This window comes from Accipiter gentilis, chromosome 23, assembly GCF_929443795.1.
Source record: "Accipiter gentilis chromosome 23, bAccGen1.1, whole genome shotgun sequence".
NCBI lineage: Eukaryota > Metazoa > Chordata > Aves > Accipitriformes > Accipitridae > Astur > Astur gentilis.
In genome coordinates, this window is record NC_064902.1 from 20,968,491 (window position 1) to 21,112,669 (window position 144,179).

General features: G+C 39.0%; 1 protein-coding gene across 3 annotated transcripts; it reads right to left on the minus strand.

The window, feature by feature from the left end:
• Positions 1–1,330: 1,330 nt before the first annotated feature.
• On the minus strand, positions 1,331–116,685 carry LOC126049840 (contactin-3-like). 3 transcript variants are annotated; one of them, XM_049826891.1, is made up of 21 exons: positions 116,648–116,685; positions 86,481–86,614; positions 57,144–57,239; positions 43,952–44,155; positions 43,536–43,638; positions 42,346–42,530; positions 34,250–34,386; positions 31,833–31,962; positions 30,425–30,575; positions 19,534–19,661; positions 17,907–18,082; positions 13,935–14,052; positions 12,617–12,775; positions 12,369–12,518; positions 11,556–11,626; positions 10,445–10,679; positions 10,146–10,261; positions 9,349–9,535; positions 5,986–6,098; positions 3,936–4,104; positions 1,331–3,347 (listed from the first exon to the last, which is right to left on the minus strand). In XM_049826891.1, the coding sequence occupies exons 2-21, from the start codon at positions 86,533–86,535 to the stop codon at positions 3,247–3,249; spliced, it is 2,784 nt and encodes a 927-aa protein (XP_049682848.1). In that variant the 5' UTR covers positions 86,536–86,614; positions 116,648–116,685; the 3' UTR covers positions 1,331–3,246. The 3 variants fall into 3 exon arrangements, with proteins under 3 accessions (XP_049682848.1, XP_049682850.1, XP_049682849.1); XM_049826893.1 differs by lacking the exon at positions 12,369–12,518; XM_049826892.1 differs by lacking the exon at positions 11,556–11,626 and having other exon boundaries at positions 12,388–12,518.
• Positions 116,686–144,179: the final 27,494 nt, after the last annotated feature.

Sequence of the window (144,179 nt, forward strand, 5' to 3'; positions counted from 1 at the left end):
CTATGACTCAAGCCTCCTTTCTTACTGGATTTCAAATAGCAGCAATTGTAAGTGACAAAGTGCTGATTACTTTTGGTGCAAGTGCCAGTGAAAGTGGAATGGCAGAAATACCTTCCCCACCATCTGCAGTTCCAGTCATGTAAGCAACGTTATTAGTGTTTTTCATTACCATTGATTTTTACTTTTTTTTTTTTTTTTGTTTCTTTTTTTTTCTCCCCAGGACTGAATTGCTAAACTTGGTCACAGAAGCGCCTGCAAAGAGGTAGGCTGGCTCCGGGACCTCTCACCTTATCCCTTACTGGCTCTTCACCTTTTCCTCCAATACTTTCCTGGTAACAACTTATTTTTTCCAATTCTCCCTGGAGAATCGAGTTGGTTTTATTACTGCAAATAATCATTAATATTAACTGAGTTAACATGAGGAACAAACAGAGGTCAGTTTAAAGGAAGGCTAATCTGAACACTGGGGGAAATACCGAGCGAGGCCCATGTCCATGTACAACCACCTGAAAGGGAAAACCCGACAGTCTTGCCTCTTGCGCGTACACTTGTAAATGCGTTGGGCTTATTAACCCTTAACTGCAGCGTCTGGACCACCTCCCTGTTAACGTAGGTAGAAGGCATGCTTTAAAAGCTTAAAATATATAGTTCTGTTCTGTCTGTGTTCCCAGCGAGAAGGTTTTAGTGCTAGAAAGTCTTGGGCTTTATGGGAAGCTGCAATACGTAAGGAATAGGCAATTTGCAGGGGAAATAAGGCCATGCTATCTAATGCTAAATAGTGATATACTAAATAAATTACTATGAAGAACTAACTCTTCTTCAATATAATTACTTTTTTTTTTTTTTCCATTTCAGAAAAAAACAGCCTAATGGGATAGATGGGAAACAAAGCCAGGGAAAGGGAGGTAGCTTTTTGTCTGTTGTGCTGCAAACCTGTGGGCAGAGGCAGAGCTCAGAAGCTCGAGCACAACCTTGGGTCCCTGTCCCACGCATGTCTGACTCCTCCGGGGCAAAACCGGGACGTATTGACATCCTTGCTCCTCTTCTCCCTCCTGCCCTGCTTTCTGTAGAAATAGGCCTGGGTATAGGGGTTGGGATTTTAGTCTTTTAGCAGCAAAGCTACTTTGCGGGAAACCACTCCTATCCTGCCAAGAAGTGCCAGTTAGCAGAAATATCATGAAGCTGCAGTAAATATCTTTTTTAGATGCAGTAAATCCCCATGTGTGCAAATATATAATATGAACAAGCAATAATACCTTGAAATATTCTAGTATCCCTCAATGTAATAAATATTTTATTAGAGTAATAGAAAAAAATGCATACAGATAACCATAGGATACACACACAACTGGAAGTTTAAGGATAAATTTCAAACTTTTCAATATGAAACAAGGTACTCGGTACATATCTCATGGAGATATATAGCTAGAAATTAAATAATACAATGTAATCACATGAAAATGGCAGTACAGGAACATGGACTAGAACTTTGTGAAACAAGAATAGAAAGAGTCACCCTTTGTTGCATGAAACATAACTATATACTTACTAGTAACACCTGTTTTTCCATCTCCCACCCACCCCCCCCATTTGCAAGTGTCTGAAAACATCACTGGTTAGCCACATTGAAAAGCAACTAGCCATTTATAACTATGTATGTACAGTATATACAGATCTTGCTTACTTCAACAGTTAGCACATAGTTTCATCTGGATGTGATACTAATAAGGTAATTTTCTATTTGAATGCATATCAAGGTATCTTTTCTACAGTGCTACCATAATTTCATTAATCCTGGTTCTCTCCCTTTATAGTTCTGTGTGTTGTAATAATACTGTGAGACTGAAAGAAAAAAAAAGTCTTTCAAAGGATATGCTTTAATGTCACATGAACACTTGCTCCTGTGCATATAGGCAGCTAAGAGGTGTCTAAAAGGCTGATTTGACTAAATTCACAACTATAGAAGTCAAATGTACCAGGTTTAATGTATCTTTAATATATTGCTATGAAAGAAAGTGGAGATTTCTCTATAATAGCAAGCCTGAAGTGACTTTGTGTATTTTTTTTATTATGACCTATAGTATTGCCATAAACTTACCAGAATCATGTGACAGTAATAGGGTGCATTAGAGTGCAAGACCAGGTGAAATAGTTTTGAACTGGTTAAAGAGCAGAAGGAAGGAGAGTTATGAATGTAACACTGAATTAAGGATGAGTTTACAGTGCAGTGGACAGAAGAGCAAGGTAATTTGGGGCTGCATATTTGGCAGCACCACATCACAAGGGAGGGAGGTGGTAGTAGTCCCTTTTCATAAGGCCATGGTGCAACTGCATTTCAGTAATGCTTACAGCTGGGCACTTTTGTTTGTTAGTGAAACACACTGACAGGAGTTCAGAGAAGGGCAGTAAAAATGATCCTGAACATGAGAGAATTTGGTTATGAATAAAGAACCTGGTTAAGAAATATAGATGTAATAAGGAAATTAACTTCAAAATCTATTGCTAGAGAGGAAGGTTAGGCTTTTGAAAAGGTACATAAACTTACATACACTGCGATAAAACAGACAGCCGCCTTTGAAACAGGGCTGTGAAATAATTTCTTAAAGAGCAGTAGTGGAAGCCCTGCCCCTTGGACACCCCCGCGTGGACTGTGCAAAACTGATGTCCGTACTGTGACTTTTCTCTACCTTCCACCTTTGATTTCTTGCTAGATTTAGAGTAACTTGTATAAAGGGCAGTAAGAAAACTGATCCAAACCTACTGGATTATGACACACTGGCTTAAGAACGGCTGCTTGGTCGACGTGTTATCATCCAATTGAAACGCCGTGTCTCTGATTTCTTCTTTCATATGTCAAATGATGTTATTGTAACAATGCAGAATATACCAAAAAAAATTCAGTGTCACTGCAAAAATTAGTTTCTCACTGAGCTAAGCTCCTCCTCCTAACTATGATCATAGTGCCATTGCTCTCCCTCTCTCTACGTTGTATCTTGAGTACGTAATATGTAAACTCCTTTGGTTCAAGTATTAAGGCATTTTAGATTCCTTTTTAAAGGATTTGCTAAACTTTACATGATATTTTTACTTCAACCTACAGTGAAATATAAAGAATTTAAAAACACGTCAGGATAGAAGAAAAACATGCATTAACCACTGCAGTTTTTTTTTTTTTTTTTAAAAAAGCACTTTTCTGTAGTAACTGATTTTTTCTTTTTTTTTCCCCCAGCAAATGAAAATGTATCATCACAACACTGAATTAAGAGTCAAGGAAAATATTGTTGGTAAGAAGCTGGACACACTGAAGATATTCAAGATTGATGGACCAGAACCTCTTGCATCCATACCTGTGACAAATAAAAAAGGTCAGGATTAAATGAAAGCATGAGTATCTGCTGTGCCAAATTATTACTCTTCCTAGATGCTAAGCAAAAATTATTGTAAACTTTTATTTCTGACAAGCAATGAAAATTTACAAAAGTACAGTAAGTATTTTAAAACTACCGAAATGCCTTGCAAAATGCTGAAACTGTATGAATGGTCTTTACTTTCAAGATAATAATAACAAAAGGGGAAAAGGTAGAAAAATCTAATGTTTTTAATACCAATTTACATGGTAATTTACCAGTTCAATAGAATGAAGTTTGTCATGCATAAGGGCATGAAGACTGTTAATTGCTTTTCTTTTTATTACCTTATTACCATACAACATACAAGTATTAATTCTTTTTTTCTCCCCATCAATAAGGACTCAGTTCTTGCAAAGACAGGCTGTGACAACTGCTGGGTGTCAAGTGCAATTTTAGTAATGATTCACTACACCAAGGAGGAGGCATGTCATTTTATGCTGTGGCCGGTATAAAGGAGGTTCTGGTATTGGTTAAGGACCCCATATAAGCATGTGACAAAATAATAGTGATTCAGCTTCAACCTACTAGCTAGTCTGGGTATCAGGATCTGATCACTGCTAGTGCCATCTCCGCCTTCAGTTGTTGCTTTTACTTCTATAATGTAATCTTCGTTAAACTGGAGCAGAAGCTCAGCGGTTGTCTTGTCTGTGTTCAGCACGTTCATGTTGGTCTGACTGGTGGTCCTGTACAAAACCTGCAACACAAGCAAAGAGCTGTAGTGCGTCATTTCTTCCACTAGGACCTGAGCAGCAATTTTTATTTGTGTTTCTTAGGAACAAGATTTAGTCTTTAAAAAGAGGGGATGAGAGAAAAGATCTGAGGTTTGGTTACTACTATAGGGTAGAATTACATTTAAAGAAAAAAGGTAACATTAGTCAAGCTCTTTTATTCTAGCTTTAATCTAAAATGGCACAATGGATAATGATAACAAATGAATAATATATTCTGTTGAGTGTCTTAATATATTGTTCTATGAATTATGCCACCATCTGGAATCTGTCATCGTCTAGATCAGCTTCTTATGCCAATAGGTAGTTTGGGAAGGAGAGAACTAATCAAAAGTACAGACTATGTTGGAAGATGTTCTGTAAGTGCTGTGTGATCATTCTGTCATGAAACTTAACTGCATTTGGTGTCCTATGCTTTAAAGGATGGGAGCTGCATCTGAATGTCACGGCCCGCTGCTCAAGATGATCAGGCAAGAGGAGGGATTTAAGAGCAACATCAGCCTCTCTTCTGTCCTGAAGTCTTGATGAGCCCAAAGGGTCCCTAGTGCCCGTGGCACGGCTAGGCCTAGAGAGAGGTATGTCCTGGCAGAGTTTAAAATATGTGGATCCAGCACATTCACCTGGCCAAGTTTCACAAATTTGACTAGCAGGTAAGCTTGGGCGTTTCCCATTGCAAAAACCAGCAATCCCAACTCCCCCAGAATAACAGCAATAATGATGAAATGGAAAAAAAAATGCAAAGCTATTGGAATTACACACACACTGCTGCCCTGGAGACACACTCCGTAATGCTGTGCATTGCTAGAAAATGCTCTCGGAGGGACACAGCTGCATGGCTTGCTTCCACAGTGACCGTGCTACAGCTGCTCTGGCATTTTCAGTGTCCTTTGTTGGTTCTTCTCTTCCTGGCAAACCAACTTTTGTTAACGGTACTGTCCTTGCCTTCTGGGATAAAAACGACCCCCTAAGTGCTTTACTTCAGTAAAATTAACGAGCTTTATCAAAATTCAGCTTATCTTTGTGTACTTAGCAATGTTGGTTATCCACAGGGGAACCTGAAATTGTTGTGGGAGACAGAGTATGCAGTTTGCAACTCCACATGGTATGTTTTTAGGTCAGCTACCATCTATGAAACTAGGTGTCTTATCTAAACTGTAAACATGTATTTCTTGCCAATACAACTCGGAACACTGCACAGTCAGATCTTCAGCCTGAATCTTTTATGCAGGAATATATCATGTGGGATCCAGCTGCACACAGCTCATCAAGAACATCCTCAGCTATTCTCTTAAACACACTCAAGTAAGATATATTTAAACACTTGCACATTTGTGCACTGATCAGATTTAGAGTAGATGTAGCAACGTAATTTCTATCAAGACAATGAACATGTCCCACAGTAGGTAAGAAGAAGGGTTAAGAATATCAGTTTGATATATAAGGTACTAATAAATACACCTGGCCAGCAATGGAAACTCTAACTATCAGCTAAATCGTCGATTATTTGTTTTCTTGCAAAATGTTACACGTGATAAGTGTTATACATGTTTTAACACACAGTGTTATACGCCTGGGAAAGTGGGATCCCAAAAGCTGGCAGCAATGCCTGCAGCTCCTGGCTTTGTTTGCATGAGGAGGAGAAGGCATTTAGTGTGTGATTAATGGTAAAAGGACCACGGTTTATGAGACATTGTTAGACTATGATTTAAAGTCCATAAAAAGGAGACACTACTGAAATAGTTTAGATGTGGTATTGTGCATCCTCTAAGCTTACTGCCTTGCAATTAGACAAGAAAAATCAAACCGTGGATTGTTTTCAGGTATTTTTCTGTTCTGTTTTCACTTACCTTATACCCAGTCACCTCAGACTCGTTCTCCATAGCTCTTACTTCCTCCCAGCTGAGGATTACTCTGGAGTCAGTGACATTCCACACAACGTTTCCTGGCGGTTGACTGGGTGCTTCAAATACATAATAAAAGCATGACTTTAATTGGTATTAGTGATTTATTCTACAGTAGGAAATAATAGCTCAGGTAATGGACTGTCATTACATGTCAGATGCAAAAGCAACTCAAATGCAGCCTTGTTGTTTGTACACTTTAAGTTTCAGAGACTAAACTGGAAAAACAGAACAGCACATAAATGTTATTTCTGAAGTTGCGTTATCTATTGATGGTCCTCCATTGAATACAGCCAGACAAAAGCATGTGTCTTAGAACATGGATGATCAATTAGAACAAACTCTAATGAAACCAACGATGGTAACAGACAATTTCTACTTTTAGTATATTGTCAAGAATAAGCAAAAAAACTTACAATATATTATGTTAGACAAATTTAGTCTTCATGAATATTCAACTCTACACGCTATGCTGATTTACTTTAATGTGTTTGTAATGTAAAAATATTTGACAGATTTTGTTGTTGTTGTTCTTTTAACTCAAGGCGTGGTTTTGAAATGCAGTCTGTACCATTTCTGTATCTGCAATTGGAACAACAGTGGGCTTTGGCCAAGTAAATCTACTGGGGTTTTTTTGTTCATTAACAATCTGAGACTGTTACTTTCAAAAGGAGTAGTATGCTTTTGGCTGTACACTTTAATATATCTTGAAAACTGCCAAGCTTTCAGGGAAGGTGCAGGTAAGTACAAACCTCTTAAGATGCCTCAAGTTTGTTCCCCAGAGAATGGGTCATGCAGTGACACAATCAACGATTAAAATCTTTTCTAAATGTCTTAAGGAAAACAATTTACTGTTGCTGTCACCTAGTGGAGGCAACTGCTGCTTAGGTGGACGCTTTGATGCTGAAGGTTCCATATTAAACACTAATACTGGTTTTAAGCACTCTTACGCATGTGCTTACAGGTTTTTTTTTCCCTCTCTTTTTTTTTCCCCTCTTATTTGTAAACTCTTTCACACAGGTAGCTCTCTATCTTCCTTCCATGAGCAGTCAGATCAAACCCCACCAGATTAGACACAAAAATGTAAGAGCGAGACTTCAAAGAATTATTCTAAAGTCAAACAACCACTCACAGGTGGGGTTTTTTTTGCAGTATTTGCCTTGTTCTATATAATAAACAGGATTTAACCCGATGCACTAATAGCTACTTTTTGTAAGTGTAAGAGGAGATAGTTTTGCTCCTGAGAATTAAGTATTACAGCGTACATGAGTGGTTTTCACACTGAGATATTAAAGCTGAATTTCAAAAGATATGAGTCATTCTTTTAAATCCACAACAAAATACTAATATAACATCTAAAAAAATGAAGAGTAATTATATATAAAAACTGTAAGCCTCTATCTATCACTTGACTTATGGAAGTGAGTCAGAAGGCTCCAATTCACTTCAGACACCAAAATCTCCAGTAATCTTCAGTGTTCAGAACTGCAGAACTTAATTTGTAAATAGGTCAGATCCTGAACCACCGTGTCACGTAAGTACATGTCCAGTGCTAAGCATGTAAAAAGCTACGTGGATTTCTCTGAGACTCCTCAGATGCTTAAAGTTGGTCATATACACTAGTATTTCTCTGAATTAGAACCAATGGACAGAACATTTGGTTGTACTTTAAGGCTTTCTAAATGTGAAATAATTGTAACATCTTGCCTTATGAACTTAGGCAAGTCTTTGCCAGTTACTTACTATTTTATAAAGCGATATTTTATGAAACAAAATCATACTTCTTATTTTGGGTTATGAACATGAGTATTTCAAATATAAAAGCAAAGATACTTTAATGGTCAAAGACTGAATTTTCAATCTTGAAATATACTGCCAGTTGAACTTACATATTTGTGTTTCTTGATATAGGTAATAGTTACTAAGAAGCATCTTGTAGATCGTGTGGGTGAAGGTATATGCAATGTGCACAGAAATCCTTCACAGTGAAAAACACATCAATCACAAATATTCAAGTTAAGGTAGAAATTGGGATTGATTAAAAATCATGCATTTGAATGAAAAATCAGTTTCTACTGTAGCAGTACAGAGAATTATTTGTCTTAGTCAATTCAACTAGTAGTTAGCAAAATCTTTCAGATTGACATCATACTGTACTGCAATGTTTTTGCTCTCTTTGTTCACCAGCAAGATACATGGAAATAGTACAACTAATTTTTAATTATTCCAAATAGCACAGATCTTGACTTAAGGGCCTGACCAGATCCTGTTCAAATCAGTGGGATCAAGGTGCTTGTCCAGTTCTCATTCACACCTCCCAAAGGCAGGTGGTCACTAAAAAAGGACTGAAAAAATCACTGTGCTGACCAGGCTGGCATAACCTCTTGTGAGCAGCCAGTAGCCACACGAGATTAATTAGAGAAAACTATTCACCACATGCCAGGTACAGGCCACAGGCGGTGAGTTACTTCATATCAGCCAATTCATGGTAACTATGTATGCAATAAATTTAAACTCTAGCAAATACAATTTAATCTGAGTTGGTTGATGCTCATTTCTGCATATAATAATTTCTGATAAACTAGCTTATTTCATAATATTGATGATGCAACTACTTTTGGTAGAACGATGTTAATGACTGTTCCAGGGAATTTGACCTTTCAGACAGATTTAATTGTACATTCTTGCAAGTCTGACAGATATACTTCAAGATCAGTGACCCTGATTCTGAGTTGTATTACAATGTAAGAGCATACTAAAAATATTTCCATTTGTAGAAAAATTAGTGCAGCCTTTGACAATCTGTTCTCCAGCTTAATTTCTCTTTTTAATAGTAAAGTGGCCTCTCGTGCAGTTTGTTCAAGGGGAAGCAATGGACATGAAGGATTGTTTTGCATCAATTGTATGAGAATCACTGCATTTCAAAGGCCATGCCCCAGAGAACTTAGAACATTTATGTTATAAAACCCTGAAGAATTCAACAAGACACTGGTTTTTTTCCTTCCAAATAACAAATTTTTCTTTTAAAATTCTTCCAGTTACTAGAAGAATAATAAAGGTTCTATGCAGAAATTATGTATCTTCAGCTCCACTGGCATAGTTGACTTTTACTTACTCATCCTGCTAAACTAGCAGAGGCTAGAAAATGGAAGATCTATACTCAAATTAATTGTGTGACTCCTCTAGTCTGTATGAAAATTTAGGTCACTTACGCATATTGTGATTCCCAGTAATGTGCCTATTTTTCATTTCCCTGCAAGAGCTAACACACCATTATGTCTCTCCCCACTTCAAATTCAAGATACTTACGTGTCTTTTTTGTGGTAGCATTTACCGTGGCACTAAAGGGACCTGCCCCAGCACTGTTATAAGCACGGACAGCTGTGTAGTATGCCAAGTTGCTCTTCAAACCTGTTATTCGTACTGATGTCTCATTCCCTGCAGCTTTTACTCTGTTTGACGATTCTTCTTTTTCACCATTATTCCAGTACCTAACCTAGTAGATATAAACCAAAACCATTTAAAATCTTGCATGGAGTGGACTGTTCACCCACAGCATTGCAAGATTTGACTCTTTTAAGTGCATTTTTTTCTCAGATGAAAAAGGCAGAAATACATTGAAATTTCAAAAATATGCTTACTGTGTAAAAAAAAAAAAATCTTATCCATCTGCTTTTCATGCTTACTGCTCTTTTTAGTGTGATTGTAGGAAAAAGGAAACTAAAATATTAGATCTTGCTTGAATTTAAAAATGACAAGAGGAAAACCATTACTTCATCTAAGAAGTAAACAAGTTAAACTCAGAAAACTGTACCTTACAAAATAGTTTCTTGGGAAGTAAATGTAATTCTGAAATGTCAATTTGAAAATACTGTTAGACAGACACATGACTATCAGCACAGGAAGCAAAACACAATTTCATTCTCTGTTCTTTGTTTTTAAAGATCCTTGGAAGAAAATACCCTTCTTCTAGGTTGGAGGTGGGGCAGGAAGAAAGCAAGATATGTGGTAATCTGTCAGGAATTTGTGCTGCTGTGCTGCAGCCGGCATGACCCTTCTGGCTTCATGGCCCTTTACAAATGGGAGCGTATTTTAAATGAGCTTACCTCGTAGCCCAGTAACCTTCCACTACTCATCTTCCAAGGAATGGCTGTCCAGGAGACCTCGATGACCGAGGATGACAGACTCGTTGCGGATACACCGGAGGGTGCTGTGCTAGGCTCTGTATTCAGAAATCAATAAATGAGAGATGATCAGCAGCATTGGTGACTGTGGAAATAAGCACATCCATGTTCAAAGTGACCTCATTTCTATTAACTGTCTGTTGCTATATTCTCTGATGAAACATCTCATGTTAAATATCTGAGGGTAACTCACTCAATCTGGAGATAACACAGTCACATACCTTCTTCAGCTGAAAAAACTGTGGTTACTGAACTAAACGGCCCTTCTCCTTTATTGTTATAGACGCCAACTTTGACTTCATATGGTGAAAAGGGCAAGATGCTTTCATTCCTGAAGACGTATCTTGGTGTGTCAGGAGAGGTGACCACAGTCTGTATCCACGTTGTGGTGCCAAAGGGGCGGAAAGCAACAACATAGCCAAATCCTTCTCCGTTTTGTAATTCTTCAGGGATGGGCTGCAAGAAAAGCAAGAGACAACAGAAGTCTGTGATACTACATACAGCACTGGGCATGTTTTGCAGGAATAAAGTACTGACAGACTAACATACATGATTGCAAACAGGTTCTGGTACTGCATTTGGGATCATTCCATCAGCAAATTAACTCCGGTAAAGCAGAGCAAAACGTGCTCCTTCGAACCTATTTTTAAGGTCTGCACTTCAAGAATAAGACAACTTTCAGGTATATTCTTTGTTTTCCACTGTTTTGAGACACTCTGCAGTAAATACAATTTTTTTTTTCAATTTCACAATCCATAGTTCATTAAAAAAAGAGTAATTGCTTAGTCAACAACTATTACAGAAGCCTGATACTACCTTTGTACGGTGGCTCATACCACAGTGATTATGATTAGATAGCCACACAGAGTAGTCAATGTTAGTAACAGATTGTTAACATTTTTTAACTCATTAAAAAGGGGATACATAATATAAAGTAGTATCTGAGTGTTTGTATTGGCTGGCACATGCATCCAGAGTTAATGGTAGGAAAGCAAGAACTGCAAATTTGCACTGAAAAGCATAATTCTTTGGCTCAACCTTTGAGCAATAACCCCTTCCTCTCCGCTGCCCCCTGTTTAGTGTTAACATTTGTGTGAGAACAGAAGCAATCTCAAACAAATTAACTAGCTTTCCTACTGATTGCCATCTAGCACAGTAACACATGAAAGCAAAAGAGGGAAGGCAAACGTGCATAGCTCACATTACAGAATGTTACCGAGCACATATACATCCTAGATGAGAAGCTGCTGCAGCCAGGGAAATTCATCTTTTAAGAAGCGTTTGAATGAAAACAATCATTCTCTGAAGAAAATTGCTTGCCAGAAAACTTACATCCCATGTTATGACCAGTTCAGACCTGCTGCCTCCTCCCCCACTGACTTCAGATGGGGGAATTTCAGGAACTGTGAAAAGGAAACGTATAGCTGTCTACACAGCGTAGATACAAGAGACAACATCATATAACATTAACCTCATCCTCTGAAGCTAACCCGGTTGTATTCGTACTGCTTTTACAAATCATGGTCAATGCTTTTGAGGCAGGGTGGGCAGTCGTGGGAAGCCCCAGCCCTGTCCTGCATTCACCTTGCTGCTTTCCATCACTGGGGCAGGCTGATGCTTTTCTGAGCGCTTGAAGAACCTCACTAGCTCACGTGTATGCTAATGCTTGAACAACTGGAGGCATGCCTTTTTTTTTTTGAGAGGGTTAACTTATGCAGGTGTATTGGGCAATGGCCTTATTCCAAGTAAAATCCTGGGGTTTTAATTCATGTAGTGTTCTGAGCCACATGCTCGTTACATAGAAGGTATACACTCATCAAACACTAGTAATGAAAAAAACACCTATCGAAATTAACCTCTCTCCATTCATTAATACCTTCAGACTCTGCAGCGCTGCCTGATCTGACAGACTCTGGCATACTAAATACAGTTTAAATGTATTTAGATGTTATGCTTCTGTGATGCTCAGTAATGCAACACAAACTGTCCCGCAGCTAAATGGAAAAATCATGAACAAACTACTTATAGGCTTTTATATTCAATTGCAATTCCAAGCTTGTTTGCAAGGAACCAAGGGTATGAACACTCTTTTTCTGTTAATATTCAAGATTCTTGAATTAAAAACAAATAGAAGAACCCACTAACCTGCCTCTTCAGTTCTTACTTTTTCTGAGGGTAAACTAGGTTCTCCACCTCCTATTTTGTTACTGGCAACTACACGAAATTCATATTCAACCCAAGGATTTAAATCCACTACTGTGGTTGTAAATGTTTTTCCATCGATCACATCTGGAACTATTAAAAACAAAAAGAAAGAAAAAAAGGAAACTAAGAACATGGAGTCCCTGGTCAAAAATGTTTCAACAGAGTCTGTAACAAGAATTGTGTTTTACCTGTTGTAACTCGCTGCCAGCCAACTGAAAAGGGTGTCCTTGCTTGTATGGTGTAAGTGGTTACTGGGCTGTGATTATCTGTGCCTTCTTGCCAGGAGATCTGAGCTGTGGTATCAGTTATTTCATCCACTTTCACATGTTCGGGGGGCCCAGGTGAGCCTAGAATCAGATTGAAAATTACCTCATGTTTTTGTAAAGCCAGTACCTTGAAAATCACTAACACAGCAGTATGGATTCTCATTTTATCAGCGCTGTGGGAGGAAGAAAACAATTCAGCTTGGAATAAGAACACTTGTAATTATTGTTTTACATTCACTAAACTTTGATAATCTAATTGTGAAATACTCTGAACTACAGCACGGATGACAGGGTTTTGGTTTTTTTCAAGAACCTTTGTTCAGCATGATCCCTCTATCTTTCCAATGTCTTTTACTTTAGTCCTCAATGTCCTCTTTTAATCTACTAATACATCTCTGTAGTCTGCCAATTTGTTATCTACAGCTGTTTTATTGTACAGTGCACTGTAGCAATTTTTCAGCACAACATCTGATCAGCACCCCGAGCAGCAATTCAGTCAGGCAAGCTTTCTGCTGCCTTCTGGAAAATCCTGACTCTGGGCCTCCTGGCAAAAATGCTGGGTTTTGTCTCATCTGCACCAGCAAAGGGGGTTGAAATAACTAACAGCACATGGACAATTAGAAAATATCTGGCATATTTTAAAATATATTGAGTAAGTGTTGATCACATAATACGCTTTCGTAGATCAAAGCTTTTTCTCTTGCAATAAATGTAGCTGCATCATCAGCAAAGAAAGCTACAGTTCTGGCTTAACTGTGAACATTCCAGCTCTGAAGGAAAAGGAATAAACCTGCGTTAAATGCTTTAAACTCCAGTGTGTCCGTAGGACAAAGCCTATTCTATGCTCTGGCAGCAGTAGCCCATTTCACAGGAAGGATTCTGGCATCACCAACCCCAACTGTTCAGTTTGCAGAGGCAGCAACTCATGACTTGCTCACAGCTGCCAGTACCGAGTTCCCTCTTGTTGGTGACTGAAAGGACTGTCAGTGAGAAAAGATGTGAAGTCAATATTATACCCTCCAGCTCTTAATTTTTCTGGGAAAAATTAGGCTTCATCCAAAAATTGAGCTAAAATTCTCCCTAACTGCAAAGCAGAATGACATGATTCAAGTCACAGTCATTCATCACATAATTCAAGTCATGAATTGGTTTTACAATCTACAACATCAGTTGTTTCTGTAATCTACAATATAAAAAAAGTTAGAAAGTATGATTCATGGTAACTGAAGCTGGAATTTACCTCGTACGATAAGGTCTGCCGCAGATGCTACGCTATCCACTTCTGTCTTCACCATACAAACGTATTTTCCACTATGTTTCAGCTGTATGTTTCTAATCATTAAATCTCCTGATGCACTCTGTTGAAATTCAAAGTTATTATTAACGTAAATGTACTACCTTGTAATTTAATATTAAGATTGTATTTGTAAATGGAAAATTAATCAACCAAAAATGTTGAAGGTAAAGTTGCTCAAAAATTGCATTGGCAGACAGCCTGCAGGATAGCAAGTTATTACCCATCAGCTGCTCCACGGTAATTGTCTGTAAGCATTTTCCTAATAAACATGAGGTAGCGTCCCTCTTTTACAGGAGAAGTAAGCCACAACATGGTTAGGTCATACTGGGAACATACCTCCTGACTGCTATTAGGAACCACGAAGAAAGTCAGTGCCCTATGACCAACCATTTGTCTCAAAGCCCTAAGGAAGAAAACACATGGTTTCTATGGCCATTAACCAAATTGATTTCTAGATAGAATTTATAAGTCTAGTTATCACAGATTTTTAAGCAGTTCAAATGTGTAAACAACAAAGCTGAATTTGGTCTGTTCTACAGGTTATTGTGAGCACACTTTCATTTAAAGGTTGTACATTTCGAGCTAAATTCCCCATTTTACAAGTCTAAGTTCTATTCTTTGTTCTTCATTGAATATATAATCTTTGGTCATTTTTTTTCCCATTGGTGTCTCTCATGTCAAAGCATATGGTTCATCTCCTGAATCAAGGGAAACATACATAAAACTTGAGTAATAACTGTGACTTCATCTCACGTTAGGGCTCTTTGTATACTATTTGTTTTCTGCATCACTGAGCAGAGAGCTTGATACTAAACCTTTGGTAGCCATTGTCACTTCAAAAAAATCTCCTCTTTCTGTCAGCTGAATTACTGCTTTAACCCAGTTCACATCATATTTTCCAGGAGAAAAATCTCTCAGTCAGATTTCAGTTTTTAAAACTTTTTGGGTTTTTGGTTTTCTGTTATTTTTTTTTTTTTCTTCTTTTTAAATGTTCTGGAGAAGCAGTGTTTCATTTGAGGACAGAACCCTGTTTTGTGGATATTTTCAGCTACTCTGACCACATGACTGATTCTTGGGCACACAGTAGTTTGGGAGAAAGGAGAAGACACAATACTGGAGTTTAGTTTAGTCTTCAGAAAAAAATTAACCACCTTTCCAACCATTTTTCTCTGTTTCACATTCACACCCATTATTTCAGCATTATGATATCTCACTTTTTTATTTAACAAAAGCTGAAAACCATTCTGCCCGATTCCCTTCCATGTGCGTGTAAACACAACGCCTGGTCTTCTATGAAAGCACAGATGCAAGCATTTGCAGGACAATTCAGCACTGACTGCCTACAACACATAAGAAGTTGAGTCAAAGGCAATCTAAAATCCATCTACTAGATTGGAAGTGGATATTCAGGGAATGACCAACAACAGCAATGCATATTCACAAGCAAATCATGTTCTACATGAACTTATTTTAGCAAACTAAATTTAAAACATCTCGACAAAGGGGACTGTCAAATGGAATAATTTTACTTGAAATAAATCCCACCAAAATATTAACCCTGCATTTAAATTATTTTGGGGAAGAATCCCAAAGTACTGGGGAGAACACAGAAACCCGCAGCAGCAAAAAGCTACAATGTAGAAGGCCCTCTCACCTCCTATAGCTCTGCAGACCATCAGCAGTATCCACATTCTTGCCTAGCCAGATTAAATCTTTGTCAGCGTGGACAAGTCCAGGTGACAGTAACATCACCTTCCTTTCTCCATGCTACCCAGAATACAAATAAAGAGTAGTCCATGCAGTATGAACAGCTGCTGAAATTGCTTTTGCTTCTCCTGACTGCACTGACTGCATAACAATCTCAGCCATTGCTGGGCTCTATAAGCAGGTGATACCCGAAACAGTTTAGAGTCAATCTGTTCAAAATTTTGGAATCTACTTGGTTTGCTATACTCTGTAGAAATCATCTGTCTAACAAAAAAAAAAAAAAAAAAAAAAAAAAAAAAAGAGCAGTAAGACAGTGTTACATCCTATATTTTTCTAACCATCTGGAAGACCAGGTGGTGGTCCCATAACATTCCCACTAACTACTACATGTCAGAGACCTCAGGCATGCACGACAGGGACTTCCAAGACATCATTACATTACATAGAAATCTATCCATCAAAAAATTATTTTCTTTTTGCCATGTTTACAACCAAGAAAGCTGAAGTTGTTTTTGCACAGATATTTTCATTTAACAAATACACACTGCAACCATGGGAAGGCTTAGAACATATTTATGCTTATTTACTTACCATGACCCACCTACAACTCCAGATGACATTATTCCAGTGACCTTAATGTGATACAAAGCCCATAAAATATTTTTGTGGATCTCTCTGTAACCTATGAAGTTTTCTGCCAACGAGCTTCAATCCCTCTTTACGCAAATAATACGTTTTTTTAAAAAAAACCCAACAAACCATGAATGTCTATATTCCATAACCCCCCCGATTCTGTACCTTATGACAAATTTCCAAATAAAATGTTCTAGATTCAGAGTTCTGAGTTAGCCAATACTCCCCCTGGATTTTTCTTCAGCACTGACTGAGGATTTTTTGTGGAAAAAAAATTTTTTGATGCTTTTTTCCTCTGAGGAAAAAAGAAAATGACACCTAAACAAGGCTTTGATTTGGAATTATGCCTGTGTTTGTTTTAGGAAAAGGCTGAAATTTTAGTGACAAAAAATACTGCATTTCCCAATCAGTTTATGAAGCCTTAATTGAGCCAGTGAAACTGTCAGATTCAGGTTTTGGTATGTTTTTAACCTTTCCTTTCTAATACTACTATTTGTATATACAACCAGAGTACAGCTGGGGGGAAATATTACTAAATAAATAAAGTCCATGTAGCAATACTGGAAGGTAACGGGCTATGAAACGGAGCATTCCCATTACAGCATGACAGATGGTCAGTTCGTAATTCTCAAAACATTTCTGTGAAAATGTACATGATATATGAATATCTCATGGCTCCTACAAGGAAATCTCATCATCTCCACATGCACTTATATTTAATCAATTGCAAACTGCAGAACAATCTGTGTGTTTGGTGCCTACTGATTAAATGCTAAATCTTTCAAGGTTTTACAGGCAAAAAGAAAAAAGTTAGGTGCTGAAATTTCACCATTTCACAGGCAGCAGTGTCTAACCCACAGCTACTCCTCTAGGGCAAGACATCTGGCAAGACTATGTGAAAGGAAACTTTATGAGGGCTTATGATGGCCGGTTTCATGCCGATGCTCAGCTGCTTGTTTTCTTATCACTTGGCCATGGCTTGCACTGTAATAAGACCCTTTTGCCGTAATTGATTTCATTCTCTTGATACATCTGTCATCTGTCTTAATACTTTACTTTTCATGTTTTATCAGAAGGCTAAATTCTGAAAACCATTAATGTCATCATGCCCACCCCAGCAGCATCTCTGCATCTTGCGTAGGAAATATTTAATGAGGAGATGCTGAGGCAGAATGTTGAGGGATACGCTAGGGATGCAAGTGCCAGAAAAATAAGGAAAGATGGGATGGTTTTGTTCAGCTTTAGGCTGAAGCCCACAAAGTCTGCACCAAGTTCCTTAATCTGTCATTGCTGAGTTTCATGTGACCTTGGGGAAAATCATGTGGGGACAGATGTGGAAACAGAGGTACACACTTCCAATACTTCAGATCTAAAACACAAGGCGTCTGAACAACAGGCAAGCAATGGGCAGCAAGCTAGCTCAATGAATAATTTCCCTCCAACATAAAAGAAAATTATACATGCCCAAAAGAGAAGCAGCATCCTATTTTTACCATGTTGAAAAAAGAAAAAAGTAAGCCTGTCTGTGCTGCATACGTCTACAAGGCAAATGAAGAGAAGGTGTTTGCAACTTACCCCTCCAACCTTCTCAAAATGAGAAGCGTCTTTCTTGAAATCGGTGAGTGTTCCATTAAAATACCAGGTGAAGCTGATGTCCAGTATAGGATCATGCTGAACCTGGCAAGGCAAGATGACGCTTTCTCCAACAGTGACATCCATGTTGGAGGGTGCCAAAGTAATCCTTGTTGGCTCTGTTGAGAGCAGAAGTTATCAGTTATTGGATTCCTGTATTGCTGAGCTTTGCTTGCTACTAATATTCTACCATGGTCTTCAAATATGATTAATGACGGTCACTTCAAATTATGCAGCTGGACTATAAACGCTGCTGCCCGACCCCTCTCGTTGGAGCATTGTGCCCTTGCACATTTACCAGTGGGAGCTACTCGACACTGAAAAGGTAAATTTTCACCTGCTGTGTACAGGCCAATATACTTTAAAGAGCTAAACGCACTGCAACCCACAGCAATGAAATTACCATTCAAGAGCGTGTGTGGTTCTCAGCAATAACACTCATGTTTTGGAGCAGAAAGCTTGAGTAGCAACCACTGGGAAGATTAAGAGGTGGGAGTGAGAGAAGGAGCTAATAAAATCTGGAAACTAGAGGAAATCCACATAGGGTAGAATGCATTGGATATTTATGTCCATATATCATATAGAACATAAATAGTGTCATTAAGAACAGCTGCTTGTTATTCCAGAATAACATTAATGGAGAAAAATTTCAAGTACTGTAAATACTGCGGAAATAAAATTTAATTCTAGAAATCCTTTGTATATAATTCTACTATTTGTATATAAAGAGACATGAATCATTTAGGAGCATAGACAGAAAATATGAAGCTGTTAATTCACTGAACAAAATAATTCTGTTTGGCTCTATGAGATATATAGGATATATCATGCAGTAGGGTATTAGATAATTCTGAGTTTGGAAAATCTTTCAGATATTCCAATCTTTAAAAAAGAACATAATGAGAAAAGACATTCTTCAGATAAACTCCACAGACTACTGGTCCTTTTAATCCAGTATCTTAGACAGCAGCTAGTAATGGATGACTTAGAGGAAGGAGCAAGAACCCTTTTAACAACAATTATGTATGCAATCCACTTTTGAAGAACTTTATATTTTACTGCCCTTGGAGTCCCTGAATGCTCCTGCAGCTGTAGTTTCTACCACATCTTTTTCCATAAGCAAACAGTGTATAGTTCCTTAGGGCTAAACAGATTTTGGAATGGAATATAAAATTACCTCAAATATTGTTTTGATTGCCATGTTTTGTTTTTTTTCTCAACAAGTTCAAAAAAAACCCCAGACTTAAAAGCAGAATTGTACAATTAGTATTTAGATAAGTGAGAGAAGGGAGGAAAGTGTTCAGAACTTCCTCACATCTGAGAAATATCTTTGTCAAAGACAGAAAATCCCTCAGTCTCTTTCCTCTCAACTAATAAAAGAACTATAACAAATATCCTTTTATCTTTGCATTTTGTTAAATATATAACTTCTCACACTCTCTACTTTCTACCACTTTTAGTATTTTTTCAATAAGCAAACTCAAGACTCCACATTGTTGCAGGCTTCCGTTGCAGGGTTTGCAATTCAATTTACATCACCTCACAGATGACCCCATTCCAGCTCACCTACCTGTAACTATTAAGTTTGTTGAGCCACTGGCTGTTCCAAACTGGTTTGTTGCCAGGCACGTGTAGCTTCCAGCATCAACTTTGGTCACATTGGCTATTCTTAGTTCTCCATCCTTTAATAACATGATTCTAAAAAATTATGACGAGATTTTAAAAGTTGCAGCACTGGTTTGTAGACAAAATGCTTTAATACTCATACTGTTATCCTTAGATATATCAAACTGCATCAATTACCAACCTGATGTTTGAAAATTTTGTGGCCATACGCTAACAACAACAAATGTGAACCAATCCGTATATTACTCACCATTTTGGACACCAGTAGAACCAATGTTTCAGACATGTATGTATACCTATGTACGTGTATGTGCATGAGAGAGAAATCCCACATTAACGCCATCTTTGTCAGATGCACCAATTGAAACTAGAATAATTTTCAACTGTTTTACATTGTTTGCCTCATGCAGTCTTGCGTGGAAACTTTGAAATAACTGTGTGTCATTATTATGATGATGCAATAGGATTTTGCATAAGCAATACACACTTTGCACTTTTCAGGATTCATAGAATCCTAACACCGACTGCATTGAAGTCAACAGCTCATTTGCACAACTGACTCTCTAGAGTAGGAGTCAGCCCATGCAAGTAGAAACTCAGTACTTGTACAGAAAGCAAACTGAGACTTCACACCGCTGCAGACTTCTGTCTCAGTTTATCCCCGACGCTGAGCAGGAGTGACCTGCAGATGTAGCAGAGGTATGCTTTGCAAAAGGACTTGAAGGAAAGAAAATTCCCTCCACCCCACACACATTCCACCAGCGAGAGCCATGCCTAACGGACAGACAGCCTGGAACAAACCAGAAAGATGCTTATAAAAGATGTGGACGAAAGATGACCCACAGTACTTCTATAGACAGAAGAGCACCAGCATCCCAACAGCAGAGATGATATCCTACACAACAGCCCTGGAGGGAGATAAAGGTAAGGCTAATTTGACTCCCTCTTTCCTCATTTCTAGTCCTTCCATCTGTCATATCCTTAGATGCAGGGCCTCCTACCAAGTCTTCCCTAAGATAACCTGGAGCAGCTGTATAACTAACTGTATATAAAAATATCCAAAATAATTAACGAAAAAGTAGACATCATCCTGATACGCCTAAATCAAAAAAGCTTGAGCTTCTTTCTCAGATCCCATCACTCCATTTCAAAGGCACCAAATGAATCACAGCGAGGCTATTTTGTCGGCTCCCTAAGCACCTTTAGCTAGAAGGTATTTTGGAAATGCCCCAAACACCCACATCTAGCTACACAGAATCAAAAGAACAGCAAACAACATTAACACTCCACAGGAACCTCTAACCACATTAGCTGAAGTCTTACACAGTTGTCAGAATAAGTATCAGCCGAGAAGGCAGCAAATGTCATGAAACTTAACATTGCTATCTTCCCTTTCTCAGAGGAGTCATGAGGATTTTGCCTTCTCAGTTGTATGTAACTTCATTTATTAACCTGCTGCTTTATTCATTAAAAAATTCATTAAATACCTACCCCTGCTACTCTTTTTATTTTTAACATACTTGAGGCAAATTAGTATTAATGGAACTTCATTTGTCCCAACTTAGATTTAGTTCTCTAAAGTTAAATACGTATTACAAAAAGTAGATGAGGAAGTCTGCTGTTAGGTGGGAACTGGGATCACTGCCTTTCTTCTCAAAACTTGTCCCAAGCATGGGATAAGCAGGATGCTCACTTGAAAAAACAGGTTCCTTGCTTTTCTGGCATTCACACACTGTATCTAAAAGCTCAGCGTGAGCAATTCTCCATGTGAAACCCCACATGTGCTATGGTGGCTTATGAAGGATCATGCAAGCTTGAATCCGCTGCAGCAGTTGCAGGGCAAGTCTGTAAAGACTTTTAGAACTGAAAGCAGGCACAGCTAAGACACACCTGCTGAGCACCACCTTAGATGTACTTGCACTGCCAAAATAAAAGTTGGCCCATAAAAGGTATATGCTTCAGTAAGCTGCACTGTCATTAATTATTTATATTGATTTATATTATAAATAATACAGTGTTACAATATTTTTGGTTGGTGTTTTTTTGCCTCCCCCCCTCCCCTCCCCCGCAGCAATGCATCTGAATCCATTATTTCAGAGAATATTTAAGTTGGTAAATAAGGGCAGCAGAATGCAACTCTGGAGTTTGATGGGTTCAGTGACCTTTACCTTCACCCTTAACTTCTCTGCTCCTCCAAAACCATGTTCACTAACCACAGACCACGGCAGTGGGAGTCTGTCATGGCTCTGTAGTTGTGCTGCTCCTTTCCCTTACTACCAAATCCACCTAATCCTCAAGGCCACATGGAGACTGCATTTTAAGTGTCTGAAAGCAGGAGTCTGGATTCCTTCCACAGCTGCACTGCTATTACACAGCTCTACAATGAAACCCACTCTAGAAATAAGCACCACTTTTAATTGTTTTTCTTAATTATTCTCAATTGCATTTTATATTTTCTTATAAAAGCTGTTGCAACACTCATTGCTGCAGCTGAAATACTTTTCCTTTGGGCAAAGGTGACACAATAATGACATTAACAGATGCAAATTTTAAGTGGTAACAAGTCACTTTGTTAGAATGACAGACAAAAGCATCTTAAATGGGGGAGAAAAGAGTTATAAATAGACAGACAGTTTAATCAGTTTACATCTGGAGGTTACCAACTTTCAGTCTTCCAAAGTGTACTGAGGTACCTAAGCCAATGTGGCGGTGTTTGAGGCATATTTGTAAGGAGGCTGTGCTTCATCAGTGTCAGCACAGCTGACCTCCCGGAGGCTTATTAACTTGGTGGGTTTTTTTGAAAATTCAGAACTAATATTTGGCTGCACTTTATATTGGATGGAACATTTGTAACTAACTAGATCTTGCAATAGGGTTTATAGGTATTTTAAATGTGTTAAAGAAGTGATTAATACATTTTATAGGGAATTACAATGACATCAATAAAAGGTGTTAAAATGTATCAATTATGGTTGAAAGCAAGCTATTGAGATGTTGGACTTTCTAGCCATCTGTATATTTTGCAAAGGCTTGTATCGCGTCATCTCCTTTGAAGCAGTTTCCAGTAGAAAAAATACAAAACCAAATGAAAACCCAACACTGTTGACAAAGCCTGAGATCAAATAAAGGAAAAAATAGGATCGGGGTATAAACCAGAAAATGTCCATTGTTTAATTAAAACGAATCACATTCAGAGTGCTCTGAGCTATCTGCAAGTCTAGCTTGCCTAAAATAATTAAGCAATAGGCTTATTAAAACCAAGATATAATTATTAAAAAAAACCCCAAACAAACAACAAATCAATTCTAGAAAAAAATTACTGTCAAAATAAAATCTTTACTGGTAAATTAAAAAGAGAAATGCTTTACTTTTTCAATTACAAAACAGTAAATGCAGCACAGCCTATGAAAACACTAAACCCAGGAACAGCTCTACCCCTTCCTGCTGAAGCATTATACAAACTGAAGCTTTTAGTATACTTAAAATTATTAGATATTCACATACTGTTATAAAACAAATGTACTGTGGCTGGCCCGCTGCCAGGAAGTGATCTGGTTCTCTAAATACAGAAAAAATAGCACATCCTTTGGCATTCCCTGTATCTACAAGCGTTTTTCCAATACATTTTGTTGAAGGCCAGCAATTTTCAAAGTGAATGCCATTTTCCACACGCTGCACACTTTTGAGGCACTGGCAAGTGGCAGAAAATTTTAGCCCTGTAAAATAGACATAACGGGCAGAATAATGCTTTGGCACATATCCATTTGCACAACAGGAGACTGATTTAGGACCTGTTTGGTTCTCAGATCAAAACATCATTGACAAAATCATCATCTCTAAGTCTTGAGCAAAATTGTGGGAAATTCATCTTTGAGAAGATTCTTTTTTTCCAACAGTCAAAGGGATGGCATAAAAACCCCCGAAACAACCCAACTAAACAAACCTACAACAGCCAAATGTCTTAACTCATGCCCATGCTCTTTGAGGTCACGGGCAGAGGGATTAACCAACTTCAGGGTTCTTGACTTGAGAGGCCCATGCTGGTAAAACTATGAGAGTCCTCCTGTCCCACCCAAACTAGGAGCATGTATTTGGTGTTACAGATCTTCCAGACAGCTGAGGGACTTCAGTGGGATTAAAGTCTCCATCAATTCTGCCCCATCTGTCAAGTTTTATAAATGACATTATAATTTGTTATTAGTGATCTTAGTCATAACTGACCATGTAGAAATCCAACTGTGAAATAAGCACATGCACTTCTCATACGGATAAATTATTTTAGTATTGTTACAGACTGCAACCAAATTTTCACGTTTCAGATACTGAAACAAGTATCATCTGGGACTGGAGGGAAGTGGTGCTCCAGGATGCCAATCCGAGATCTGTCAACTTCAGTATCTGTAGTGTAAGAATAATCAAGCTATTCTGCATTCACTGTCCCCACGTCTACTTGCTCAGAGAACTGGCACAGCATCATCTGGAGGTTTGCATAGTTCTACCTTACCGACCAAAATCCTGTTAAATTGAAGTGTTGGTGCAGTACAACCATACACACGACTAAGGGCCAGAATATGTCTCAGGATCCAAGACCACAAATTTGAGATTCAAGACCTGAAATTTAGTGTCATTAACAAAACTGTTAACGAATGCAGATTTTTCTCATCCTCCTGCGACAATACTTTACTACTGAAATAACAGACATAATCAAATGAAGTAATCGCTGCCTTTTTTGTCAGACTATTCAGCAGAAAAGTCAACTATTTTAGATCCTTATTGATATGATAATAAACATAAACATATTGCTTTCCAGTTCATAACACTTCAGTACAAAGGAACAGTGGAATAGTGGGTCAAAACTGCCTTTTTGTATATCAATCAAATTCCAACTAAATTAAACCGGATTAATTAACAAGAAAGGCAGCAAAAAAAAAAAGCTCCTATTGAAGCACTGGTAAATAAATTCATTACTTTCCACATCACGGCATTTCAAACTGTAGCGCAAAATGAAATAAGAATACTTAATTCAAACCGTAGAGAAGATAAAATGAGTAACTGATACTTCTAAGAATCACGCAACATTTTATCAGGAATTATTTCTCCTCTTTTCTTTCCCCCTTAATTTGACATCACGACAGTTAAAGATGCTGAAACTGGAGATTTTTAAGACAACTGCACTGGAATGTCTTTTAGTGAAGTTGAAGTTTGCAGCACCTTTTCATCTTTTTCTAGTCTTGGTAAATCTAGAAACATCTAGGAATAAAGGAAGATTTGTTTACAAGTGAAATGCTGCTCCATATGATCTCAAAATCCTTTGTATTAATCTGTTTCCAGTCAGGTATTTGAGCCAGGACCACAGGACCCACTACAGACAACATGTAGCAGCTGTCTAGTACTATATATCAATTACAAATCATATACATTCATAAAACATAAAGAAATCTTTAAAAAGGGGTTATCTAGGTTGCAGCATATTTTGGTATGTCTTCTGGTTTTGATGAGTTAAACTAGTATCAAGTGAATTTAATCTTGGTTAAACATCTAATCCTCCTTTTTTGGAGGATAAAGGAAAAATAAAAGCACATTCACCTGGAGATGGAGGTGTCTCAGGCCAGCTTTTCAACACAGAAGAAGGTACATGAAGGCAACTACAGTTTCCATCCTCTGCTTTCTCCACCTGGAGACTCTAGGGGCTATGGCCTGCTATCAGTAGCAGCTGCTCCACATTACTTTGGAATAAACAAAACCTAGTTGTGGCTTAATGACTGCAGATAAAATACACTTTAGAGAAAATTTTTAAAGGCCTTATAATGAGATGGTTGTCAAGGAACAGCCTGAGTAAGTACAAGCTGCTCCCAGTGTGGTGGTACACAGTAGAACCATAATATGGGGTGAAAAATTACCTGTGCCAGGTAATCATGTACCCTCAGTACCTGATCTAGCAGTCATTAAAACCATGCAAATTCTTGCTAATTCTTGATTATTATGCTCACTACATCACCCCAAATTATTTATTTCAAAGGTCCAAAACTGCATTCTGGTGGGAAGCATTATCTTCCTGCAATACCCAATTAATTTAATTCCCATTCCCTGTCTGGCCTTCTGCATGTTCTACAGTGACCCCTATGCTTTCACTTCTCTCTGTATTCCACTGCTCTTTACTGTCTACCTCTCTTTATTCAAGATAGTCTAAAAAAAAAAAACCAACACAAACCCAAAAAAACCACCAAAACCCCCCACATATTTTGCAAAACTAACAAGAAGGAAGATTGTATTCTTCAACATTGAGCGGCTTCTCAGTCCAGAGCTTGTGAATCCATTTTGAATTATATTTTCTTCCCTCCACAAGACTTATCACATTCAGCTCATTTAATTAAAATCTACTGAGACATTATCCAAATCTTCTACATACTGAAAACGCAGCACCATTTAAAAATAAAGAATACAAGCAACAGTGTCATCAAAATGAAAATCTTTCAGGCTTTACTGAATTCATGTGGTCAGTACCTACACCAGAATGTAAGTTCTTTTACAACAAAATACTGTGAATACATTGAAGTAATGCAATATTTGTGCTTCATTTTTATTATTCAAATGGGAATTTTCTTAAAACATACCGATTCGATCCATGTTGCTGCGTCTTAGGTGACATTTTCACTTTTACAGCTGACATTAAGGACTAGGTCCACAATCACGCTAAGCCATGTTTGCCCTCTAAGCCTTCCAGAAAGCCTTCCCAGTTTAGGTACTGTCCAAACTAGCATGGTCTAACCACGGTATCTATACCAGAGTGCTGGTGGAGTGTGCTGGCACATCCTCACCAAGAGGACACACTCCAACATTTGTTATGTTTACATGAAAAAAACCACATTACACTGTCCCTGTTCTCTACCAACGCAGAGTAACTCCACCATACCACAAGCAGACCTACCAGTATCAATAAGAATATGGTTTTTAACTACTCAAGGGCAAACAGATTTGGGAAACTATACATGTATTTATCCATGTGGGGTACAGTGCAAGAGCTGTTCCCTTGCAGGAACTGACTTACAGAGACAAAATAACTTGCTGCACTCTTTGAAGACTGTGATTTCCCTCTTGCTTTTTACAAGAAAATGGCAACTGTAAGGGAGGGAAACGTCAGTCCCCATCTCACACTCAATCGCTGTCTGTCTCTCCTAAGGAGCTCTCTGTGAGCCTGAACCCTACCAGAGGTCTGAGCTCCAAATGTAATTAAGCTCATTATGCCTCCCCTACCTCTCCCAGGTAAAGTGCATGCTGGACCTCTGTGGCCAGCATTAGACCTTTTGGGAACTCATTCCTTCCTTTTCCTGCAATTAAAAAAAAAACAAAACACCCCATCCCCCCAAACAGACTTCTCCAATAGAAATGTAGTTAATGGTTGAAAAATGTACTGCTAATTGGCAACACTTTCCTGAATTGCAAGAATTGTAGAACTGCAAGAAATTCATGAATTACAATTATTCATAGCAGACAGTAATGAACTCTAGTGCTTTCTGCAAAGAATCACATTTCTGCTTTTCTCTAGTGCTTTCTGCAAAGAATCACATTTCTGCTTTTCTCTGAAGGCAAGTGTACTTCATTTAGATTAATTCAGGATTATTGCCTTGTTGTTATGTTTCTACTGTAAGCCATTTGCAGTGTGCGGTCAAAAATATAGAGGGAGACACTTTGGGCCATATTTTGGAAATACCTGCACTTTGCAGAACTGAAAGCCATAATTTATGTTCATAAATCTAAGCGGGCAGCATCATGCATGATCAATACATGTTCAGAAACTGAACATTGCTTTCTTTAGCCTGGTACCATAACCACAAATGAAATTGGTGGGTACTGCTTTTGAAGGGCAATCCAAAGCAACCATTAATACTAGATCTGATGTTTATTCAGAGAGAGAGCTCACAAAGCAATGCAGAAGTGGTGGCTGGAATGCTCTTCTCTTGGACTTGTGTGGAGCCCTGCAAGGTCCAGCCGTGCCTGCTAGATTTCGGTATCATGATTCAAACCTGCACAGGTTATCTGAAGGCTGGTGACAGGCAGCTCCAACAAGAGACAAGCAGAAACAAGAACGATAGCATTCTTCCTGCCTGCCTTTTTATGGAAATGGTACAGGGACAAAAACTAGGAATTTTCCTAAATGGAGAATATCAAGTGCTATGCATTTATGTACATGCTTTACAAAAGTGACCATAAAAAGACGAACAAATGAGTAACATCAAAAAGAAACAGGTTTCACTAAAGTTTTAGAGATCATTGGTGGCCCTGTGTTACAGACTTACTTATCAATGTGATACTAGGTCATTACAAGACGATGGGAGGTTTCACATAGAAAGAAAAAACAACTAGTGTTATTCTGAATGAGATTTTGCTTGCTTGCTTGCAGGCATGCAGCCAGCTAGTGAGTCTGTGGTACCGTGTCAAGCTCTATAATGACAGATGCCTAATCTTCTGCCAAATTGCCACATTTGACAACGCTTAACACTAGAACACATGAAAACCATCATGGTCCCTGTGAAAAAAGAGCCAGAGCTGCACAGATCAAGATGACAGCAAGTGTCCAAACCTTTTGGGTAAAAGGAGAGAGCTCTAACCTTACGATGGAGCAAATAATGGTCTGAATTGCAGCCTCTCAAAGTTTTGATCTATCTGGTAGCATCGTCTACGTTTAGAAATTTCAAAACAAAACCACAACATTTTGTATTACAGAAATAGCACTACAAGAATTTCACCTGGCTCAGAAATAGCTTCCCAATGACAGGCTAAGCTTTGTACAATCTAACACAAAGTCCTAGAGGAGGGATACACGCATATACACAGGACACACTGCCATGGCAATCCTTCAAAAACAAAACGTTCAGTTTCCTCAGTCTCATGTCTGGACTTTCGGCCACTTCAGTGATTCTGCCGTCCCTGAATTACCCTGCAAAGTACAGGGCGATACCAGAGCATTGCAAGAGGAACACTCGAAGTCATCCGGCCCTCACTGCTCCCAGGCAAACCCTATGACCTTCTGTGGCTGTTGCTGTCAATACAGTCTGTATCTAACTTGGATAGTCCAGCAATTAACTAGCTGCAGAAAGGCTGACCTCATGGCAGACTGAACTCCCAAACAGTTATTCTGCTCCTAAGAGTTTTTACAGCCTGTACAGAGTGCTCAAGTGCTGCAGCTGGAATGACCTAAGTATCAAACTGCCCAGTTTCATATTAACTTACATCTATAACTATCTTAACTACACCTTTCATCCAAGGGGTTTTTTTTCCTGTCCCAGTTCACTACCTGAAACTCTCAGTCTATGCAAATATTGAAATGTAAAACAGAAAGCTTGAAAAGGCAGTAGTCCCTAGCGTTGGAGAGGTGTAAAGCAACGGGCTGCTCCAGAGTGCAGAGACGTATGCTCCTCTATAGTTTGATTATACAGTTTAATCAGTAGACTTGGGCAATTTAGTTTATGACTAATTCAATAATGCTTTAATGGTCATTGCTGGAAAAAAGGTTTACATGTTGCTGGAAAGCAATAGCTGAGGATATAGGTGAATCACAAACTCTCCACGGAGAATTACTAACACCAAAACACATTCACTATCATGTAAACACTAAAGAAATGGCAACATGTTATTACTGGTAGATAAAAGTTCATAGTTGCTTGAAAAGAACCTGCAAGTCTATTTTTGTTTTCTTTTCCTGTTTTCAGCTGAACAACATGCACATGACAATAAGTATATGTATGAACAAGTACATTCATAATGAGTACACATCTCATTTTCTTTCACAAACCTCTTATTTCTTCCTGAAGTCATACAATCTTAATCTTTTCAATGGCTGAACTGACTACAGATCCATTAGTCACTCTTGTAAGTATATTCATCACCCATCCATCATCTACCCCTAACTACTGAGAGATGACCAGCACTTAACACAGTGTCCAAGGGAATGAATTTTTATAAGGGCATTAACAAAATTTTAAAAGTTATTTTCTGTTCTGTCCCATACATAACACCGCTCTATTATTTAACTGATAATGCACACCGAGCACGTTTGACACTTGTGGCACTTTCCTAAGTGTTCCCAGTTAATTTATAACACTTAGATACAAGTGGTTTTAGTGTTTTTCTTTCCAAAGTGTATCACACATTTGCCAATACTGATTTTCATATGTCACCGTTCAGCTCAAGTGTTTGGGTTTATAAGGTCCATCTTCCAATCACCTGAAAAACCTTGCATATTTCTTTTTTCTGTATGTGTCTGTGTGTGTGTGACCTACAATTTTGAGTTATCTTTGCAATAACTTCTCCCATATAAACAAACACAGTACTAGAATGGTAAAAAATCAGAACATTAGAATGGTAAGAGTGCTATTCTGGACCTACCAATTATTAACTTTTACCAACTGGATTTTTTTTTTTTTTTTTTTTTTTAAAATCTCCTTTTTTTTCCCCTCAGCCACATTATCACCATGGCTGTAATATGTTTCATATAGCTCCTTGCCAGCATATTCAGAGTATTTTGTTAAAGACTTTAAGTACTGTTTTATTAGCTTTGTATTTCCAGTTTTTGATCAGTACCTGGTTCTAAATCAGGCCAACTCTACATTAAACTGAATATAAAACCTGGTCCTTGACCTTACAGAAAGCAATATGCATGTACTCTCAGTGCTTAGATACAATAACAATTAAAAAACAACCAAACAATGGCCCCAGCTAGACAGGCTTCAGAAATACTTCATGACTATTTCAATCTACAGATGACACTATTGCATAAAAAGACATAAACACACTTTTTGTAAGAGTAAAACAAATAAACCAATGTAACTTGATACCTTTCATTTTCGTGTAGCTGCTCACCTCCCTTCTTCCAGGAGCATTTGGCCTTAGGGGAAGCTTTGGGTTTGCATTCAAAAGTAACTGTACTGCCTATTTGAACCTGGATCAGTTTCTTCATTGGATTCTTAGAAAAATCTGGAGCAGAAGCTGAAACAGAAGGGATAATAAGACTGAAGTAAAGCACCTTTAATCATATTAACGATACTGCTATTTAGTGCTTACATGACACGTCTCAGCTTCCAAACATAACTAAAAGCATGAATTAGTTAATTCAACGTGATCCTTCTACTGGACAATCATGCATTTCTTCTCCATATACTGGTACAAAAGTAAAGGTCTCAGCTGTGCCGAGTACGCCACCTAAGGAAGCATGCACAGAAGATCACACTGACTTGATCTGAGCTGAAGCTCAGTGAACCCTATGAGCTTTAAGGACATGCCTGTCTTTACACTTCGCTGAATGTGAGCATACATGACTTGTCTACGTTCAGGGAGGGCAGTCAACACCGTCGGTCTCATTAAAGCTCAGGGAACTGGTTGGCTTCTAGTTTTGTGCGAGAATGCACGTCAGATCAGGTATGTTAGATGACATAAAATTACAGTGCATCTCACTCTGAATGGGTATAGTTTGCATTAGCTAAGAGTTAAGAAAAGGCACATGGCTTCTACCTATACTAACACTGAACTCTGAGAGACAATTCAGCATCTTAGGAGACCAAGGCTGAGAGAGCAGTCTGCTGATCGACTATAACCTTAACAACAGAAAGGAAATAACTCACGTCCCCAAAACACGCTGCTCTTACAAGGCTGTTTTGAAATCAGCCTACACTGGAGGTAGAAATTGCACAAGCGTACGAGCACGTAAGGCAGTCACAAGCCCAGCGTCTCCCTCAAACAAACAGTTGTCGCTATTTTAGACTCAAGCACGCGCCATCTGAACGACCGAATGACAATCCCTCGTCCCCTCGATCAAGAAAGGTGGCACACAAGAGCAGCCTGTCGCTTTTAAACCACACTGCTCCCCTGGGAGCTCTGGAACCGGCGCAGAAGGGGAGCGCAGCCGACGGGGGTGCGGAGCCAGTGCTGCCTCCGGACCATGTGAGCTGTTTTAATCTTCAGGCCTGTGTCCAAGCCCCCGTCTCTGCTCTTCCGCTAATGAATAATTTAGCTGCGTTCTGTTTTAAAGCAATGAATGATTGGACTGTAAATCCTCTGGAAACAGATGAGTCAACTCCTCGGCACTGCAGATAAAAGATACTAGGTCGACAAAAATGTTTATTTTGGTGATAGCATCTGAGGGAGTTAAATTTGAGATCATGACGAGGTGGAATACGAGATAGGTGGAGGGGGTGTGGAGAAGGAGAATGAGGCTTGTGTTCTCCTGAAAAAGGAAAAAAATCTTACCTACAACCCTGAGGTCTGCACTCGAAGAGATGACACCATGTTTATTTTCAGCTATGCATTGGTATCTGCCAGAATCTGTCAGATTTAGATTTGATATTGTAAGTGCACCATTTTCAATTTGGATCCTTCCCTGAATATTAAGAAAAATATCTTTATTGATGATATATTTCCTGTGAAAAATTTAAAATAAGTAAGAAATATAAATAGGGCAGCATAAATACAATAAATGGGGTAAATGTAACAGCATAATCATGAGAATACTTCTAAAATAAGTGACATGACCACAGCGTGGTATGGCAACAATGATCAAATAGAGAGACTTGCCAACACAGCGTATGAAATTGATTCTTCAAACTTGCTCAGTTTCATAGAGGCTTTGCAATCTCAAATACCCTCATATTTCCCCAGAAATATGGACAAAATCATGCTAGGCTCCTCAACGACAGCCCAGAGTATCCAAACTATACAGATGGCACTGGCATTTTGTACTATTTAGAGATTTCACACATGCCATTTGCTAATGAGCTCTCTGTAATACTATGCAGAAAAAATTCCAACAGTCGTTAAATGGAAGACACATATTTAAGTGCCTTAGAGCCGACAAAGCTACTGAAGTATAGGGATCTTCTCACCTTACTTATTCTTGGAAAGCTACACCAATTATGGTAAGAAGTGACTAATTAGAGGACGGAGTGGCAGGAACTGGTGAGAAAAAGGAACCAGTGACAAAAGACAAAACCAAAGGAGCTTCTCCTTTGGGAAAAAACAGAGAAACAATAACGGACAAAAGAACAAACTATTTTCTCTAAAACGTTTTCTGATTTTTTAATTATTATTATTTTTTTTTAATCTGGACATGGCATACCAGGCCTAACGCAAAGGTATTCACTCTCTGCCTCTTCCTAAGGGCATGCACTTACAGTTGGCCCCACTGCAGCGTGACTCTGGCTATCTATGGGCAGCTCAGCTCCTTCCTTGACAGGTCCCTTCCCAGTTTACTGCAAGGAGCTCAGCCAGTTAGACAAAGGACAAAACAATCCCAAAGAGGAACAAGCCTGAGTCTCCACGTCTTGATCCTCTCTCTAGCATCCCAAGCTGCTCTTCTTACTCTTCCCTATAAGACTTTTGTTTATGGAGAAGGGGAGCTAAGTGGAACAACCCCAGCAGATTTTTGTGGAGGAGACCCAGCACGAAGAAGGGTTATTGCAGTCAAGGAGCTCAAGACAACTGATCACTATACACAGAGAACTCCTCTTCTGACATGTCCTCAGTGCCAGCTTTCAAAGGGTTAGTCCTATAGTTTACAGTCCTTAAACATTTCCAGTCAGTCATGCTTATGCTCTGAAACCATGCCAAAAGGCTGGGCACACCAATACTCAAAAGTGGAGAAGTGGGAACAGTGAATGAGAGAAGATATTTTTGTACTTACTGAGGTAAAAAAAGTACATTACCTCAGTGACTTTGTATGATACGGTAACAATGCTCTTAAATCACTGAGATGAGATTTTGTACTCCCTCATTTAACCTGTCCACAAAACACTACCATTCCTTTTAGTGAGCATGTAACTATAACACTCCGAATGGTAAGAAATGTTTTTCAGTGCTTAGATCATTTTTCATAGCCATCCACCGAATTCACTTTAGCAGTCGCTCTTTCTTCTTCAACTCTGAGTGCCAGCGTTGAGCACAACGCATTGGCCCAGGGCAAAATGCTTCCTGCGATGGGCTAGTGCCCATAGTTTATATTCCTGATAACCTGAACTGGGCAGTTTTCTTAATGAAGCAGTGAGATTTAAAATCAATATGGCTATCAGATGCTTTTATGCATTTCTGATTTGGGAGACCAAGTATCTCACCTTCGAAGTACAACCTCTTTTTCCCTGTCAACAAATGCGTTACTTTCCATTCATTTACTTTAACAATTGTATTAAACAGCAATGTAACATAGGTATTTGCTTTGTATTTCATTCATTGTATCAAGTAATGGTGACCCTATGAATTTCTAGGATTTTTATCTTTTTTCGTTGAGAAGTTTGAATATGTTTTCTTATTACCTTTAAAGAAATGCCAATAGCAAGTATAACAAAATCATTTAAGTTCTCTATCCCTCATTTATGGTTCTTAATGTATAACTTTAATTAAGCTTCCTTCTCCAGTCTTTCCTTACATACTTATTTCTATGCTTCTATCATCACTTTTAAATCTGCTTTTAGCTGGGCTATTTTTGTACAACATAATTTGTCTCTGTTTCTGGTATTGCAGCTTTTGAAGCTTCCATCTGGATGCTCCCGACAAACATATGAAAACCAGTATCAAATATTTCTCTTGACTAATTACATGGACTTTTGCGAATTCTCATACTTATATGAAGTACTATTGATTTTACATAGCATCATGTTTTCAAAATAGAATGTTACCTCTATTGACAGTTGGTCTCCATTCTTCAGCCACCTATACGATGGTTTGGGCTTCCCACTTGCTCTGCAATCCCAGTATAAGGTGTCCTCTACAGCAGCCTCAGTATCTTTTATCATCTGGATCCAGTGAGGTTTTGCTGCAGATGAAATACACATCAACAACAAAGACCCTAACACTTACTGTTCCGTATGAGAATTAAAGGGCTAACTTGCATGGCACTCATCAGTTTTCTGCATAGACTGGTTTGTACCAACAGAGGTTCTCACTGGTTGTGCTTCAGGTCACCTAAGGAAACAATATACTCACTGTTCCTTTTATATATTTTTATTACAAGCAGTAAACCAAAAGAAAATTGAGATTACAGATCACTAAAGCTGAACTAGTGAAACCAGAATTAAAATCACTCATGATCAAACAACACAACTTTGAAATTGAAGTAAATGTAAGATAAAGAAATCAGCGGTAACACTGGAATTAAATAATTGATGTAGCTAAATCATCAAATTAATGCTGAAGAGAATCCTTTAAGTCCTCAAAAAAAATGTAATGGTATGTCAGCTTTAGTTCCAAATATCATTTAAATTGTTTTCTAATGCTAGTCAGTACTGAACTGGATGAATACATGGATATACAAGACTGTTTTTGAAAGCATTAGTCTTAGCACAGCATTTGGGTGATGCAAACAGGAATATGGCCTGAAAGTCCCCCAAAATCACTAATTTTTAAATGAAATTTTGATGTATTAATACCATACATCCTTCAGAATTACCTAAAATACAATTAAAACTGTAGAGATGGAGTTTAAAACATCTGTTACAGCTTTCATAGGTTAAAAAAAAAGCAAGCTCACTTGGCAAATAAACATCACTGCACAGAAGACGGCATTAGTTTACTCCTTTAGTGCTATTTCACACAAGAGCACAACACTGCTTTATAGCTAATTCATGTGAATTTTCTTTGAATTTATTCAATTAACTAGAAAGTTTATCATCTCAATATATGCTATTTCTCCAAGACAAAAAAAATTCTGGACATTGCATATGGATAAAACAGATAAAAAAAGTAGGGTGAAACTTGGTTACAAATATATAGCTAAGGGCAGAAGACTTTTCCAGAGTCAATTTGATTACCCTAAAGATTTTCCTAAATTGCTAATTTAGGACAATCTCATAACACTCTTATATCAAAACAACTAGGGGAAAAAAAAAACCCTGGTGATATAGGAAAATATTATTATTTAATAGATGAGTTTTGGAAGCACAGAAGGTCAGATTAATTCCTGTTGAACTTCCTACTACAATGGAGTTACACCAACAATTAATTCAGACCAGGGAAATTAATGACTTGCTGATGGCCACAAGGGAAGTCTGCAGCGCAGCTGAAAGCTGAACCTGTTCCATTGCCATAGGCACAAGACCAGCAAGACCAACGTTTGGCTGAGGGCTGGTATTAATCTCTTTAAAGAAGATTCACTCTTTTCTAGCATACAAATTTTCTCTCCATCATACGTTCTGCAATGCAGTGATAAGATCTCAACATGATCATATACACTACCATACTTTTATGGCAACAAGGATTAATACTATTTATGATTTATGTATACATACTTAGGATTAACTTCTCAGAGAACAACTTACTAAAATGTATTCATTGAGATACTAACTTAGGAGGTTTTGGAATTCAACCAGTATTTGCTGATAGTGAAACCCTCTTCTTATTTCTTTTGTTTTGCATGTCCCTTATACCCTGTGAGGTTAAATGCCTTTCACTGATTTGGAGATATTTTATTTTTTTTTACACTCTCTTTATCAAGGTCAGCTCTGAAAGACAGGATAACCTTATCTTTGCGTCGGACAAATGTACTATCTTACTGATATTAATTTTGGTTAAATCTTGGAAGTTAATGTTACAACACTGGAGTTCAAGAAAGAGCCATTGCTTTATCTCACATTGTCATTTGGTGTATTTGCCCCACCTGTGTCAAAGGGATGAAAGCTCAGGACTCCACATCAGCATGCTTCCTGCACTTTGCATACCTAAATATTTATGCAACAAGCAACAGTGCTTGAATTACTGATGGATCCATACATGAACAATATTTCACATCGGCTGCATATCTCCACTTGAAAGTAGATTAAATATAGTCTATTTTCAAGTTCAAGATCTTGGATTCAATTCCATTAATAAGAAAAACATTGTCTACACCATAGATCTTCCTTTTAAGATTCTTCATGTCAGACAGTCTCCACAGGAGGGTTTCCCAAGTCTCCACGGTAGATATGATAAACTACGTCTTTTTGGAAAGCATGGGAGCAAGACAACCACTCAAATCAGAAATGAACAGAACAGAGCTTCCTAAGCCACAATCTGAGAAATTTATGGTGCTTGTTCATTCGCAAGAGTGTTGATGTAGACTTTAGTGATTTCCTTGAAGGCGGCCCTTTTTCTCTTCAAATTACTCATGAAGGAATTCAGTGGAAAGAAAAATACACTTTTCAATCTGCCACATCTCAAAGTCTTTAAAAAAGGCTGTAAAAGTATTAGAAACTCTTTGAAAAAAGAACAATTCAACTGACCGGTTCAAAATTGAAAAGGCAGCTAAACAGGGGCAATTCCAGCTGGGAATATTCCACTGCATACTCTGAATCTTGGCCAAGGTAAAGATGGTCCACATTGCAGCAGCTGAGAAAAGTGCACACAGGCAGTCACGTAACAGTAGATTTGCATATCCTCTCAAAAGATAAGCATGACTTTCCAAGCCCAACACTACCTTTTTTTATTGAGCTCTGCCTGACTGTACCTAAATGATTCTGTATATATGGCTTTATTCCTCTTGAGGTTTAGTCAATGCTAGACAAATGATACCTGTTTAGAACACCTGGTTCCACCGCCACATCTGTGCTCTTGAAGGAAGACTAATGACTTGGTAACAAAGCCTCATTCTCTCATGGAGCTACTGCATTGGCTCAGTGTGTAACTTGGATCTTCCTGAGGAGACACCACTCCCTCCTCCTTAAACAAGGAATAGGCAAATAAGCAACATACTTTCATTGAGATGAAAAAACCCCCATGTCCTCCTGTAAGTTGAGAGGTTGGAAGTTAGTCTGAATGGAGTTTGTAGTGCAGGGTTTGAGACTGTGACAGGAATCCATATTGTGTGGTAGTATTAAGAATTCTTAGGAACTTGCTGTGCAATCTTCATGAAAGATTCATATAAAATTCCCTTAGGACAAAATACTTGTAGGTAACTGATTTTCTAAAGAAGGTTAGCCATCAGCCTCATGGTCAGTCACTTGGAAAAGCACCAGACTCTGTTTTGCTTCAGTTGTTTTTGCTTAAAATATTCCTTGCAATACTCATGGTCCCACAGGCAAGAAGCGATGCAAGTGTGTAATTTCATAAAATTTATCTCAGTGAGAAGACTTGGTCTTTTTGGTGGCTACGCTCACCCTTTTCTTCCAGCTAATTAGTCCAGGCAGGTCTTCCTGAAGAAAAGAACTGTTGCTTCATTACACTCTAGGGCATCCCTGTAGGCCATAAGGAAAGCGATAACAATTTTTTTTTAGATTTTTAAGAAACTTTTTGCGATGACTGTTCTGAGCTTTGATGCGAATGAAGACCAACTGGAATGAGTGACTCCAATGAAACTCTTGGAAGCAATGGCTGAAGAAGTTAACACTTTTCAGAAGCTGTGCCGCAATCTCATTTGCAAATAATTTGTGGGATACCATGCACAATGTATGTCAATACGGATTTCTAGATATTTTTTCCTTCAGAATAGGAGACTCTAATAAAAATCTCCTCCTAATTCTGTAAGCCATGGGAATAGCATGAAGGAAAGGCAGAACTTCAGGACCATGACTTTTGTCTAGACGCTGTGCTCTCCCAGAAAGTAAAGGTCCGTCGTACCTCTGCTTTAGAGGCAGAAGACTATGGGAAGCTCTTCCACAACAGTCTCTAATTAGGCCTTGCACATAAGATGCAATCTGCTTTTACACATATCTTTACTTTGAAATTTACAGTCTGAAAGCTGGGCTGGAAATCTCCTTTGAAAATACCTTTGGATAGCTCAGCAGTTGGACACTAAATCAGAGTCAAAACGAACTTTCCATAGTTCAAGAGAAAGCAGCTATGAAGTGTACGGGGAAGAAAAACAACCAGATAATGTAAACTTCATTCTTCTAGGTAGTGTATCTGAAAGTCAGGCTATGACACTCATACTGATGCCTACAGCAGCAATGAACCTTATTTTATCTCAAAACTCCAAGTGACTTTACACATGAATAACTCTTTTTCTGATAAAACAGCTGGGCCTAGAGAAGCATCTAAGGCATCCCTGAATATGTCCATTATTTGACTTCCATGCAAAAATAAAAATGCTCTCAAGCAACAGGTAATGGCTACATCATTGGGGAAAGTTTTAGTATATAAAAAAGATGAACAATTTGTCTCTGTAGCAAGGCAGTTAAATTATTAGACAGCATCAACAATTAAACTCCAGGCTGATCAAACTCAGCAAGTCCTTGACGGTATTTAGTCATTTATAGGTTCGTAGCTAATGTTTTGAAGACTTCTCTGTGAACAAGATAGAATCAGGCTATCAGACAAAAAGCTTTAAACAGTGAGGCTCTTCCACATACATGAATACTGTAGCTTCAGTATCATTTTGATGGTACGTTATTACCAAAGTAAGTAACAAAATAGACAAGTATTTTTTGATATACTAACAGATTACATAGAGTCTATGTATTACTGGGGGTTTGCTTTTGCTACTACAGACTACCACTGCAGAGCAAAAGGAGAACAGCAGCAGAGTTTTTTCTCCGTTAAACATTTTACCTTGGTACTATCAAGCATAAGTTCCATTAAATCAGCATATGCTAATTAAGAATGCATTTTCTTCAATTATACTTTAAATTAATTGCTTTACATATCTCTACCATGTAACATGTTTAATTGCATCTTAAAATAAAAAAATGTAATTGTTTCGTCTCTTCTAATTTTTCCATGCTGTGAAACGTCTCCGTGGATTCTTTTCTTATTCTATTATCACTTTATGGAAAGGGCTAATAATGATGACGAACAAATATGCTAATAAAGTGGAAGCAAATTATTTATATATCCAGGTTTTATATTAAATCAAACTTAGATAATCTCGTCCTATTTTTAGCACATTCTGAACTCCCCTGAGGAGAAAACTGGCATTAAACGTTGGAACTGTACAAAGGACAAAAACCTGAACATTTGGTGTTGGGCTTTCCTTCATAAAATCCTTCTTGAGAAGATTAACAGTCTGTTAGTAATGTTATGAAAGAACCTAAAATATCTGTTTTAGAGTATCTATTTTAATTATTGACTTCGACTATGGGTTGAGACTTATATTGAAAACCCACAACGAAATTAAACAGAGTGATTCTATTTTTAATAAAGAGAGTTACAGATGTGCACAGAATTTCTATACCAAATTTATAAGCATTCTTGAGAAAATGACTATGGATACAATTACGGTTGAGCCTATGTTCAAGTGCTTTGTGGTTTCAAGACTAATTCATTATTGGAAGAAGAGGCAGGATACACAGAAAACATAACTGATCTTTTTTTGTAATCAAACCATTTACACACTGAAAAAAAACAATTTTCAGAATTCAAATTTTACAGTTTCAGCTCATAAAACAAACCAGGAGAATAAGAATGTTTCATTTCATAGCAGAGCAATGAAATGTTTCAAGCTTTTGTTTAGGTCTATCTTTATGTTTCATTTACAAAGAACCTTTAAAATCTGCAAAGAAAGGAAAACCTTCTATTTTCCAGTCAATTCTTGTTATACTCTTTCTTGGGTAAGCCAGAAACGTGCTTCATTCTTTTGAGAAGAGAAAAATAAATGTTTTAACTTTTAAAATAAAAAGGAACCTGTCCATTTGTAACGCATATATTTTTCTATATATGATTAGCAGACACATCTTACACTTCTACCAATGAAATATTTTAACAGCAGCCAACATCCACTAGCATTACCACACAGATCTGAGTCATCTTTGCCAGAGTTGGTACTTTCTGGCAGATATATTTTTTTTTTTTATTCTAAGTCTTCAGTGTAATGCATTAATTTCCCCCAAATTCTCACCTGCTTTTAGAACAACTTCCTTAAATACCTATCTTTTATTGGAAGAGTATTAGAAGAACGTTAGATTTCTTTACCAGAGAGATTTCTGAGCTTTGATATAAGACGCAGCGGCAAGTCACAGGAAGATATTATCTTCGGTTATAGAATGTTATTGATCCACAAACAGAATGAAAACCCTTCAAATTATCGAAAAGTGTTAAAATGATCCTATCCTGACCACAGACTTGTTGGGATTCTATTTGCAACAGTAAAGCAAGTAACAAAACAAGAAAGATTTAAGTAATCTACTTAATTCTGCAGAATGGGTTTCATTAGGCAGAACAAATGAAATGAAACAGTCGGAGCGCCATTAATGCCGCTACAGATCTCATCATTCTTTTTAGTCTGAACATCCATATTAGGGATGAATCTAATATGGGCAGACACTTATACTGGAGTATGAACTCTATTTGAAGGTTCAAATCCCTTTCTGGATTTGTAATGAAAATGTTCACGCTGATTTACTTGTCGCAAAACTGCAACTCACTTGCTTTTATTGATTAGCAACATCCTTTGTTTCAGCTCTGTGTCCTTTAATGAGCAAAACAAAACCTGGGAAGCAGGTCAAATATCTCAAGATTGCCCACTATTGTAATTACATTACAAGAACTAATGAACAAATCTACTCTATTCTGGATGTAGTTTGCATTGACATGTCTTATAACTGCCCTGATTTAAAACTGGAGTAGAACTACTGAGCCAAACTGATACACAAACCACAACTTGTTTGCAACTTTCAAGTAGCAAAAAAAAAGTCACTTCATAAAATCAGATGCATAGTGCCAAGTTTGGAATGACAGATGACACTGGCAGATGAAGCATCTCTAGATCTTTTGCCCTATGTTATTCATAGGATTTCTCAAAAAGTCCTAATTACAACTAGTATATGGAAAATTCAGGTTGCTCAAACTCCCCTATCCAACCTGATCTTGAACATTTCCAATGATGGTGTAATGATTCAGTGTAACTATTAATTTGGAAGTTGAGAGGGGGAAAAGTCTCTTTTCCTTCCTCCGTATAAAACGCGTTATGCCTTAAAATTAAAATCTTCATTGACTAAAATCTACATTGCAGCACTCTATGTGTTCCAGTAATCAGCAGCTGCCCATACGGAAGCAGTAAACAGAAAGAACATTTGCTTGAAGTTGCACAGTAGCTATGCTCTATGCTTTTTCATACAACTTTAAAAAAAAAATAAAAAAAAAAATCTTTGCTCAACTACTCCTACATGAGGAAAAACATTCCAAAGCACAGTCTGAAACACTCTTTAAATTGCCATTTACCTAAAGAAAATTATATTTGCTGAGATCTGGCTTTAACAAAAATTGTCAATTACCACATTGTTGCAAATCACACTAGCTTTAAAACGCCACCAGTGTGCTTTGCTGATACTCATTTCACTCTATAGCCTTAAATGCACAAGAGACTCTGTCTGTTTCCAGCTATTAAATTTCATATTATTTCATTTCCTATGCTGGATTATATTCTCTCATTTTAAAATAAAATTGGCCATTTTGAAAGCAAAGGATTGAAAATATCCATCAGTAATCTCCTCCTAAAGCAAGATAAAATTTGTATTTCCTGTAAATGTGAGGCCTAAATGAACCCCCAAATAAATCCAACTGACTGAAAATCTAAGGTTTCACCAATGGAACAATAAGAATTGTTTTAAAAAAAAGTATTTCCGTCACAGAAAAATAAGCACAAGCACCTTCTACACTACTCTAAGCAACCCTTTTGAGCCTGGACATTTATTACAGGTGTTATACAAAAACCTGGTGCACAAGTTCTCATCCTCTGTGAATAGCCACGGATTTTTAAGCACAAACGCTTGATGGTACTGCAGAAGCTATAAACCCCAAAGTACCCAAGAGTGGTTTATAGTTCTTGTACAAAGAAGGGTGGGAGAAAAGAAGGAAGAAAGTTTCCTACCATAGTAAGTGAGACGTCCTCTGGCAATATTTTTTCCTCTGGAGTTTTCAGTAATACATTCATATAGTCCTGCATCCTCCTGCTGGAAATTAGGTATTTCAATCATGCCGTTGGACTTCCGCAGCTTTATTTTACTTGGAAACGGCAGACCGTCAGTTCTTCTCCAGTTAATCTGAGGCACAGGGCTAAAAAGAAAATAATGGGATATTCAACAGCTTTGGTTAAAGTATTTGATTGTCAAAACTAGAAATTTTAAATAACATACAATAAAACTCAGAGGTGACTAAAAGCTTGTGTTAAAAGTGGTATCCATACTGTAGATGACAGATAGTCAGACACTATGACAACTGATTCGCATGTACTGTTCTGTTTCATACACTGTAACTTGTGGTACCAAGGTTTTCATGAATGTCTGTGTGCATGTCCAACAATTGTAAAATGTTTTATAAATCAGCACTAGCTTCCCCTGAAGACAGGTGAGATCTACCAATGATTTCCATGGAAGGAGAATCAAGGCAAGTCTTTTGAAAATCCCATCCTACAACAGCCGTTTGTTCTCCAATTTTAAAACTTTCACTCACCTAGCTGGGGAACCAAAGCAATAGCATGTGATTAAGTTATCAACCTGGCACTTAAAATTATGAACACCTGACAAAGCTGTCTGCAAATAAACCGCAAAGTGGTAAGTAAATACATTTACAGAAACATAAATGCATTCTCAGATCATTTGTGAAAGAGAAAAGATATCAATTGTGTGTGAAATATCATTCAGAGGAGAAATGCATTTTAATCTTTATTTCAGCTATAAGGAAAGAACAATATTATGAAAGCATCAAGTACATTTAACAGTTAGATTCACACAAAATTCTCACAGACATCAACAACATTTTCTTCTACACAGAGAAAGCAGAACTAGGTCAAAGGATATATGCAAAACTACACTGATCTTATTCAAGATAATTTGAAGTTAAATGTAAATTCCTGTATTGCCAACATATATGTTTTAATTCTGAACAAAATTAAAAATTACTCCAAGACTCTTTGCTCTCTTATTCCAAGGCAGTAATTGTGATGATCAAAAAGGGGTCTGTAAAAAACACCACCAAAACAACTGCCAGAACTCCACATCTCTTTTGCAGATGAACCCTAATGTGCATCAACTTTCAGTATTGGTGAAGTCAAAAACTTACTTTCCTAGTGCAAAGCATTCTAGCTTCACAGTTGAGCCTTTAGCTGCAGGAAGTGTCTCAGGAAACTGAACTTCTATTTTGGGTTCATATTCTCCCATCACACCTGTATGAGACGATTGAAAAAAGGTAATTTTTCATTTTTAAAGCCTTTTTTCTCTTTAGCATTACATCACATTAAAATCAAAATGAAGTTTATTTCTCACACGCTCCATTTATAAAGAGAAGCATAGCGACCTACCAGTGAAATCACCGTCAGACTTAGGAGAGGAAGAGGAATATGTAACACAAAATAGTTTATCTTCTTACAAAGCAATCAATATTCTGAGAATGCATAAAAGGTTACATTGTATGAGACAAAAAACATTCACTGACGACTAGACGCGTTATTTATTCATGGCGTAGAAGGGTAGTCGTACCGTCCGTCCGCAGTACTAGAGGAGTTGGTGACCCAAGAACTTGGCTGTTGGTCACAGTGCTGGTTACAACACAGGTGTAATTTCCTACATCTGACGGCTCAACTTTGGCTATGTAGAGGTGACCGGTCTCTTGAGACACAAATCGCCGACTGTCCTCTTGTACAAATGACGGATATTCATTGAAGATCCAAGCAAATGATAATTCTAGTTGGTAATAAAAAAAGAAGTAAAGATGTTTGGCAGTGTTTTTCACGTTTTGTTCTTTGAAAATCAGTTTATTTTATTACTGTATTTTGTAACGTATTATATACAATACTGTATTATGTAACAGAAAGGACCAGAGAGCCAATGACTGAGAAAAACTAAATTTTAAAAAGTACCAGAAACTAACAAAAACATTTTTTTACTCATGCCATATCTCCTCCAGCAGAAGAAAAATGTGAAAAGAATTCAAAGTGTTTTACACAAGAAAATTTTTTTTAATCTCCTTTTTTTTCCCCCCAAGACTTCGTATGCATAGAAATAGGAGCAGACAGCAAAAATGAGACCAAACATTGCTAAAACAGAAACATTATTCATTCAGTAGATACTTAACTCAGCTAGATACTTAGCAGATAGAAAGAGCACAGGAGCATACAAGTGAAAGGAATGTCAAAAGAAGCATAAATTCGCAGTAGGGCTCACCATGCAGCAAAACTACTTTTTTCATACAAAAATCTGTAAAAACGCCACTAAAAAAATCTCTGTATGATATGGCAAAGCAGCTCTCACAACCATTCATTACGGTCATTTGAAAGGAAAACCACACTTCAGAAGATAAACTATGAGATTTGGCAAAAACTGCATTAGAATTTGTTTTTTTCCGAACACCACTCTGAGCTCTGCGTGTCCAATTTTAATTGGCAAAAGCCCCTTCCTGTGCGAGGACATGTGCTTGTCTCATTTATATCCCAGAGAATCAAAGGAAATTAATTTTTAATGGTTTTCCAGGCAAGAAATAATTTTTCACCCAAGTGCCGCTCAGCTGAAAGTTTATAAAAAGATTACAGCTTCTGCAAGTGCTAATTAGAGGCGATTATAGGTTGATTGACCTTCCTTCATGTAAAATATCTTGTAGCATTCGCACTGCCCCTAAAAAATGGAGATGATCCTTTTTTGCACAGGTTTAATTTGAAAGTGCATAAATTTGGATGCAGTCATGAAGTGGAGAGCAGGCGTTTTCTTAACCCTTACAGCTGAGTATGAATATGCACCCAGGAAAGCGCTAAGCAACAGGACAATTAAATGTAAGGTAAGATTGTGCAGATGAAAAAACATTTCAATAAATTATTAAAATATTTAGGGACTGGCTAATGCAAAATGGGCTTCAAATGAAATGGCTTATCATAATTGCGTTTATAAACTCCTTCCATTAACATAATTTTGCAGGAGCAGTGTGTATGAACAATTAACAGTCTCAGTACTTTTCTCAAGAGTTATACTTTTGTCATTTTGGAAATACTTGTTCATCCTCAGGTGAAACAGTGGCTTTCACTGAAAGTTCCTTCCTATGTAACACAAGAAGTGTTATTAGTTTATTATAAGGAAGGCCAACGAGCATTTGCCAAGAAAAGATAGGGTCGTTAGTGCCATGAGAAGTAAGACCCTACGATCTAGACTGACTTCAGTAAGACTTTTGAGATGTGCCACAAGAGTCTCAGAGACAAGCCAAAGAATATTTATACAGTCAACAACAACAACAAAATATTCTGTACAGCTATTCTCCCATCTTACAACACAAATACCAAGATGTAGGGGACAACGGTTTGCTGTTGAATGGAGAGGACTTGTTGAGTAAGCACTGCGCAGCAGGGTGGTTGCAGCTGTGCACCATCGTGCCTGTGGTCTGGCACTATTCAGTATCTACCAGCCACTTCAAATAGAAAAAATAAAATAAAAAATACTTTAAAAAAAGAAAAAACCAAAGAGTACAACTGAAGAGGTTGAAGGGGACTACTACCTCTTTGAGAGCTAAGATTTTATGGTCTTGCTAAATAGGAAAGACCAGAAAATAAAGCATAATTCCATTTCTACAGAGCAGCTGGATGAAGAGAGTGTTCACAAGGCTGAGGGAGAGGCTGTAAACCAAATTAGGTATCAATTCAGGAACCGTAAGGGGGGAAAAAAAAATAATTTACATTTTCAGCTCTATATCAAACTCAGACATCCAAAAGACACGAAAGTGTGGGAAGCCAGGCTTTATTGGTTCTGGTATTTATTGAGCTACTTGTTTTCCTTGGCTCAAAATTTTTATTTTTTTTTCCCAGAATAAAATAATAGGAAAAAAAGACATTATTCAAAACATTCAAAGGGGATGGACATATCTGGATACACAGCAGGAAAATAAGCAGCTTGATTTTGTTCCTATTATATTGGGTTAAGTCAAGAGTAAACTCATTGAAATCAGTCATTATGATTATGAAAGCCACGCAAAGTGTATTCCAGTTTAATTGGATCCTTCAACAACCTATGAATAAGTACTCCTGGAAACCTAATTTCCTATTCAACATATATTTTCATCGACTCTCTTAAAAAAAGGAGCAGGGTGTTTCTTTACCAGTGCCCCACAGCCAATATCTCATTTTATATTTATTGTACTTCACAAAATTGTATTCTTATTTTCCAAAAAAATTCATATTAAACAACTTGTTCTGTGATTTATTATGTTTACACCATTTGCCTGTTGCTGATCCTAGGGCACCTCAAGGGACATAAACTCACTCCCTTTCTGTCAATTACAAGTTTTCAGTTGATTTTCTGTTACAAATGGAAGTAATATGTCTCTCCTGGGCTTCCTCAGAGATCTAAGCCTTTGCTTTCCAATGCATTTTCTCCTTATTTGGCAACTATACATGGATAAGGTATTGGAAATTACAGTTATTACTCAATTTTTATTTGTTTACTACATCTTGGTTGGCTGCTTCTCTTTATTTTGCATTATTTGATTATTATTTACTGTGCAGTCTACAAGCCACAACACACTCAGCATGCTCATACTGTTCCAGGCACTTTGTGCACCTAAGTGTTCAATTAAAAATTGCTTATAAAACTGCCTGTCATTTTTAAACTTAAATTTGTACAAAATTCAACAATTAAATGAGCATGGCCTTTGAGGTCTACCATAGTAATTTCCTGCAACCTATGAGCCTCAAAAAAAAAAAAAAAAGTATCTTCCCTTGCTGTGTAAGAAAAAAATTAATGTTGCTAAAGGAACATAAGGGCATAAGCCCTGCACATTTAGTACTTTTTAACTGAATTCAAAGTTAGGCCTTGAGCTGCTTTTGAAAAGATTCCTTTTAATTATATGACACATTTCCTCTAAGAGAAGCTGCAACACATCAGTAGGAGACCACTGAATAGAGCCAGGGCAATTTTTATTTCTTGTAAACAGAATTTAGGAGACAACAGTAGTCGTGGAAATCCAAAAGTATACATGAATTCAGGAAGCTGGCAAAGCAAACGTGGCAGGGCAGGGGGGAGGCATATAGACTTTTGACCAAAAGGAGAAGGACAATTCATAAAGTTTATTTCACCCAATAAATGCACAAATTCTGAAGGTCGTCTCTTGCTCCCTTTGTTCTGGACCATCACTCCTCTATACCTGCTTAATATGTATCCACTATTAATTCCCCACAATTCACACTCGAGTGGGATTTCTAAAATAGCCGAAAGTAAATGATGTGAACAGTATTGTTCTGAAATAGATTTAAACTTATGTTCAAAACTGATTGGATTTCAATTAGTGAAGCAGATGTTTACATAAATAATTCTTAAAAGAAATGAAAATATGTGATTTTTGAGTGCATCAAGCTGACTGAACAGAAGTTAGAGGTTTTACATTTTGTTTTTCAAAGAAAAGAAGTTTCATGTCAATTATTGATATCCAAATCTGTACTATTTCATGCAGTTTTCCAATTCAGATTTTAAAATATCCTGTAATAGAGATATAAAAGGAAACTGAAATATCCTGGTATTTTTGGTCTTCAACTGGCACTCTGCCTAACCCGCAGGATGGTATTTGGCTTTTAAAAGAAGCCTGTGCAAGAAAGTAATCAGACAAAATTTAGCAATGACAGAAACTGCAATTAAAGACATGGAAATTTGTTAACAACCAGCTATTTTGAATTATCTACCTTAGAGTTACAAGTAGAAGTAATGGAAAAGTAAGACTGATTTTGAGAGGATAATGACAGATTCCATAATTAAGGAAGAAACCAATTAGTTTGTCATTTGGCCCAGTTTCAGCTCAAAGTGTGATGAAACGACACAAAGTGGAGAAAAGTCTCTTTCTTTGTGGATGAACATCACTCAGGAAGGAGTAAGCTCTCACAGCACAGACGTGAGGCAATCAGGGATGGCATTGTGGGGCAGTCGCACACAGAAATGTCAATTTGTCAACATGGCCGAGGACAAGCTCTCTATGTCTGTCTGCACAGGAACCCCTAGAAAAGTGCAAACAAGTTATTTAAAAGTAGGAAATTCATCTGCATGAGGTAAAAGTGCATTAAACTCCCAGAGGATGCTCTTAACCTAGACGTAAGCTGTCCTTAGTTCACTGCAGCCTAATCCTTAGAGGATTACACTGCTATGAGTTTAGGTCACTGTACTTGCGGATGTGAGTGCCTGCAGGGATATAATGCATTTTATCTTACATACACTACTTTCAAACTTCTCATTAACTACTTTTCTTTCCTTACTTGGGCAAACTCTAGCTACTTTATTCCACTTAGTTCACCACCTCGAGTAGTCTGTCCTTCCTTTGGCAAACCAGCACGACCAACTGCAAGGCTATGCTTTGCAGCCTGGCCTTTAGCAAAGAAAAAACAAACAAACAAACCAAAAAAACTAGAGGTAATACTTTATCTCTGCCATAAAATAAATCACATCTTTCTCATTTTTTTGGCAAACACTGAAAGTTGTTTTACAAATAAAAATCTTATGCACTGTAGGCATAAGACAAGTTGTTTATGTACTCCAACATGGGATCCCCTAATTTATACCTAAACTGGGTACTATAATCTCTTTAGGTGCCAATGTAAAAAATGGTATCTTTTTGACAATGAAAAAATTCTTCAGAATTTTATTGGAATTAAATTGTACATAATTTTAGGGCTTTACAGTATATTCTTGAGCACATTAAATGCCCAGAAACTGAAAAACTGTCCTAAGTATATTCAGCTGGGAAAAAGAAAACCAAAACAAAACTCAGACTGTGTATTTCCCAGGCACATCCTGAATTGTTTGCATGCACGTAGTTATACCACTAATAATGCAGAAGTCTTTACCTGTTTATAAAAGCTGCAGTCACACTTCAGAGTACAGTCTATCTATAAACTGTAGGTTGATGGTTTACTTTTTGTTGCTATCAGGAGTAAGGTGAGACAATGAGTATCCAGTTAAAATAGTTGTAACATTTTCCCAACTTGGGGGAAAAAGTTTGGAGATGTTTATGAACACTTCTGAAACTCCCCTTGAACTCTTTAAGGTAACTTTCTTCTTTTGGCTGAACACAGAAATGTGAATTGCATGATGGGAATCTGAGTCCAGCTACAAAAAGTGAAGAACGTATCCTGAGAAACTAATTTTATTCCAGAATATAATGGAAACACCTTGATTTGAAACTAATGTATACCATTAATCTTTTTGGAATAAAAGGTGAATTATTTTGTAGATAAAATAGAAAAGATCAATTTTCAGCATGCTGTGCAGGTAATTAGGCATGCAACTTGTGTATGGAATAACCCAAAACAGCAAGAGCAGCGCGAGAGACCTATGTAATATCTTGCAATTTCAATCTACACATTTAATGAGAATATTGAAACGTTTTAGCTGAAATTGCAAGGTTCCTTCTTCAGGCTAACACCTAATTTTCAATTTTAAATGGAATATGGTAAGAGTCCAGTCATTTTCTGATTTTGAAATGAACTAGCGTGATGTTAAAAGAGATGCAAATTGTTAAACATAGTTGCAGCATGAATTGTATTTTTCTCTACTGCCCCCCACCTAAACCACAACCATAGAGTGGTCAAGTAGTAATCACACAAACTAACTGGTTACCTTTGCACAGCTGCCACAGGTGACAAGCTCTACTGATGTAAAATAGTCCACTAACGTCTCTCTTTCTCTATACTCAACAATTTGTAGAGTTTTTCTAAGTCTTTCAAAGCAGTGTCAAAAGCAAAGCATGCCACTGTAATTAAAATGTAAACACTTCTAAGCTCATCCTTGGGAAACACAGATGTTCAAGACTGGCAGCATTACTTCTTTATTAATACCACCAAAAAGAAAAACCAAACCAACCCCAAACCCTCACAGTAAGCACATTTCAAAACAGCATATCCACTGGAAAAGCAGCTCAGCAATATGGCCTTGCCTGACGTCTGTCTTTTCTTCCCCCCTCCTCTTGTCACACGTGGGATTTGACCATTAGCTAGTGTTAAATTTCAAACTGAACATGACCTTGTAATATAAAAGTGCTCCTTAACTGGCAGGTTAAATGTTCCTTGGTGCTCCAAAGGAAATCCAGACGCTAATGGGAAAGTCTAACAAAATGCTTTTCTACATTTGGGCTCCAATGCTGAATAAAAACCCAATTTCACTTCCCCTGCAGCTGTGCGGGATGACGGATTAGTTTCTCTTTATCACATTTCTGAACTAATTGTTTCAGACTAGCTGTGTCATTCAAAGTGTACAAGGTCTGATCAAATTGTTCGTACTCTAGAAGTATGCAGAAAAGTAAGAAACTGCTTTAGGAACCAATATTTAAATACATACCCATTAGCCATATCTATTTCAAATGACAAATTGTTCTTTTAATCACCTCCCTAGAACTTTACATTTAATTGCTCAGAGCATTTCTAACAACTCTGTTGTGCTTTTTCAATAGTTGAAAGTATTTTAAATTGCTTCCTGCCTATAATAATTTTGAGGATAAAAAGATGATAGTTTAGTTTATTGCTTAACTAAACCACATCTGATTTCTTCTGAATGTTAAGTATTAGGGCGATAAACTAAGGGAAACTAATGGAAATACCCAAGAGTAAATTTTCAAAGGAACGTACTAATGTTTATAGGTGGAAGTAGTAATTAGTGACAAATTTCATTTGGTAGTCTTGCACCCATTTAGGAGAAGGTACTTGGTAAACCCCTGTGAAAAAAACCAAAAATTACTTTCAGGACTCTTGTTAAGAGTATAATGATCAGCTATGACTGTGTTCTGGGGCTACAGCCATCTCCCTCCTGCCTCTTCCTAATCAATTATCCTGTTTCCAAAGAACAACTCAAATATTTTAATAGAGAAGATAACAAAGAGCTAGAGGAGAAAAACCCCACGGTAACAATTTAGGGATAAAAATAATCTTGGTAGAGGGCCAAACCCAGTTATTTTCTCTAAATTTCTCCTCTTTTTCCCCAAGGCATACCTGAGATACCTGGGACTAGCTAAGTGAACAGGCTCCAACTGAACTTTTTTTCTTGCAATTTGGTTCTTCCTAATCTACCTCTCCCTCTTTATTTCCATCCCCCCCATCTTCCAACAAATACCCCACCACCAAGATACATACTTTCCCATTAGAAGACTCTTATCCCATATTGCTGCCTCTTTCAGTTTATTCAGGTTCAGGAAAGAGGGCTAATGAGAGCAGGTATCAGCAATAAAGTGCACATCCCCTCGTTTTTCAAGGTCTTCTAGAGCATCCATGTACATTTTGCCAATGAAACTTATGCAGTATTATTCCCACAAAAGTCTGCTCTACTCTTGCTCTCTCCCACAACAGCCCACATTATATATGCTACTGCTTATACGTACGCAACTCTTAATGAATATATAGTGGAAGCCAAATGTACTGCAGCCAGCAGGAGATGATCCAATCTTATGCAAAACTCCTCCTTGGGCTATAAGTGAACCTATACCCTGCACTGTAGACTATAGGTTCTGACATGCTCTCTCTCACCCCACTAATGAAAAGAATAATCTACCTTTAAAATACTGAGTTTTAAAGATGCTGTTTTGTTTTCCGATTTGTATACTTGGGAGTGCTGCTTAAAAAAATAATTATATATATATATATGAATGATTGAAGGCTAGAGTCTTTCTTTAAAAATGAAATTATAAAAAGCTGCAATATTCCCATAGTCATTTTGCAGTGGGTATTCAAGATGTAGTGCAAAACTTACAAGAGCTAATATTACTAGATCACAGATGTTTTCAGGCTTTATGCTCTACTGATGACCTGGCTGTGAAACTATTCTTCATGATCTAGATACATCTCAAACTAAAACTTACAAAAGGGACAGAAGACCAAATATCTAAGAAATAAAACAGAAATACAAATATATTCATATGTTCAGTGTCATTGATGTGCATAATGGAACACAGAGTTAACAAAACGTTCTCTAAGAATTTGGAGTGATACCCTGCTTGTCCAGTTTGTCCTTTCCCAAACTGGAACAATGAATCTTTTGCTAAAAGCTTCTTCAGGCAGTTGTACGCCTCCATGCTAGCTTAAAAACACGTACTAGAAAGTAGCTGCAGATGTTGCACAAATATATAAAAAAGGATACACTAATTTTAGTCTGGCTTACTTCAGCCTGGAACACAGGTTTATCAAAAGAAAAAGTGCTTTAGAAAGACTACATTTGATAGAGTGCAGAAGAGAGAGGGTACTATGTAGCATTCGTTTGTTACTGGTGGTGAAAATAAAGCTCTGACAGATAGAAATCATTGTAAAATCCAGCTGTGAACATGTATTATTGTCCCTCATATGGACAAATATAAGTGTCTCTCAGGTACCATTTGATTTCAAACCGTCAGCTGAAATTTGTGCAGATGATGATGATGACACCAGCAGGACTATTGCAAAATGTATTTTTAAATAAAAATACCATTTCTCTTTGGCAGATTGAGAACAGCTCGAGAACACTATGGAACCATTTTTAAGGCAATTGCTTTTACAATATTCAACATACTATTCTCCTTAGAATGCATTTTTGTGTAAAAACATCATAATGTGCCTACTGCAAGTATGATTTATTGCTCATGCCCAGATGAGCGTCATCCAGAACCTGAAACAAAAGCAAAAAGTAAAGGTGCAAAACGAGGATGCTTCGCACCTCCTGAAGACACACTGATGGGCAGTAGAAAAGAAACTATATTCTCAAGTTCTATCAGTCTGCTTTTGCTTTGCTTTAAGGGTATGAAATGTTTCCAAAGCCAAATAAGTAAAACTAATTCAATTTACAGTTCCTTGAAAAATAGCATGCTGACATTCAACAGTTGTGGAAAAGAAATAATCAAAGCATCAAAATATTTCTGGCATATGGAGATACCTTCCATGCCATGTTATTCATGAAGCACAGTCTTGCTGGAACTTGCAGGTCTCCAAATGGCAATACAAGAGGTAAGAGCAAAAATTTGCAAGTCTAAATACTACTTTGCAACAGACATGACATTATTCACTGAATGATTTGTCATACCAAACAGTGAGCAATGAATTGGGATCTATTTTTCCATGATCTAGTATCATTTCATATCAGCACGTCACAACTTTTAAATAACATGCTGTAAGCTAAATTGATCCCTATCCTTCAAATACGGTCTCAATTATCAACTAAGTTTCCATTTATCAGGGCATGACAGTAAGAGGGAGAACATATTCTTGCTGCTTTATATATGTAGAAATATCCTTGCCATACTGCATGAAATAGGAACACGTATGTTCGAGATTAGCTTCATGTGATAAGACAAGTAGAATTTCCTTGCAATTTCCAAGCAACAGCTTGTTGGCTCCACAACATTCTTGCCATTTACTTAAGTTCTCATGGGTTATGGCCATATTCGACGTAGTAACAACGTAACAGAGAGTATATCCACTAATAAACTATAAAACTAATGCCTAGTTTTTCCAGGCAAGCCTGAATTCTTTGAAATGTCTGAATAACCATCAAACAAGTCTTTACTTCTACCATTAAAAAATCCTCTTTTTCTCTGTGTATAAAACAGCCCTGAAATCACCATAGACAACATAGAAGGACTGCGCCTCATTGCTTCCTCCTCTTCCGAAGAGCAGAATATACCTCATAAATCCAAAATCAATGTCAGATTAGTAGAACAGACTGTACTGAACAAATATAAATCACAAACATCTAGCAAACAGAAATAAAAGCAGAAGACAAGAAACATGATAATCAAGATACACAAACAGTAGTAACAGTAGGTAAAACCCTAAAGGAACTTGCGGATTTGCTTTACTCAGGGCTTTGTCACTCCTTAGATACCAATTTTGGAACAAAATCAATAGTAGAGAAAAATAATTTTTAGATCTCCGTATGTCTAGCCTTTTCCATTCTTGGCAGAATGGAAAAAAAATTAGCATTGCATGAATGTTTTTTAAGCTGCTGCATGTTAAGTGTGTCCAATATTAAGTTTTGTATGTTGAGATGTTTGTTATATCAACAGTCCTTTAAAACCATCAAAGACATAACATTAACAGTTAAAATAGCTGTAGAGAGTTCAGTAGAATTTAATGGTTGTAACAAGTGAAAAAGATAGCAGAAGATGTCATTTTCTCTCTTGAGTTTGTGGGTGAGAGGATTTACTCATTTGTGGAAAACACAGGGTATTTTAACAGGTTCCCTGTAACAGAATTAAAATTACATACAGAAGTATGGTCATGCAGAACGATGACAGATGACCATCTTAATTATCCAAAAAATCACTGCTCAATTACAATACAACTTACATTATCTAAGATAAAACCAAGTTGAATTAATAAAATATTGGGGGGGGAGGCTTCACACACAAAGCCAGTCATTTATTGAATCTCCCATTCAGTAAATATCAAGCAAGACTGCTTAAAAAAACGGAATGCCAAAACCTGAAAATTCACTAACTCTGAGGAAGATAATAGAGCGGTTTGTGTTTAATGACAGAAATATGAAACTGATCTGTGCACCCTCAACTGGAAATACTAAGCATCATCTTCCTCCCCCTGTACACCAACAGCCATCACAGAAACGAAGCTAAAATACAAGCTCAGCATACGAGCCTATACGCACGAAGTTAAATTGAGTTTCATTGTTGGTTTAAATAGTAGATGTCCATACCCTGATGGAACTGGAACTACAAACTTCAAAAGGACAAAAGTACCATTAACTGCATGAATAATTTGCTCCCCATTGAAAGGGCATATTCGTATTACTTATGTAAATATCTGTGGCTAAGATAAGCAAGGAAAAAAATATGCCAAATTGTAGAAGGGAAGCAATTTCCTTTTCCCATGCTATGAACTGGTATTTCTTTTGGGATGAACATTGGCTTCTATTGTAACTGGAATGCTGTATATAGAAGAATAATCACAATTTAATCAAGTCTCCTCTTGAAGACTCCTTACAGAGAATGCAAGAAATAAGTGCAATTAAGCTAGCAAGAACTTAGAAATTGCACGACATGACAGAACACAAAAGAACAGTATTTCAGGGGCTAAAGGGGAGGAAAAAACAAGGTATTTGAGAAGGTTTTAAGGATTAGTATTGCCTGAAATTATTTGATAGCTCAGTGCAACAAATACAACATCAAAGAAAAAAAAAATCAGATCACCGATCTGGAAAGGGCTGAACAGCCCTCAGAGCCTGCAGGCCAGGTCAGCTGTTCCTAAACCATCCTTGCTATTCCTAAAAAACTATTCCTGCTTAACAGATAGATCCTTTATCTAAGACTTACCAACCCGCATCGTACTGTGCCAGATCTAGAGGCACCGTATGCTTGATGTCACTGTGCTATAGGTTTATTTTAGCAAGAAAGAAGAGGAAGGATTTTTTTCCACCTTACTCCATGTCTCCTGAAAACTTTAACAGTTAATCCTCCAACTCTCAAACAAATCCAAGGATTTTAAATAATTCTGGTACCAACTCTCAATTCCATTTGATAATTCAGGGAGCCCTCCGCTCTCTTCTTCTGCATTAATAACACAATTAGTGGTGGTGGGGGTGTGTGTCAATCATATCCCATCTGCTGACTGCAAAAGAAATTCTCACCTCTTCAAAGTGTTGATTTAAACCACCATTCTTAGCAATACGAGCATGTTTTGTATCACCTCCTGTTTAACACCTCACACTTAAACATTGCAAAAGTCAGGCAGAGTTGTAGTTGGTTTGGCAATCACCTCTAGGTGTATACCCATGCAAGGGATAAGAGTAAAAATGGCTGGGGTAATTCTGACTCTGGACTGCATATAGAAGCAAAATTTAATCATTCTAATTCTTATAGATAGCTGGGAGAATGACCCATTTTCTCAGCAGCTGAGAAGACAAAGCTGTTGTAAGGCTATAAAGATGATTTAAGAGTATGTATCAGTTTAGAAAGAGAAAAATTCTGCAAGCTCAGACAGTTGTAAAATTGCCATTTTATGGCTGTGTCTGCTTGGACTCTGCCAAATTTAAGAAGCTGCAATACCTATATTATTGTATCCAATCTTTAGCTTATATTACCTTGTCTTTGCAATCAAATCTAATGTTTAACATCACAGCCCTTCAATAATGAGACTCCATATCAATTAAAAACAAATAAAACCAGTTACTTTCAAGTATTACTTGAGGCTCAATAGCAATTAGTCAAAGACTGAAGATGCAGAATGAATGATAAAAATGTACTTGCCACTTTTGGTCCACCAAGAATCCACACATCCAGATTTCTCTCCACCCTTGAGACAGCAGTGTTGTAAATTATGCCAGCATCGTTACATTACACTATCAAGTGTCTTGATTGCAAGAAAATAGGCAGATACTAGCATAATTAAAGACAACAATATACTCTTTGCAATTGTCTAGCCATAGAGAAAAACCAGATTCATCAAGGCTCGGCAATTGTGAAATTGGGCAGAATTTAACTCCAGAAGATACTCAATTAATTACTGGAAATATCATAAAAATCAGACACGTTAAGTGCACAGAAATTACTAGGAGCTAGAAAGGCATTTCACAATAAAAGTAAATCCTCATAAGTACTTCCCTCCCCCTCTTTTGGTTTTGTTTTTTCTCTCTATTTACTTCAGAACCCACATTTCATTCTTGCTCTCTCTCCTGCATTTCCAGGGAGATATTCCACTTTACGGTCAATCAGCTCCGGTTGAAGCACAAAGCCTGGAAGGTCCCTTACCTCCTGCCCGGGGGGGTGGTCCGCAGAGCAGCACGACTCCCTGTCCCTCTCGAACAGACACCGCGCTTCTCATTTTTGTCCTGGAGTTTTCAAGATCTGTTGTTGAAAGAAAAGTGAGCTGGATATTAGGAAACAGAAAAGACTAAATACACAGGAGTTTCAAGTTCTCAAACCCTGATATCAAATCTCTTAGTAGGCAACTAAGTTCAGTGATTTCAGTGAATCAGTTGCAAAAGAAACGGCTGTTCAACATGAGGGAGGATGACAGAATTAGGACTGAAGTGAACTAATTTACAAGAACATAATTAAACAGATCCTATGGCTAATTTTGTTCTTATGCTAGGCTTATGCTACCCTAATTTTGATAACCAAAAAGGAGTCGTAACCGTAACTTAAAAATAGGTCTTTAAGCCACTGTTTCTTCCAAAATGAAGGCTCTGATGAAAATAGCATCAAGATCCTATTGAGCTCCTCCAACCAACCGTAAAATAACGCTAATAACACAGCTATTCAGAAAACGGATATATATCTTTTCAAACAGAAAAGAAACCCCTCGACCATCTCCCTGCAGCAGAATCCCTTGTAACAATCGCTAAGCTCTGGCAAAGGCAAGTGCTTTGCACCTCGGTGTATTGACCCAGCACTCTGCTCTGCCTGGCTTCAGATCTTCTGTGATCTTTTTAAGCTGTGTAAGAGGAGAAACAAATGCTACCGAGTATATATAAATGCAGAATTTCAGAGCAGCAGTATTTTATCCTAAATCTAAATTAACTTTCCCTCTAACTGGTGACTCAAGCTCCAAGAAAGTATGGCCTCATTATGTCCTTAAATTAAGCTAAGATGTAACATTCAATACAAACTAAGATTGAGGTACTATGCTAAGAAATATTTTTTCCATGAATAAACAATGTATTTTTCCATAATAAAACCCAAGAGAAGACAATTTAAAAAAACCTGTTTGTTTATAACCTTGTAAAGGATACTAACACAGTCTTTAAAATAAGACTACCTTTATAACTAAGTGTAATAGGAGTAGTGAGTTGACCAACAGTAGCTATTTCCCAAAATATAATATTTTTTATTGAAAAGCAACAGCTGTTACAATCAGAACACTGGACAAGAGTGATTGGAATTTCAATGCTTCATTTAAAAAAAAATACATTTAATGCTGCAATAAGATATTGTTGTATTATTTTTTGTTACTGCACATAAAGCTCAGAGGAGTTTCTTAAAAGGGCTGTTTTTTAAGCCTTCCAACTGAATTTCTGTGCAGGTACATCTCAGGGCCTATATCTTCATGCACATAGTAAGTTTGGATCCTTCCACTGGACATGCAGAAGTCACATAAAACCACAGCCAAACCGATTTCACCGAGAGATCAGGACAGTGTACCCTGCAATTCATTTCAGTCTTTTAGAGCATCTTTCTCTTCCCTCCATGAAAATATAGATTCATTAGCTGCCCCTAACACAATTCCCCTGAGTCATGAAAGGAAGAACCAAGAGCTGACAGCACCCAGAGGACACACACTACTCTGTATTAGAATGAAAAGACCTATGCAATTTGGATTTTAAGGTTTACCCAAAAAGAAAGAAAAAAAAAAAAAAATCTATTTTACATATAAAATTAGTTTAGACCAAATTTTGCCCTCTTACATCACAATCACTGGAAGTCATAAATCTTATAATTTCTGTAATTAAAATGAAATGGTTTATCACTGCTTTCTAAGCATGTGCATTCATTTATTGCAAACACAGACCTTCAGAAACTCGGTTGTCTTTGTGCTGTCTGACACATGGTATGAGAACGACGGGATTGGGCCGGCAGCACCTCAGGAAGGGACGTGGCCTGTGGCACATGCCAAGGCATTCCAAAAGGTACGTCCTCGTTATCCCACAGGTACCCGGTGGGGACCCACCGCAGCTCTGCGGTTTCATCTGTTGCAATACCGTACTGCAGATGTTATTATCACTGACTGCTGATGAAGACTGCTGTCACAGGGGAATAGTTTTTTGGGAAACAAGAAGCAATTCAGAATCCATCAGAAAATTAAGAATACGAGCCATACTACAATAAAAGAATAATTTTTTCACTAATTAGCAGGAAGCTCTCCATCCTACCTTCTAGAGTAGTTTAACTACCAGACTAATCACACAGCTGCAGAACTATCATCACTTAATTCACTTGTATACTTGCTTTACACATTGTCTGGCACCACTTTGAAAATAATTAAAAATCGCCATGCAAAATAGTAACAGAGTTCTCTATTAGCATTATACAATTAAATCCAAACCTCTGGCCTTGGAAAGTACTCACTGCTTGTATACAAGTTTCTGGTCTGGTTTTGAGGCATCTCTGTAGCATATTGAGAGTATTAAAGGTCAAGGCCAGTCATGTTCAGTAAAATAGCAAGAGAGATTAGCAGGGTTTTTTTGTTGTTGTTTAGAGTTTGGGGTTTTTTTGTTGTTGCTTTTTGGTTTGGTTTTTTTGTTTGTTTTTTGTTTTTTTTTTTATAAAGTCAGTATCCTAACCACAGTAACACTAGGGAGTAGTGCTGTATCTTCTAACAAAACTTGCTATTACATGAAATCATTGGGAAGGAACATCAAGTTCTCAGAAAACTGACAGGGTAAATAAAATACTGTAAAAGGCAGGCAAATAATGGAAAAAGATTGTTTACTTTTACAGATCAATTTGTATCTCTAAAATCAGAGGCTCTTATCCTGCTGAAATGTCTTAATAGATAAAATATTACTGGAAACAAAGAATGAAGATAAGAACAGGACAGAAGATGGTTTTGAGAAGCGATGAGTCAGAACAGGATGCGCTTTTCAGCACCCCATGGGATGACAATATCACACTGTAGTGTTTGAAAGAAAAGGGCAGCAACGTATATAAAATACTTCTGTGTTTTACCTCTTGATGTATGGACTGTTTTATTCATCATCAGATTTTTAAAACTTCTAACACTTTCTCAAACTGGTCACCAAAATAAAATGTTTTCATCAGTTTCTCTTCTCTACATCTTTTTACTTCTTACTTGCATTTATTATGCCCCGCTTTTATCTCCTTTCATCTCAAATGCTACCATTCCAGTAGGAAATGAGCAACTTTATTACTTAACTCTACCAGGCAAAGTCTCTAATCATAATGCTGAAAATATTTTGGTACAAATGTTACAAAAACCTGACTACACGAGGAAAAAAAATCCAACTTAAATCCAATCTAGAACTGTGTAATTTGCAAATTAAATGTTTTTATTGCCTGTTTATAGTTTGTCTTATAGAAGAAAGTTTAAAATTAGCAACTGAGACTTTTCTGACTCCTGAAACAGCCTTTTCTTCTCCCTTCCCCTGCTAATACCTATATTTGCCTCATTGCTTTAGTACCAAATACATAGTTACATCAGCTGAAATACACACGCCATTGCAATAAAATGGAGCAAGAAAATGTAATTCAGCTTTATTGAAAAGTCTTTCATTCTGCCTGAAAAGGAGAACAATGAAATGTGTTCTTGCACATACAAACAGCAAGGATATGAAAACTGCATATTCCATCAGGTTCTCTCCCTCCATTTAATAAGCTAAGTTTTCAGTCTCAAGCACATTACTAAGAAAGATTTCAAAATATGGAGTAAAAGTAACATGAGCATCATTTCCACTGCCTCTGCCCCAGAGTAACTCTTTATGCATTTGGAACAGAAGCATATAAAATTTCATGTGATACCCACAGTTATTAAAAGACACGGATTTGTGAATTCATGAGCGGGGAGGGGGGGGGGGGAGGACAGAATATGCTACCTGAAGCATCTGTAGAAGGTAAAGCAGACCTTGTTCTCACCTGATGTCAACACGTGAGAAAGAATAAAAAATTTTATCTTCATCTGCAGAACACATGCCAGTTGACTGCATTCATTGCAGTTCACTGCAAATACCTTTTAAAAATGTATCTGGTTTCTGTAATCTTGTATAATCAAGGAAGGTAAGCAAACAGATCATGCAAGATCAGATCAAATATTGCATCTGTGCTTTGAAAAGACATAGAACACCATGTTATGAAAAATCCAGAGAATTTTTGATGACAAAGCTGCTCCTGACACTACTCCTAGCTTGTGGCAGCAGGGAGTTGTATCACACTGTGCCAAGAAACCTGAGTGATGTTTCACCCCTAGTCACACGTATCCATATAGAGGATCTTCCTAAAATTAGTAGAGGCTGCTAGAAATCATACCAACTTAAAAAAATAATAATTAAGAAGTAATGCACAGGACACATTCACTCCCTGGAGAGGAGCAGGATTCAGTGGATTCACTCTAAGCCCAGTGACATCCAAGCATCTTATTACATCAATTGATACTTATTCTCAACACACATTTATTAGCAATTCTACCATGTTTTGATAACTACAGAACAAGGGTTCATGCTCTACAAACATAATTGTCCCTTAAGAGCCACAAAAATATTTATTCCATTACTTCATTAGACTCATTATTATTCAAAGCAGCAGAACTTGTTAAATGTACTTTATGTATAATTCTGTACTGGTAGGATGTTCAAGTATCTAAATGAGTGAGACAAACAAATCTTAACTGTTTTCTTGAATAGGTAATTCTGAAGTGGGAACTTTGTTTGATGTCAGCACATAATGAAGTACTAATTCATAACCCGCTCGCCCTGGTAAAAGTAACATTATTAAAAAGAAATGAAATACCAGACTCTCAGCTCTTAAGCAAAAATAACAGCCTCAGCATGTTGTAATACCTATGTTGGTAATGCCAACTTCTGAAGAAAATAGAGTAACACAAATTAGTTTCTTTAAAAAACAAAACCAAACACAAAACCACACAAAAAAATTCCTCACCATCATCACCTAAATCACCTACGTGCATAAGCAAACCTTCTTCCCCACCACCACAAAACTGGCTACACCAAGGCATTTCCATGACCACGTATTTTATACTTCTTTAGGCAGATGCCAGAAACTGAGTGTACACTTGGCATAGTTTTAAGTTTATTAAAAGTACTTGTATCTGCTCAACAGAATAGCTGGATACAGGGCCTGTTAGTGCCAACACACTGCCTGCAGACATAGAGCACTTAGAAAAAAAGCACAACAGAGCTGCATATGGAACAAGTGAGACTTTGTGATGCCTTCCCTGGGCTTTGGATCAAGCCTGGGAGAACCATGCTGGGGTGGAAGGGAGGGATAGGACCAAAAATTATCTCTGTAATCATCAATTCTTTTTGGAGGTAGAGAAAGGAGAAAAATATTAACAGTGCAAAAGTGAACATTAGTCAAAGCATGCAAAGAATCGGGGTGATTTGTCACTCCAGAAGAGATTCACGGGCTACTGGGGAACCACCTCCACAGTTTCTTTGTCTGAGTGTACTTCTCCAGGCCAGGAACAGCAGCGTTGCTCCTCCAGGTTGAGACCTAGCCCTACTGCCTACAGCCACCAATGCCCTGGCCATTTCATGCCCTGAAGGCTCCAAGGACAGGGAAAGCAGAAACAACCTTTTATTTGCCACCCAAAGCACAACTTGGACAACTTTGAGTTTTCAGTTTGAAATACTGCTCCTGTCTCTGCTCACATTACATTAGTCTCACTCAGCAAAGCCCATCTGAGTACATTTCTTGCATCCATAGAAATATTGCTAATAAAATGCAGCAAACTTCTATGTAGAAGAGTGAGAAAGTGAGGGAAGAGACCCTTGCAAGTTGTTTCCGTTGCATGAAAAGCAGAACATCTAATGAGTGAGTTGTGCAGGGGTTAACAGGCTGCTGGAACCAGCTGGCAGTGAACAACAGCACCAAGAACTTACAAAACTTTTAAAACTCTTCACCTCCCCTTAAATCACTTGGGGTGCAGCAAAAAAATGAAACAGGGAAGAATTAAATACACTTAGACCAATTAAACAAGAATAATTTAAAAATTATACAACAAAGTCTGTGTTATATAAACACAAAGAAGAAAAGGTAAAAAGAAATTGGCACAGATGTATCAGAGTGCAGTGAACATGAGATACCAGCATGGAAAAAAGCCAAAGAGTCTGCAGTAATGAGAAAGAAGGACAGAGAGCGATGAGATGCTTTTGTGGGCTGTGTGGAACTGAAGAAAGAGACCAGAGGCAGCAGAGGAAAGAAAAGAAAAAAAGTAAAGGAACATTAATCGCATAAAAGTTGAGTCAACATCTGATGAGCAGGGAAATTTATTTATTTTTTAAACACAATTCACACTGACAAAAATGCACAGAAAGAACTGGAAAAAATAGTGTTAAAAGGGAAATGCATGTTTTGAAAGAAAAATTCTCCAATAGGTATTTCCAAAAATATGCCTGCCATAAATTCATATTATCTGGGAATTACCACTCAACTCAAGGCAAATACAGGACTGAACAAAGCAATTCAAGCAATTTGAGAAATATCTCAGGAGGGAAGGATGTTTGCTCAAGGAAATTATCCTACAGCCGAGTTCTCAAATGCAACACAGATTTTGCCCCCCCTAACGCTTTCCTAACACAAACCCTAAGAATAACCTGAGAGTCTACAAAGCACCTCCATCACTAAATGCTCGTCACCACAAAGCAGGTTGAGTATTGAAGAACAACAGGCTATTCACGTTTTAATAGTTAAACAGATGGCTGAATGCTTGGCCAGATCTAGGTCTAATTACCTGAAGGTTTTTTTTTTATTTATTAAATAAGTGGCAGTGTTTCCAAGAAGGCTTTCCTCAATAAATAAATAATCAATGAAAACCATCACGCAACAGTTCATTTTTGAAGCACTGGGAACATGCTGATGACAATGGGATTTTTCTTCTGTCACTGACTTCACTCATTTATCTTTCTAAAAACAGCCACCTTCCTTAAAGAAACGGACAGATTCTCCCACAAATATTACAGAATATAGTTGGGTTGTCACCAGAAAGTATTGCTAGGATACGGGTAACCAAAATCTGTCATCTTCCCCATCTCACTTGGTATGGAGCACCTGGCAAAAAGCCCCAGTGCTTTGATTAGGGCCATGTGGACTATAACAGATGTAACGATGACAAATAACAGATATAGCAGATGACTAAGTGTCTTATCAACAGATGTCTTGCCACAGCTGCTGCTTCACATGTAAAAATACACTAACTTGTTAGTCAGCATAAAAATCCAATATTCACAGACCTTCAAAATATTTATAGTTCTCATCTCAAATTATGTGTCCTACCTGGGTTAAGCAAAATAATATGAAACGCACAAGTTTATGTAGAGCTGCAAACATAAGCAGGGCCGTTAACTCCAACACAGCTAATTAAAAACACGGCCCCTGGAGGAAAGTGTACCATCTTTATGGAGCGTCTCCGGTTCTCCAGAGCAAGCCTCGAGCTTTCACAACCTGAGGACTACCTCTCTGAGGATCAGGCTCTCCAAAGCTCTGCAACCCTGAGACTGCGTTCCTTGCTGTGATTAAAACTCTGAAATTTATGTCTGTCCCTCCACCACCAGCTCTGCAGCCTGCAGGCACGTGCAATGAAACAAGCCTTCTCCCCATCCACGAGCTACAATACCAGAGTAATCTGCCTAGAAGATGAAAGCAAACCTTAACCCATGACCTACCCTGCCAAAATCACCTGTGCCATTTTCTTTTCTGGAATCAGGTGGGTTTTATCTCTAGCTCCAGCTGTTCTTCAGTATTTTTAGCTTGACATGTTGGGGAATCCTGAAGAGCTAACACTAATGGATTTTTATTTTTTTAGTAATTCTCCAGTATACTGTTTCTCAATCTAAAAACAGATGGGTTTGTGAGGTACATTACACATCAACCCTTAAGTTTAATAAAACAAGTACAAGGGAACTTAGAGAAGATGACTATTTCTACATAAGTGATTTCAGTAACCTACTTGAAGTAAGCCATAGAGGGAATAGAGTGCAAGCATAGAAATTAATACTGTATCAAGAATAATATTTACAGAGGAATTCGGAAGAAATTAAAACTTTTAATTTTATTATCAGAGTTACTGGTAGATGAAAAACAGAGAGGCAGAAATGAAAGTAATACATTTTCATGGTAGCAGATTTGCCTGGTTCATGTAGAAGAACAGTTATTTTACTGTATTAACTATTCACATCACAATTTTAAGAAAGAGGTACGTGAATTTTCACATTTGACAAATAAAATAACTCAGACTTAGTATCCTGAATATAGCATATGCTACTGACATTAATTGCTTCTGTGATGTCCAAATCTAATATTTCTGAAACAGGGATGTAATACACTCTTCCTTGGGTGCTCCACTACAACTGCAGCAGTATCTGGCCGAGTACAAAGACATTGCCAGAGCATAAAACAGATTCTGGAAAATTGCTGCAAACATTTATGACTATAAATCTCTTAGGTTACTAGCTAGGATTAGACTACATGAACAGGCTCAGGAGGACAGGATAGATAAGAGAAATGATCTACTCGTATCCAAGCACCATACAGCAACACTAAACTTGTAACTTGGTGGATGTTCAGGAGCACATCAAAGCAAACCAGAATATATTTTGTTCATTTCCTTTACAGTAGACAAAAGTGGCTAAAGCAGATGGTCTGTAGCTACTTTCTTACAGGCTTCAGGGAACAAGGATGCAGTGAAATGCATTTCTTGCTATGATGTCATTTGCACCTGACAAGCAAACCTGGTCTTTCTACCGCAGATAAGACAGAAAAACAAAACAAAACAAAAAAAAAAGAAAAGAAAACCCACATCATTATGATGCTGACAGTGGATGTTTAAAACAACAAAAAATTGCCAGGTTCACATAAAAATGCGAAAATGAAAAATATAACTTGATTTCTAGGAGACAGGACATTGTGCAGTCCAAGCAGCAGAATCACTTCTTGAATACTGAAAATGAAAGCCAAATGACAAAAAATTTCCCATGAAGCTGTATCTCCAACCTGTGTGCAAGCACAAGTTCTTAAAAAAATTATTTATTCAAAAGCTAAAAAACACTGCATAATCTAATTCCGTATTCTTGTGCAAACACATTACTGTAGTCCCTAATAAAATTAAAAGAACATACTAAGGTTGCAAACTCAATTATTTGGAGTTAGAAAGTGCCAGAGTTAAGGTTGCCTAAGAACACAAATATTGGCTGAGCAAAAAAACCAAACCAGTAAGATTTCAGCACCAAGGGCTTGGGATGGGAATGTGCGTTGGCCCCTGTTGGCTGGGGACACGCTGCAGCTGGAAAAGGCACCGAGGGACATTTGCTATCAGGAGAGAAGCCACCAAGAAGGTTACGAACACAGGTCCCACAAAGCAGCCACCCGGACAAACCTCCAGCTCCAGAAAGCCCTAGTCCCAATGCCATGATCTCTCATGGGGTCTGGGATGCTTTAGAGATGTAGTTCCTACATGTTTCTGCCATTCCTCACGCACTTTCATGCTTGTCCCCTCTCCCTAACGGCTTCCTCTTCAGTCCTTGCTTCCCCAACTGTTCCAGCCACCTCAACTTCTACCAACACTCAGGCTCACCACATTCCCCAACTTTTCTTAAAATCCCTTTATCCCCAGCCTCATGAAACTCATTCTGCCAATCTCTTACCCCTTGATTATGGTCATGATATTCATTACAATCAATTAAATTCCTCTATCTCCTCCCCTTTCTTTTAATCCGGAGGGATTTCATAGTTTTTGCTGCCAGGGTCTGAACTCAACGACAGACTGTCTCAACTCAACAGCAATGCCAGGCTCCATTAAGTGAGCTTTACAGCAACAAACAGCAAGCGTAGGGAGCAATCAAGAGTTTGGGCGTGCTCTTGGTAAGCCTTCATATGTAGGGGAAGACCTAGAAAGGGATTTTCTTGTCTATATCTAAGGTACAGGGAGAAGGAGATGCTGCAGCGAAGCTGGGGAGCTTCAGGGAGCAGAATTTGATGGAGGTGTTTCTTAAACAGCAAAGACAAAGATTAAGAGTCAATTCAACCAGAACAGCCTAAAGGCCATCTCAGGATCATCTGGCCTCATTTTGGAGCTGCTCAGTATGGGTAGTTGATGATTTGCACCAGAATTTTCTGCTATTAGAGCAGCTAGTTTGTCTTATCTGGAAACCTCTCTTTTCCTCAAGTGCTGCTGAGTATATTTAATTAGTTTTCAAGAGCCTGAATGCGGAAGGTGCCAAATTATTTTACACCTACAGCAAGTTGCAGCAGGCATCGAGCACATGGCAGCTCTTGCTGAGCACTGACTTCATGCTCCTGGTAGGACATTTAAGGAAACTTGATGAGCAGTTGCAACTTGCAGCTGCTCCAACACGCACAGCAAGACACACTGCAGCAATTCTACTTATCTTCACTGAAATATGTTTTCACTGTAAGCAACTTTCTTACACTTCTACCTTCCCATCAACAGACTCGCAGCAGTCAATAAAGAAATCATTTAGAGCAGAGCGAAGGCATACCAGAGGAGTAAACACCACCACGACCTGCCAGGCTGGCGCTGGCTTTGCAGCAGCTCTCAGCAGCACGCTGCCACTCGCCTGCCTATCACCTTTTCACAGGAGCTTCTCCTGGTATCATTTCTTAGGTAGGACAAACCCGAAGGCTGGAGCCAGATAAAGTCAAGTTAGAATTAAAACTCCAGACAGTTCAGAAGAAGCAGTAAGTTACTGCATACTGGATAACAGTTTAATACAAGGGTTACAGAGTAAAACTGTATTGCAATATCCAGGAGAGCAAAAGAGTTCATCTAACAAGTTCCTTCCAATCTTTCATCTTAGAAAGACATGAGTGACCTACGACATAGCTTATTTTCTCAAATCTAAAGTAACGTAAACACTACCCGCTACCCTACCAAACCACTGCTCTGTTCCTACCAGCTCACAAATGCACACTAGTCAGCCTGACCAGAACTGTAGACAGAGTCTACCTGCTGCAATTAAGCCAAAATGTCATTTGCTCTGCCACACACCTACTTCTGCCCCTCATATCCTCTATAAAAGCAGAACAGCCTTTTCAGGACAGGTACCAGAGCTTTAGTCTGGTTACAAAACCTCTCTTTCAATATTAATCATTGCTCTGACCCAGATATAATAGACAGACATTTAAAAAACAAGCAGCGTAATCCCCATGCAGATAACAAATCCCATGTTTTGGTTTATAAAAACAGGAACAATAATCGTTACACAATTAAACAGGGGTAAATAGATGATAAAAATCACATTTGGTCTTGCTCAGAATGAATTGGTACCTGATACTGCATCATGTGGAGGACGAACAAGAGACCCTTGCAAGCATGACTTGGAATAAATTAAGTTCATTACACAAAGCAATGATTTGTGAGAAGAACTTGGTCTACTTGGACACCTTATGTAATGAGAAGTCAATGCAATTCAGGGTGTGTGGCAGACAAGTATCACAGTGTGGCTAAGCGTCCTGCTTTCAACCGAAAACAGCTACAATGCATAGCAGCCCTTTTCCAGCCTCTAGACCAACATCATCTTCCCACAAACACTGGGATGTGAGAAATTGATTTTACCCTTGCATGGAGTCAGTAAATACTGGAGTCTGGAAGTATGTTTAGGGCCCACAGTTTAGACACAAAGCTCAGAATTGGAATCTCTAGAAAATTTTTTCAGTAAAGAAGGATTTATGAGGCAAAAAAGGTTTCTGAAAGAAACAAGATAGTAATTCCACTGAATCCCCATCAGAAAAGCTAGGAGAAAGAAAAATACAGGACAGATAAGACAGAACTAGCTTAAAGAGAGGCTACAGTTGCTTTTAAATGGAAACGAACAAGAGAGTTAGTTATACACTAAGATGAAAGGGTAAATAAGAGTAGCATACGTTATTAAGAGAGGAGAAAAATGCTAGATTTTGTTAACCAAAGCAGCTGAATATTCGAAAAAATTCTTCTGAAAAGAATACGAAATAAAACCAGAAAGATACACATATTAAGAAATCAGAAGTTTAAAAATAGCTGAATGCAAAGGAGCATGAACAATTGATAAGGAAATGCAAGACAACTGTTAGTATCAGATTATTAATAATCAAACCCACTTATCTGATACTTGGGGAACGAGTGAGGAAGCCTACTGGCAAATGGCAAACGAGTTCAGAGAGCAGATCAGAAGCTGTGTCAGTGTAGAACCAGTCTCTAAACCAAGAAACCCAATAAATCACTGACTCATTTGATTGTTTAACTTCATTACTGGGTAAAATAGCAGTACATACAGTAGAAGTAATCAATATAAAAGCACTAGGAAAATACAAATCATTAGACCTTACAATGATGGGAAGTTCATAAAGAGAAACTGCACTCAATGACATTACAGCTGCTGCCTTACATGCTGAGTTTGGAATAACGTCCCCAGACACTGGTTTCAGCCCATCATCTACAAGCTCTCATTCTCTCCATCAGCTCTGCAAGATCACAAGGCTATCCACACTGCCTGCAAAGTACTATTATAATGCAAACATTAATATGAAGTTGGGGGGGGGGGGGGGGGTGCGTGTGTTTGTTTTTTTGAAATGGTACCACTTGTAAATGACAAATGTCTATGGACAAAACACTGATTAAACTTCAGTCTTAAGTTATTCCCATACATCATTAATATTTAAACGTGGTTCGGCTGGTTTTGAGGAAAGAGGTTTTGACTTGTTTATTTCCATAGTAAGTGACATTAGAAAAAGAAAATCTGTATAAACTCTTAGTAAAGAGCTAAAAATTAAAACTACTAAGGAAACAAATGAAGGCATGTGAAATTAAAGTTCTAAAGAGGGCTCCCACCTAACTGGTTAGTTCATCTTTCCAGTTTGCTCCATTCCCCAAAAGCTAGTGCAAACAGATTATCCAGAGCACTTTCTTCTTTGCTTTTCTTGCAGCAAGACGGCAAAAAAAGAAAACGCAGGGATCATTTGAGCACATTAACCTCCTTGGAAGAGAAGGGAACGAGACAAGATCTTTAGAGAATTGCATTCTGTCTGCCTCTGCAGTAATAGCATTACATGTGAATGAAAGCAAAATTATGTGGAAGACTGTTAGTTTACTGAAGGGTCAAAGAGATGACAGCTGTGGCAGGCAGCAGTAAACCTTTAATATGCCATGATGTACCAATGTGCATATCCTTCAGTGGATGAATAAATGTGGCTGAACAAGGGATTACACCTGAGCAAGCAACTGCATAGATTAATAAATTCAGCATCAGACCATTCAACAACAGAAGCTACAGGAGTGGAGAAAAACAACTGCCCAGAAATACCTATCTGTTGTTCTGCTACTGCATTTATAAAACAAATACAATTCCAGTGTTACTGAAGAGAGGTTAATAGATTGAGACATGTACATAAGAAGAAAACCCCCAAAACACAGTGGGACCTCAAATCTTTCTGTTGGTATCTAAGCAGAATCGTTAAGTGACAGATGCTCTATGTGCAGATTGATCTCCAGCCTAAGCCAAATTGCTCCGCGTAGGGTGATGTAATCCTCAAAAGTATATCGTTAACTACAATTTAATAAAAAGCCATGGGCTGAAAAAATACAGTTTCATAAAAAAGAAAGAAGATCTTTCACTGCACAGGGCTGAGAGAGGTAATAACAGGAAAATAAAAAACAGGTACTGCATCTCTTCTCGTAAGTAGTGAGAATTTCCTTGGTTATTAAATGAGACTCCCCACAATTCACAGCCTGTGCTCTCTGTCACCGCTCACTACCATATTCTACTAGCAACACTTATGTAAATACATTATCGATACAAAAATAAAGACAGAAGCAATGCAGTGTAATAAGAGTAGCTCTGCAAGTTCCATCACTTTGATATTAAGATACCTACTTTGCTTAGCAAGTAGCTATACCAACAATAAACATCAGGAAGCAAAGTAGGCAGGTTGACAGCAAATCGGAGCCCTGAAAAAGTAATCTTCTTACATTTAAAGTAAGAAAATACACAGTGAAGACATTTAAACAGTTATTCTCAATCCCTCCTAAATCTGACATTTATGTGTTGCAGCCATAGGTTACTTACAGTTAAAATTCAAGGTACATTTCTATATTCATTCAGTGTTAGTATAATTCAGTACATCACAAGACAACTGTGCTTGTTACATGCCTTTTAGCAATACCATTTTTTCTATTTCAGAACTTGTTGCTGTAAAAGGCATTCAGAATTATTAAGTATTTATTTCAGTTTGAGTAGGCTCAAAATCCAGTAGTTTATTAGCCATGAAGGGTGAAGTATGACATGGATAACACAGATGCATTTATGTTGACTGAAACTGTTTTTATGTTTGATTTTTTTAAGTTGTAAAACTGCAGTTGAAAGATCAAAGCACTGAAGTCCTACTGAACATTCCTATCAACTTCAATGGGCTTTAGATCAGGTGCTTAATGTGGTATTAATGTAATGCAGATGTTTTTAAGTATTATCTTAATAGTATCTGTAGTATGCGAAATGGGCTAACAAGACCCCATTAGGGTAATTCTGACAAACAAAACAAGGGCTGAAATTCTTCCCTAACAATGACTTGCTTTTATTTTTCAGGGAACAGAAGCTTTATAAACTCTGTTTTCCCAAATAAGCCATATTCCACAGGCTTAAGAACAGTCCTAAAGTGCAAAAATCCTAAGGAAAGTCCCACTTTTCATAAAAAAAAAAAAAAAGGCAGCAAGAATTAAAATGAAAACACTTTGTTTATAGCTTTACCAGGCAGGAGGCATGCAGGAAATGCCAAAATTTTTAGTTATAAAAATTCATACACCTACAGAAGTGAAGCTACCACTTCAAGAAACTCCTGTTAAAAAGATTTCAGAATTTAGGTATAAAGTCTAAATATCTAAAAATATAATTGATCATATTGGTTTAATATTGATGTATATTCTGTGATTGAAAGAAAACTTCCAGCTTTTAAACACCTTAAAAAAAACCCCACAACCAACCAACCTCTTCACCCCCAAAAACCGTCCCCCCCAAGCCCCACCACCAAAACCATCAAAAAAACCTTACAATGTAAGAACTAGACACCACACGTGCTAAATAATTCCAGCAAATTATTGCCCTCCAAAGAGTATCTAAGTTAGCAAAATTAAGGCTTGAGTCAAAAACAATTATTGCCAAAATGTAGATAGCTATTAGAGGACTGAACAAGAGGGATTATGAGGATGAAACATCAATGGGCTAATAAATAACCAATCCATTCGTCACCCACTGACAATAAATATGTTTGAATGCATGCAGAACGTTGGGTAGCAAAGCCCCTCTCAGCAGGACTCTGGCAGTTACTAATAAAAGGTGGTGGACAACCAAAAGCAGGTGAACAACAGGGTGCATGCAAAACTGCAGTTCTAGAAGATCCTTATTTATTAGTGTCAGTACTAACGCTGCTGCAATCGGGTTGCATCTCTGGTTCACAGCAAGCAGCGGCCATCAGGATTAAGGTAGCACACAGTTAAAATATCTCCGTTACAGCTATGGAAGAAAAATTTTGATGCAGGTCAATCTACATAACTATCTTCCATTGCACTTCAGACACTTATTATATTAAGCAAGTCCAATCAAGTGAAATATTTAATATGAGAAAAAGATGTACAGAGACGAAGCAACAGCTGCTTTTTTTCAACCTCATTTAATGCCTTAAAATGGCAAGCAGATACCACTAATGGGATGGGAACACTTTTGTACAAACTGGTTTTACACTCTGACCTAGGGCCTCATCCCTGTGATACAGAGGATTCAAAAGACCCTCCCCAGGTCAGGATATTCCCAGTTCTGGAGCTCTGGGCCACCAGTCATGGACCAACAGACAGAAGGGCTGGACACAAAGCCAGGGGTCAACACAGCACCCAGCTAAACCTCTGCTTGCACCCAACTTTCTCTTAAGAGATTCCAAGTTACATGAGGAGCAAAATCACTGCAAGTTGAGACTTATCTTCACTGAAAGTGGCACTTTTCTTAAGTTATATAAGCCATAATGTTGGAGGTCATTAAGTCTGTATTTTTGGCTGGGCATGTAGGCTGGCCTTCAACTTTCTGCAAGAGTTTTGCCCAGACAACCTACTAAAACAGTGGGAAAATCTTAGTGTTCATGAAAAAACTACACTAAAAAAAAAAAGACATAACAAATACCTTTGGGTAAAAAGAAGATTTTTATATTTATACACACACACACACACAGAGATATCTCTCTCTCCAGAATACTCTTTCCCTTATTTCCTATGCTAGAAAGTCTCTGCTCTCTTTCCTCGCTATACTCCCCTCCTTCATAAGCTATTCATGCACAAGCTTTGAAAGATAGTAAGAGACAAGCAGATTTACATCAAAAAAAAAAAAAAGATAAGGTTGCTATGGGAATAAGAAGACAAAAACTGTTACTTAATCCAACATAAAAAGGATGGGAACTGGAGAGAACTCAAATGGAATTGAAACTGTCACCCCAACCGATAAGGTTATGATCTGCAACAACTGCTTTTTCTCCCTCATTTACTCTATGCTTTTATGTAATTTCATTTTCTCTTCAGATACTATTTACAGAATACAATAACTCACGTTAAGATCCAAAAAACTTAAAAAAAATCAGAAGTTATATTTTCCAATATGTCACTCACTTGTAAACTCTCGTAAAAGCTGAAATATGCCCACTCTGCATCAGTGCTACAGATGTAGATACAGAATTTGAGATGAATCTTTAGATTTTACATATGAAATATACAGAAAAAGATAGATTCAGCCATGTAATTTTCTTTCTTTAAACTACAGTCCATGGTCTGCAATGAAGTTTTGCATCGGCTAGTAAGTAAATTCAGATTTAGTTTTTTTCCACAGCTGCAATCAAAGACAATTCTTACAAATTTTTGAAGGCAGAAAGAACTGTGACACTGCCCCCTCTCCCTAAAAAGTCATGGCACCATTAGTGTCAGTAGTTTATCTCAAAAACCCTCTCTCTTATCAGAGCTTGCTGGAATCACTTCCCGGCTAGCACAAAATATCATGGGAAGGAATGAATCTGTCCCATTTTTAAGCTGTTGATACAGGATAAATGTTTCTTCACATTTTGAAAACCGTAGGGAAAATATATTTCCTTCCATTACACATCCCCATAGCTGCCTTGACTCATTAAATAACATGCCATATGATCTCCCTACACAGTGAACCTTAAAAATGAGAAATGTGATGAAACCTTAAAAGACCCAATTCATAAAGTCTCTACCAATGGATGATCTCTGGCAACATAAAGACCAGAAAGTAATATGGAATGCACTAGCTAAAAAATTACTTGAACATACAGCAGAGCTTTAGAAGACTGGTTCTTACTTACACTTTTAGCTCTTCCCAAGCTATGCAAAGGCATCCTAAAAACGACCAAGAGAAGCAGATTTGAAGCTCCTTTAGGATGACATTGCAAGATTTATCTTGGGGTACATTGGCAGTGTGAATCAAATACCGTGTCTGGTACTAAGACTGTTAGCGTCGCGATTTGCCTGTTATTTTCAGTATCAGAAAATCTGCCATTCAATTGTTTACAATAGCAATACCTTTATCTGCCACCTCTGCAGTATGGGAGAATCCTTAACTGAATCTAATATTGAACTATTTGGGGATTTTCTGTACTGCTTTCAGAGTTATCAATAGGTGTATGAGCAACCAGGATAAAATATACACCAATTATCATAGTATGATAGAACGGTTTGGGTTGGAAGGGACCTTAAAGATCATCGAGCTCCACCCCCCCTGCCATGGTCAGGGACACCTTCCACCGGACCAGGTTGCTCAAAGCCCCATCCAACCTGGCCTTGAACACTGCCAGGGATGGGGCAGCCACAGCTTCTCTGGGCAACCTGTTCCAGTGCCTCACCACCCGCACAGTGGAGAACTTCTGCCATATATCTAATCTAAATCTACCCTCCATCAGTTTAAAACCCTTGTTTACCCTCAACTATGCAAATTAAGCTGTTTTTAATTCAGGTTTAAAACATTTTGAGGTTCTCATTGCACAACAACTGCCAAAGGCAAATGAACACTACATTTTTTTCTTTGCAGTTCTTTGCCTCTTGCTGCTGAGCACCCAAAGATGCACTGAATTATTTTGCAAAGTATATGCGTTGTGTGCAAGCCGTGACTTGCAGATCACTGGGGACAAGGTGGCATTTTGAGCCTCTCAAATATGCGACGGTGGAGGAGTGGCACAAGAGTTGTGAAATTTTCTGCTTATTTAAAATAAGCTCCTGACATACTCCATTGCCTCTACTAAACGAAAGTAATGCTAATCCACCAATTCCTCACACTCGGTACTTAACAAAATGACACTTAGGAGCTGGGAACAAACCCCAATGTGGATTTAGAACAGTGCAGAAAGTCTCTGTTTTATGACTCTTTTCACATAGACCCTTGCAAGGGTCATTATGCTTTTTACTTGCAATTTGAATGGGAACTGCTAAGTCACCTGCACAAGGTCACAGCCATCACAATTCAAACCCAGGTCTCCTTAAAACCCACAGCCCTGCACCCTTTGCACTAGGCTATTCCAGGTTTCTCATTTTACACTGCAGGGAAACATCCAGTTGGCTTCAGTATACACTGTGTATCAGTGCATAAAGTTACTCCGTACCTGCCCTTCTTCACTAAGGTTTTCTGTTCCCCTCTGTTGGATGAAAATACTACAAATACTTACAGTGACTGGTTCAAATAAAGTGGTTTCTCTGTTCAAATTCTATATTTCTGCACTGAGTTTGCAGTCCCTGAACATCTGACCCTGGACTATGCGAGAGTAAAGGACAACCAAGCACACACATGCTCACCTACGTGTCATCTTCTGCTTTCTCTTCCAAAAGAGCAAACAGCACTTGTCTAGAAAAAGGTCTACATTCCTGCCAAAGGGCATGTGTTTGAAATGCTTTTGACTTTGTTACAAGACTCCTAAAAAGTCAACAAGGAAGTCGTGACTATTTGTTCCCTCCAAGAAGGAAAAAACATCATGCTACGTTAAACAGCTATATTTTAATATTCTGTTTATAGTTATGGAAATTTGGTTCATTTTAGCATCAATAAGTTCTGATTGTGCTAATCAGACAAGAATATAAATGAGCTTTTATTTGCTTAGGTTTTCAAACATGTATAGTAATATGGTTGAGGTTAGGCTTTTGCTTTACAACCTTGTGTTATTTTTTTACTGAAAACCAAGTGTGAAAATTGTGTTCTGATCCCTGATAAATACTGATCCCCAAAATCTCATCACTGATATGTACACCCTCTATTGGAAAAGTTAAAGGCTAATATTATCCCATTTGTTATTAAACAAGAAATGGAAAGGTTAATTATGGCAAAAATCAAGCTTTTGTCCAAGAGGCTAGTAGCAGCATATTTGATATTACCAAAAATTTAAAAGCTAAAGCATTCATTTTGAACATGATTAAGAACAAAATCAGAACAGTTTCTCCTGGAAGGCTTTTTTAAAATAAAACCCAAAGTATTTATTCTCAGTTCTGTTGCTTTCCTGAACATCTGCCAAATTGTTCAGCTTCAGATTTCAACCGCAGTGTACCTCCCTGTTTTTCAACTGTCATTCACAACCACTTTTATATGTGCGTTCTTTTTTTTCCCCTGCAGTGTCCTGAGCTTCCCAAGTAAGGGGCTGATACAGCTTATGTTCTGCACAGCAAACTTCTCCCGAAGTCCTTTTCCCTTACGTTCCCCCTCCCCAATGTCTTTTAAGTTTCTGCTTGCAGAAAAAAGGGTTTCCCCCCGCCCATCTTGGTATTTCTATAGCATGACTCACCTGAATACCTCCAGGCTTCATAAAGCAACAAACACCACTAGATCTATTTTGTAGGTAAGAAATAGGAGATTAAAGGTAGCACCCAAGACACCTGGAATCATCACACTAGATGAGATTACTCATCCATCTTCGTCATCATTTATTCTTCAGCAACAGCCAATGCCAGATACTTCAGAAGGTAGTTTAATCAATGAAGATGGCTGAACAGCAAGCCTGGGATGCTTCTGTCTAGTCTGCTATCAAAAGGCAGAAGAAACAATAGGGTAGCTATTCAGGTAATGAGTGAAAGCTTTATCTTCATTTCATTACACAAACTAGCAAAAGAAAGGCAAAACAGCCAAACTCTAAGCTTTAATCTCTTCAGTAGGAACAGCCTAGCAAGTAAAGAAGAATTACTTTAATAGCTGCTGCCAGGACACAGGGAAGAAGAGATAAGCTCACGCTTTAAGAGAGAAGAGAGAGGGATCCGTGCCTGCAGAGAGCAGATGACAGCCTCTCCTCAATGCAGCTCCTAGTGTCCCCTCGTTCCACCTCTGGATGGGAGGGGAGGGCTGCCTGATGTTGGGGTGGAAGCCAGCTGACAACTTCCAAGACCTTGCTTCTTCTGAAACTCCACATTGCCAATGTTGGACCATGCTAACCCCCAGAACAGCTGTGGAGAGGTTTCTGTCTTACCCTCATCACGTGGTTGGCATGCTACGTGCTAAGGAACGGCTGTGTACCTTCAAAAGCTACTTTCTCCAAGGCAGGAGACATTAGTCATACAGTAAGTAGCCATATACTAAATACTTGGCACTGATCTACCTACCAAGAAACTTGGTGAACAGAAGTCCCAAGGCACTGGGAGTTATCACCGTTCTTATTAAATAAATATTCAGACTGTGGATTTGAGTATTCTGTTAGGGGTTACTATTAAATGCATCCAAGCTCCATAACTTTTTACAAACAATATACTGGAATTACTTGCTCTATTCTACCATACTTTAAACAGCACTAGGCAGAAGAACTGTATAAATACAGATGTACAGCCTTCATGCTCAGTAATATCTGCAATAAGAAAATTTTATTGCAGGATAAAGCACTTGAGAATTTCTTCATGTTAATTTATGTAAAAAATTAGAATTGCCACTAGCCAAAATTTCTCCATTCAAATGTCATAAAGTCTGTGATGAGTTTAATTAATGAAGATAAAGACAGCATTTGTCTTGTTGAAATGAAGCATTAATTGCCTGGAGGTGAGGATTCAGCTTTAAGGTTAGACAGTACCTGCAGCAAGAAGTAGGTGCTTTTCAAGAGAAGGTTTTCTTCAGCTTAGAAGACAAAGCAGAAACCGAGGAGACTCTTCAGAGGTATTTAAGGTCTCACTTCAAAAAGAGTTTTAATATCACAGCATTTTCCACACTTAAGGAATTAAATACTGCAACTGATAAAGAGTATGCCCATCATCAAATACAGACTCCTGTAAATCCACTGAACTTGGAGGAAGTCCATGAAGTCAATGACAGTCTTTTCATTGACTTGGACCACCTCAAGTTTATATATAGCTAAAAAGAAAAAACATGGAATCCTGATGAAGGAGATTATATTCATTCCCTCACTTAATTGCAAGTGAATGGATTAGCATCATTCTCCATTGCTGCTCACCTTCTTATTGTAATATTGATGAAGAATGAAAAGGAGCCCTAAAAAACCTTTCTCAAAATGAACATGCTCCATTGGTAGGTTGAAAACAGAAAAGCTCACAATGCTAAGGCACAAGTGTACAAGACGACTATAGCTGTATTAAAAGCAAGAGTTGCAGCAAGAAGGCAGAGGCAAGATTTACACCGGTTCATAGCAAGAGGTGAAGCTGGGTCTCCAGTAAGCTACCACCATCTGTCAGTTTATAGGCAGAAGGTGCCTGCAGCAGGGCAAATTTCTTGCCTCCCAGAGCTTACATACCAGGTTGTTTGCTGTATCCTTCTTTCACCATTAACAGAGGAGTAGTTAGGCTTGATAGTATGTTGGGTTTAAGTGCAAAGGGATATCTACAATGACTGCCTTCTCAGATTTACAGCAGCAACTCTGTTTTCTGGTACCAGATCTGTATGAAGCACCCATGACATCAAACAATTCATAGAAAAGCAGAACTCCAAGACTGGTTCCTCATTTTATAACTAATTCAATAAGCAAACAGAATTTTCTATCAGTGTAATGAATCTTGTTAGCAATATACAAGCCATCCAAGCTAAACAATTCTGACAGTCACTATTGGCACAGATGCATTTTAACATTATGACTTTACATGTATAATGTACAAAAAGGATATTACTATTAATATGCAAAACCATTATGCATTAAGATACAGACTGGCTCTGTCTGAATGCTGTAACTCTTAATGAAAACTGAATTTTAACAAGAGCAGTGTCATAGTAGTAAGTGATGATAGCTATTTGTTTTTTTTCTCCAAATGGATTCTTACCCATACAGAAACTCCTCACCGAAGACTAAATCAAAATTATTGCAACTTTCTAAGAGCTATATCCGTTTTGCACTGGGGAAGGTATTGTTGGCATTCTGCCAATGTCCAAGAAGCCTACACTAAGAATTACACATTTATGACTGCAAATATACTCCTACATCGGATTAGTTTCAATACAAGAATTCACCAGAAACACATGAGTTATTTCCTCATCTACATTAAATCAACATGTTGATGTTTGGTACATCCTTTGTTTTCAAGAAATACTGAAGCCAAAATAAAGCACTCTTGTGCCTTCAGAAGATGTTTACCCGCAAGGAAACAGCATCTCACTACACAAGCGGGTACCAAGAGGAAGATAACAGATACACCCATGGATATCGGGTAAGAGACTGAGCTCTTAAACAACCAGACTGCACATATAAAATGCAAGGTAGCACGGATTGAGACCACATTCGTTACTGTGGTCAGATCCTACAGCACCACTCCAAAAAAAAAAAAAGAAAAACCCAAAAACATATCCCAGACTGATGGGAAGACATATGTACTAGCGCATCTGTAAAGCTGGTACAGGAGCAGGGCACTGGCTTTCCAGATCAGCTGCCTAGTAAGGATTTGACAAAAATTCAAGCCTGTCTCCAATTATACTGGATGCTAGAATGAACAGGCTATTATTCGCTCATCTCATTGATCTTACAGCATCCTGATATTTGCGATCAAGGGCAAGTGCAATGATATTAAAAAGTAGACCCATATCACACTGTTTTCAGTAGCATTCCCCTTTTGCCTCTCCAAATCAATATGGGACAGAAGATGTAGGGTCAGAACAGGAACCTGACTGACATCCTTTGCACATGCCCAAGCAAGTCACCCACCACCTTATAAAATGGTATTCCGGGTGTGAAAAGCCAAGCTTTTCCTGTGAAGAGGATATTTCTACTTTCCTCGTGGCATGATTTAACAGCAACAACAAATCAGTAAGAACATGGAAGGTTTGTTCTCATGCTCTTCAGAAAATAAAGAAAGAATAAGAATCATGCTTTCCAATTTCAAAAGTCTCCTAAACTTAATACTAATAAAGAGGACAGCTGTGGATCTGATACCTGACATGGCTGAGCCTGAGGGTTTAACTGAGTTTTTTCTGTATTAAACTGAGGAAAAAATAAAAAGAAAATGAAAACGATGAAAACACCTGAACTGACGTAAAGAAATACATATAACATGATTGTTTTAAATTCAAATAGACTATTTAATAAGGAATTAGAAGGAAAACCTCCCTGTTGGCAAATTTCAGTGTAAAGGGACAGAATATGAAACAGGCTTCAATGGCCAAATAACTTCTGTTATGTTTCTATAGTTTTTTGGATGGGGTTTTTTGTTGTTGTTGTTTGTTTGCTTGTTTTCTGCCAAGGTTTATAATGGCTGGAGGGCAAAGTTTAATCGTAATTTTTTGGTTTACCCTATTTAGATAAAGCACAGACAAGACAGTGTTAAGATACACTGTTTGTGGTGGCAACAAATTAGAAGCTTAGCAAGGAAAGTTAGTCCAAGCAGATGCTACCAGTCTGGCCCTGGACACGCTGTTTGAAATGTGCCCTTTCATCTCCTGAAGAACAAAAATTTTATGCTTTTACACACACAGTTCTCCTTCTTTCATTTCTTTGAACTTTCTCTTTATTCATACCTTTCTTTCCTCTTCAAAAGTTGTTTTTCCTCTTAATTCTCAGGAGAAGCTTTAAAAAGATACCTTTCCGGGGAGAACACAGCAGTCAGTTTTAGCAGTGTAAACCAGCTGAAAACAGTAGAAAATTATAAGAAAGCAAAAGAAACTAATGCCTGTGCTTGCACCAGTGCTGCTGTGAAAGGCTGGGTGAAGAAACCCAGAGCACTTGTGCCAGCTGGGACTGATGGAGGCAGCAATCCCCACAGAGCTCACTCCTCCTCTCCAGTTGAACAGTGCAATAAACTGGGGCAGGAAAATGAAGCCAAAATTAGCAAGAGTGTCAAGAAAAGCTAGCTGTCATACGAACTGCAGAGAAACAGTTTACACACTTATGTGATAGGTGTTTACCTTAATTATCGTAAATGTTTACCATATTCACCAGTCACTGCAACTGTGGTGCATCATGGTCTGCAGCACACTTGTCCTCCCACGTTCTGGAAACAAAGGAACTGCTATGCAGTTCACCAAACGAGTAAGTGAGATCAGCTGGGTCACTCAGGACAGGTGGAAGTCTATACAAGAGTCTGGAGAAGTTGTAACACACCTGGAATCAATTCATGACTTCACCACAGATCATGGCTTAGTTTTGCACTTTAACTGTTCATGTTGTTTTGCATATTTTATTCCTTTTTATCTTTAAATTACTCTGAAGAACTACTTCAAACATAATAATACCGAAGTATGTGTTTTGAAATTCCTTTTCTAACAAGGTAGGCATTTTGAAACTCCATATATATATATTTAATGCTAAGTAATCACCTTTTTGCTCCCCAAGGTAAATGGACAAAAAGACCACAGGATCATTAATCATACAGATATAAGCATACGTCAATACACAAAAACCCAAGGGCCTGTTTTTTGGTTTTTTTGTGCGGTTTTTTTCATTAGATACTCTCACATCCCCACTTTGATGAACTGTGAAGATTCACACAGGATAAACAAAAAGCAATTCAATATAGGGCACTGCAATAAGGGAACTAGTTTGAAATACATTATCTGTAAGGACAGAGAATGTCAAGGTTTATAAGTCAAGATCAGCAGCATCTCCATTTCTGTAGCTATGATGTTATTTCATAACACTGAACTGCAGACAAGTCTTAACTGTCTTTCTGCTTATGAGCAGAGCACATGAATTGTTTTTTATAGAGAGTCAGAATCCCTGCTGATCTATCTTAATGATAGGTTAAAAGTAATATTCTCAAAACAGTTTAACAACTTATTTTACATTTACAGTGTGGTCTTACTAAAATCCAGCTTGAAATAAATTCAACTATAGGATTTCCAAATGGAAGCACGCAGTTCACTAATAACATTCAAGTAGTTGAAGCAAACAGGTAATGTTAGCACTAAACACACACCCAGTCTCCAAATAGCAGATCTGTATGTCAGGATTGAGACCTTCTGCGGAGTTTCAAGTGAGATGGGTTAGGCAGCTGGAAATGCTCAATTTGGGCTGTTCACCAAATTACATCTGGCTCAAACTCTTGTCTCTGCAAGTGCTGACTGTAACTCCAAGCAACATTCTCAATGACAGCAATATAGCAACGTTAAGTCAGGGATATATACATCAATTATGGGGGCTCAAGGCTTCCAAGCAGTCCTGCTCCACCAAGCCATCTGGCTTTTGGCAATGTGAAAAATAGCTTTTTCCTTGACTTCTTGCTGGTCTTCCAATCTACCAACTCCCCATGGCTACTAAACTGACATTTGGGAAGTACCCTAATTGAAGGCAGATGAACTGAAATAGATGCAAAGAAGGGCTAGCAAGATGAACACGGAAAGAGGACAGTCTTACACAAGACCAGAAATCATTTGCACTTCAAAATATTAGCAACGTTTTCCTTGCTACTGCAATGGTCGTTGGAAATTAAGTATTCTAATAATAATCAGCTGAATAACAAACATTTCTCTATTAGCAAACTCAACGATAGTCAATGATAACTTAGTTATTGAAAATATTGAACTTTGAGATATGTGAATTGGTTAATTTGCAGCTAACATCATCCCTTCCATACTGTGTCTCTTTCTGCAGTTACATTTGCATAGAACCATGCATTTATGACTAAATTTTTTTTTTCAGGAAGTCATTTGGTATACTTGGTATTAATACAGTTTAACATAAGAAACCTTGCCATTCATTCTGGATCCTTAAGGCTATCCTTCCTCATAGGCAGCAAAAACAAAACTTGCTTTCATCTAAGTTGCTTTTAAATGTGACCCAAAAGAACTGAGATGACATGAAATAAAAATGTGAGAAAGATTAAAGGATAAAAAAGTCCTTCAACAGATGGGTGAAAAATCTTTCATCCTCGTAGAAGGAGGTTATGTACTTCTCCACATGAACCACTACCAAGGTCAAAGTGATCTAAGTAAAGCTTTGAGGGTGTCACACCAACAGTTCTATAGGTGTTGTAGCTCACACTCCAAGTAGTTGTTTGCAAGTCTCCAAATACAGATGTTTACAGCTTTCTCCTACTACTGCTCATAACACACCAGCAGTGCCTGAGAGACAAGGAGAACCCTGTGCTTTAAGAGTTGCCTACCCTCCTGGGTCTGAATGCTACCACATGTATTTTCTCAAAGGTTTTTTTCATTTAAAAAAAAAAAAAAAAAGCATATTTAAATTGAACACATCAAGGCAGAAGATTTGCATGCTTTGCAATTTAAAAAGATACAACTTCAAGAAGGGTAGAGAATAATTGTAGTTTTTCAAAAGAACATTTTACTTTATGTTATCTATGAATGAAATATTGGGGGGGGTTAGCCTTCCCTCTTATACTAGTATCTCAGATATTTGTTACGATTCAAAGGATAACTATTAAATCATACAAATATAACTAAAAACTACAGCAAGATAAGTTATTAGGCCTTATCTTGTATCAACTGAAAAACTTAAAGAAGTTACTTTTAACAGATTAAAAACCTGCCCCCCCCCCTTTTTTTTGGCATCAATACTCATCTAACACTAACATAACCATGAACATAATGAAATCATTCATTCTACTACAAATAACATGCATGATGCCAATCACCAATACAAGTGATTTATTGCGTGAAAATTATTCACACATTTTAGTTAAGTATTGCAATGTAAATATAACAAGACCAATATCCAGCAGATCAAAAGCAGCAAGACTACACTTTGAAAACATCTTTAGGTAGCAAACGATTTTTAAAGTTTGGATATTACCTGTTTTTTTCCCCCACAGTAACCTTCGCTACATCAATGAATCACTTTAAAAACAAAAAATGGTTTGGCTTAGTCTATATTTAAATTAACAAATATTATGTCTCCTTTGAATAACAACTGTACTGAACAGTCAGCAGAAATCCAAAGTTACGTATGAGAGGTTCAGAAGCACGTACATACATTCTGCAACAATTAATTGTTTTGCTGACATTTATCAAGTCAAATTTTGCCAATTCAGGTGCACCAGCAGCTAATTGGCCTTAGAAGTAATTCCCCAACAATAACAGAGATGTAGCACAGAGTAGACTTACAACCTTCAAGTAGTTTTAAGACCACAAACACACTTTCAACTTCAGGTATTTCCAGATGCAGCCCAAGAGAGGGGCACAGCCCTGGCTGGGATGGCTCCACTTTCTAGCTAACACAGGATGCTCACAACTTCACACTCCTGCCTCACGCAGCACTGTTGCTGCACATGTTTGCTGCTCAAAGAGAAGAGCTGGAAGTACAAGAGTGGCATCGAGCAATGCCACAGCACACTATCTCTAATCCTCCTGTAGGGAAACAGCTCCCTGCTGCCTTCTCCCTCACTGTTTTGGGATTTTCACGGGCTTAAAGAGAGTCACATTTACTGCTTGGCTTAGGACACAGCAGCAGGGTGGGCCAGACTGATACAGGGAACGCATGGACCCAGCAACAATACAGTGCCTACTCAGAAGTATTATTAAAAAGGTAGCTTTGCTCCCAGCAGTTTAAAGGAGAGAAAAGGAAAGTTCCTCTATTTCGACTAGTAATTCTGTGCAAGCCTTTTATGATTGTTTCAGTGTCAGAAATGCCCAAGACCTCTTTCAGAAAGCAATCCATAAAGTAGTCTTGCAGGAAAAATAATTTTTATTTTTAAGTCTCTTGGGATTTTCTTTTTCTGTAGAACATCATTTGGATTTGATAGAGACAATATTAGCACCTTTCACTTTACAGATTGGTTTAACAATGTGGCTTCCCTTTCTTCAAAGTTTTTGCCTAAGCTGAAAGCAAATCCTGGCTTTCTGAGTCTCCATATAAAGCTAAATCCATATACCTTACTCAGTTACATTTCTGTGCACATCATGCAGGAATTCAATCCTCCTGAGGGCAGTGAGAACATAAGCAGCAGCTACAGGAGGAAGGGGGATGAGAGAAGAGGCTGGCACAGCACACACCACAGTATCAGTAAGTAATCACAGCCAGGTGACTGCACAGGCCAGCCACAGCATCACGGTCTCTCTCCATCCATCCCTGCATTAGAGTTTTTGCAAAGAAAACACATCTAGTCACAACAGACCTGGGCTATAAACCATTTGCTTTACATGTTACAAATCAAGCATGTGCATATATACTACCCTCCTTCTCAAAGCAGCGCTGACCATTCTGAAAAGGATGCACATAGGTAATTTGGGCACTATCAGCTATATCTGCTCTTTGCAACCCTGGCAATGCCAATGTGCACTGAAGTCACCAAGAGTCAACCCCTGAGGACAGAACAGGGGCCTCTCCTCTCTCCTTCACACACACCTTAACATTACTAGGGATGCTCAAGCAGAACACGTGCTGAACGAAGAGATCACCAAGAAAAGCAAGTGACTTCTGCTGCTGCTGTGAGCACTGACCTCAATAAGGTAAAGAAAAACAACTCAGAAGAGCTAATGTGGCAGGAGAGAGAGAGAGAACCTGAAAAGCAGCCCAAGTTCCAAACACTGAGAATTAGCTGGATTATTGTCTGGCAGAGTAGGAAAAGCAAACTTCTGAACTGCTAAATTGGTGCAGTGATAACATAGCACTAGTCCTCATAAATAAACCAATTCTAAAGTAAACAAAAAGTTTTGACAAAAGCTACAGTAATCATCCCCAGTTACAGTAAGAATTTAAAGTCTGCAGTTAAAGACACATATTACAGCTATTAAATCAGCATGCCCACAATGCATGCATTACTAATAACATCCTTACTGTATTCAAATATCTTCTGCTTGCTTTGAAAGCATAGCCTTATGTAGTAACTTTGGAGGAAAAAGTTTATTTTAATTAATTCACCGTTAGTATTTTGTATTATTTAAGGTATGTATTGCATGCTTGTTTTCTAAACTCTACATGACATTTGCATTTCAAAGCCTCCATGGTTCTATTCTCAAGTGCAGTTCAAATCTGGAGACTTATGCATAGCTCTAAGAGATTCTTATATATTGTTACCTCCAAGACAGCCAACAAATGATACCAGGAACAGCTGTTTCCACAGAAGCAGCATCTTCAGTCACCTAAATTCAGTAATTCTGGTTCAGTCTCAGGTGAACTGTATCTTTAGTCATCCAGGTGGCAAGGTTTACCTGTTAAAAGAACAAATAAAATTGAATCCCATGATGATGCCTCTGAACTGACTTCCTTGTTAATGCACTTTTTAATAAATACAAAGTTGACAGACCCTCTGATGTTCCTCTTTTTTCCTATGACTTAACCACCCACAGAAGGGCTCATACATGTATCACATTTAGGTACGTATATAAGGTGTTAGATAACTCAGCAGCAGCAGAACTGACAGGTAAGTTGATTCTGTAGTTCCCGATTCTCACCAATCTCCAGCAATCATTTATTTGTAAGAAACAGTTTTAAAGGAAAAGAGAGAGTACATGAGGTGCAACCATACACAAAGTACAGTAGTTTAATGCATCTGTTACAAGAACAGCTTGCATTGCACTTGCCTTGTATCACTGTGCTAGCAACAATCTGAACACGTGCAATAACTGATTTAATTAAAGTCATGTCAAACTCATTACTTTTTGTTTTCCATACTAGATCTGTACTCAATATGCATAACAGCATTGTAGAAGTCTGAAGAGGAAGATCTAGCAATCAAAAAAACCACCAGTGAGCACATTGCGCTCAAGTGCATCAGGTGTAATGTCATGCTATGGGACTAGTTTGTGAGCTTCCCTTTCTACCTTTGTTACGAGCCAGATGATAAACAGTTTGCCAAATTCTACTAGCCTGGGTATGACATTGTTCTTTTACTTGTATTTTTTCCTAAAAAGGCTTTACAGTAAATTTTCTGAAGTTGTACAACAACCGTGGCCTTCATACTTTGTGTGTGTGTCACTTCCACAGCATCCTTTCTTCAGAGCAAGGGTAGCTCGGCAAACTTTGAGGTTCTGCAGTACACAGACCAGACCAAACCAAATGGTTCCTCCTGAAATTAGTCTACAGATCAATGCACAGAAATACCAAGGTCAAGAAAGCAACTATTAATTCTGAGGAACCAAATCTGAGATGTCCAAACTTGATTTTTTCCATGTGAACTGCATTTCACATTACAGTTGAAAGTTTATAATACTTCCGTAAATCAGGTATCTGAATCTCAAGCTAAGCACCCCAGAAAGAGATCACACACTCTGATAGAACCCCACCCCGTTATTTGCTAAGAGAATTTCAGCTCCCCAGAAAAACATGGCATGGCCCTCTGCCACAAGAACTGTATCTTTTGGCATCCTGCAATCCCGGCTCACGCAAGGTACACCGATCAGCTTCCGCAGCAAGGCACGCAGCACCGACAGCGGAATCCTCTTCACCGTACGGTCAGAGGTATCGCTTCCTGACTTTTTCATGTGTTTCTACAACAGAAAATAAGCAAACCCAAAAATGTGCATTTCTATCAAGTAATAAGTACTGATCACTCAGCAGGTATCTGCTGCCAGCAAAGTTGGTACAAGAGGGAAGCTTACTGTAGGGGTACAGCAATTCCCAAGTACCTGAAAAGTGGTGGGGGGGGGCACATCCCACCCCCAGGCAGCTCTCTGGACAAGACAGTTTGAGGAACCACACCTAGTTCTCATAGACTAAGAGCTGAAGAAGTTTATCATACACAACTAAAACATTGTTGGTTTCCGAAAGCAGTCATGTAAGCACAATAAATTCTGGTAAGTTTGCATGTTAAAAAACCCACAACAGTGCTTTAGCGACACTGCAATTCTTCCTTTCCTGAAGCCAAAAAAACCCTGAGGTCAGATGCACATACTGAAGAGATCACATAAAGGAAGGTAGAAACCTGTTTTGTGTCAGATCTGCAGTTCAAGACTTTTTTTTTTTTTTTTTTTTTTTTTAAGAAAAAGAAGAAAAAAAAAACCAAACCAAAAACCAAACAGAAAATGAGAAAAATACTTTTTATTGAAATGGAAAACCTGGGTTTGGTCACTCCCCACCCTGTGTTTCCAAGGGCCATCTGCAAAGCCTTCCGCTAAGGAACATTATCTGTGGGCAGCCAGAGACCAGAGGCAGGAGAACCAAACACCCACTCAGCCCCGGTCCTGGCCGTGCTGGTGGAGGACCGGCTGCTCCCACAGCCATCAGAAGCCACGGCTGCACCAGGGCCACGCCAGCCTGGCAAAGGAACATCTCGGGACAGCCCCAGTTTTCAGCTGCAATGCTAAATCCTGCCTAAGCATCACCATCCTAGCCCACAGAAACTAGCGATTTTATAGCTGCAATGTTTGCCCTAAGCAGTGAGGATAGCTAGAAGGGCAGAAAGGGGAGAGGGGAGGAGGTGGAATAGGAATACTAAAGTAGGTCACTCTTATATGTCAGCTTTCTTGCAGTCTAACAAGGAAGGAAAAAAAAAATGATGGAGAAGCTAAATTAATTTGATTTTGTTCCTTAAGTGCTCTGGGCAAAGCAGAAAATGATAGATCAATTTCAGGCCAGAAAAAAGTGCTTTGGTAGAAGCTAAAGAATTGAAAAGTTTTATATGTGGGTATAAAATCATAAAAATACATCCCAACCTCTGCCTGCATTATATTTTAATAAATTTTAATCTCTAAAAGAGAGAATGGTAGTTACCAGCTAGCTAACCTTGTAAGGTTTAAGTTGCTTTAAATGCTTCATTTTCTCTCTGTTCTGTAAGACTGTGCTAATCTAGGCTCTATTCCTGAATAGCCCAAAATTTCATTTTTAAAACATGGCACTTGGTAGTGTTCAAATTTATAGCTTTAAGCCAGATAAATGTATCCTTATGCTCAATAACATGTCAGTTCTTTACAAAGGAAGATGCAAATTCACACGCACACCCATTTAACACCAAGCAGACACCAAAGTATAACATTCTTGAAGTTTCTCCTCAGTTCATTGTTGAGCAACAGCCTTCCCATTAAAGAAAAGAAGCTGAAAGGAGGTTTTCTCTGCTGACACCATCCCAGCGTGCTGCCAATACGAACATGAAGGGTTGCAAAGCGTGAGACCCACCACAGGCTCCCTGCCTTCCAAACCCCATGCACTTTCAGATCATATAATATAGCAAGTGATGGACAAGAAAGTCTGAAAGAAATAGAAAGTTTGGGAAAGGCTCAAGAGTCAGTAATTTTATTCAGTGACCTGAATTTTTACTACCCAGAGTCAAGTGTAAAAAGCAGTAGTTCCCCAAAGGTGGAATTTTTATTTCTATATATAGAAATGGAACTTGTCAAATCTGACTGACAAGTTCAAGTTAAACTTTGAGTATGAGCTGGAGGAATTTATAGTGTCACTGAGTCTAAATTAATCAGAAATTCCTGGAACTCAGGAGAGCTACAGAGACCTAGAACTTATTTTTCTGTATTGATCATAAACCACAAAACAGAAAATAAACTTATGTACTGACACTAGAGGTCAGCATATCTTTGCAAAGGGAAAGAATTATTAGAATCTCATCTTGATAAATTATGAGATTAACACTCTAGTTAATGATAAAGTCACCTCCACATGGCATCGTAAAACCGAGATGCACTGATTAGTGTGGAATACCCCTCAGCAACTTCAAGTAGCCTTTCTTTTTTTTTTTGGCCAGGAGCTGGGAGGAAAGAACAGGAATATGCACTTCTCATTTCCCTCAAAATTAAATTACTGGCTGTGAAAAACTACCCAATATACTTTGTTTCAATGATGAATACCTACATGGTAGACTTATCTCCCACATCACTGAATCAAGCCTCTGCCTCTTATTTTCTACACTCTAAGACCGATGGCAAGCAGTGCCATGATGAAAATATACTAGCTTTGTATGGTAACTATACACCTACTTTTCCATGCTCAGTGAAATAAACAAACAAATAAATAAATGCTACAATCGTAGGCTTTTGAAAATCCAAAAGAAATACAACAAAACCACTGTAAAAGTACTACGTTTGCACACAGTTTATCAAGCTGGTCTTTCTCTAATACTAACTAATCTCTAGACTTTGCTCCTATACCAAGATCACCCTGTTCACTGGGATCCGTGTCTGTTGAGATGAATCCAACTCAAAAGTGCTAAAGGTATATGGAAATATCAAGTCACAGGCAGACCTATCCAATGCCAGAGTTGACCATAAATTTTTTTTTTAAATAAAAAAAACAAAACCAAAACCCCCCCTTATATCTGTTATTTGTTCCACTGACGCAGACACGTTGCCAGCTCAAGATGAGAACTCAGAAGGGGTTTCAGTCACTTGAAGGAAATAGTTAATTCAACTCTGACATCATCCAATAGGCAAATCTAGAGATTAAGGTATCCGAGTAATTCAATGTTAAAGATTGGAAAGGCTTTGAAAAAACAAAACCCAGAGAAAATATTGAACATTACAGAGCCAGTACTGGCAGCATACTTCTGAAAGAAATGCAGATGCATCTAACATACCTGAAAGACTGTAAATAAATAAGAATTGACCAGTTAAAAGCTACAGAAGCATGGCAAAGAATAGAGTTAAAAAAAAACTTGCTAAGCAATACCACGGCTTGTTCCAAAGAAAAGTTTAAAATGGTGCTCCAAGGATAATCGTGGCTGCTCTGACTCCTTTGGGGTCTCATTAGATCTTTGTTCCACAGCTGCATGGTAGCACCACTCATTAGGAAGCAGCCTTTGCAGGTAGCAGTTGTGAGGCTGCCTGTGGCTCTTCCTCAGCCTTCCCATCCCTACAGGGGTATCAGCAATAGACAAATCATCCTGATGATGCTGGACTGTAAGCGCAAAAAGGAGGAAGAAAGTTTTAGAGAAACTTCACCATACGAAGCACTAAGTAGGATTAAAGTCATCTCCAGTGTGTCATTAGCAGAGACTTAGTTAGAAGCATCATTTTAAACACAATTAATTTATAAAAGCTTAAAATAGGAGAACCAGCAACTGTTCTGTGGAGAGTTTTATTGCAGCTTCTCTAGTCTCACTGCATTTATTGACTTTCAGCCACAGTCCCCTGCTTCACCTGCCCATCCACCCTTTGCACTTGATCAAAATCTCACCAGTACAGAGACCACACAGGTCAACAAAGAACATTTGTAGTAATTGAATGCCCACTCTCCCTGTATACTAATCTTTCCACAAACAGCATCACAGAGCATCTCCGCTTTATACCTCTTACTCGTCACTGAATACACACCAACAGGGTTTACTGAACTCAGTATCTGCAGTTCTTCCATTTAAGAGCTATAACCACTAAAAGAAAGCTTTAACTCAGCTGAGCCTTTTACCAGAGGGATTTAAAAGCAGTGAAGTTGCAAAAACAAAATAATTAAGGAATAACATTTATCTTAAAGTCCTCAGGAATCCTACTTTATTTTAAGACCACCACCTTCCACAACTCTGTATCAACAATTTGAGAGCCTCTTCAAATCTAGCCAGAGGTCTTTACTTTGCACCACCTGCGGAGACAGCCCACCTCAGTCAATTTTGGGACACCCATGGGAACGCTTCACAAAAGAACCAGCTTTGCATTTTTCCCCTAAGTTTACAGGGGAATGTTTATCAGAATCTCTTTTAAGTCTTTCCATTTAATCAATTACGTGATACAATTTAAAATCCGTTAGGTCTTTTAAGCAATAGCAACTTCAGACCCAACATATATGCAAGACCTATTCCGAACACAGTTTGATGGCATGTTTAATTACTGTCATTAAAAACTAAATTATGCCTATTTTTGTTGTTGGTACAGTGAAGATGTTACACTGATCTGTTAATTTTTCAAGTTTAAAATACAGATATTAAATTAAAACACAATTATATTGCTCTTTTCTACCTTACTTCATGAAATATGAAAGTTGATGAGACAAAACAGATTTGCACAGAAGTTCACTTGAGACCTGAAAACTTATCTTGATACTATTTGCTTTTTCTGTCCAGACAATCATGGCTTGCAGCTGACAGTTTATCAGAAACAAACGAAAATGATATTTCATGTTCTGTTTCCATAATATTTTGAAAAGTTTAGTTACAGAGCTGCTAGTATTAAAAAAGAAACAAGACCTCTACTCACAGAAGAAACAGAATAAAGACACCTATTTAACAAAACACCTGCTATGACAATATTAACTACACGGGCATCAGCCAAGACATTTCATTTCAAACGGCACGAGCACAGTCCCGATACGGTTGCAAGTGCGAATTCTGTCCTTGCTGCCGAGGGACGGCTCTTGAGCCCTGAGGAGCAGACTTGTAGGTTTGCTGCAGTGTTCATCTGCATACGGACTTTGTGTGCCCTAGTTACCATCCAGCTCACTTCCAGTTTCCAAGTAAAAATCTTATCTTCAGTGCCAAAATTGTACTTCCAAATAATAAAGGAAGAGAGAGCTTTTTTACAGTGTAGCAAAACTGCCGGGCTGCAACTTCTTGGTAAAGATTCTCTATCTACAGGAATCTTGTCTATTTAGCACAAAGAAAAGTTTGAAATTCCCTATAAGCATTATTAAAATTTAAAAATATATATTCACCAGTCATCGCCAAAAGCTAGCTTCTGCTGCTACTTTAAATACCTCCATTTATTACCATTATACAGATACATTCCTTTATACTTCAGTAGATTATTAAATGCCTTCCCAACTCATGCTATACAACATCAGTACAACAGCCTCTTGCATTTCAAAACTCTATTATTAATGTACTGTAATGTTAAAATTGCAGTGCACCCTTGATGACATGACCTGCGCTCTGTCTATTAATTCTTCCTTTCTTGGAATAACAATATTTCAAACCAATAACCAACTTCAAAAAGCCTTTTTTTTTTTCCCCAGAAGAGTGACCTGTCACAAATAAAGTATTTCCTCTGTTATTTTCACACCCCTATTCCTATAATTTGTATGCCCGAGGCTTTCCCCCTGTAACTTACCAATTTCAGACACCCTTTTGATAACACATACGGGTCATCACCTTTGACCAGGTGTTCCAAAACAGGTACTTCCAGAGGTCAGAAATTCTCTGAACCCAAATGACAAGATGTCACAAATCACTTCAAAATAATCTAAGGCTCTAGAATTATGATAAATAAATCAAAGCTATTGGAAAAATCACATATGAAGTTGGATGAACTATGCCTTGTACAGCTGCAGTGGGGGGAAAGAGGAGGGACCCGACTACCTTATTTCTATTTCCATAACTCGGATGACTACAATATCTGCATTTGCATTACCTGCTCTCCAGGGCTGTCAGAGTACTTGCTGAGCATTAGCACAGCTAGCCTTGGGATGGCAAGAGATGTTGCTCATGAGCCAACATTCAGTCTGAAAATAAGACTGACCTTTGGCAGTTAGGGTTACTTTTATTAGCCAGTCCTCATTCCCATATAAGGAACCTTTGTATTACATATGGAGAGTGGTCTCTGGTGAGATACAAATAATACAGTATTTCTTTTAAAACACCTTTGGTTCCATCACCTACAAATCGTAACTTCAAAAGCTTCTTTTATCCTGCATGGTTGCCCAAATATAACTCATCACTTTGCATTGCATAGCTAATTTCACTTTGATATTCCTAGGCCAGAATAAAGTTGATCTGTACATGTTGCCTTGCTGCAGCCAGCATTAACATCCACCTCCCGCAGGGCACCGCCTCACCTAGACAGCAAGCCCCACAAATATTGATCAGCATTTGCTGACCTGGCTCCGAGGGTTACCTACAGCAATTTGTCAGTAGTCCCCTCTTCATCAAAAATTTAAGGACTGATGAATTTCCAATAATCCTTCTGACCACAGTAATACCACCTAGTTCAAATATATTTTTTTTAAACAGAACGTGACGTTCTCCCTCATATTTCTCCCATACAGAAATGGAGTATCTACGTAAAACAAGCAAGACTCATCCTACCCTTGAGATGGGCTCCAAATCCCGGTAACTGAAATTCGGGCAGTTCCACTGACCTGAACTGAAGCATCTAGGGAGCAAAGAAGTGCCACAGAGTAATAGTAGACTGTCTTGAAACACTTGCAAAAACAAAACAAGAAAACCAACACAAACCCCAAGCATTTCTTAAACTGCTTCCCAACACAGAAAGATTCAAAAAAATGAAACAACAAAACAAAAAAGCTAACCATAGACAGACCACTAAATGCCACCAGACAAAACAGCAATGTAGTCAATCCACTTAAAAAGCATTGACAATATACTACTCCATCAGGGTGCTGCAACTCAAAAGCATAGAAACCACCACAGAAATACTCTCAACACCAGACTGCACCAAAATTTACACCAACAGGCCCCTGGGTTTAACTAACTTCTCCCGACAAGTAAGTTACTCTGATTTACAAGCCTCCCTGTAAGAAATACCACTGCTCTTAGTCCCCAAAATACTCATCGAAATGTACACTCTAGCCTTTCTGGTCTCCCTCACTACAGGAGACCATACAGAAACTCAACATTTCTATCACATTAAACTTTTCCTTAAGCTGAGAATTTAAACTACAACATATTAGACACAGAATGAGTTTTCTCATAACTTTATAGCTGACAGTCAGTACACTCTGGGCTTGAAAAAAAAACTTAAGAGATTTTGTAGGTTAAACAGTACAACATGTTGCTGTCTGTGTATATGTATACACACATTACATACACACATATTTACAATTTACAGCTAGCTGTATATATAAAAATATGTAACAATCTAATAATGTATACTAAACAAACAACTGCAGAAAAATCCCTTCTTTCTCATCCCCTTCCCTCCTTCCAGAAGTCTCATTAATGCTCTAGTGCCTACAAGAAAATGTATTCAATTTTAATGGCATTTCTGTCATATGCATAACAATATAGGCAAGAAATTCTCAATGCATGGTCACCTCTTTAGTACTTAAAACACCCAACCAAAACTTAAAACATGACCTGTGTATTGCATTAACCAGGCTTTTTCCAGAAAAAGCAATACAGTTACTTCTTTGTTTCCAATGGAAAAGGAAAAAATTCCTAACAGAGGTTTGAGGACAAGAGCCTCTAAGTGCCTGGGCTCCACCTGCACCTCTCCCATCTGAACACCACCGCAGGCCTTGTGGCTTCCCACAAAGGTTTGGACCCAACTTTGCTTTTAAATGGAAAAAGTCTCCAAGATTTCATGTTTTAAAGTCTTTAATAATACATTTTAATGCAGACTTTTCTGGCCAATTTACTCAGTGAGAAAGGACAGCCTTTCCTGCATTACATTTCAGAGGTCTGATGGCCAGGTTTTCTGCACTGTTTTTTTGTTGTTGTTTTTTTTTTTTTTTTTTAAACCAGTAATTCAGCTTTGTACATAACTTAGCAGGGAGTTATTACAGTGGATAATACATCAAAAACCCAAGCAATTGTATTCCATAAGTTTAAGGCAAATGATTGTTCCCTACATAGCTCCTCTGGCACATTTGTACACTTACACAAAGGTGTGAATTTAATGTTTTACTATTACACTGTATATTTCTTTCTTCTTGACCAATACCAAGGAGGGAAACTCCCTAGACCAAAAGTGACATAAAAATTGATGCAAACTTGCTGGTGAGAGACATTGCTCCATGTGAGCAGTAATGGAAAATTTCTCTTCCTTCCTTAAGTCTCACACACACAGGTTTCTTTTCTCTCCCTCCAAGCAGAAGCAAGCCAAGAGGAAGAGATGACCTACAGGCAAGCCGAACTGAGACAGACCCCACAGGCTTGTTTTCTGCCTCCCGGCCAGATAAGCAGAAACAGCAGCCTGCAGGTGAACACGGGGGATCCTTTATTGTTTCTTCTTTAGCTATTAGACATCTACAGTTTTTGCCACAGTAGGCAAGGGTGAAGTGAACTAGCAGGAAATTCTTGTTTTTAAGGTCAGCACACATCTTCAAGTACAATGGTCTTTAAACCAATATGGATGCACTGGATAGATGTTATTGAAAATGCAACTCGCTGTTGAGACATGGAGCAGTTTGGGTGAGGAAGCCAACAACAACAGGCTCCTCTGAAGAGTCCTCTGCTCCAAAGCTCAATGCAACCTTCAAACTGCCTCCAGTGATGGAGAAGCTAAGTGTAACACTGGGCCACACATAGTGCTCCTCGTCAAAGCAACTACTCACAGGGAGTAACTCACATCAAACCATCTTACATGGTTGAAGATAATGGACAAAACCAGCACCGGGTGAACGCACCATTGCAGTCCCAAGCTGGTACCTCACCCTGCAAGCTGAAGGACCAGCCCCATTTCCCCTCACGCTCCAGCCACAATGCTTTTTTTACAGCCTGACAGCCAACACACAATGGGTAAGATGTATTGTCTCTGTTTAATTTTAAAAGAAAAATTAATTCCCAAGAAGTAACATACCAAGAGGGCAAAATGGCATAAATGCTTCAAGTATATACATAAACAAGGGAGGGAAAAAAAAAAAAAAGCTAAAAAGGTGAAATTTACATTTTGTATACAGTCTTCCCAGCCTTTTCTTACTCTTTTCAAGTATCTATAGCCTGGGAATGGAGGAGCTAGATAGAAGAATTCACAAATTTAGCAAGGAACTGAGCTTCAGGAGATATGGCCACAGGTATCCTTAATCTATCCTGTCTGTGATTATCTCAGTTGAAGTCACATGCAAGAAAATAATCCCCTGCAGCATAGAGCACTGATGTGAAAGGAAAGAAAAGCTCAAAGTCACAGCCGAACGGTTATAGCTGAACCCATTTCAGTACTTTTCTTCCCTTCTACTTCCTACTTGAGACCAAGGGAGCTTAATCTGCATTGAAGTCTATGAAGTTTCACTTTAAAAGTTACTCGGCCCAAGAGACTTTCCTCTCTTATGAATAGAAATAAAATGCTCCAGTATTTTTGTGCAAAGTTTTTTAAAAAAGAAACTATGAGATATTGCCTGAAAACTTGAATACTGCATTTCAGCCAAATTTCAAACTAGTAGCAAAGATATTAACCCCAAAGAGAGACTGTAACACAAAAAACACTTAAACTGAACTAGCAGGCAAAATAGTACCCATTGGAGAATATAAAGTCATTACAGATGTTCAGTTGATTAGTATGGCTGATCAGCTTGCACACAACAGTGCACTGTTTAACAGAATTGTACCATTTTATGGTTACTATTAAGACCACAGAATATGTTTGGGGTTTTTTTTAATTATTGTTTTTATTCTAATAGAACACTTCCCCACCTCTTCCCACTCCTCACTTTCTCTCAGTTTTGCCCCACACACCCCTGCTCCCCTTCATTACTGCAAAATGAACTCTAGTATTAGTTCAGACACACACTTGCTTTGTTAACTCACTGCTGGAAGAGGACAGCACCTAGACCCCTAAGACAGAAAGTAAAGTGGAAGAAGGAGAAAACATGATGAACAATGAAATGACAGCAGGTAATCTCAGTTTCACATAATTTAGAGATTAGAATTATTATTTAGGTATCCTTGTTATTCACGTCTCCAGGCAGGACACCGAGTCTCAACATACGACCGTAATTTCAAAAATGCAGAATACTAGAAGTTAAAATTTAACTGAGTTTTCTTCCATAGATCCTAAAAGAGGAATACTAGGGTCTATCCCACGATTAATGCCTGGAACCACAGTTGACCTATGGCCATAAAAAGCAGTAAAGAAAGTACTAGACTTGTTAGCCAAGCAACTGTGAAACCCCTCTTTTATCCTTCCCATGTAACAAGGCCTCACTTTCAGGACAAAAAAAAAAAAAAAAAAAGAAAAGAAAAAAAAGCTTGACAAAAAGCAGTGTTTAAATTAAAAAACTGTGTTTAAATTACTAAGTAAGATCTCTTTAAATATCAGAAAATTACTTGGCAAGATCTCTTTAAATATCAGTACAAGGTTAGATGTGATAAAGACTACATTGGCTTTGCTGGATAAGTTTGACAGCTTTGGTTTAAAAAAAACAAACAAAACTGGAAGGAACAGAAAGCTACACTGAGATAACATTCAGTGGCCATGAACGTAAGAATATCTAAAGTACTGAAAAATCAATTTCTTGACTTAGGAACTAAATTCAAATTAGGAAATCTGTTTGACAGAGGTTTGAAAACCATGGAAAATAAGATGGGGAGGGAGGTTGGTACAAAATGCCCTGGCAGGAAAACAAACCTGCAAAAGAATCATACAGAGAGACCACACGGAGTTTGCACCAGGGAAGGGGATGCAGAAAAAACACCCCAATTTTAATTTTGGGGGGTCAGGAGTTTTATTTCATCCTAGTAATAATAATATTGTTCTGAAATCACTCACAGTGCCAAAACAAGTTTGAAATACAGCTTCAGAAAACCTACACCTGGAGCTTTGCTAACCAAAAAGCTCCACTTCCCAAATATCACCTCGCCTTTTCTTCAGCAAAGAAAAGTTGTATTCCACCATGTCTAACAGGAAAGCAGCAACAAGCCCCAGACCCCAGAAGATGCTGTTTTTCTTTCGGATCACCAAGGTTCACTTCATGTCTTACTGCACTTGACATTACTCTCGCTATTAATCGTGTACTGCAGACCAGTGCTTTTCTAGGAAATGATCTCAAACTAAATTCATAATTCTTTAAGAACCAATAAACCTACTGAACCAGAAAGCTCAGCCCTTCAGCAGTAGGCTACAAGTAGCCAAGCTGCTTTACGCCCTTTAGCAAAATTCACTACCACCTTTTATTTAAAGCACTGAGTGGGAACTGTTTATATATTTTAACAGAATACCCGTGTTTTGAGCCACTGAAGGAAGAAGAGGCCAGAAGACCACAGAAATCCTTTATGAACAGCTACACTAGAGACATGCTACATAACTTCAATCTGTCACCGAGTTTGTATTTTCCTGTGCTATAGCCAAAGTAGCAAAGGCTCCTGGACAGTCCTACCGAATACTTTTTCCTAATCATCTAAGACCTAGGGGAGCATCCCTCAGCATTTTCCAAATGGTCCTACAGAAATCAAGATCTTCTGCATTTCATTTTTCTGGAGTTACCCTCATTAAGAAGAAAGATCCTCTATGAAGAATGGGTACATAGGTGTCTCAACACATGTATTAGATGGGTTCTTACTCTTCCTCGCAGGAAGGAGTTATTCTAAGTTAAATATGAAATTTGAATAGTCAGATCCATGACATGGCATGAAAGATGCTGCAATTACTAAAATATTTGGGATGCCTCTGCATCCTTCATTGTACAGGAGAGAGAAGGTGAAAATTGAAACTTATGCTGAAACAGAGCATTAAAGAACATATTATGCCTGGCTTTAAGTGGTATCATTAAAGCAAGAACACAAAGTATAAACTCATCTACAACAAATCTTGCACAAAAGTACTTGAAGCTGTGCCTACAATGCATATTTTTTTAAGTCATAAAAAGTAATTTTAATTCTACAAAGGTTTTTGGAGCCTTTTTTGACTAACACAGCCATTAAATTCACCTGACCATGCACAATGAATCCATGAAGCAGGATTTTTCAAAGCCTAATGTTAAAGGGGTCTTTCAAGACTTCTTTCACATTCCTATAATATTAAACGGATCTACAAATATTGGACACAGTCAAGAAGAAGAATACCATAATAGAACTTTGTCAACTGATGATAATGCCTTGCTGGGATTTTGTTTCTAAAAGTACCAGCCTCTTTTAGTTAGAAAATTCTAAGGTATGTAAAATATATCCCAGTGAAACAACGAAGGGTTGTATTTTTTTTTAGAAGTCCTCCACACAATGCAGAGAAAACTTGTGGAATTTATCAGAATAATACATCACTCAGGACTCAGGAGGATTTGCAAAGGAACCAGATAAATAACAAGCGTGCCCAGAATTATAGTCGCCTGCATTTGTAAAGCAAACAGGGGCCAGAGCCAGTGCTGCAGGACACAGCTTGTCACTGCCAGAGGCAGAGGGAAGAACCAGCTCCAGGAGGAGCAGCTGTAGAGATACAGATGCCATTAGGCTTGTTGCACCCTCCTCCAGGCAACTGGGGTTGGCTGTTTGCTCGGAACATCCACCCAAATATTAAGCATGACTTTGCATAACTCTGAGACTTTGATAGTAAGTGATGGCAAAAAGCAGTTCTAAGATGACTGGGAAAAAATTCATTGCTATTTCTGTTGCCAAAGCAAAACCTGACCTGGTTAGGGACAAAAAGAGAAGAAAAATATACAATAGCACTTTTCTACTCCCCAGTTCATGAGAGTAACACAGCATATTTCCCTAAGTCCGTTATGGGTTAAATTTGATACATGTAAAGTGTAAATGCGTGTTGCCTCACTGCACCATTAACATTTCTTTTGTGCAAATTAAAAAAAAAAAAAAAAAAAACAACAAAAAAACAGCTCTCTGCTGCAATACCCATTTGTATCTCTCTCAAACAACTTATTTTCAGATGTGCCATTTAGCTAATTCACATCACTATGTAATACTACTTCCCAGGAAGTATAAGGATAGATTAATCCAAGAATGGTATGTTCATTATGACCTTAACTAGGCTTATTGGACAAGTCACTGAGTCTTTCAGAAAGGAAAAATTTGGATCCTTACAAATTCAGAATTTGAGAAAATATCTAAATTAGAATTGCAGACAGTTAACTGTCTGCAGTGCTTATTCCCCAGACTGATACACTTCAAATTTTCTCAAAGCATGGTGGAAATGCTGATTCTTCCCTCCCTGCTGCAGTGAACCAAGGGCTGGGAGAAGATTCCTTTTGTTACAGTATTGTAAAGGTTCGTAAGGATAAAGGAGATTATTTTCTTCTGCTTATTTTGCTAAGATACCTACAGAGATAAAACATGGGTTTCCCCTTCCAGATGATGTTGTACGCATCAGCTACAAATTCCAAGCCTGGTTCTCTTAAAAACGTCAGTGTAGACTGTTAGCTGGTGGAAAGAGAGCATCCTTGGACACAAAAGGGGAAGTACATCTATGTTATTAGTGATTTGTATGTTTGAGGCTTACATGCAATTCTTTTCACACTATAGTGTAAAAAGCTTCAGGGAGCAGCTGGAAACTTCTACCATGACAGTATCCGAGGTTCCCAGAAATGCAGCAGTTACCTGATGAGGAGTTAAGGGGATCAAATGACTCGGACCAGAACTCATGCCTACTCTGCGTTAAGCGATCAAGAGTCCATCTAAGAATGAAAGCAGACTGGATAAAACTTCGGGTTTAATCTCACCTAACCTTGCTACTGTTTTTCTATCAGTTTCACACATTTTACCAATTTTTTTCCTGATTTTTTTTTTTTTTTTTTTCTGAAATCACAACTATGTGAAAGGTCTGGGAGCTTTTTGTTCTTCCAGGATAACATGCAGGCATGAGCAGTTAACTATGCAAGTTATCAAAATCTGTAACATTAGGATGTTCAGATGCTGGGGGAAGAGAAGATTTTATGTTAAAATAGCTCAAGAGCAGGAAGCGCGAGGTGGTGGAGCTTTGCAACTTCCTTAAGCTGCTTAGCTTCAGATAAGAAGCTTACGCAACTTTCTTAACTCTGGAGTACATTCAGCAAGTGATATCAAAACAGTTTTCAAGTTAAGTTACACTTGGGACAGATGGCTCTCGAGTACTGTCATTCTGCCCTCTTACCAATGAAATAAGACAAGAAAACCAAGCCCCCTTCCCCTCTGCCTTCCCAAACCACCCACCCACTAAAAGCTAGGTACAGTTTAGTAGAGGAGATAAGTGCCATACTCATTTTCCTTGATGTTTCCCCTGCATGATATGGGACATCTGCGCAGTAAGACCAGCTTCTGAGCTTTGGCAGTATGAGCAAGAGATTGTTGCACAGTTTCTAAGTGGAGCCTGACTACTAAGAAGCTGCTTTGCAGTCACCTGGAAATACTTGTAGAAATGAGTATAAATACTGCAGTTATTCTAGTCAGAAGACAGACTTAACAGTAAGTTGTTGGGATTTTTCATCTGAAACCAACCAACCCACAACGGACCTAGTCAAGAATATTCTTGGGACAGGACAGGAACAAGGTCAAAAGCTTAAAGTCTTACAACAATCTAGATTAAGTTGCATCAAAGCTGGGACTGGAATGAATAATGAACATGAAAGAGACACTACGCTCCTCTTGGAAGTTGTTGGAAAAAACAAAAAGCTAAGAGAAGTCCATGATCCTTTTCTGGACCCCAGTGCCTTATGGAGAGGCACTAAATGCCACCATCACCACTTCCAGAGGAAACACAACAGCGGTGTCAAACACCAGGTCAGGGCACAGCAATCCCAACAGCAGACGCACAGCGGCCAGCTCTCAGAGAGGCTGGGACCAGTTGCCTCTCCAACCTGCAGCTCCTGAGGGCTGTGCTTTTGAAGAGGATGGTGTGTTTCTTGATGAAGATTCACTTATTTCAGCTGTTTTGTAGAAGGACAGATCTGCAGAAGGGCTTTCTGGTCTACAAGTGCACTTGATGAAGTACTGAAACTTTCCAGTATCTGGATTTTGGTGTGTGAACCACCATTACACAGCCAGGAATAACTTATTACAAAACAAAATGCAAAGCAAAACCCACAATCTTTTGTTATTCTCCAAAGGAGAAGGGAGGAAACCCTACTTCATGGAACAGTCACAGAAGGATAGTATGGTTAGACATAACACCTGTTCTGTTTGCATTTTAAGCTTATCAAGGAAAAAGGATGCTCAAATAGACTAAATCACAGCTTTTAAAGCATTAGAAACATAGCTCCTTACCAGAGCCACACAGATTTTTAGTTTCTTTAGCAATACAATAGCAAAGATAGTCAACATTAGATTCAAAATCCAATAGTTACAACAATTACAGTGAGAAATTGATAAACTGCAAGATCTATAAACAGATTAAGCTAAACTTACAAAAGGAAAACTACCCTATATATGCAACTACTTCAGTAACTGTATTTGATTCCACAAATCATTTGCTAGTTCTCTGTAAGGCTTCATCGCTTTTTCCACTGTAATTTCAACAGAGCTTTTAGAACAGGAAAGATGCGAGACAAGCAACAAGAGGAATAGTGCTATGTGAGAAGACAGACCCTCAAAAGCAGGGGGAGAAGAGGAAAATAAATCCTGTTTACATTAATTTAGCTACTTCTGGAACAAAAGCTAACTCTTGCTTAGTCAAGAGTAGACAAACAAGTAAATGTTCAAGAATGGGTGAAGTGTTACACATGAGCAGCTGCTGCCCTTCATCTTATCAAGAAGAAAAAGACATTTAAGTGCACTTCCATTGCAGCTGTGCAACGAAGGCAACAAAGCTCATCAGGGCTGCGTACAGTAGCACCAGGCTCCACAGCTTCTGCAGGCTTCAGCACTGGTCCCAGTACAGGCCTGGATAAACTGTCACCCAACCCAACCCTAGGGGAAGAAAAAGAAAAAAGTTTTCAGCATGAATTTAGCCAGCCACCTTCTACCAGTTTTAAAAGGGAGCTGTTCAGTCAAGTAAACATATATACATCTATCTTCTTTCGGTATGAATCTTTAGTCTACAACAACAACAAATGTATTTTCTCTGGTGTAAAAACTTCGGTATACATATATTCAGTATACCTAGAGAGGCTTTTCATACACCACTAATGACATGCACACAAACCTAATGAATTCCTAGAATACCTCTGTAGAATCAATAAATCTTTATCCGGAGGAAGTACACGTTGCTAAAAACGTACGCTTAAATGCTCCAATAGATGCTAGAGACCACACAGTTGAAGACCTCACATGAAGGACTACAAACCTTAGGAACTTGAGTTCTGGTTTTCCCCCAAAAGACTGACTTCAAAATTTGAGGGTTCAGTTACATGGATGCTTTTTCAGCAGCAATGCTGCTTTAGCCTGTACCCTTGCCTACTTACTCACTCCTTCAGTGATGTCAGCACAGCCATTTGTCAGACCTGCAGTGAACAAAGTCAAAGAGTTGATGCAGGCTAAATTAAAGGGTTATTAAGGGGATAGGTGACTTGATCCTCTGTATGTCTCCATTAACTCACGGATTATAGCTCAGAAACAGCCAAGTCACTAAGGCATCTCTAAGTTTTTACTCATTATCCCAAAGTCTTTCAAACCTAGAAGGGATTAAACAATTTATTTAAATTACCTCTATTCTTAACCCTATTTCCTTCCTTCCTGGCTGCTAAATTAGTTTTGTTTACCCTCCTTCTCTTCTGCAAGCTTTAGCTTTGCTTTTTATCCTGTAAACCAACGACTGCACATAAAGGAGACTTAAAAACTTATGTCTTGAGCATCGCTTGGAAGTGGCAAAAACTCTAAGACACATGTAGCAATGCTTATTTTCCACCATAACTCAGCCTCAACTAATGAATTCTGCAAATTTTCAGGTAAAACTCATTTCTACTGTAAACTCCTCCCACTCCCCTTTTTAATATGGCAGCATCATCTGCAACCTCCTGACCTCAGCAGCTTGCTTCAGAATTTAATGGAAAAAAAGAGGCAAGAAAAATTCTAAAGTTAAAATTGAGAGCTAGAAACTGATACATTAAAAACCCAGTATACCATATGGCCGATAAACATAAAACCTCTCCCTGTTAAAGCTGGTTTAGTTTGTCTGGTTTAAATCAGGTTACAGAACAGATAAAGCAAAGAAATCAATTCACTTAAAGTGAAGAATCAAACGCTTCTCCATTTCAATATTCCAGGCTTTATTAAAAAAAAAAAAAAAATCCCAGCAGATGGTTCAGCAGAGAGGCTCAGCATCGTGTCGCACCTCTCCCTCAGAGGAGACCCAAGAGCCTCCCCTGGCCGCCCTCCTCAGCTCCTCCTCCATCCATAGGGAAGCATGGATGTCCTGCCGGGTGACTAAACATGTCTGGCCAGAGGATAAGAGGCTCTTGGGAAAGAGGGTAGAAGAGAGTTGGCACTAAAATGAAGTGCTGCAGCGATCCCTGTTCTACCTACAGATACCGACTCATAATCACGAGAGTAACTAACACTATTTTCCCTTGCTCCCCTGGGAGGCAGGATGGGTGACAAGTTGCAGTGAACCTCAGGAATTTACAACACCCCTGACTACACCACTGATCATGGGCACCTTCCTTCACCTCCCCAAGTCTCCTCATCTGCAGAGATGAAGTAACGACCAAACAGCTTTTCAAAGTTTGCAAGCTACATGTGAGTTCTTTTAAAAGAAGGGTTAAAAACTTAGCCATCATTGCAGGAGACCTTCATGTGTTTGAAGTAATCTGCCATAAGTAGCATTACATAGACTACAAGATAAACATTTACCAACCCCATACAGTCAATGCACACATTGCAAACATTTCTGCATATTTCAGCACTCATCATTTAAAGGGATTTTCAGTATTTAGTTCTTCATATTTGCTCATTTATTTCCTCTTTTAAGCATTCACTTCATTCGTTAACACAGTGACACAGACTTCTCCCCCATTTCCATTCACTGGTACTCACCCCCGCTCCAGTAGTTACACTCAACTTAATATTCAGGGTCTCATTTTTAAGGAATAGCAAATATTACCCCAATCGTATCCCAGACTTAGAGCAGTAGGCAGTCATCCTTTCCTTTCAACACCTGTATCTACCTGAAGAGCTGGACTGGGGTACTTTGCAAATTGTCTCCCTGAAGATCCCAAAATATCCAACTCATTGCCTTTAACTTTTAGTGTTTTCCAATTACATAAACTAAAAAGATGTTGGCCACAGAAAAAAAAACCACAAGGAATGACACAATCAAGCACACAGATAATACTCTGTATGACTTTTAGCAGAGCTTCCATAAAATTTAAACTTTATCTACCAGTTAATCCACGCATTACTTCCTAAGGCAAGTATTTCTGTTCATGACTGGGACAACAAACATGAACACAATCAAGTTAACAGTCTGCCTTAATTTAGCTGTTGATTCCCTCTCTTCTGCTGTAAGTTGATCAACTTACTACTAACAGCCTTCAATGGGGCTTCCACTAAACTTTCTGGAGGTATATTGCTCAGCAGCATTTGCCATTTATTTAAACTACAGCGTCCAGTTTGCAAGATTCAGACATAGGAAAGCATGTTTGGTAAAGATAACCTGATATTAATATTTACCTACTGGCTTGATCTATGGTCTCAGGGAAAGCTTCAATTCCTTGTATCTTGTGGTTTCAGCTTCATTGCAAGGACAGTTACATGAAAGCACTTAGAAACCCTGAATAAATCACACTTATTACTCTTTACAAGCCATTCTGGTAACAAGTGATTTGATTCACATATTTACATGCACCCTCACACAAAAGAGAAGAGTGAAAAGTTACAAAACCTACCCTTTCCACCTAGACTACTCAAAGCAGATACTCATTTTCATATATTTACCTGCACAGTTAAAAACACACTCAATGTATTTAGTCAACACAAGCAAAAACTATGACAGATGGAAAGGAAAGAGCTGGAGCCAGCACTAGTGTGTAACAAATGCCAATTCATGTACAAAAACATTAGGAGTTTTCCTAAAAAGCCAGATGCAGACCTGAATGGTCCAGAAGCTGGTACCAATGCTCAAAACTAGGGCTTATTTAACAGGCGACTTTCAAAGGTGGCAAGGCTACTCTCTTGTTGTAACTTCAATCAATCAATGTTTAAATATATCCCCCTGTGACACAGCACAAATGTTTTCAATGCAAATGTTTCCAATTGCCTTTTAATAACTCTAAGGCAATAGATTCCTAAACCCCAAGGTTAAAAGGAAACAACTGGTATCATTAACAGTTCCACAGTATGGACCAATGAAGTGAAACTTAAATTCAGTACAGATCAAAGTGACAGAGAAATTACTAGTGCTTAATAAGTTCAAATATGTTTCAAGGGCAAGTATTTATAATAATGTGCCCTTGTAATTCAAAATGGGAACAGTGGCCTACCAATTATTCAGGCACATACTCCACTCTAAAAAAAGAAATAAAAAAATTAAAAGCCACAACAAAAAAACCCACACCACGAAAATTAAAAGGCTGATTCCAGCCTGAATTCAGCTCTGCTCCTTCCCTCCAGTCTCAACTCTGCCCAAACAGATTTGAGCACATGGCTTGAAATGGGGCATCCCAACACTATGGTGGATTGGCAATGGACTCTTTTTACATCATTCTGGATGTTCAGGGCAGTCAAAAGGCTGCGATGAAGGGCAGCTGTCACCAGAACAGCCTCCCTTCCGTGACCATGCCCTTGACTCACTATTCTCACCAGCCATGGTTGGCAGCAGGAGAAGAAACAAAGAGCACCAGCTGATCCTTCTCATACACTTCTGGTTTCTCTGCAACTATCATCTCCTCGAGTATTCAAGCTGACCAAATTTTAGAGGAGGTGGGATAGAGAAGAGTGGATGGAGGGACTTAAAAGCCAAAGCATTGTTGGAACAAAGTCCTGTTCCACCACCTCAATAAATGCTAATAGTACAGTACTGACCTCTTCAATGAACGTTTTAAGAAAGCCCTAGTTTCTGCAAGGTAAGCAACAATAAGAAACTGTACGATGTGATTTAATTGCTTCACAGCAAGAAAGAAATGCACCTATTACAGCCCCGAGATCCTGCCCCACCTGCAGAAGTGAGGTTTCCTCCTGGCATCACTGCTGAGCTTCTACTCCAGGGCTCGAACTACATCACAGCCCAGAGAAATCCTCCTCACCAGCTAACTGTAAGCTTCCAACAGAAACATATGGTCAAGGAGACAACCACTGCGAACACGACTTAGGGAAGATCCTTATTTAACACAGCTCTCTCCTGTAACTGTGGAAATGCCAGAAAAACGCCACTGCAGGTTTGAAGGTGTTTCAACAATATGCAATAATTACCTATATAATCATTATCCTACAGTACTCATACCATTACCTTTATAAATCCTGCTGTTTTAAAATTGTATATCGATGGCAGCAATTATTTAGAATTATTAAAAAACACTCTCTGGTCTGTCTTATTGCAATGAACAATATAATTTCCTGCAACAAAATTTAACTGCAGACAGAAAACTCAGACTAACCTGAAAGATAAATGTATTTTTCCTTAACACTTTTGAAGGACTAAGTTAATGTTTCCAACTACTTTCCATGGCATTTGGATGCTCAGATTTGAAATACTAAAGGTGAGAATATAAAGGGTCTTCTACTAATCTTAATAATGGAAGGGGAGGACTCAAAAGTGCATGCACATATTTGATAGCATATATGCTAATAGCTCGATTACCGTGCTTGGTTTCTTCAGAGCATTTGTTTTTAAAAAGTGCAATGAACATTTTGCTGTTGTTATTTAATTGTCCAGCAGCATGTCCCCAGCATGTAATGCACTTCAGCGGGAAAGAGGTACTGGTGGTCAGACACTGCTAGGTGGTGACCTAGCAGAAATGCTATCAACCCATACTCTGCTTTATAAATTACCCTAGTAAAACATACATGCATATACAGCCTTTTCTTTTTATTGTCATTTACAACCTACATCACCATACTTGCCTGAGATGTTAAATAATCCAGGATGCTGAAGAGAACTTTCCTCCCACTCATAACCTCAGCTTCACACACACAAGGACCTGCACTACACTTGTAGCAACAAGCACCAAAAAAGTTACCATTTAAATAAAGAAAAAAGTCACCACAGTAAACACCGACATTTCAGTCATGAGTTTTTTATGTAAAAACTGCACATGATCGTGCACATCTATGTTCTACCAACACACCATCCCACCACCCAGGAGAGTGTTGCTATCCTGCACCTACAAGATCAGGGCCACCAAGGGTTACTACCTGCTCCAACATCTAATAAGCATCAAGCTCACCCTGATGCTTCTCTCCCCCTCAGTGAGGGCACCACTAAGTGGTTGGGTGGTAGCAAAGACCCTGTTTTCATGGTTTTAGAACAGACTATCCTCAACCAGCAGGACAGATAGATAGGCAGGACAGACACACACACATCCAGGTGACTGCAATAAGCCTTAAGAAGCTAGGATGAAGTCAAAACATTTGATTATATTCAGGAAAAGTAAATGATGGTTTCTGCATCAGCCATACAAGTCCGATTTCCCAGTTTCTCCATGTAAAATATCTCCACAGTAATACACCATTAAAACAGTATTTTTCATCTCACACATTTTACTGGGAATGCTAAGAGACACTGACTTCAACAAATGGAGCATCTTCAAACGCAGAGATGCATGATTCTTCTGTAAATGAACTGTGAAAATCAGTATGCTTGCAAGCTAAACAAAATTTATCATTTACTGACCTGCTCTGGATTGGATTAGACAGGATTGCTCCTTATGTAGTCAAGTAGCGCAATACACTAAAAATGATTGTCCTGACCTCAGTACAAGCAAAAGGGATGCTGGCCATGCTTTACATTAAGCCAGATTGTGGAAAACCCGTTGATTTTCCCCACCAATTTACTCCAAAGAGAGGTTTACAGCTACAAACAGCTGTAATTTATTATATTTTGAATTTCATAGAAGACCTAAATATGTTGAGCGATAACACTCTTCAGAATTGTCAAGGCCTATTGAACTGAAACACACTCCCCAAATTACAAACATGGCACTGTGATTTCAGGAGTGCTAGAGAAATAGTATGATTATTTTTTTTTTCAGTACATAAAAGACAGGAATAGGGAGAACAGCATTTTTTAAAACAATGAATGCCAGGGTGGCCCATTACTGCTTGCATTAAAATGTAGATGGCAAAGTAATCTGGGTTTAACCATCAATTTTCAATGAAGCTCAAACTACTGTTTTAAAACTACAGCAAAATTCAAGATTTCTCACTTCTCCATTACAATTGAACGTACAAGCATGCCCTTCCTCAACTATACATCTCAAAACCAAAGAAACAGCATATAGGAATAGATCTACAGTAATAAGATATGAAACCTGCCCATATCCAACGCCTCTGGTGCTTCTTGCGCTGCATCCACCGCACCTCACTCGAGCACAACAGGTCTTCACTCAGCTTCCCTGGCACTGCTCTACACAAGTGACTTACTATGGTAAAAAAAAAGCTTTAGTTTTTGTCATTCAAACACAGTATGGAGGAACTAATTTGTAACAGCTGGACCAGTTTAATCATTCTGGACTTTTGCTGCAAATAAGCTGCAATCAGAAAAACAGAGACACCTGCCACCACCAGACACACACCTGGGTGGAGGTGCAGCACAGGTGCAGCCTGTTGGAACTGCAAGATATTAGGCAGCACATGGTCCCCCAGGATGACAGGGAGGTTGGTGGCACTGTCTTTTAAGTCAGGTTTCACTTGCGCAGATTTTATAAGCTCCTTCACACTCATGTTTATTAACTCCTAGTCATCATAATGCGTTTCCCCCTCAAACTGCAGGTCAGAAATTTAAATAATATGCACTGTATTACAGAGACCCTCGTACCTGCCCTCTGCCCATCACAGCAGCACACCAGAAGGAATAATCCTTTAAATGAAAACAACTTCCACTGTATCTTTTTGCACTGTTGCTTCACCCACTTGTATACATATACATCTAAGGTCATACTAGCATTGCACAGTAAGTTATCTGATGTTGAGAGACCAGTTTTGGGGTTGGTTTTTTGGAGGTGGTATGTGTCATGTTTAGTTTTTGTTTGGGTTTGGTTTGGGGTGGGGTTTGTTGTTGGGTTTTGGGTTTGTTTGTTGGGTTGTTTGGGGGGGGGGGGGGGGGGGGGGGGGGGGGGAGGTGGTGTGGTGTGTGTTTCAGTGTTTGGGTTCAGCTACAAGAATTCCAGATACAAGATATAAAGCAGATAACAGCTCAGGAAGAGAAAGATAATTCACTCAACTGTTAAATTTCAAAAGCATGCTCTTCATAAATGTCAACCTGACTGTCTGGAATTAGTCTCTCTGACAACAGCTTGCTTACTTCCACTATTTAAGGAGGAAAAAAAAATAAAAAATCTAACCTATTGCTGTGAAAGTACCTCAGAGCAACACAGTTGGAAGAAATGCTGGCTCAAGTTTGGTGCATTTGGGTGTGAGTTAGCAGTATAACTCTCTCATGGAAAAAACCTGAGGTTTATTCTTGTATTTCCCAGCACCCAATAACTGACTGATCAATAAAAACCTCCCAGACAATCTGGTCATCTCTGGTTTTCTCTTCCTATTATCTGAAGCACTTGTTCAAAATCCTTTTACAGCTCATGTCGCTGTGTCTCTTTTTCTGGGGACCCACCATATTGGTAGTTCTGCAGTACGTATTTTAAATGCTTCATGATCCACAGTCAAGCGCTGCAAACACAAAGCTTCTCCTGTGTGCAATCAGGATTAACAAAATACTAAAATACATGTCCTGGTTTCAAATACCGTCCATTCTCACTATGGAAGTTTCTCCAGGAGAGCAAGAGTAGGCTGCAGACGTGATTGTTCAGGGCTGAGCACAACTTCAGTAGCTCCGACTGCTGTTTCGCTCAGCTGGAAATGCAGCAACTTTGCCAGTTAATTATTCTTTACATTGATCAACAGATATATTTTTCAAGAGAAAAATACTTAAAATTTATAGTTTGGGAAAAAATCCTGTACCAGCTATGCAAAATAAAAGTATCATTGATTTTAAGGAATAATATTAATACTTTATTACATTTAAAAAGTGAAACTTTGAGTATAAAACTAACTGCTCTTTCAAATAAAGCCAATGCTATATACATTCTGAGCTGTATTTTAATTGATCTTTTCTCAGAGCAAATTTCAACATGCATATTTTCACCCGACAAAAAAAAAACCCCACAACACTCTGCTTTTTTTTACCAGCTGACCACCTTCTCTCTTCATTCAACCAAGTATGGGACTGAGAATCCTTAAGATTTTTTGAACTCCTGCCACTTCCCTTCATTCTGTATTAGCTCCTCTTTTGTTTGTATTAGACAGCACACTAAAAACCACCAAAACCTATGTACAGTAAATTTAAGCTGACCGTGGTCAAAGCTCCCCCCTCCCCGCCCCCCAACTTCTGTTATCCAAACAGTATCCCCCTGGATACACTTTCATTTAAAAGGCCATCAACTTTGATCTGTTCTTCCTCTGTCTCAATGGACATGAGAACAATGTGGCCTTTTGAGCACTGGATCAGTACCTGTAAACAGGAAAGTACTTCTCAGTTTATGCAAACCTGCAGCCTTTACCTAATTCTTTCCTCTCTTAAGGCACATTACAAGGTATCACTGATGATGCTTCATTTTTTTTTCCTCTAATGCATTCTCCTACACCACATGCTGTAAAATGTGAATATTCAAATCCACATTGAGAAGTTAGAGCTATGACTCTAAATAGCTTCACTAAATCAAAGGTGGAGACATTAGGATAAGAGAAGACTGCAACTCTATCAACTTCATGTTTCTGCATTTTAATTGTTTTTAATTGGGATAATCACTGACTGATCTTTTCATGGTTTGGCTAAAAGAGGCTGCCTCTGAGGGAAACTTAAGCTGTAGAGCTGCAAAATAAAAAAGATCTAGGAAAGGACTTATTGTCACTGCAGGTATGTTTTGTCAAGGATAGCAGCAACAGAGCAACCATTTCAGAGCATGAGCATCAAGGCAAGTCTTCTGCTCCTCCATTTCCAGAGACAGCTTCTGTGGCACGGTTTTGAAGAATCAAAACAATGTTTCTAAACTTCTTTAAACAAAAGTTGATTTCAAAGTATCTTGCCATTTAATCCATCTTGACATCACCCATGTACAACATGAGCTTAAGCAACACATTCGTCACAGAAGGCCCTTGAATAAGTCATTTCCCATCACTTCTAACTTCAGTAGTGTTCAACTTTAATCCTTGCATCTCAGCTGACTGTAATCTAGTGTTCACTAGTTTCCAAATATGAACTAGAAGGTTACATATTTGATATCAGAACAAGACAGACCTAGCTGCCAAAGCCAGCACCAAGAAGGACAAAAACTAATGCACTCAAAACCAACTTTACAGATTAACAGACTTCCCATTTTCCTTGCGTTTTCTAGTAAATCAAGCCCCATCTTGTAATCATTTCTCAAGTCATCCAAAGTTGTCTTTGTACTCAGGAGGAATACTCACCACTAGCCATAGTCATTCCTCTTCACTAACAACTTCTTCCCTCTCTCTGTAGGCTTGCTGGCTCATCAGACAGCAGCACCACACCACCATGCCTTTCATCATTTCAAATGCATGAAAAGTCTTGTTTACAGATTGCAGTTAATCTGTGTCTTCCAGTATCAAAGTAAACCCTGATTATCACTTATGCTCATGTAAAACCACTGGCTTATGTCACTTGTAAGAATCAGTCTCTTCCAGAAAGAAACGCAAAAAGATTGAACCTATTTGCAGAAATTTCCCATTACAATACCACAAGAACATATAGATGGGGCACAGAATGAAAGACAGTGAGTCTTGCTCATAAAAAAAATCCCCAAACCATCCCCCCCGCATGAGTGGTTGGAAATGTTTATTTGTGGAGGGAAACTCCAATACAAACATTATAGAAAAGTAACATGAAAATATGGCATCACTACATAGCTATAGTGACTTGCTCTTTAGGAATTTAAAGAACGAGTTGTTTTGGTAGGTCCATAACTCACACATCTAAGTCCCCAAGCCCAGGGATTTGCAAAGCGTGCAGCCAACTGGATACATGCACAGATTTCAGTGCAGGACCCTACCTAAGGTCACCGGCATGGGAGCTGAATGACTGCCAGAGCGACAGGAGCTATGTGCAGGGCCAGAGCTTGCCACTGCTCCGCAGCAGCTCCGAACCCCACAGGCTTTCCAAAAAATCTAGTATTTCTACTTCCCTTAACATAAAAGGCACCAAGTTGCAGATTAATTAGGCAACCCCTACCTGATGTTCTATTCATTAAGCAACCATCCGCAAAACCAGCTCTGGAAAAATCCCATAGCAAATGCCAGTGCCAACTTGCAGATCCTCTGCTCTGACAACACAGACCCGAGTGGCACCTCCTACTGCTTTACATACGCAGAAAACACCAACGCGTTCAGCTCAAAGCCTGTAGATCATTCCCAGTGCAAGGCAACACTAAGAGTAATAGAGAGAAGTAAAAAACCACTATAAAGCCCATAGGAGCCCTGCTGAGCAAGAGAAGTGCCTGTGCAGCAGGACAGAGAGCTCAAAGCACAGGGAAAAATCGCAGGGCATCAATATGCCTTTAAATTGCAGCCCCAACAAGTCGGCAGCATTTTTAGGAAGAATTATACACCTTCGCTAAACCATTTTCCTCAAATGCTTTCACAAATTCATTTGTCAGATTAGTATGGAAAGTCTCTTGCATAATAAATAACTTTCTGGAATAATTCCACAAGGAGTAGCAATACACTTCGAATGCTTCAAAGTTAAGTTTAGCACTTCCATTACTAATTTTAATAATTTGTTCATAACTTTCCATCTAGACTAAATAATTACATCACTGAACAAACTTGGCACGCAGCTTAAGCTATAGTTCAAGTTTCTCTTGCAAAATACCGCAGTCAATAGTTTGGAGAGTTTGCTCACCCTTCATAAGGTCTTGATTTTTATTTTTACATTTTTGCACTTGTAATAAAAATACTGACATTATTTCCCCTTGTATACAACAAGCACTTTGAGGACAGCTAAAAATCAGTATGCTAGAGATTTTGTGTGTGTGAATGTCATCAGTAAGGTAATCATGACTAACCAGTTAGCACCCAAGGCTATTGCTGGATCATTTCACATCAGAAATGGACTGATCTCTCTCCGACGCATACAACAAAATGGTGCTTGGATTTAGGTTAATCACAGCCAGGCACCATACTTAATTGGCAACAAGGTCACATAGTGATACTGGGGACATCAGCAGATCAGACCCAGTAAAGTATGAATCATAAATAAAAATCAAAGAGTTCCAAGAGAGGAGGCAAATCACTAGTTGAAGAACCAACACCAGAGCAGACAAAACCTGCAGAGAGGCTATTGCAAGAGCGACAGGAACAGAGGGAGAGCAGAGCCATCGGCTGTGCCGAGCCACATTACCACCCACTACCCCGAGAGAGAGATACCTCTGAAACTTCACATCTAGCTCAATCTTTTCCCCCTCGTCTGATGGGAAAGTTCTGGTTTTGTCAGAATGTAGTCGAAACTGAACGATCCCGAATGACGCACAGAAAGTGCTAAATGATTATTCAAGAGGAAAAAGCTTTTCAAAAAGCCTTCACTGGAGTGGCGGGGGGGCTGTTTTGTTGTTGGGGTTTTTTTTAAACCAACTTGCTAGCATCCCCACCGACACCAGAGAGAGAGATAAGAAAAAGCTGACGTACTCACGTTCTTAAATTTGAGACAATTATTAGTAGTTAATTAAAAGCAAAGCCAGAGAAGCACAGCTTTAGGACTTGAGTAACTCCAGGCTCACTTTAAAAAATTTCCGGGGAGGGGGAAGAAAAAAAAAAAAAAAAGCATGCAAATATTCGGATTTTTAGTAGTTTTTACGCCCCAGTGCAGCCGGCCGGGCCAGGCCGAGCGGTCAGACCCCAGCAGCGCCCATCCCCGCAGCCCTCGGCCGCTTTCCCACCCCTCCGAAAGCGGCTCCAGCACCAAGGACGTTTCGCGGAGCGTTCGCAACCGAGGAGGAGAGGCAGCAGGAGGGGGGGGCGAGAAAAGTCGGACAGCAGCCCCCCGCCGCGCACGCAGGAAGGAGAGGTGCCTCGCTAATGCAATTAGTAGGGGAAAAAAAAAAATATCAGGCAGGCGAATAGCAGCGGTGCGCTTGCACCGGTGCCGCAGGAACACGTACGAAGCGCCCGTGCTTACCTGAGGAGCCTTATTTTCTGCACTGGACCGGAGATGCGTTCAGCGAGGCAGCACGCCAAGCCCCGCTCTGTCCCCCAAAGCGGGCAGGGACCCCCTCCTCCCCGCAGTATTTAAACTAACACCCTTCAGCTGCCTGCCGATGCCGGCTGCGATCCCAGCTGGAGCCGTTTCCCCCGCGCTCGCCGCCAGCGCCCGGGGCGCAGCCCCGCTCTCCCCCCCTCCGGCCCCGCTTCTCCCCGCCGCGACGCCAACTTGGGCGCCCGGGAGGCGGCCCCACACACGGCGGTGGCCGCGGTTCCTTCCTTCCTTCCCTCCTTTCCTCCTTCCTTCCTTCCTTCCCTCCCGCGGGTCGCGGCGCGGGAGGGCTGAGGGGAGCCGGGCGGCTCGGCTCGTCTCTGGCGGGAAGCCCCTCTCCCACAGAGAGCTCCCCTCAGCCGCGACCCCGCCGGGGCGGCAGACCGCCGACCCACCCAACCCAACTTTCTTCCCCGAAGTTGCCCCCACCTCAAGCCGTGAGCCGCTTTGCCCCCTCCGCCCAACACGAGCCTCGCCACAGACCCTTCACCGCCGAACCACCCGCCGTAATCCTGCGGCTCCCTTCTTCTGGAGCGGGGCTCGGGGAGGGGTGGGGGGAGAAACGCCGCGCTTCAGGCGGCGGGGCGGGGCGGGCACGGCGCGGCCTCCCGCCCGCCTACCCACCCTCTCCACCGCCCAGGGGCCGTGCCGAGCCCGGCCCAGCCCAGCCGGGGCAGCTCCTGAGGGAGCCGGCGGCGCCGGGGCTGAGGCGGCTTGGTGGCGGCAGGGAGCGGAGGGGGAAGGCGGCGGCGGCGGCGGCGGCGGTTTCCCTCAGAGGGCCGGGAAAGCCCAGTCAGAATTCACCCCGGGGCGGCGTGAAGTGGGCGCGCTGCCTGAGGCGGGAATGGGGTGGGGGGAAGAAAAAAATGGGGTAAAACGCGGTGCTGCAGCGAGGGGGTGTTGGGTCGGTCTGCCCCTCTGGGTGTTGGACGAGGAAAGTTGACACGGAAGAGCTTAAATAAAAAAGTCCATCTAATTTCTGGGCTGGAAGCCCAGGAAAAGAATCAAGTTCACGTAGGTCTCTCTTGTGCGGGAGCCGGATGGAGATTTTATTGAATCTGGCTCCAGCTGATCGCAGTATTATAGCCGTGCTGCTGTAATTAAGGCTGAGCAGAATTCCTATAAGTCCCTTTCTCCGGCAGGTTATATAACAAATAGTAATAAGTTTCCTGAAACCTCTATTATCTTTCAGGATCCCAAAGCCCAGCGAAGTATACATTACGATAAAGTGCACATTAGCCTACTCCGCTTCACCCGCTGCGCGAGGGATGGATTTGGCTTGGCCGTCGATGGCAAGAGAGGAGAAGGACTTGGTGACTGTCCTCTGCTGCGCAGAGGACTCTCGGACAGGGGCGGTGATGCGTTGCTCTCCGGGCACGGGGAGGAAGGACAAGAAGAAAACAGTTTGCTTCTTCGACGAGTAAGATTTAAGTTGCTGCCACCTCTGTTTCCCTTTCTGTCTGTTTTTGCGGTGAATTATCGAAATGTGCCGGCTGGGAAACGGTGGCATCTCCTCTGGGGACTAGTAGAAACTCGACACAGCATCTGTTGACCCAGACTAAGCGTAGGAGCCCTGACCTGAAGAGACATCTTTGCTTTTCTATGCGTGTGCGAGTCGATAATTACGGAATGTCCAGCCCTGAAGTGTAGTCACTTCTGCAATGAAATGTGGCACTGGTCTGAGGAAGGGATGTCAAAAAATAAATTACCTCAGAAAAACAAGATGCATTTTTAATTGGCAGAGTGCGATCACATAGGACTCGTAGAGGTGATAGAATAACTGTGATTTAACGAGTTACCGTTGATGAGCTAAGCACTGATACTCATACTAATATGGTTCAGCTCAGCTTTGGCACGGAGCAGGAGCGTGCATTCAGCCTGGTACTGCAGCTCAGGTGATGTATTACAGCGTGGTAACTCCATCACATGTCTAAAACTTCACTTTGGGCTTTTGCCTGGAAGATAATATTAACTTTTGTTATTATTACACAAAATCTTGTATTAGGACTCGGGTCAAGCCTTAGTTTTACAGAAAACTCTAGCACAGTGGCTGTGGACACCTCTGTGGGGCATTGACTGAGCACGGACCCAGGAGTAAAGCCCGAAATGCAGATTTGGCTTCCTCAGAGGTCTGCCGTTCACGTATTCACTACAGCTGATTCACTTGGGCTTATGAGAGCTGACAAGGTCATGGACCTATGGCATAGTTCTCCACTTGGAAATATTAGCTTTAGCTGTGTAAGACCAGCATGAGAAGGATAGCCTGTATTTTTATGCTTGACTGACCACAGGCGCTGTTAAAATTTTTAAAATGCATTCTGCAGGTTGCCTTCCCTGGTGTCCTTTGTCACCTCCAGCCCAGCCCCACATTTTGACTACTCTGGCCAACTAATACATTTTTTTTCAGTTTCGGTTAAGTCAAGGACTTCAAAATCCTATCATAGGTATCAAGTTACACCACGTAAAAGATGCTTTTTTAAGTTTGTCAGAGAGGCACTTCATGAGCTTTTGAGGTTAAAAGATGACTCTAATCTTTGAGATGACAAGTAAAAAGGGACAAAAAGCACTCTTTCCCTCAGTTTTTTTATAGCAACCCAGGCATGTAGAAACAGTGAGGGTTTAAGTGCTTTTCCTGTATTCATTTCAGAAAACACAGCAAACATGCAGTATCACCGTATACTTAACTGAAGATAATCAATTTGTAGATGGTAAATTCTCTGAGGCTAGAGGCATGTTTTCACACAGTACTTGATACTACGATGCCCTTCTGCCATCTGGGGCTTCTGGACCAACTATAATAATATACATGTTCAATAATAACTTAATTGCAAGTCTCGCACTACTTCCAGCTTAATGATTTTTTTCATTTCCACTTGTCATTCAAACATCACTGTCGACATGTCTCGGAAATTATATGAGAAGAACAAGGATGCTTCTACTCTAGTGTTGTCTAATTAATGCTTCCTAAAGATTAAATGGAAAAAAACTTAATTTATGAGCATGTGTGTAAGCAGGTAAATGAATATGATATTTAAACTTCCCAATTAATAAATAAATTAGTTGGAAGACCCAACTTAACCCTGTCCATCCTGATGCCAGCTGGTGTAGACCTAAACTATCAGCTGAGCGCTCGCTCCCATTAACTATACCCCCACACAATCTCTGCCAACTGCCATAATTGCTCTGTCTACTTTCAAGTAATATTTCTCTTGCCATGTTCACATTTTCAGCACATGGATTGCCTATCTAACTGTTCTGTGCACTGCCGTTGTCACTGTCTGTTTTGACAATCCTTGTTTTTTTGAAATTTTAGATGGGAATTTAGCCACCAGTAACAAGTAGACTCAGATCCACCATCATTTCCTCCAGGAAAATCAGTCATTGCTTATCTCCTAGATGCTTTGGCTTTTGAAGACTTTCTCTTACCACTGGCAGAAATACCAACTAACTCACCTCAGGCTTAAACTGAATTTGTTTTGCAAAAGACCTCTAGGACATTGTCAGAATGGGATATAGTCAATGGGACCTGATGGACCATTATCCTGGTCTTACCATGGACAATCACTGCTATCAGTTTCTTTGGAGGTAGATAAATCAATTAATTTAATCTGAAACAGCCACTGGACAGTAGAATATTTAAAAAAAAACAAAATACCAACCATGGTTGAAAATCTAGTTTTCTGTCTTTCTATGTGTGGGTTGTAGTAGCCCACCTTTTCCAATCACGCTTTCAGGCATAATAATGTCAACGATGAAAATATACGGACAAAATAGATGATGCTTAGGATGCAGTTAAATGAGTAGAGAATGTACTTTTTCCAGTAATACTTATGGGAATCTTATTTAAAGATAAGTGTTTAATGTAAATGTAATCTTTCTAATTTTTAAGACATGCTTCTCTCCTTAAGCCAATATTGATATCAACTTATCTGAGGCCTTGATCTGCAGGCACAGTTAATAGATTATGCATTTCTTTCAAGACCGAGGTCAAGTGTGGTAACAAGATGGTATTTTGAATATGTATATCACAAGATAGCGTGCCAGTTCTTCAAAGTGCAGGGAGACTCCCTATTGTGGCGGTGTCAGGAGATAAGCTGCATTCACTCTTGTGCTTGGTCCACAGTCGTCTCGCATCGTTGCTGTTCCCAATGCTGACACCGATATCAGACATGCTCCTCATGCCCATGGCCATCTCTATTTTGTCACCATTTTTGTACAGTCCTGCTCTCCATAGGCCTAGGAGGCATTATGTTAAAAAGGATAGTGTTTATAGAAGCATCCAGCAATGGTCTAGTCCAATTTCACAGAAGTCAATGTTAACACTTCTTTTGGCATTAAATGCGATGGATTAAATCACCAGCATCTTAAAATTTCCATTTCATTGTCTCCATGAGCTCCTGCTCGTGCTAACAAATGGAGAGTGTAACCAGTGTTTGGAGCAGCAAGAAGGAAGGATCGGGAGGGGGAGGCTAATGAGAGGACCAGTCTGTATTAAGGAAATTAATTATGTGACTGGATTCAACTGCAGCACTGAAAGCGTCACTTTGCCCTGACACAGACTATATGCATTAAAGGTTTACGCCGCTGTAATAACCACAGCGGTGGTGTTATATGGATGCAAATTTCCTTAATGCAGGCAGGACCTACATCAGACCACAGTGACTAATACAAAACCGATAAAAAAAAGTGAGTTATGTGCAATTGTACCGGGGAGCATGATACAGAAAGAAAATGATAATAGGAAGGTTAAGTGCCCAGTGGGTGCAAACTGATATACAATATCTTGAAATCACAGAGAGAGAAAATTAAAATGGTGAAATGATTTCACATACAGGTAGATGGAGGCATAAAAGCAATCTATGAACTATGGGAGGGAGAACAGGATGAGAGCACGGTATTTTCAGATGTACAGCCTTTCGCCTATTAGAAATGAGTAAGTGATTGAAGGCTAATTTCAATAAACAGGCAATTTTACTTTTGTTTTTTATTTCAGGTTTTTGTTTGGCAGTGCTTTTTTGTGTCATTGAAATATTTGCGTATTAATAGATACTCATTTTAATAGCATTACAGTAATCTGAACATCTGCAGCTACTAAGCATTAAAATACGATTACTTCCCTATATATCAAGTTATTTTCGCAGTACTTGTGCCTGATTTTGTCATATCTATTAAAATGCAATGGATCGGTTCTTATCATTACCTATTAACTGGCAACCTTGAGCTGAAGTGCTAAGCAGAAACAAGCCTGATGCCTGGAGGCCTGGCTAGCAATTCAGCGGAAGGCAAAGACGCTTTATAGCTGTCCTGAAAGCTAAATGATGGGCTGTGTGACTTTCCTAATCAAATAGAATTAAATACAAAATTATATTCCTGCCACCCTTTGTTCAAATAAATTGCCTGATGTACTGTTCAACAGTTTACTAAATATAGAACAGTTTCTAGATTAGAGGTTTTAATTCTACCAAAAACTCAGCTTAGTTTATTAGAGAAATGACATACTTTGTTTAGAGTACTGAGGAGCCCTCACACGGCATGAGGGCTCTCTCAGGGTGAGAAATGACTCCTCTCCTGGGCTCAGACTGGCTTTTGAAGAGGTGAACACACCCAGGGGATAAATGCATCCAAAGCATGACTGCGAGTTTGCTGTTAAGGGTTAGCAGACAGAAACCCAAGCGTAGGCAGCCATTGCCAGTAAAGATGCGGTCAGTAAATTTTTGAGCAGCAAACAAATACTCCTTAAAAGCACTCTGAAATGTGATCACTGTCACTATCATGCTAAGGGGGAGTAGAGAGGAAACAGCAGACTGCTACTCCTTCCCTTCTCCTTAGCCTGAGAGTGATTTTTCATTCTACTCAAAAGAACTTAAAAGAATCCATATTTTTAAAGTTATTTCTGTAATGGTACAATATTTGTTTCCAAATGCGATGCTGAATTTTAGTCATCTCCAAAGCTTTCAGTTCTAGAGGGGAAATTCATGGGAGTCACGACACACAAATACTAGGAACTATCTTCATCATATCAACCATCAGCTAGTATTTCTTACACAGCATCCTCCATGCATCCATGGAGTGGTGCTCCAGCAACGTAGTTCTAGATGTAGAACTTTAAAAATCATCTGACATTTTAAATTTTAATATGATGAAGTAGGTTCAGGTTTTAATATAATGCAGTTTCATTCATGAGTTAGCTTAGGCATCCCAAACATGTCTCAGGGAAAAAAAAAAAGGTAAGTGCATTTAATCCTAAACTTTGTCAGCAGGATTAGATGCAGCCAGATAAAACAATGAACATAAATAACACTGACCTATGAAGAAACAAAATGAAAAACAGCATACCTGAAAGATAAACAAGACAAAAAAGTGCCCCAAGAGCTTAAATTTGGTGAAGTATTTCCGCCAGTATTTATGTTTGTCTCTATGAAAACATATGCTTTAATTCCTGTCTAGGTTAAGAATACTGTCCTAAATCAAGTACTAATAATTCTGAGATCTATAAATACCCTGATGGGAAAACTCCGTGTCTGTAATGAATACAAATGACCCTGTGCAAATGCACTTTGAATAGAAACAATAAGGAAAACAGTATGTCAGTGACCTCCAACCAAAACATTACTGCATCTCAACATGAGGGCTGTTGTAGAACTTAACAAATTGAAAGCAAATTTTAAAATCTTTAGAGAATTCTAAAATAAAAAGGAAGATGCTGGGAGCATTCAAGGTGCTAATATTACAGACTACCAATCCGCTCCCCCCCCCCCCCCCCCCCAAATTGTGGGAATTGTGTAGGAAATCCTTAAGGACGGCATTGCCATCCAACTAACACACCTCCAAATACAAATGGAAGTCACACGCTTTAATCAGCAACAATTATATCTTTTTTTTCAAATTGCCAGTTGTTTTACCTTCAATGCTTTACAATTTTATTTATTTCAAATGAAATGTTCTATAATGTGAGTGTTAGGGAACAGTAAAAAGGGTGTAAGCCATTATGGTTTTTTAAGGAGAAAGTCCTGACACTCCTGCAGGGCACATGGAATTTTGTGGCTTGAAACTAAAGGAATGATTCTTATGAAATTGGACAAGATCCCCTCTGTAAGCAGAGAGCTGCTTTCAGATAGAGGGAGACCATTCCTATAGTCCATGACTCTCTGAGTAAAGCCATTTCTTGACTGTTCCTTCATCTTCCCAGCTGGTCCCCATTTCCCAGGGTTGTAAGGAGCTGGTAGAGGAGGATGCTCTGCTGATCCTGAGGGGCTGGAGGACTGACTACGCCACTGCTGAAGCCAGTCACTGTACTGATAAAAAGCACTTCCAGGAGGGAAGAGATGCCCAGACAGCTGTTTCTTACTGTTTTCAAGCTAACATTTGCAAAGTCATTGTAGCTCTATCTTGTAAAGACATCTGAAGATTGAGAAAATTTGGAGATGTTGGAAATCGCATTTATTAAGGATGCTATCGCTAACTCTAACTTACCGTGCTGCTCGGTTAGCTACACAGAATATTGTAAGAGTAACTGCATGCACTAGGAAATCTGCTCTTCATCTGCAGCACATCAGCAAAAACAAGTGACAAGACAAAAGGAATCATTTTTATATTGTGAAGGGAAAAGGTTCACAAACTCAAAAAATTACTTTAAAAAGTTTGCACAGTCCCTGCTAAAGCTAGCTCTTTTCCAGTACGTGCATTACTCACTCTCCGTCTATATATTATTCTTATTATCCCTTCTAAGCTTACTGCAGAGCCAAGGGTCTCTGGCTCAGTTCCTGGCATCAGGCTGAATGATTCAGCCAGAACCTTCCTTAGGATGGTTTGGTGGGGTCTTGATACCTTTAGCTATGTTGATCCTTCTTGTGACCTTATCACAAAAATTATTCTGTCCATGGCTGGCAGTTTCCCACATTCTTCAATAATTTTGTCAAAGTTTTTTTGACGGCAATGTGCTGGTTGGCTAGAAGATAACATCTCTAACTTCAGGGTTAGAATAAATCCAATATTAGGTTCTCGGCTCACTGAAATCTTGCACATAGCTATCTTCAAAAATTTACAGACGTTGGTCAGAAAGTGGAAGAAAATAAGTTACTGGTTTTTTCTGTATTTTGTTAAACTTTGTCCTCCTGGATACTTCTCCTGTTAATTAATTTTTCCTTTACAACTTCAGGTAAGCTATTAATCTATTGAATTGAGGATTTTTCAAAGCCTTTCCAGATATAAACACTGAATGAAATTATCATAAAATATGCATGACAAGTAGAACTGTTGTTTTGTCATTTTCAAGCCCATGGTTTATACTGAGTCAGTCCTCTCTCATTCCCATTACATGGATGTCAGATGGAATAATACAAGGAAAAATTACCCCAAGATTTGGTTTCCCATTGCAGAGGTGGTTTTTTACATAAAGTTTACCAAGTTTATGTATAAAATCTGAATTAAAAAAATCCCAAACCTTCCAATCCCTACTATTTAAAAGCAGCTAATTAATGTTTTTTAGTTTTACGTTATTATTTATTTTATTCTAATCATGCACAACCACCTCTTTATCTTTTGTTCCCTTGATCCCATTGCCGAAAATACTGCTTTCTGATAGTGAACTCTACAGAAACACTCAAACACCCTTGCTGTTCTGGAATGCAAAATAATTTAAATAGCCTTCTCTTTGCTATTAGCAGTTCCCGGATAATGCAGTCAAAGTCCACAAAATGTTCATTATTGGAAATAGATGTATATTATTTTTTTCTTATGAATTTTTAAATTGCCTTTATTATGGCATGCTGTGTATGAAATGAATGAGATTTAAACAGTTGTGCCCTCTACTGGCATAAAGGAAATAATGAAAAAAGAAAAATGCCTTCTCCCCAGATGATATATCAAAACAGAGTGCCAAAATGAAATTTTTTGGGTGTTTTTTTTTTTTTTTTTTTAGTATGCTTTAGTCACATTTGAAGGCTAGATTACTTTCAACATTAAATCTTAGCACCTTATTTTCTTACAGGTTTGTGGTTTTTTTTTTTTTGTAATAAAAAGGACCATTTACACTGTTAAGGCAGTACAAAATGGCCTTGCTGTAGATGAACATGATGGTGTGGATAGTATGTTAACACAGTTAAGAATAACTTTATTTTTATGAGACTTTTGAGGAGCTATACTATCAGCTAGAGAGTATGAGAACAAAGCTCTATGACAAAATCCCTTACAAAGCTCATAGAAACTTTGGGGCATTCAACTATTTAAAAGAAAGTCTGTAGGAGTTGATGCATAATGTGAAGTAGAATATAGAATTTCATATAATACAGTAGAATTAACACCTCACCCTCTGCTGAAATGCTTCTAGCCAATCCTTCACCTTCCATTGAAAAGAAAGCTTATAATTTTCTGTCCGATCCCCCACTATTGAAGTTGTCAACTGGCATTACACTTGAATAACAAAGAAACAAAAACATACCCTTTGGTAAGAAACTTGCACACTGCAACTTCCCAGCGTGGGTAGGATTAGTCACGGATGCTAATTGAAATACTAATTGACATATTTATACCATCATATAAAATCCATTCAACACAGTGGCAATAATGTTCTTATCTAAAGTAGCTGTAGCATCCATGTGGAGAATAGTGACAGACTGAAAGTCAGCCCCACACTTTTCTTTTAGCCTAGTAGGAACATTTCAGGTTCCTCATTTTTCACCTTTTATAAAATGTTGTAGTTACAAACTACAGAGTAAATGGACACCAGACTACATTGATCCCAGAAGAAGAAAAATAATTACCTTCTAGAAAACTTAATAATCAGCAGATGAAGAGGCCAACATACTCTTGCCCCTTCCTTTGGCTCCAACATTGTCCCTCTGTAGTGGAAAGGGAGTTTATTTACCAGCAGAAGTGAAGTCATTAATCAGAGAATTAAGTTATAATATACCCTATAACTGGCTTTATTCGTAAGTAACTGCATCTGGAAATGAGGTAGGTACAAATAGCATGGGGTCAGCCTTTCAGAAATCTCAGTCCACTATTAAGTGCTTCATTGCCAGAGAAAACTACGCTACCAAAATGAGCTGTAATCATACATGAAAGCAGAGGATAGACTCTTGTGCTTACAACACAATTCTTTCTGCCAACTTCTCTGTACAGAACTGTGTTATAATAAAAGTAAACATTAGTATCTCAGGCATGACTATTGCTTTGAATTGCTATGTGTTTTAAATGTATTTAGCTTTATGGCAAAATCTTTCTTAAAAAAAAAAAAAAATCCTTTAATATTCCAGGTTAAAAATCTACTATGTATCTTTGCTGAATCAGTGGAAAGCAGAATATTTTTTTATGTATCACATAATTAATTCAGAGACAAAACCCAGTTCCATTTCCATGGAGTTCAAATGTGCTCAAAGGGAAAGACGCAGCAGTATGAGGGGGCAAAGCAAAGGAGAATGGCCCAGGGGAGAAAACAGGAGGACTAAGCAGAAGGGAACACAATCAAAGAGGCAGATAGAGGGATTTTAAATGGTGGGGGGAAAAAAACAGGGAAAACTGCAACATGCCACAGGTACCCACAAACTCTGCCGCAACACTCACGCAAGATGGATAGAAATACTGCAGATGGACAACTTCGTTATGTTTTGCCTGAAACTACAGGGAAAGTTTTAACTGAAGTCAAAAAAAGGAGAAGGGGATAAAACGGGAACAGGAGGCACAGAAAACCACTGCGGCCGTGCAGTTAAAAACCCCCAGCAAGCCCATGTCCAGAAAAGGCGGAGCAGAGGGAAAGGTGGTGAAGAGGTACGTCTGTTCAAATGCCACAAATAATTGGCAGCTGCCAGGTCTAATGTGCTCTGTGCTGCCTGCGAAGCGGCAGCTTGGACCACCAGTCATCTCCTGGGCGCTGACGGTGAACGCTGCCGTGACACACGCATTAAACGCGAGAAAAGTGAATTAGACTCAGACTTGCTCGGGCTGCTGCATAAAACCACCAGGACCAAGAGCAATGCCAGCCAACCCCCGGGTACCAGGGAAGCCCTGCCTGCCCCAGCACGGGTCTGTCCCACAGTAAGGAGAGCAGGGGATGATGCCAGCCTGGCTGTGACCTTCCCTACCCCTGAGCCTGGGGACCCCAAACGCTCCCCATCTCCAGGCAACTTTTGCAGACGAGTTCCCTCCTTGCTCCTGTAATGAGCTGCATGGGACAGCATGGATGTAGCGGACTCCAACTCGTTAATCGGTTGCAACAATTAGCCAGGGCGCCTAGGTCTTTAGGCACCGTGGTTACGTGTGTGAGCCCGTTAGGGTCTCATACATATTCATGCTGCTTCACCCGCACACCAAGAGCTGCTTCCCCAGCCGTCTGCCCCGCTCCTTCACTCCGGCACACACCCAGCCCACCGGGAACCACGAAGGGAAAGAAGTTTCCATTCTTTTTGCATTTCATTGATATCAAGCATTTGCTGCGGTCATACTTCATGCAATGCAAATGCAGAAAAAGCACATCTTGAGAGGGAAGCACTAAACAGGCCTGGCCAAACCTCGCTTGTGCTCTAAGAGGTGGAGAGGGATGATGCTGGATCCTTCTCTGCAGTCACCTGGCTCAGTAAATTAACCACAGCGCTTTACTCGGCTGGCATGGCCACAGAAGCATCTCACTTCCAGTAACAGACTCCCCCCACAGGGCCACCTATGAGATAACTCCTTTCTCCTTATCTCCTTAATAATATATCTGTGATTTTATCTTGCACTCTGGTGAAGCTGTAATTGCGCCACCTCCAACGTCAGCCGCATCTCCTTGATAATATATCTGTGATTTTATCATGCACTCTGGTGAAGCTGTAATTGCACCACCTCCACCATCAGCCACGCTCCCAGGGTCAGCGAGGGAAGTGCTGGGCTGTGACGGAGGTGCTGGGTCGGCTCCTCAGAGCGCGTACCCCTCAAGGGAGCTCAGACGACCCCATATCCTACAGGCAAACCCAGACGCCCCATTTTGTGACCGCCCAAAACCCAATGGCTGAACATAGAAACCGCTGTGGCCATTACCGGAGCAGCCTCTTGAATTGACCTGGTGCCTGGTGAGCTTCAAAGTGCCTGGGGCAGCTACCTGGGACCCCCCCGGCAAGAGCCCGCAGCGCCTCACAGCATCTTCTAGCTCTTTGTAATCTATGACTGGTAAAACTTGATCTCTCAACAACTTAATTCAACTACTCAGCTATCTGCAGCTTGCTTTCTTCCTCTTTTGTCTGATTCTTGTTTCGTAATTTTCCCCCTTTCTGTTGCTGCGATTTTGCCTGTTATGGGAACTTTGCAGAAGAGAAAAATAAACAGATCAGTGTTTGATGTTGTGCTTTCTGTTTAGAAGTTTGTTTTCCTTTCTTCTTCCATTGCATCAATATTAACATGTTGATTCATAAGCAAAATAAATAAAGTCTATAAATACATTATTTCTTTTTTTTAAATCGTGAAACCTCAAAGTTACAGTTCCCACAGCAACTGCACAATGTGCACATACATTAAAGGCGGGGATATTACCACCCAAGGCAGCAATCAAATATGCATGAGGGACTTACATTACTGGCACTTGGAAGACTGTGCAAGTTTGAAATCCCAAAGCCACGAAGCACCTCCATTCTGCCCATGTCCGTATGCCGGGAAGAAAAGATCCCGGAGACATCAGTCCTTATGGGCACAGCGGAACTGGATCTTGCCATGTGCAGAACTGCTTGTGGGGTAATTGGGTGGTGGTACCTTTTACTGTTGAACCAACTGGCCTCAAAGATGTGAAGTCACTCCAGAGCTAAAGATGCTCTGGATAAAGTAATTACTGTTAATTAGCTGAAATCCACAGCCAGAAGGTGTCATAACAACCAAAGCATTATGAACAGAAATCATTGTTTGCAGTCCTGACGATCCTTAAATGCTATGAATTAATTTCTCACAGTTTGATTGAACAGGAATGAAGAGTGCTCTGTACATTGTTGGCGAAGTTCATGCCATCTATTCCCTGTGTCTTTTACAATTCACAAAACGATTTCATTGAATAAAAGAATGCTCATCTTCCTGGTTTCTGGGTCTCCACCAACTACTGGCTAATCAAAGTTTATTTTTCTAGGTCATGAATTCGGCGTCTGAGCACCTAACCATCCCTGGCCCTGTCGCACCGTTGACTGCTCCCTTATAACTGACGTTCTCTTCTCTGCGCCTTGCGATTTTAAGCTAAAGTTTTCAAACAGTGTACGCAGTGCTGTCATCGTACCCTGAGCCAGGAATTCTGGCATCTGCCTTAACAAGTCTAATGTTGCTTGGTAATCAAATGCATGCCTCCTGCTGGCTAATGAAAAACAGCCCAGAGACCCCTGTTCTCTGTGAGGTGCCTTCAGAGAAGAATAGTGAATTCAGATTTAAAAATTTAACAGTATAGGTTATTTTCTTTTCCATGGTCTATTATCACAAATAGTAGAAACTATAGGCATCAGATATCTGTGATAAAAAGAAGAGAAGCAGCATGCCATCAAGTGACTAAATGTCTTGGTGCTACTAGCCTCTTATAATCTAGTAATTAAAAGGAACTGGAGGATTCCAGAATTTGAAAAGAAAAGCCATTAGCATGTTTAACTATAAGCAGCTGGATATTTTATTGAAAAAAATGTGCTAGTGGTTAAATGTCAAGATGGGACTTTAAGTACTTTTAAGCCTATCTAGCCAAGGTATCTTCTTGAACAGGTGCCAGGCTGGTTAAAGAGCAATTTCTTTGTGATTTCATTTAAAATTTAGGAAGTGAAAATTAATACATCATACACAGAATTTTAGCCAACTTAATCTTTTCATTACTTGAAGGACTTTGGGATTTGGCTATTCACTTTGTGTGGTCAACAAATATAAACCTCTCAATCTGAAAAATGTTTGGGTTTTGTATTTTAAAATGAGGAAATGAATAAATTAAGGAAATAAATAAATTCACATTGGGTTGAGAATTAAGGACAATTAGTTTGTCTTGTTGCTATAGCTTCTACTGTGAATAATGTGCAATTTAGATTTTTCCTCTATGTCAGACGTTGAAATGAAAATCTAGATGGTTTCATAAAGGCTACACCTTTGTTTTTGAGACTTGAAGGGAAGTTTTTTGTCTTTAGATGCCACGTGGAAAATGATGCTCTGAAAAACAAATAGCTACACAGAAATCACTATTATAAATTTGCCACGCACACACACAAACACATTTTTTCCTCACGGACAGCAAGAGAGAAGAGCACATACAGTATTTCAGTATCTCTTTCTACATTTTCATGGTTGATTTTTCAAATTATTAGTGTTTAGGTACCACATGTGCATTTGCAGATCATCTCAACTGCAGTATTCCTACTCGGGCAGTATTCCTCCAGAACACGTACTGGAGAGAGAATTTCTGATGCAAAAGAGAGAGCCATCTTGAGTTGTGACCTTGAACTTGCACGTAAGAACAGCGTTTTGCATTATCATCCATACGCCTTATATTTAGCATCAACATGTGTGACGTTCTGTGAGAATACAAGAGCCTATGGTCTGTCTCCGTAGAGAATGTATCAGATTTCTTTTGTTAGAAATAGGTGTGATTAGCATAAATTTACCTTAACAACAGTAACAAAATTTGAAAGTAATTGTATCAAAGCACCATCATTTCTGTGGAGCAAGTTTTAGCTGCACTGTGAAATATGCCTTTTAAAACACTTTTTTTTTTTTCCTCTGGAAAGCAGCAGGTATTGCCAGCCAGAAAATTTTTCAAAAATGTTCCAGGATTTCTTACGGATATTAATTTCTGTTTAAGCCTCTCAAAACTTTGACAGAAAGACAAGTTTCATTTTTCTTTAACAAGTCCTTTAGTAGTGCAGATGTTGTAGCCAGATTGGCAATAAATTTTACTGTAACAGTTAACTTAGGGAAAGGTGCTGTTATTTAATAATCTGATTCTGTGTCACCTTTTGAACCTTAATTTATAGGTGATGTATTTTATAGTTCGCATTCCATGGAAGTCTGCAAAGCCTATTAGATTATTCTGTTCTCTGCCAAAGAAAGTCTGACTGTTGTTCTAAATAAGTGTCTTCTAAAGCATGAACGTTAAACATTGCATAAAGTGAAAAGTCCATTTTGTGTCCCATTTCCAAATGGATACATACGTTTTGATCACACCTCTCTAATTTCCATCAGTCTGTTTTTGTCTCTCCTTTAGTGGCCCGATTAAAAGCTTACTGAAATGAGTGGAAAATGGAAACTCTCATTGACTTAAGTGGCTTTGAAGCAGTTTTCAAATGGTTACTTCACATTGGTTCCTTATTACCCTTGAGAAAAGCTGTATTTTTTCCCCCAGTTTCCATTTTGCCTTGTCACGAGTATTTTGCCTAAAGATCGGGAATCTATCTTTACACTTGCATAACCTCGAACATCTGCACTAGTATCAGCCCGTGAACCGCAACAGTTCATTTTCAGTGCAGCAAAAGACCTTCTGACTCCTCAAAATACGTTTGATATTCCTATGAAATGGAGTGTGGCCTTTGCCCTGGGCAATGTACACGTCTCCCTAAAGTCAGTTTTGGCTGTGTTGGGAGCGACGCACAGGAGTTGCCCTTTTTTCTTCTCCACCCGTTCAGCAGATAATCCAGGTCAGTGATTTTCATCGTCAGTTCCACTGACTGCTGGGGGTTTGTGCATGACTTCTCAAAACGGTAAAGAACACCAAACCTGCTCCCAGTTAGTCCATATTCACTACACAGGGCTCCGCACCCTCAGCGGGACGTATTCGGGAGATCCACGGATCCCCAAAGGATGACGCTGGCTGTAGCATTCCTGCCTGACTCCGCAGGAGAGCTTCCTCCGGGCTTGGCATCTGCTGTAGGCTGAGGCACAGCTGATGAAGTTACGGTATTTAAGCCGCCGGTTTTGGCAGCTGTCTTCTGTAATTCAAAGACAGACTTTGAATTTGGGGTTTCAAATATTTGACCAGCAGTAATATAAAATGACAAGCGATCGGTATAGTTGTATCGTAATACTCATGACAACTAACATTTTCAAAGAGCACGTCAGAACCCTTACATCTGAAAGAACTGGTGGGCATCAGAGTTGCAAAGCGGGCTTATTTTTAATAGCTGGTTTTGCTGCAGCAGCCAGACTTACCATGATCTCAGGGAATTTTGTCTTACTTCATTACTTTGGTAAGTAAAGAATCTATCCCGACCATAGAAAAATAGCACTCTTGCTGCAGACAAAGCAATCCTGCTGAAAGAGGATATTTGCATTCCAGACCCGAGCCTTTCTGCCAGGGGAAATCCCTGTGGGATTTTCTGGCATATGAAAGATGGAGAACGAGACCCGTGCTGGAGGCACATCGGTCCACTTACATACAACCAGGTGTTGCAGTCCCAGGCTGACCGGCCCTGGGGGAGCTCTCCCTGCCTCGGGTGTTTGCTCTCCTGGGGTGGGCACCTCGTTTTTTCTGGGCTAGTGGCTCCCTCTCCCCTTCCTTCCCCCTACTCAGGTTTGGACCCGCAGCAGCTCGGGTCAGTGCTCCCCGGCTCCCCCACAGAGGAGGACTCCATGATAGGCTGGTCATTAGATACTAGCATTTCTGTATTTTGTGGTATCTCTTTTTACCATGCCTCTGATCCTTCCTGCCAGGGCTGTCGGGCATCCCAGCCGACCTTATGATCCCGCGGCACAACCGTCAGTTTAAGTCCAACCAACACCAGTTTGACCAAAAGCCAGGTGGATCCAATGTTCAGGGTATCAAGACTGTGAGAAATCTTGGGAAGAATATGGTTAAGAGTGAACTCAGAAGTTTATATTCAGCTATTGCTATCAGAGTCACCAGCAAATACTTGCTCAAGGGGAAACAGCACACACCAGTAAGTGTGTAAACAAATTCACAGCCCTTAGAAATTATGAGAAAGAGAGAGCGGTAGTGCTGCTGCAGTCCCTAGCCAACCCTCACTTTTCTGAGGCTCAGAAAATAACAGCTTCTTGCCTTAAACACTTGTTTGTTCTTGCAGGGATTTAGGGAAGCTTCTATGCAGATTCTGAATTGGCCCCACTGTTCATCCTTGCAAATTTTAGAAAGTCCTTTTAGAAAGCCAAGCCGAGAGGAAAAATAGCTGAAGGTTTCTTACGTGGCAGATAGCTTTCTGTTGCACTGCAGTAAAATGGTTGGCACTCAGCGGAGCTAAATTAATAAACTTCTTTATGATGGTTTGAAGTTACGGTTGCTATATTCTGGAGTAGACAGATAATTGGAGTGGTCAGAACTGTATCTGCAGCGCTGTGAAATTGATGTAATAATTCTGGACCAGAAATTATCTAAATTTAGGAGAAAGCATGAGCATATGCATAATATATCTTCCTGAATTCTACTGAGACCTCTGGGGAATTGGATTGTGAGTTAATAAACTGTTAATTAAAATTCGCATGACAAGAAAAAAAAACCTCATTAACTAGGTCTATTGACAGCTTCCATGATAAGGTAAACAACAGTCTATAATCATTAACAGATCGTGCAGAAATCTGCATGAGTTTGCTTATATGAGTTCTAATAGAGCCATTGAAAAGGAGTTACAAACACAGGCAAAAAGGACATAGTTCTCATATGTCACTTTTTATAGTGTTGATTTGTATTTTGATTCCTTTTGCAGTGAAGGTTGCTAAGAGTTATGGCTGTCTGAGGGTCAACAAATTTCAGAAGGAACTAGCCCTCTGCATTGGCCTGAAAAAATCCCAGAACCTTGAGCTTTGAAATTCGTGACACCCATATGGAAAAGTATCATTTGCTGTGATTTATTCTGACAGTTACATTATTGGGTGCATGTTAACCAGGACAAATAGCTGTACAGGAGAGGAGCGCAAGGAGCTCCAAATTACATTTTTAGAAACTTTTCTCTGTATGGCATGCCAGTAACAGAGAACAGGCAATGGCTTTTCATAGGGTAAGATCTCAGCAGGAAACCTGAATCAATCCCTCCTGGCTTTACCAGCAGTAAGTAAGCAGCCCATACCAAACGCCCACCGCCAAACCTTTACACCAGGCTGTCCCATCAGGCTCCTGAAAGCTTTAACTACACAATGTGTTTGAATGCACAGAGAGCAGAAATAGCAAATATTAATGTGGTGTCACTGTAGTCTCTTCTCTTTCATTACTTTCTCCTTCGAGGCTATTGTGTAATCTGGCACAATACAATACATTGCTTTGTATTTCCTCTTGTATGAAATGTCCCTTTATGTCAAATTTGGTTTGCAGACTTACAGCCATAGAGCAATTCCTCTCACCCAGAGAAGCAGCGAGAGAGTGTGAGGTTGTTGGCATATCTCCAATACCATTGTTAACAATTATGACATGACTGTCAAACCTTATTATCAGCTTTTAGGAATCTCTGTGAGATCCTGTAAGCACAGCTGTTTGGCTTTTCTCTGAAACGCTGCTCTTGGAAGGCAAGAGAAAGAGGGAATACACTTTCCCTTTAGGAGGAATTAGTAAGTGCTTGCACAAAGCCACAGCAATCAGGTTTTTTTTGGGGGGTCCACTCTACCTCTGGTTATGTTGAGGTCCCGTATCTTCGTCCCCAGCCTTGCAGCAGCTTGGTTGCTCTTCATATCCCTACAAGAGATATTTTGGCAGGTGGCCCATAGCAGCAAGCCGAGGAAGGATGCTGCCCCCAGTTGAAATTTCCAAATTGGAAAGAAGAGGGGAGTGGAAGAGGAGGAGAGGGTTGGGAAAGGGCTGTGCAGTGTTACAGTAAGTTGCATTCCTTGTTTTGACCTGACCACCCTGGTGCTTTCCACCCTATAAGCCAGTCCCCACCTTCTGCGCTGACCAAAGCGAATCCCCGCGTTGCCCCCCCCATCCATGCCTCGTTTCACATCGCGGAGCACTCTCGCACCGCACGAATTGGTTCCTCTCAGATGAAAATAAACTGGAAAATGTCCCCGCAAGAGCACACCTAATGCACCCCATCAGGAAATAGGCATTCAGCCCATGGGACGAGACTGGCCCTGTTTTGCAGTAAAAAGCCCCAGAAACATCCCCCACACCAGCCACGGACCTGCTCCTGTTCATCTGCCCTACCTGCTGGTGTAGACACAACCACGGGGACCGGTACCCGTAGCCCTTAGCACGACAAAAGGCAGACCATCGTGGTGAAAGAGTAAGAAAATAGCGATCCTCGTGTTAAATGGTGGTTTCAGAACATAAGCAAACTTCTCCATTGTCATATTTTTTGTCGCATTACGTCCAAAGGGAGTTTTGACAAGAGATTTGAAAGGCTGCGATGAAGTAGCATTGCAGTTACCTGCTGAGCAAAGAGGTAAATGTCTGCAGACGTCGCCAGTAGATGGAGAGTGATTATCACATGCATGCATAAGCTCCGCTTATTTGCTTTGTACCACCACTGCTAATCTGCCACAGGAGAGGTATTCTGGAGTTTTAAGATAAGATGTTCAGCAGGCCTCTGTCTCACACCCTAATGACACAAAAAATAATAGATGCTACATTTCACATGCTGTTTCTTGGAGTCTGGAACATCCTTCTCCTGCTGGCCTTATCAAAACTCCCATTGTAATTGGCAAGTTTTCATTTCAGTGGGAATCTTAGGGGGGGGGAAGGTCATTGATTTCTCACAACCGATTCAATCTTTTTACATGCCTGACTGCCCTAAATCACTACAAGTAGGAAACTATTTTCAAAATTTCTCAAGAGCCCTGAATGTATTGATTGAGTCTAACTTTGATTTCAGACATTAAATTCTTTCTTTTCCTTGGAAAAAACAACCCCTAACCTTCTACAAGGCTACTTGGTTTTAGTTGGCTATCTGTTCTTGCTTCATTTATTTATGGTCTTCTCAATAGCATTCAGATTAAACCTTTGATAGCTTGTTCAAAATTTCCTTATAATCTTTTTTCACATTTGCCAGTGAAAGTTAATTTTATTTGAATTTTCTCTCTTTGCGTTGGTTAAATTACAAGCCCAAAACAGTAGTTGTATTCTGTGCTAAAAAGTAGCATATTGCCTGTGTAGTCATCATTATTTCTCCTAGATTCCACTTTAGATCCCCAATTAAACTGCAAGAACTTTGAAACTTAGAAGTTAGTTAATGGGGAAAAAACCCTTCACTGTTGGATAAATCTTTTTGGTAATGTCCTCCCTTGCCTTTATAAATATATCCTGAGAGTTAATGCAGTTAGCACAAAGATTAGTGATAATGTTTTACCTCATTTCCCCCAATCTATTACAGTGAACAGCTCTATTAGAATTGTAGATGCGGTCCATCGCATTAGGGACCTCCAGTTTGGATTTTAAGTCATGCAAGTGCTCGGCGCACAGAAGCACATCTGGAGTCTATAGCGTTCCAGGGCCAGAAGCCTTACAGACTCAGACCTATGTATTTTGAAAAACAGATTAGCTATGTGGAGCTTACCTGGAGTACACAGAATAATTTACAATGGATCAAAATGGCAGCAAAATGTAGAGGAAAAATTATTCTTTCTTTCAGTTAGGCTAGAGAACCCAATCCTGTTGTAATGTCTTTGCCACTCAGAAAGTTGAAAATTGTTCTGCGAGTCATTATCTCAGTAGTTATTTGTCAGGAAAAAAAAAAAAAAGGAATGCCTATTACAAATGGTACAAGGAACAAACACTGAAGAAAGCCTTCTATGTGGAATAGAGAGCCTTAAGTTGGTCACATTAATTTTTTTTTTTGTGCCCACTCTTTTCAGTGGAGTTAAGCCACATCACAATTATTAGGTTTATATGCAATTTTAAAAAGTAGATGCATTAAAAAAAGATTATTTGAATATTTTTAACAAAAAATAGAAAACATCGCATAATCAAAGACTTCTTGCAATATGAAAAATTATAAAATGGGAGATTTGTACAAAATAATTTGAAAATCCGAGGAAATACCAAGCTGTTTCACCAAGTAGCACCGGTAATTTTTGTGGTCCTAACTGGGCTACATGGTATAAGGCAAAACCAGTCCTCATGACTGACGAAGTGCCACGACGCACATTGCTACAGGTTGCTTCATAAAGCAGAGCTCTTCCCCCTGTGGCTTCCTTTTAGTCCACGTACTCAAACCAGACGTAAAACGCAACCGTAACATTTCTTCTGCCAACAGCTAGTTAAACCGACTCGGAGAAAACACATGCTTTCACCTTGCCCTGGGTGCCACACGCCTCCATTTCAGCACCAGTCAAGTCTCTGACATCTCTTAGCGTTACTGCGACCAGAGACCACCGCGGTGGCATTAGAAACAGCTGTGATATTTGAACATCAGAACTATGTCATCTCCTCGATGACAGCTTCTCCATGTTTAGCTTTGGGGATGTCACTCCTCCTTCTTGGTACCGAGGCTTTTGTGACAGTTAATAATCAGATCTCAAAATGCAATAAAGCTGTCTTGTGAATAATGCTAGAAAGTGGCCAGTTGAAATCCAAGGCAGCAATTACAGCTGTAGCGAGCTCTACTTTCTGCTCCCAGATCTGCAACTGGAAACAAAGGAGATTTCTCACAGTGTTTTGCTCTCACTTTGATAGGCTATGAGCACAAAAAAATAAAGCTGTCAGAGGTGTGATAGCAACTTTTTAATGATGGTTATTTTAAACAACTCTGTGGAACTCAGACATTACGCAGAAGTTCCTGAAGAGGAAGGAAGAAGCAGAACAATGATTTAGATTTCTTCCTTTTCCCTTCTTAATCACATTTTATTTTTTTTTATTTTGGATTAAACATCAGTTGAATAATGTGATTTCTTTACTGCTTTTGTTTTGGTTTCAGGGGTTTTTTGTTTGTTTGTTTGCTTGGGGTTTTTTTGAGATAGGGTTATTAGGCTGGAAGGTTTCATCAGGGAGGAAGAAAACCACAAGAGCTGCAGTATTGTCCAGGGACTCGGAAGACACACATTTTAGTCTCAGCCGTGATTGCTGGCAAATCTCTTAAACTCATATCCATTCGTATCCACTTTAACAGGAAAGAAACAGATCCTAGTGATGAGCACTCACTGAACTTGTATCTGTAGCTTCGGAAAGTGAAGCATCTTTTGCCACTCGGGCAATTCTTCCCAGCAGCGAAGCGTGCTGTTTGTAGGAAGGCTGCACGTTGCATCACTTAGTCCTCATTTAACGAGGAGCTAGAGGGGACAGAGCGTATTTTATGGCATTGGGTGAACAGCGAATTGTATCTAAATCACTTCCACCTCCTCCGTACAGAACCAGATTTTGGAGAACATTCCTCCTGTTTGCAAATCTGTGTATAAGACTATGGCCATTGTTCAGGCGTAGTCCCAAAGGCTTGCAGGTGCCTTTCCAGGCAAATAAAAGGTATGAGCGCACACTGCAGTTTACAGTGCTCGTATTATGGTTAAGCTTGAAACGCATAGACATCTTTGTAAAAACTGAGTCCCCGGTGGGAAGCAGTCCTTGTGAGCGCTGTATACAGAGTGCGCTAACATTACTGAATGGAGCTGCAATCTAAAATTATGCTGGTAACTTTGATGCAGAAACATAAAGCCTGTAGGAAACTGAACTTCATAAAAACATGCACTTATGCACACAAACTGTAATTTCCTATGAAAGTTAATCTTTTCTATTACTCTTATTACATTTGTAAATGGAATGCTGGTTTGAATTATGGCCCGGTACAGTACTTCTTTTATGCTTCAGTAGTCATTGCTTTGGTATTTCAAGTATTTATTGTAGAATCTTGTCAACTCTCATTCATCATACACCTCCATCCCAGTTCTGCACAAGGATAGTTCGGAACCACAGCAAACTTACTGTCGGTATATTGCAAGTCAGTGTTTCTGTTGCCTCTCTGCAATGAATTAATTACTAAAAAATAACCAGCAAGTACTTAAGCATGCATTTGAGTCAGTGCAATTACTTATGTGCTTAAACGTAAGTATTGTTTATGCTATAAGCTGAATTCTGTCATACTCATAAAATATATTATACAAAATTGAATTTTGCCTTACATATATGATAACATTGATACTATTTTTATGATGGACCATCTGCATGAAAATACAGCTTCCTTTTTGTGCAGAGACCTTTTTATTCTATGGGTACTGTGGAGAATGTTTAGAAGATTCCTGCTAGCTGTCAGTAACTGGTAGCAAATCGATGTAATCTGCATTACAATACTTGCATCATGACTTTGAAGAGGGACTGAACTTCTTTGGCTGCCTGTGCATCCAGAATCCCTTTAAAGAGACCATTTCTGACATTCAGGGTTATCTTTGGCTTTGTTCCAAGTCATTTCTTTGTAAACTGAATTCAGAGGCAGCAAGAGTAGCGAGCCAGCGACATCGCGACTGACACCTTCAGTTCGTATTACACAAAATGCACAGTAGCACAAACCATGTCCTTGCACTGGGCTTACAATCTAGCTATGTTGCTTTTGTAGGAAGACAGAAAGGGTTAGAACAAAACTACTTATTGTATCGCTTAGGTGCCTCAAGGCTTGCTGACCCCATATGAAGCATCCTGCGTGATTCGATAGGAAAGTGCTCCAATTTATCATCAGTTATTTTTTAGAGGCTGACGGCAAACTGTTTGCTGTAGCAACAGAAGACAATACTGTCACATATTACAGATATTAATATCCTCCTCAAACCCTGGAAAAATGTATAAACGTACTTTCATGCACATTCTATAGTTGAGAACATCCAAGCACAAACAAAATAATGTGTGCAATGTTATCCTGAAAACAAAGCTATGAGAAAAAACAGTCTTTCTCCTCTGAGTTCCAGCAAGCTAACCATATCATCATCTTTTCTGCCCTTTAAGCTAGCTGTGTAACCCCATAGCTAGCATACCCCGATAGAAAATTCTCCAGCATACTTGAAGTTCCTCCAAAGGCAACCCCTCTACACATCTTTTCCCATAAGTTGGATAGTTGCGGTGCTGCCCACACAGCTCTCCTTTATCCATTCACACGACATTCTAGCAGGTAATTTTTCCACTTTCTGGTGCTCGATGATCTACATGAGGAGAATTCTTCCCTTGAAGCAGGCAGGGTTGAGCACCACATGAACGAAGGCAAAGAGACGGCAACCGTCAGAAAGAGCTAAACGTGTATGAGCCATTCTCTCCCCTGGAAAATCCTCTATTCTAGGAAGCCTCCTTTTGAGAGCTTCAGGTTTCCCGTGGCAACGCTTTATTGATTCTGTATAAATAGATTATTCTTTTCTTCAAACGCTTAATATCCTAATATCTCAGCAGCTTCAAAAGTCAACATGTAAAACGAAAAAACATTAGCCAAATTTAAGACTGGCTTCCATGTTGGAAATTTCAAAGCACAGGGAAACATGGCATCAGCCAAACTTTTGAAAGTGTAGATACTTTGGCTAGCAGTTTATGCATAAGACTTCACACGAATTAATGCAGTAAGGAAATATTTTGGTGGAATAAAACACGGTAAGGGAAGCTGTCCCTGCAAAACAAAAGGAACCATCGGATTTCTTTGGTAAACAAACTGATCTTGGCCCTTCTAGCACAGGCCACGCTGCTATTGCTTTCATGAAGACAATGGGACAGAATAATTTCTTCTGAACTCTTTACATATATTAAAGTAGATTTACTGAGGCTGAAAACCTTCTATTGTCTCCTCATGGACAAGTCAAATGTATTAAAATGGTAATTCTTTCCCATATTTTTAATCCTCTCCACATGTTTCCTTCACATATACAGTATGAACCAAAGATAGCAGGACTAGAGAACATTTGCAAATTTTATTTTGGCATATTACATAACGCAAATTCAAGGTAATGGAATAAATTACAGATCCCTGAAGAAAAGAGAACATTGTCATTTCTGAAACTCAACTGTTATAATTGGGCGTCCCAATTATGTATAATCCTGTATGAATTAGTAACTACAATGGTTCCACTGAACAGGTCAAAACTATTGCAAAGCAGCAGACTTCTGCTTGGCATTAATTTATCATCACTTTTAATGAAACCACCATGAATAAATCTGGTCCATTATTTATGAAGTTACCTACCCATTCATTTCTTTTAATCATAATTTTCAAATCATTCTGTCCTCCCATCTTTTCTTCTACTGCTTACGTGGCAACATTTTCCATATGCCAAAATTATTCATTCATATTTCTTGATCTTCTTAGATTTACCATCCTTGCTAATATTCCCACTTCATGGGTTCTTTCTCTGAAACAGCAAACGAGTGCATTTTGTCCAACATGATAAAATTTTGGTATGGATGTAGGACAATACCTGTTCCGAAAGTACTATAAAGTATTTATTACTCAGTGAAGGAGTACAGAACATAGTACACTTTAACTTCATACAAAGTCTTTGGGAACTTCCTTCCTCTCGAATAATTGAAGTTTTCTGTGGTTTGATTCTTTATCAAACTGCCTGAAACAATGCCATACAGTTGGTTTTCAAAAATGTGATCTCAGGCTATATGTGCTAACATCAGGCTGATTGTTTGAAAACCTAAAATTTGCTTCTTGAACAGCATTTCTGTTTGCAAATTTACTAATTGCAATGTTCAGCCTTTTTGTAGGGGCTATGTTTTCATGATCTTAATGGTGTAGAACAGCCTGCCTTAATTAGGAAAGCATCATGCACATTCCTAGTAGGAAGGGCAAGAGATCAAATATTTTTCATTGGACTCTCAAACTAATGCTAAATTACATAGGCACGTCCTTGCCAATGGCAGAACAGCAAGACGTACGGGTATTTGCAACTTCTGCTACATTTAAGAATCCAAGATGCTGGCCCGTATGACTTACAGGGCTCAGACCGATGCTAGAAGTCCAGATTCTGTCTCCAGTGGTAGATGCTGAAAACTGCTGCCATCCCGTACCCTAAAGTGTTTTCTGTTAGTTGGCACAGTGATGGTACCACTAACATGAGGAAATGCTTGAGTTTTTCCTCCAAAGTTAACTCCTTTCAACATATTTTCATATGGTAGCCCTACCCTACCTTCTGCACCCCTATAGATGCAATTGGTGCTTCTGAATTTATGAGGATCAAAATGCCCTAAGCTGTTCTATTCATGTTTTATTCATATTTTCAACCTCTCGTTTTATTTACCTGATACACTGCCTGCCAGAAGTAGTTTTTGGCAGACAGCAGATAATTCATTTTGTGGACATCTGCTCAAAATGTTTTGTGAATAATTAGAGAAGTCTGTAGGGTCTATTCAATGGGATTGAGCACTGACAGTATCAAGGGATATCTGATCCTCTACTCCTCCTCTTAATAAAATAAAGATCTTTAAAAAAGAAAGTTTCTTCAGTATTCAAGTTATATTGCTATGGCAAAGCAAAAGAACTTCTGTTAGGACCTGTTGGGCTCCAGTCATCTTTTTGACATATTTCATTACCTCCACTCTGATGGTGAAAGAGGGAATAATTCAAAGCTATATATGAAAGAACAGCTTCATAAAAAAGGAGATGGGAGGAAAGCCCTGACTGCTGTGTGAAGATAAGATGCCACATTTTAATAAAAGAAATGCTAACTTTGAGTAAGGGATGAGCACACACTTGTTCCATTACTATATTTTACTTGCCAAAATAAGCAAATTAAAGTGAAGTTTTTCAAAGTATGTTTGTGCTTACCTATCAGTGCAGTCATTCATGCCCATTAGGTTAGAGTTATCCAGAAACATCTGGTATAGTTTAGATATTTGCACCATTTTTGCTCCAATCCAAATCTATTTGGAAAATCACCGATCGCTACTGATGGTGTGTTTCCATTTCAATGGCCTTTGTTTTATGGAGAGCTCAGGATAACTATCTTCCACAGTATTTTAACCTACCTAAAAGCATCCAGTCTCTGAAAAGTTTTCAGTTATAGCATATTGAAAACATATGTTTTCAACGTCTTGTTGATGCTTTCATTTTTAAGATTTTTTTTTTGGCATGATTTTTGAATACTCAGAGAAAAAACCCAAAATTAGTTAATAAGTCATTCCTCTTTTTCTTAGCTCCTTGGCAGACAAAATATTTCAGATTGTTCTCTTTATTTATATTTCTCTAGTGAAATAGTCTCATTAAAAAGTGGTAACAGCATTTAAACCTTACAGAATTTGATCCGATGTGCCAGTGACATCAAATACCTTCTTTTCTTTCTTCCTGAGCTGTGCTCAGGCTCCCAACAGTGCACATCAGCCATGAGACTGTTTTTGAAGACAGGTCAGGTTTTGCAAATGCTATCCCTCTTGCCAACTCAGCAAATAAAAGTTACAGTTTTGGAACTGGAAGCCAATCCACTTCCAGCCTGGGGTTTGTGATGGCTGTATATGCTACACAAACATCCTCATCACTGTGGAAATACATACAATCATCACAAGCCATTAACTGAGCCTACAGATGAAATTATGATATGATTGTCTCCTATATCAGGCTTTTGAATTGCCTTTTGAGGGTTTTGTTCACAGCAAAAGGCACAAAATGAGCCTTCAGATAGTTAGCAATAGCATTGTTAACTACACTTTTACCTTGCTGCAAAGCAATGTTCATACAATAATCCAATCTTTATTTTCTCTTCATCCGTGTATTTCTTGGTTTGCCTGGCCTTTAATGAGCTATTCTGTAGCCAATAATCAGTTTGTTTGTTTTTTTGTTTTTGTTTTTTTTTTTTTTGTTTTTTTTTTTTTAAGTGGACCTCAACTAAATAAAACAAAAGTTCAGGGACAATTCCATGATTTTATTTTCTTCCAGAAAGAAAAGCTTGTGATTTTTTCTGTCCAGTTCTAGTTTGTTCACAACAGGACAGAGTATATTCTGGCATAGGGCAGCTGCTCCATCAGGGCCACCAGCTCAAGACGTTACAGGCAACCTTTGAATACATTTTTAATTCTATAGAAGCATTAGTATGTTGTATGTATCAGGGTAATCCAACAATTAAAGAAATACAAATAAACGCTATCTCAACTGCTCGAATAGAGACAGTTGCCCCTAATTCCTCACACTGAACTGCTCTGCCCTATGTCCCGAGGTGCGAT

Coding starts and splice junctions, on each gene's coding strand:
- LOC126049840 (XM_049826891.1), bottom strand. CDS start 86,535: ATGCTGCTTCTGTGGAAACAGCTGTTCCTGGTATCATTTGTTGGCTGT. Junction 19,662..30,424: donor CAGCTACACGAAAATGAAAG/GTATCAAGTTAC, acceptor ATAATTTTTTAG/AATCATGTTATTAAAGGATG. Junction 12,776..13,934: donor GGCAGACCTTATCGTACGAG/GTAAATTCCAGC, acceptor ATCTGATTCTAG/GCTCACCTGGGCCCCCCGAA.